We start from the raw sequence: 135,442 nt of genomic DNA, 5'->3' as shown, positions 1-135,442 counted from the left end.
GTGACCTCACGAGGCTCGGACTCAGCCAGCTTGGGAGCACCAAGCTCACCCGAATTGGGAGCCTTGTGCTTAACTGGGCCAAGGTCCTCGGAGCTGAACGTGCATTCTGCAATGAAATCTGCCAAGGCTTGAGCTTTGAAAGCGGTTCAGGGCTTGTACTGGAGATCGTACTCACTGAGTTCGATGGCCTACTTCGTCAACCGTCCAGAGACCTCGGGCCTGAGTAATACTTGCCTAAAGGGTTTGTCGGTGAGGACGATGATGGTATGAGATTGGAAATACGGGCGGAGTTTGCAAGCCGCGATGACCAGCGCATAGGCTAGCTTTTCTATCTCAAGATATTTTGTTTCTGCTCCCTGCAATATCTTACTAACATAGTAGATGGTCGTTGGGCCCGATCTGCTTCCTTTATCAGTACCGAATTGACCACTTCATTGCTCGCCGAGAGGTACAGTTCTAAAACATCGCCCTCTTCGGGTCGGGTCAACACTGGGATGCTGGCGAGGTATTTCTTGAGCTCGTCAAATGCGATCTGGCAGCTCAGGTTCCACTCGAACCCTTTGCCTTTTATTGCCTTGAAGAAGGGCAAGCAACGGTCTGATGACTTAGACATAAAGCGACTTAGAGCAGCTATCCTGCCATTTAGCCTCTGAACTTCTTTACCTTTTTGGGGTGGTCTCATATCTAGGATGACCTTTATTTTGTCCGGGTTGGCCTCAATACCGCGCTGGTTGACGATGTACCCTAGGAACTTACCCAAGGTGACACTGAAGACACACTTGTTTGGGTTTAGTTTCATGCTAAATTGACGCAAAATTTGGAAGACAGAATGCAAGTCTTGTATTAATTCATGCGAAAACGTTGTCTTGACAACCATGCCGTCTACATAACATTCTATCTTCGTGTCGATTAAGGGCTGAAACAGCTTATTCACAAGTCTTTGGAAGGTTGCCGCAGCATTTTTCAGTCCGAAGGGCATGACCTTGTAGCAATACAGGCCGAACTCGGTTATGAAGGTGGTTTTCTCCTCGTCGGTCGGGTCCATCCTGATTTGGTTGTAGCCCGAGTAGGCATCTAGGAAGCTTAGCAACTTGTGTCCCGAGGTCGCATGCACTATGCGGTCAATCCTAGGGAGGGGGAAGCAATCTTTTGGGCATGCTTGGTTCAAGTCGGTGTAGTCGCCGCACATGCGTCACTTGCCGTTTGCCTTTTTTACCAGAATTGGGTTAGCTACCCAGCTCGGGTAATGAACTTCCCTGATGAAGTCTACTACGAGGAGCTTCTCGACCTCCTCATCGACGGCCCTCCAACATTCTGGGGCTAGGTTGTGTTTCTTCTGTCTAATGGGTCTGATTACAAGGTCAGTATTGAGATTGTGAGTTATGAGCATAGGGTCTAAACCGGGCATTTTTGCCGCGGACCAAGCGAAAACATCTAAGTTACTGAGTAAGAAATGTACCAGTTTGGATCACAGGGGTTCTTCAAGGGATGCTCTGACCTGAAGTAGTCTGGCAAGGTCCTCTGCCAAGACAGAAATGGGAACAGTTTCCTCTATTGGTGCAGCTCGCTGCTCCTTCTATTTCGTAGGTCGCTCCAGTTCGAGGTTGCTGGTTATCTTAGCATTTCCCTTGAGGGCGGTAACGTAGCACTTGTGGGACTCGAGCTGGTTGCCCCGCACTACCCCGATGCTGAAGTCCGTTGGGAACTTCATGGCCAAATAGTAAGTAGACACCATAGCTTTTAAAGTGTGGATGATCGGTCGACCTACTATGGCATTGTAGGGAGAGGGGGTCGCGACCACCAAGAAATCGTGACTGAGTCTTACCGTGCTAGGCCACGTGTCAATTTCCACAGGTACTGTGACCTTTCCCAGGGGCTTGACCTCTTCTCCGCTGAAGCCAAACAATGGGGTGTTCACGGGATTCAAGTCACTCTCTCGAAACTCTAGCTTGTCGAGTGCCACTTTAAAGAGAATGTTTGCCGAACTGCCAGAGTCAATGAGTACCCGTCGGACTTCAAAGTCATTGATCTTCATCTTTATGACAAGTGCATCGTCGTGGGGGTAGTGAACCCCACGCGCGTCGTCTTCGGTGAAGAATATAGGGTCTTCCGTCCTAGGCCACTTTGGGGGATTTCATTCTTCTTTGGCAGCTTCCCGGTTTGACGCGTGAGCTGCTTCCGAGGTGCACCCTGCCACGATCAATACTCCAACGATCACGTGGATTGTACCTCAAACTTGTCTTTCCTCTGGGGGCTGCTTCTCTGGTTCCGCTGGCCGGCTGCTGGACTCGGGAGCGTCTTTGTTGTGCTCTACCTTTCGACCTGGCTTATTGCAATTATTATTATTATTGTGCTGTAAAAAAATTTGTAGATATCCGTGACGAAAAAGTTCCTCTATCTCGTCGCGGAGATTATTACAATGTTCGGTGCTATGATCGTGATCCCTATGGAAACTACAGTACAAGTTTTTCTTCCTTTCGTTCGGGTTTCCCTTCAGACGAGGTGGCCACTTCACATATGGGGCGTCTTTGATCGTCATTAAGATCTTGGCCCGCTTCACGTTTAAGGGTGTGTAGTCCATCCGAGCTGCTAAGGGAGCTCGGAACGGCTAGCTTGGCTTCGTCTCCTGAGCTGGGTCTTTCGTTCTTCTATCATCTAGGTTGGAGGTCTCACCTTCCCTCTTCCTTTTCTCGATCCTGTTTTCAGTCCTTTGGTTGATCTCCTCCTTTGTTCTCATGAATTTGTCCGCGAGCTTGAAGAATTCAACCACGGTCGCGGGCTGGTTAACTACCATGTGCCACTTGAACTCCTTGTGTGTCACTTCTCTCTTGGTTGCCGCGAGCTGCACCGCGTGGATAGTCACGATATCTGCAAGCATGCGTCATTGAACCATTTGATGTAGCCCCAGATGGACTCTCCTTCTCTCTGGACTACTCCGAAGATGTTCTCCTCGGTTCTGAGGCACTGCTTGCTGGTAACAAAGTGCGCGGTGAAGACCTGCACGAACTGGGTCCAACTTCTTATTGACCTGGGGGCCAGGTTCCTATACCAAATGCGGGCCACCCACCTGAAGGTGGTAGTGAAGGCCATGCACATGCAGGATTCACTGGCCCTTGCTAGGTGCATTTGGGACTGGAAGGCATCAACGTGGTGGTTGGGGTCAAAGGACCCATCATGCTTGTCTAGAGAGGGGAGTTTGAAATCTCTGGGCATGGGGACTGCAAGGAGTTCTGATGAGAGGGGGGAAGGGACTGAGAGAATAGGGGCAACTTTTACCTCATCCAAGCTTGTCCCTTCTTTACCTCGGAGCTCGGGCGGGTGGAAGTTTGGCGACTTCGCCGGTGTCTTTGTGTTGCTTAGAGGGCTTGGTATTGGCGCTGCTGGCTTCGGTAGTGCCGAGCTTGATGGGCCCGGACTGTTGGTAGTCTGCCGAATTGAGCGGTAGCTCAAGCTTGGAGTGTTGAGGTGCTGACTTGGCTGGTAAGGAGGTTCCCGATCCGCCAGCGAGCTGCGTAGCGGGGGTGATTGGTCTTTTCCTCCTGCCCGGGGATGAGGCTTGGCTCTTGGAGGGGTTCTGAAGTTGGGAGGCTTCTCCTCGGTGGAGGTGTCCGCCCTGAGGAGAGGGCTTGACCGGCTTCGGAGCGGGGTGCCGAGGTGGAAGTTGTGGTTGGTTCAGAGGCAGTTGGGGGAACTGTTGTTGATAGTGATACTGAGAGATGTAGTGCAGTACTTGATGCTACTGGAACTGCTGCATTTGAGCTTGCATTGCCCGCATGCACTGCATCAAGTTATCAAACTGGATTTGGCTAGTCGCCAGGGGGACAGCAGTTGGTTCGACAAAGGTTGTCTTGACAGGGAGAGGAAGCGGAACATTCATAGGTGCCACCATGTTTGGTGCGTTGAGGCTGGGGATTCTGTCCGTCGATAGGGGAATGGTAAATTGTCCTATGCACACAATGGCGGGCTGGGGGTGTTCCCCTACAACATTCAAGCCGGTGTTGTGCCTGTTGTTGCTAGGAGAAGCCATGGAAGCTAAGGTTTCTTTGAGAGAGAGAGAGAGAGAGTTAAAGGTTAGGGGAGGCTTTTTGAAGTCTTTCCCACAGACGACGCCAAATGATGATGTGCGATCCAGTCTATCCTAGTTGTCAGTTACTTCACTTCTGATGAGATCGGAGGTGCCTGAAACAAGGAAGAAAATGGAGATTTCTGGGGAGGAACCCGGTTGGAACACTCCGGAGCTCAAGTTAGTGTTCTTCAGAAGGCAAGGGAATGAGGAATTCTAAGACCAAAAAATGCAAGAGTCACATACCCTCTTCTTTATGAGATGGGGGCCCTTTATAATCACCCTATACACTCACTTCTATGCCTTTGCCAGTTCGGGCATCATTACCTCTGCCAGATCGAGTCACTTCCTCTGCCAGTTCGGGCATCATTACCTCTACCAGATCGAGTCACTTCCTCTGCCAGTTCGGGTGTCATCTCTTATGCCAATCGTCAGCTCGGGTGTCATAGCCTCCACTGCCAGTTGTCAGTTCGGGTGTCATAGCCTCCATTGCTAGTCGCCAGGGCTGCCTCTGTCCGTCTGGGATGACGGTGGCAGGTGGCCGTTGGATGGCGGCTGTCATGTGTCAGTCCCCTAATCAGTCAGGTGCGCCGTTTTCGTGTACGGTCTCCTGGGAGTCAGGTACGGTTGTTCAGCCAAGCGGCTTGGAATCGAAGTGGTCTGCGAGGCGAAGTCTTGAGTTCGGACAGAAGTATGGCCTAAACTGCCCCTGGGTGGGCAGTTCGGGTCTTTTGCCTTTTGTTCTCCTTGTAAGGCTCAGGACCTCAAAGGGAGAGCTCAGGTTCCTCTTTGGGGAGCTCGGGACTCTTTACCTCGGAGCTTAGGTCGTAGGTTCCTCGAGGGAGCTCAGGACTCTTTAGTTCGGAGCTCGAGTCGTAGGTTCCTCGAGGGAGCTCAGGACTCTTTAGTTCAGAGCTCGGGTCATAGGTTCATCGAGGGAGCTCAGGACTTTTTAGTTCGAGGCTCGGGTTTGTGGGCCTGCTGTCGTGCCGAGCTGGCGCTTCTGCCAGGTCACTCTCGGTTGCTTCCACGTGTCGCATAGCCAAGGGGTCGGGTCAAATCTTCCTCCATCAATTGCCCCCCACTCCCTATACTCGACGTCTTGGCCCGACGTGGGGAGTTCACGAAATGACAGGTGGATTTGCCTCGGGTCAAATCTTTCACCATCAGATAGAAATAATGGCATTTTCCTTATTGAGATTATTGATATTGAGAATGGAAGTAGCCTAATTGGACTTATTTTTTGAAACAATTAAAGAATTATTTTGATATTATATATGGTGACCATGGGTGGTGCTTCATGCCATACTAATAAAAAATTAAATTAAATAATTTAATATGTTTTTTGAGAGAAAGAGTTACTTCGTATTAGGTATTCAAAAAAGAAAAGTTCATAAGATAAAGTACAAATATTCAAAAATGGAAAATAATAAAATGTTACTTTCAATTTTTTATAATATTACAAGCATATTACTAATTTATGTCGTAGTACATGATATGCTGCCCAATGTAGATTATGAGGCATATGTATTCAAACTTTAAAACACAATATAAGGGTGTTGCATTGAGAAATGCATTTGGAATGATTATAAGAACCTACACATTGCAAAATTTCAATAATGTCCTTAATTAATTTATATGGGAGTACGTGAGTCATTTAACAAATGAATAAATGCTAGGTTTAAACCTATTGTTCTGTTCTTAAATACACTCAATATAAGTGATTGGTTAAAATAAATTCTAGATACAACAGAGCATCAAAGGACACAAATGGTCTTTTACCAAAAGGTATAAGGCTGGTTGAGAAACAAAGGCACCTTGTCAGGTATATCTTTCGTGAATTATTAAATGTTTATGCATTTTTGTTTTTTTCTTATTTCTTATACTCATCTTAGTTTAATTATTGCATTAAAGGAATTGCTAAGTGTTGTACCAATTTTTGTTCCGTTCCTTCACCCTACCTCCTTATACCCCCTTTTGAAATGTCAAAATATGAAAACAAAACCACACCAACCTAAGACCTACTAAAACTCAAAATTCCCATGTAAACCCCAAAACTACGTATTGAACAAAAACTCCAAAGATCCATCATTTATCATATCAATTTCCTTCCCAACAGTCCCTATCCACGCAATGTTAAAACCTTAACTCCACAAAATCAAAATCCAACACCTCCTTTACCTCAAAGGTACTCAACCCCCAAATCCCGCCTCAAATCTATGATGGTCAACCTTAAAAATGACAAGATTCCATTTTAACTATCTTGGATGAATAAAACTAGATAACCCAGGGTGCAAATGGATTGGATCCCGATCCGATTTTGTCGGATTTGGATATTCCATTTTGGATCTTCAGATCTTCGAAACTTCATATTGGATAATAGGATCTAATCAAAATTTGGATCGAATTCGTATCACCCCATATCCGATATATATATATTATTTATATAAATATATAACAAATATATGTTATTTATTTACTTATAAATTTGTTGAAAATAGTTGAAAAGATATTTGTATTTTTTGTTTTTCATTATTTAAATTATTACATTTTATTTTTCTTTTAATAATTTATTAGTTTTTTAAAAAACTAAAACGGGTCGAATCAGATCTGAATATCTGACTTCCTCATCGGATCAAATCCAAATCAATGTTTATGAAATCCGATCGAATCTTTGGATCATATTAGATATATTGTTCATAGTATTGCACCGAATTCAGATATACCCTGATTCAAACCCGATAATGATCCGTTTGCATCCCTATTAGATAACCCAGATCAACAAGCCTTTTTTTTTCTCAAATCTGAACCATCCACCCAGCTTTTCATCTTAACCCATGCCCACACACCAATTTTCATCTCAAAATTCCTTCATTAACCCACCATCAAATGAAGACCCTATTTCAACAAATCTCATCTTATCAGCCATAGATCTCCATCATCCGGCCCTACTTAGCAAATCAGACTTCACCATCAAAATTAGAGAACCAAAAACCCCATTACCTTAAGTTTAATGACCTAACTCCTCAATTTGATTGTGTTTCAAGTCTTGATCTAAACTAAATCTTTTAATCTACACCACTGATCAAAGATCTATCACTTTCATCTGATTCAAAGTGTTTAAAAATACCTACCCACCAAATTTCATCTGAAAATTTCCACATCTGACCCTCCATCAAGCAAATATTATATTTCAACAAACCTCATTAATTAGAGCTTGTCATCCATAGATCTTCATAATCCAAGGCTTAATTGACTAATCAAACATCACCATTATGTTCAAAGACCCAAAAAAAAACCCCATTGCACCAACTTTCATGACCTAATTCATTTGTTTGAACATTAAACTAGAAAGATTTTGTTTTCACACACTAGATTAAACTACCCCTTTTTGTGTTCCAATTTAAGACCTCAAATGAGAGAAGGCTGATGTCAACCCTTCACTTAATCCCCCGGCCCATTAAACTAATTAGAGCAGGCCAAGTAGACCAAAAGAACCCCAAAACCCCAAAGTAACTCCTCTTGACCTAGAAATTGACATAAAGGCCATTATGGCCACTTCAAATTTATATTTTCTATCATTCACAAGTCAGTTTCGAACCTGACATGAACAGGTTCGAAAATCACCCATTTGGCATGAGAAACTCCAAGGAAATCATTGAAATCTTGGATTGGCTAGTAAAACCCTTGTATATCTTATAGAAAAGCAAGAGAGATTGAGTTTTTGGAGTTTTCTTGCATGCTTAAGCATGTTTGAAATCTTGGACAGGTGGCAAGTTTGTCTCATACCTGCTCTAGCCTTCCCGCTCTATAAATAGAATGGGTTTTGAGCTTTGAGGACAAACGTTTGAAAGGAAGAAATGAAAGAGAGAATCTCATTCAAATCCCCTGCTAACTTCAACAAAAACTTGAGAAAATTCCCAAATCTCATAGGGAAACTTCCCAAAATGCCCCATTTTTCCCTATGTTCATGCCCTAACCTTCAGGAAAAGACAAAGACACTCTTGGAAATTCACTCTCTTGCATCATGGATCAATTTCAAGTTATCTTCTTAGTCCAAGTCCTCAAAATATCATTCTTGGGTTTTGAAATCGCTATTGTTAAACTTCAACAAGGCTATTGTCAAAGAGGTGTGTTTCTTTTACCTATGTTGTAGATCCCTATTAACTATTTAGTTGTTTTTTTTTTGTGTGTATTTTGGTAGTTCAAATTCAAATTGATTGAGGTTGGAGTTCTAAATTTGTGAAAGTTTTTTCTTCAAGTTTCTCGTGATCTCAGAATTAAGAGGGAGAGAGGTGAGGGGTTTAGGGAAAATTAGTACCTAATTCTTGATAACATCCTTAAAATTGAGATTAAGAGATGTTAGAAGGGATTCCATTAATAAATTTTAGAATTCCATCTTCATTAATTCGAATTTCACGAAGTTGAGGGAGCATAAACAAACTCTCACATCGGGTTGTCATTTATAGCTTGGAGAGAGTGGTGCCTAACACCTTCCCTCTTCTAGTCCTATTGAATTTGGAACTTCCTAGCTATGTGATTTTTAAATGGAGAATGGAGTCACAATTCTTTCAAATCAAAATCAAATTCCAGAATTTACAGAAGATTCATTTCCTCTTTAAGTTAAATGGGTAGTGTCTTCTTTATTTGAGCTAGCCATGAGCTTCCTAGAGCTCACACTTAGTTTTGAGGTTCGACGAATTGGTGTATGTGGTGCAATACAATGGCATTTGGGGCAGTGTTTATTTGTAAAGTTCTTCTTGTAGTTGTTAGGTTTGGGACATTAGTGGGATTCCTTACAAACATGCAATAGTAGTGGCAATCCTTAGGCGAGAAAGAATTAAATATTAATTCAATGAGTGTTGAAAAAGAAAGAAATATTTGGCATCTTATGCTCCAACAATTTGCCTTATACCGGATCAAAAATATTGTAAGTTCTTGAGATCCCATTGATCACCACCATTAAACAACAACAAGGAAGACCAACAATTATTAGAAGAAGGGCACCCAATGAAAAGACATTAGCAAGGCAACCTTTATTCCCATGTAAGAGAATTAAATGTTCAATATGCAAAATTTATGGACACAATAGTAAGGATGTCAATAGATAGCACCAAGGAGCAGAGGAAGTAGTTTTAGTGCGACAAATGGGAGTGGATCACTGACTTAATAACAACAACAATCAGATCATTTGCAAGTATGATTAATTTGGCAAACTTGAGATACTTTGTTGAGGTTGAGTGTTTGTTTTCCTTAATGTTTATTTTATCTTTCTCCTTAATTATAAGTGGGAAGAAGAAATAGAGGTGGGAGAGTGCAGCTAGCCATGTGGCCCTAAAATCAACCTCAAAGTGCAGGAGAAAACATCATTTTAAAGGTATTAAACCAATATGTATTTGGCTTTATATTTTGGTTTTGTTATTTTCAGACATATATGACATAATCTAACTCTAAAACCATTGATGATAGGGACATGTGCAACTAAGCAAATAAGAGCTTGCACCATCCTCTAGTAAGGAGGTGATGAGAACAATTTTAGTTTTGAAGTTGAGAAAGAAAAAAAGCAAGAGCAGAAAGTAAGGAAGGATTGGGATTCAAGGGCTCAGTGGTGTGTTGAGATAAACAGAAAGTGTATTCAAAGTCCCTTCTCCTCAAGGGAAGAGTCTTCTATTTACAAAGAATGAATTTATACACTAACATGCATAGAGTAAGAAATTCCTTAAGGCGCTTAAATGTGGATTCAATGGGGGCAAGGTTTAGCTCAAAGAGTGTGGACTAACTATCAACCTATGCAAGCTACCATTGTCACCTACTCAAGATCTCACCATGTGTCACTTATGGGGAGCCTCTAAAGTTTGTGTGTGTTGTACTAAAGGCATCCGCTCCATATCCATAAGCTCGTTTAAAAAGAGATTAAAGGGTTAGGTTGTGGGCATAAGGATGTGTGTCATGGTTGTTTATTGAATCCTTGTTCATATTCCATAATGAGTATCCATGGATCAAATTGTGAATCACGGTTCAAGATGCTACTATAACAATGCATAAGTTCATCATCTTATAATAGGACAAAGCATCATTTTACATGTATTAAATTGATATGCATATCATAGCATTTATATTTTGGTATTGTGAACATTGAAACAAGGTTCATTTCATAGTTGGGGTTAAGGTTAAGGGTGTCAATGGAAGGGGTTTGGATTGAAACCAATCTAAATCAAAATGAATTTGAATAGAATGGATGGTCCACACGTTGAATTGGATCGGTCCAAATTGGTTCAAAACATTCATTGGATTGGATTTGACTTGGTCCATTTAGAATGGACTTATTTGCACAAAATCCAGTCCAATTGACACCCCTAGTTGGGGTTTTAACTTTCCTAGCCTCCCTCCAAGGATGGAGATAGGATTTTTTCTTGAGGGGGGCCAAAATCTTAGTGAAATTTAAATGGGTATTACAGGGATTTTTAAGGCACAGGGAGGGCCATGGCTCCCCTTTGCTACCCTGCTTCCCTCTCTTATTTTGTTTTTTCTCTATTTTAAATCCCAATTGTTAATTTAGTTTTGTATTGAATAAAGAAGCTCTAATCTGACTCTCCTTTTTAGTCCACAATTTTGTTGCTCTTGAAATATAGAGCCTACCTTGTGGGCTTAATTGACATCAGAAATATTTCTCTTCTTCTTTTCATTTGGAGCATAGGATGAATCAGTGGCTGATCAGGACCTTTGATTAGTGGGGGCACACCTCTAGTTTAGGCCTTCTAAAACCATGAAAAAACAAGACTCCATTTAAGAAGTCAATTTTTATTTGACCCCACTATTTTATTTGAGAGGGGGCAATTGAAAAAAAAATTATTCATATACATATAAAACATTTTCATATTTATTTTCCACATTGGCTTCTACATGAATCCATCATTGGGATGAACTTTCAAAAAGCACCATTGTGTAGATCATGCGTCATTTGACCAACATTAGAACTATTTGAGCATTATAGCATAGGCCATGCTGGAAATAGACACTTGTGTATTTTTCCTATTATGCTTACTCTTTTAAGATGCTGTAGCATTTGGATTTTGGTTAAATATGCAATGTTGCCTCAAAAAATAAGGGGGATTCAAAAATTGTAGTTTGGAAATTTAAAAAATTTAAACAATTCATGAATGGGAATTTATTCAAAGTTAATTGATAAAACTATAACAGAGGGGGTATGTGTCACAAAATAAAAGTTAAGGGGGTCTTTGTTACAAATGAAAGTTAATGGGGGTAATTGTCATTTGTATTAGACTTAAGCATACCTTCCATCAATGAAAAGACACATGTGAAGTCATTTAATTTTTTTTATATTCAATTTTAGCCTCCTGAAGAAGAAGGAGGTGAAAGAAGAAGAATAAGAAGAAGAAGAAGAAGAAAAAGATGATGATGAAAGTACCATCCCCCTACAACAACATGATTACCTGCAATTTTTTTGTTTTTCTTGTGGAAAATGATATTATGTCCTACTGACTTCACCTCTACCAAATGCCCATGAATAAAGAGATGCCATAGTCATCTAATGTGTCAAATAAAGGGTAAATTTCCTTTTTGCAAAGAAACACATTTTCACGACAAACATATGTTTATCATAACTTATTTCTGTAAAGTGCCACTCTCTCCACTATAATCGATGCAGCATCACCATTCTCTTTGCTTCCATAAGACTATTTGCCATGGTTTTCAAAACCGGATCAGACCGGATGGTCGGATCAAAAAAATCGGGTGGCTGGTTCCGTTTTTCCCCAAACTTGCTTTTTTCCTCCAAAACTGTTGATTTTGGTCAGCAAATCGCTGAACCGACCAGTTAACCATTTGAACCATTCAAATGGTTTTGACTATATTTCAAAATTTTTAATTTTTTTATTTTTTGTCAAAACGTGCCGGTCATTCGGGTCGAACGGTTTAACCATTCGAACCGATAACCGGACCCCTGACCGGTTAACTTTTAAAAACCATGCTGTTTGCCGTAAGAGACACTTATTTATTTCGTCTTTTCAATTTTCACCATTTTTCTTATTTTTTCTCTTCCTTTTGTTTCTAGTTTTACCTCTTACAAATCTTTTATTTTGATGGATTTATTCTTGTTTGCAAAATTTTAGGGTATATTTTTAAAATTTAAAAGAAAATGAAAGGTGAAAGGGTCACAAGGTATGTTTAAGTCTTTTATGGTTTTACCCAATAAATAAATATATTAGGACTGTTAATTTGCTATTAATGTTTGATTCAATTAAAGGTCCTAACTCTTAGTAAATAGCATTTCAATGCCCTAAGAAACCAATATATATTTTGAAACATGTCTATTATAAGTTATTTTGGGTGAAAATCCTTGAAAGCCTGAATTAGTAAATTTACGGTACAAAAAACATGACTTCTATTTGAAGTTTCTTTTTGTGGTTTCTCTAAAAGCAGCCCAACCAACGCTTTAAACCTAGGGGTGGCAATTTCCCCCCCGTAAAATGACAGGGCGGGTTTTCTCAACTTTAAACAAGGATGGGGCAGGGATGGGGAAAACATTTTTACCCCGAATTAGGGATGGGGTAGGGAGAGGTTTTGCATATAATTCATGGAACAAATGCTAAATTAGTAAAATGTCCCTAGATTTAATATTGATTTTTAAAATATCTCTAAGTTTTCCCTAAATTCTTAAAATCCTAGGATCCCATAATTCTATTTCTAAAGTACCCTATGTATTAATTCACTTAAAATACCCAAAATCCCATAATCCTATTTGAAAATTATTCACAAATTTGATGATTTTTAGGTGGTTGCCTCAGGGTGGGGAAATTCAAGGATTCCCTATTCCTGACAGGGAGTGAATGCCCCGCCCCACCATCAGGGATAGGGCAGAGTATCTTGATTCTTGACTATGGGGCAGAGATGGAGAGGGGGTGCCCCACCCCATTTCCATTCCTATTTAAACCCTTCCAAAAGGGCCCCTATTATGGCTAGCATGGTAGCTCTTAGGCCCTTAGAGAACCTCCACTAAATACAAGTAAAAATTTATAATGACTAAACAATCTTTCTCACTAAACGAAAAAAATTCTTCTAACTATTCAAGTTTAAAAATACCCTAATATATCATAATTTGAAAGTACAAATTATTACATTTTGGGGTCAGAATATGAACTATATAAGACCTATACTCTAACATTAACAGAAAAACTCAATACCCTAATATTAAAAAAATAATAGTATATTAGTGAAATAGTAATAAAATATTAATAAATTAATAACAAAAAAATATATATATATATTTATTAAATAATAATAATTTAAGTACAAATGAAATATTGATTTGAATATATTAAAGTAATAAAAATAATAATATAGTTATTATTAAATAATAATAAATTAAAATTAAAATAATAGAGTATCAATAAACTAACAAATATATTAATAAACTATTAATAAAATATTTATAAAATAATAGTATATTCATAAATTAATAATAAGTACTAAGGTATTAATTATTAAATACTAATAAATAATAAAAAAAACAATAATAAACTAATTGTGACATGCCAAATCAGCTTAATAAGTGGGAGACCTCTCTAAGGCTGACATGGCATGCCATGAATTGGCCTAGTTTATGAAAACTACAGACCATCCAGGTCCACATATTTCGACTCACCTAGGAATAGAATTCTATTTGATTGGTTGGTCGGGTTTGCATCCATGAATTGCACATGGTCTTTCTTTTGGGAATTTGGCATGTTGGTAGTCTTTTTTTTATCGCTAAAATAAGCATACTATTGTAAGTGTGGTGGTTAGGCTACGTAGGAGTAGTATCCTTGAAAGATAAAGGAAGACCGGAGGTAGGAGGTAGGTTGGAGGCTAGGGGAAATGTGGATGATAAGATGATAGGATATATTGATGATTTCGTTATGAGATGGACCCTCATTTATAGGGAGACATCCCTGGGTACCGAAAGGAATGAGCCAAAAGTGTTTGATTCCAGCTAGGAAAGGGAATATTGGATTTACTGTCAGTTTTTAAGGAGCACTGCTAGGATTTTGTCATGTTTCTTATGAGATCTCTCAAGGATGGACTTTCCTTTCGTCCGAGGATTCTCATAATTCGTGTGTGCTACTTCCTTTCGTGACCCATTTAACCGATGCAACACAGGTGATGTCATCATTTGGTGGGCACACCTTTACTAGGTCCATGGGATGCCCTATCATGCACGTAATTCAAAGACACACATGTAACTAATATTTGTTCCCGGTCTATAGTGGATTCTACTTTGGTAGTGGTTTTGTAATAGCTTTGAACTCTTTGTAGCTTTGCACATATATAAAACTCATTGCAAACCTATGCGTGTCTAAGGTTTATCGCAGATTTGTGTGTCTAAATCTCATCGCCGATTTAAACTAGTCGAAATTCATCGCGAATATACATTAGCCAGGGTTCATCATAAACAGTTTCGAGTACAGGTTTGTCGTACTCATGCAATGAGTTATAAACTTATTGTAGATGTCAGATGAATTATAAACTCATCGCAAGTAACTGATGACTATGAACTCATTACAAGCACCCACGTGGTATCAATTTGGTATTCTTTGTACTCTGATGGTCTAAGCGATCACAATGTACCTACAACTATTATAAGAAACTATTTACATCCACAACATAGTTCAACCAAGGAGGTGGATCACCTTCCCACAAAAGATCATTTTCACAACATTTAGCCATGCTCGCCATAGTATGAGTAGGCATATTACTAGTTCTAACAACATATTTAATTATTGAAAATAGAAAAGTCCTAAAAAGGCTAACAACTTTATCTACTAAAGATAAACAAAAAAAAAAGGAATGCCCTCAAAAGAAGCAGAACTTAAGGCAAGAAGACAAAACAACCTGAGATAACAATCACAACCAATTAACGCCTTTCTTTAGCAAAACACAAAGCCTTCCAAATTGTCCACAATTTTGCAAACAACTTATATCTAGGAGCGATTTTTAGTTTCCAAACTTTTCTAATTAATCTTTCATGCATCAAAGGTAATCGTTATTCCCTTCTTCGCCATAAAGTTAAGATAATCATTCTTCAAAGTCAAAGACCCATTCTTTGCTAAACTCCAACAAAACCTTTCCGTTTGAAAATTCCTAAAAATATGCATATTCAAAACATGAACTGCCCAACTTTCTCCAAGAAATTGTGAAATTACTTGGGAATTCCAATTTCCTTCCAAATCAAAAAGGTCATTAAATGTGATATTTACATTTTGTCAAATAACAGGACCAACATGAGCAATAAAACTATCATCAATTTGAATCCAAGGCGCATTCCAAATATTCTCATGAAAATCCAAAGACAGCTTATAAGCTAAATTATGCCTAAAAAGAAGAAGAGATCTATAAATATTTTTCCAAACTCCAGAACAATTAGGGAAAAATGCTGAGAATGCAGATATTTACTTCTCAACAATTTTACCCAAAGTCTATGATCTTGGTTTATAAAATTCCAGGCCAATTTTAATTGAAAATCAACATTCATTTCATTAGCTTTCCGAACTCCCAATCCCCTATGCGAAATAGGAGAGCAAATATGATTCCAATTTATCCAAGAAAAACCTTTAGAACTCTTTCCAAAAGACCACCAAAATTTCCTCTGGACTTTATCAATTTTTTCATTCAAGCCCAATAGAAGCGGAGCAACATAATGACATGATTAGGAATGGATTGAAGGGTAGATTTTAAAAGAACCAACTTCCCATCTTGAGACAAATTAAATCCATAGCTTTCCACGCATTTAATTTATAATTAAACTTATCCTGCAAATAATCGAAAGAACAATTCAAATTCTTATCCAAAAAAGAGGAATACCTAAATATTTTGAATGAAAATCCAAATTACCCTTTTTTAGTTGTCTAGACAGAAGCATTCTACATTTATGATGGAGATTATTACTAGAATACACCCAGACAAATCCTAAAAGTTCTTCATAATCTCAAGTTATGAACTTCTTCTCTAGAAGCCTTAATAAATAGAAACACATCATCCACAAACAAAAGATGAGAAATAGAATGAGCCTCCCTAGCTATTTTAATACCATGAATCCTTCCTGACTCCTTTGCCCTAAGAAGCATTCAAGATAAAAACACCCATGCCAAGGATAAAAAGATAAGGAGATAAAGGATTCGCTTGCCTCAACCCCCTATCTAGAATAATATGTCCTTCTGTTGCACCATTAACTAAAATGGAATAGGACACTGTGGATATACAAAAATAAATCATTTGACAAAATTGCTCGAAAAATAAAAACCAAAAGCCTTAAAACACATATAACAAAATCCCAATTCATTTTATCATAAGCTTTCATCATATCAATTTTAATTGTTACATACCCAAAACCTTTTTTTCTTTTCTTCATGAAATGCAAAATCTCATGAGAAATAATTATATTGTCCATTATATTTCTACCCGTAACAAAAGCATTCTGAAAAGGATAAATACACTTATCAAGAAGAGCTCTCAATCTCTTTGATAAAAGATTAGCTAAAATATAAGGAAATAAAACCTCCTTACACTTATAAAAAGACTTATTGGCCTAAAATATTTTTACTGTGGAAGCATTTTTCTTCATAGGAACTAAAGTAATAAAAGTGTGATTGAATCTTCTAACAAATTTCTTATTAACAAAAAAAATCTCTAACTTAATTTACAATATCCTCTTTCACATCTTGCTAAAAAGATTTATAAACAACAACTAAAATATCATCAGGATCTGAATCTTTGAGATTACCAATACTAAATAGAGCCTCTTTAATTTCTTGTTCCTCAAGAACCTAATCAGATCAACATTCTCAATACCAAAAATTACAGGAAGAATAAAATTCGATATATCATTCATATAATGAAATCCAGAAGGAGAGATGAGTTCCACAAAGAAAATAAAGGCCTTAGAGATTTGATCAAGATTACTTGTCCAACTACCACCTTCCAACCTCAACCAATCTATACCATTCCTATGTTGACGAATAGTAGTAGCATGATGGAAAAAGCTTGTATTCCTATCACCCTCTTCTAGCCATAACTGCCTAGAGTTTTGATGCAAATAAGACTCAAGGTAATTCAAGAGAGTATCCCTCTTTTTCTCCAATAACTCTAGTTGATATTTTGTATTGCATACTTCTACGGTTTCCTTAGTCTGTAGAATCTGATTTTCGATTGCCTTCAATTAATCCTGAATATTAACAAAGCAAATCCTATTCTATACTCATAGATCCCTTTTTAAATGATCCAGCTTAATACCAATTCTATAAACAGCATAACCATTAAAAGTGAAATTCCAAGCATCTCTAATAACTTGTCCACACCCATCAGCCCTTAAACCACATATTATAAAAACGAGAAGATCTAGGTCTAACTTTTCTATCTTCATTAATTTCAGCTATAATCATATGATGATCCCCCCCCCCCTCGAATTTGGCCCAAAAGATACATAGATCTTATTAAAGGCAAAGAGCCAAACTAAGGATACAAACACTCTATCCAAAGACCTAAAAAGATTACCAAACCATGACACCCCAACCCCTTGAGGAAAAACTTTTTGCAAATTAAAGTCTCTGATCAACTTAACAAAATTTCTCGAAACATAACATTTACTTCAATGTTTAATTGAGGGAAAAGAAACTAACACATTATGATAAACTATTGCAGTCTCATTAAAATCACCTAAAATTAGCACCAAATCATTATTGTTAACTAAAAAATCATACAAACTCAACCAAAAACCATTCCTTTTGCCTTAATTGCCAAAGGCAGGCCACACCTTGGAAATTTGAAGTACAAAGCTTCATATAACACAACCTGTGGCTGTTTAGGGCCAGCCACCACCGCCTATAACATGTAATAGAAGAGGCAGAATAAACTCACATGGTATTTCTCATCAGCATAAAAAGAACTTCCCCCAAAGCAAACTTCTATAGTTCCCATAACAACAACTAAAATTAACAGAAAATTAAGATAGAAAAGAAGAAGAAAATTACTTATTATACACGATATCAAAAGTACAAGATATGAAAGAAAAACCAAACAAGACCACCATCAATTGCAAAAAAAGACCGCATTCTGATATCCAAGTTCGACTCCTTAGAGTGACCCAACCCAAACCCAATTTTTGTAATTCTAATCCTAGAATCCTTCCTAGGTCTTTTACCTAAACTAGAAAAATCCAACTGACTCACATACATGTCTTGAGGTCTAGCTTGGATAGAGCAAAGCCAAGTTGATCTTCAAGGCCAACAAGATGGAAATCTAATCTAACTAACTCCCTTTTTAGTTGATCTACCTTTCTATCCAAGTCATCTGTCACCCTCATAATATCTTCTCTACTCATGTCAAAAGACCTTCTCTGCCACCCTCTACTACCTCTACCTCTAGAAAACTCCAAACTACCACTTCCAGCACCCACTTCCCGCACCAACATAGACTCTAGAAAGGTTCCCAAAGACTCTGGTTCCCCTATATGACCACCATGCACCAAAAACTGCCCAAACGTCTGCGCTACTCAAGACGCATTGGAGTCTCAGCCTTAGCTACGACCCAAAATGATTCTTCGTGCGTTAATTATAGTAGATCTCAAGATCATCAACCTCCGGCAAGCAAACAAAGTTACACTTCTTATAACCATGACCAACTCTACCACAAGCATAATAAATACTAAGAAGCTTCTCGCAGTAGAAAATAACCATAGTAGTCGAAGAAGCAAACACACCACACAAAGGTTGATTAATATAAATGGCCACCTTCACTCTAATGTAATGACCCTTGTCTTAAGAGCAACGGACCTCTCCTAACTTTTCTCTAGCAAGACGACCAACCTTATTATCCTACATGTTATAAGGAAGGTCATGAACTTGAATCCAAACCTCAACTTCATCCAAAAGAATAGAAGATTAAACTTGCCCTTCCCTCCATTCTTTAATTAAAATCCATTGCTCAAAAACAATCCAAGGGCCATCTAAAAGAAATTTATCATAATAACAAACATCACGAAAAAAGCTTTGAAGTGATCTCGTTGCAAAGGTTCTAGACAAAGTTCGTGGAAGGGATCCTCCACAAACCGTACAAAGTTCTAGATAATTCATCAAAGGTATAGCAAGTCGAGGAAAGACCCTACCAATAATACACCATTTCCATTATTCATTTTGGACTAAAGCAAGTCTATTGTTAACATCAATTACATCCACTCCAATATCCTGATCCTCACGAACAACATGTTGAAAGGTTTCATCTACTCAGACAGATGAAAGACATGCAAACACCTAACAGGAGAAAACACAGAAAACATTCAGAGTAACTAAACCACAAAAAAAGGTGAATCAGAAAGAAGGCAGCTGGATGCTATATGATAGAAATTTTGCTTAAGACAGTCTTTCCTCTGTCGTGCAAGATGGCGGGCCTTGTTGACGTAGGAAATCTACCCTTCAATTAATGGTTATAGCTTTTGGCATGTTGGTGTCTGTTCTTTCATCAATGATTTCATGGCTTGAGTGCTCGCCGCCACGGGCGGTCGTTTATCGGTTCGGATTGTAGCCCGACCCAATGGAAGTGGTGTTAATGCTAGTTTTCCGGGTACGCGGAGCGTCGGGCTGGTAGGCACCGAATGTTCAAACCGTCACATGCTATCACGTGACAATAGAAGGTGGCCCAGCCCGTTTTCTGGTTTCGCCGACTCGTGGCCGAAACGATGGCACACAGTGGGAAAGAGAGGTCCTTCGATGTCCTGATGTCCTCCTCCCTCTCTCTCTCTCTCTCCCTCTCTCTCCCTCTCCTAGTTTATAAAATAAACCCTAGACAAGACGAACCTCTTCTGATCTATTTGGAGAAAAAATCGTCTTATCTTTCTATTGATTCCCTATTCTTCGTGCAAAAAGGGTTTTGTTTTTCAGGTACGATATTCGATTTCTAATCCCTTTTGCTGATTATAACCTTTGCATTTGATGATCGGTTAGAGTTTCATCTTCTCCGATTCTAGTGCTTTTCTCGCGCTGTTTTGCGTAGGTTTTTGGTTTCGAGCTTCACTTTTTTTCCCTTCTTTTTCTGTAGTTTATTTATTTTTGTTTACCCGATTAGGGGTTTCTGGTTCTTACATTTTTTTTTTTTAACTTTTTGTAAAAAATATTGGTTGTTTTTTTTCTTCTCAATATTGATTGATATTCTTATTTTTTATGGTTTTCTTTTTTCAGTTTTTTAATTCTGGTAACAGCGTCTGATTTGCAGGCCTGTTTCTTTTTTGGTTATTGGTTATGAACCAGAAAGGAATTTGAGGATAATTAGCAACATAAATCTTTTTAAGGCAGATTTCTAAAAGAGATTGAATGGGATTCCATTCTCGTTAATGGGATTGAGTTTGCATATTTAGGGTTTCCGGGCTGCCAGCCTAAAGAGAACTGATAGATAGAGCATGAGCACTCTTGGGTTGAAACGATCTCTGAAAGGGTACGTGAGGGACGCTCGTCGGAGGAAGATGGTACTGGACGTCGACCTCAATGATACACCTCCTGGTGAAACTAGGGCTCAGGAGGATACATCTTCTGGTGTCGGTCATCAGGATGTAGGAACTAGTCAACAAGGGGGAGGGGTTTTGCCACCCGCGCCAATTGATGTTGAGTCCATAGATGATGATGTTGTGATATCGTCCCCAAGGAGCTTTGCTGAAGTATGCTGTATTCATTTATTTATGACGGGCAGCTATATTGCTGTAATTATTAATTTGTTTTGTAACTAATTGTGAATATGAGTTTTGGATTCTGGTAGGCTAGAAACAAATCCAGGAGGAATCAAGGGGTGATGGTAATTCTTGATGAAGATTCTGAAGTGCATCAAGGTAGCTCAGGTATTTTTATTCTTCAGCATCTAGAATTTTTTCTCTTATCTATTTGACAGCAGTCATATTCAATTGGGTAATTAATCTTTCTTTCTTGAATTTTAACCATCCTACTTTGGTGTATCATTCACCTTAGACATTATTCTCAACCCCAGGGAATCTTCAAAGTTTATGCAAGATATTGCACAAGTATGACTTACCACAATGACATAATCAAGTCCCTTGTTTCTGGTTTATGCCAAATACCTCCTTTATGCTATAATGTCTCCTAGTTCTTTCAAAGTTAACTTCTTCAAGGCCTTCAAAGTATTTCAGACTCAGAGTAGATGTCCTCAAGGACAGGGTAGTTCTTCAATTGGGTTGTCTTGTTATATTCTTTTGTAGTTCCTATAAAAGACTAAAAGAGCAATTTAGAGGATCTATAGTGTGAGGATCTTGTTACCTATGCCAGAACTCTCCTTGTAATTAGCCTTGTAACTTTCTTTCATCAAACTTCGTATCTAATTGGATGCCTGAGATGCCTATGCACTTTTGTTTGTTTTGTAGTGTGTTCTTTGGGCATGATTATATTTGTTATGATGTATATGTCACATGATAAAATACAGTATGAGAACCATAATAGTCTTGAATGATATAAAATTCAAGCTATTTCACACATGTAGTTGTTTGTATTGATTCTTGGATGTCACATGATAGAAGTTAGGAAGTTGAGCCGAGGTAGAAAATAAACAAAGAGTGTTATGCAAACTCAAAATTGACTTTGCATAGTGTATATAAATAAACAATCCACTTACAAAACACAAAACAAGACATGGAATGATGGAACTTAGTTGGGATTTACTGGTTTATTGCATTAATGTGAGAGGTTTTTCTTATTTGCAAGACACTGATCTGACAATTATGAATTGAAGTGCCTTGAAGATAATACCATATAGTAAGAAGTTTTGGAGGCTGAGATTTATTAGAGATTGATGCTTCAGAAGCTAAAGAAATTAGATCATAAAATGTAATCAGGGCCAGGAAACTGGTCAGGGCTTGGGGGGAAGTTCTTTTATCTGCAAATCCACTTCACTCCCCATAATGTGCAAAAGCATAGATGGAGGCTGAAAGTTTTTAAATAACATGTGAAGTTAAACAACACAATATCTTAATGGTGTGGTTAACAGTTACCTTCCTTTACTTACAGCCCAGATCACGGAATTGTGCACCTGTCCAAGGGAATAACTTTCAGCTGATTGACATCTTGAGAGAGACCTTAACACAACTTGCTGAACTATTTATATATTATTAATTGAGTGCTTTTTTTCTTATTGTTATTTTTATTAACGATTTTTGGATAATTTTCTTTCATTATTGGCAAGAAAAACCAAAACCTTGTTTTCTCTATTATCTTGATGAAGTGGATTGTTGGGTATCTTAGTGTTTGGTACTAAATGTGAAGAAGTGCTTATGTACGTCACTACTATTTTTGCAATGAGACTAGCCTATTCTTTATTACTTGTCATTTATTTTCCAAAATGTTTTTAATCCATTTCGACATTGTATTCCATGTTTCATGCATCTATCTTACATCTGTTCTCTTTCCGTTTGTTCTTTGTAGAGGAACCAATCACTCGGTTGGCTCTTAATAGCTACAACAAGCGCAGACGAGTTCCACCAAACCAGACAATTATTAACTGTGAGCTTTACATAAACTTGGAAGGCAGCCGTAGTGCAAAGGTAATAACTTAAACCTCGTATATGTTGTATATGATATTGCCTTCCTTTCCATTGGCTATCATCAAATTTAATAGTCTAAAATTTATTTTAGTCTAAGATGCTATATGGTAGTCAGTGATCATGCTGCATTTATAATCCTTTTGTATGAAGTATGTTCCTGTGACCAAGGCAAGTTTTTGATGGTCAACGAAAAGTTCATTTCTTTTAGTGCAATGGATTTTGTTTTTTTTTTCTTTCATTTGGAGCTAGTCATTGGCTGCTTGTTGTTCTTGGCAACCAGATCAAATAGTGGAGTAGAATTCAGTTTTTGCAGGGCCAATTACCAGATTGAAGCTAAGCTTTGATGGTTGCAGTCTTGGCAACCAGGATGAACTGGGAAGGGATGGAGGAGGATCTTGTTGAGCTTTCAGGGTCTGTGGGATTTTTTTTTCCTGTTCAGAAAAATTATAGCACAGCAGAACTGGATAACCTACTGAAGGAGATTGTCAACATAGTTGTCAAGGCGTTGCCTAGGCGACTAGGTGTCCTTGTCTGGGTGCCTCGCCCAAACGCCTTGACTTATAGCAACTAGGTGCCCTTCTAGGTGACTAGGAACCTGCCTAGGTGACAAAAATGACTAGGCAGGTTCCTTATATAATACCATTTATATTGCTGTATCTTATTAACATGTGTGTTAATACATTTATTATATGCTATATATATCATTTATACTTTAAAAGATCAAAAGATTTTGAGGAGAGGAAAAGAAAGGAAAAAAAAAAGAAAGAGGAAAGAAAGAATAGAAGTATAAAGAGGTTTTTTTTTCTATTCTCTCTCTCTCTCTCATTAATAAAACAGAAATTTCATCCTTGTTTTTTCTATTTTACTTTTCATCTTGAATATTTATCATATAACGTTAATAGCCTTTAGCTTTTAATTCATATGAAATTGCTCTATTAAATACTTATTATAGTAGGTTATTTTTTAAAATATGAAATTAATATAATTAAATTTTTATCTTTTAGATGTGATAATTTGCCACATTTTTAGAGGAAATTTAATGTTCTTAAGAAAGATAATTACTATTATTTTCAATTAGTATTACATGCTGAGTGGATAGATAAAAAATATACATGCTGAGTGGTATAAAAAACTAGGAAGCTATCCAAAAGTTCTTTATATTATAAATTTCTTATCGGCTATTGCCTAGGCGGGCGACTAGGCACCCCCCAGTGTCGCCCAGAATCACCCTAAATGCCTTGAAAACTATGATTGTCAAACAAGTTATATTATGGTTATGTTCAGAAGTGGAACCCCCTTGGCTGTTTCAGTCCTCTAACTAACAAAGTAGCCCAGTGTCGCCCAGAATCACCCTAGATGCCTTGAAAACTATGATTGTCAAATAAGTTATATTATGGTTATGTTCAGAAGTGGAACCCCCTTGGCTGTTTCAGTCCTCTAACTAACAAAGTAGCTAAAACAACAAAGAAGCATGAAGTGCTGATTAGGTGGATTCCTAGGTCTGCTAATGTATTAGCTGACAGCTTAGCAAAAGCTGGGGTGATAGGCAAAGGTGTCTGGTATGCTGGGACCTGGGAATGAATTAAAACAAGCATGGTCTGCTGAAAGCTGTATTTGGATTGCCTTTTTTATCCATTTTAGACAGTATAGATCCCATTTTTAAATTGAATTTAATACATTGCTGTTAACCACCAAAAAAGGTTCCCAAAATTTTGTTGGATTGTCGAAATTAATACATGCATATAAAAACATATCCTCTTTAGGGTTGGAAATGAAACCCAATTCAGGCACAAGGGGTTCTCATGAGGGAAATTGGAACTTTTGAGCACTATTATCATTAGAATTGTGTGAGATGGTGCGAGATGCTCGCTTAACCTTCCATTACCTCACATGAACTATAGTCCTAGGTTCTCTTCCCAGGTTTGATGGGTCTTTGGGGCCATGCAGGCTTCATCATATTATAGAATCTAAACCCTTGGTCCTTGTATAGATCAGCTAATGTTATGGCACATGTGAAGAGGAGAAATTTGTATTGGGGCTAATCTTTCCAAGAAAACCTTCATGTTTTCAGGGGATGGCTCTCAGCGTTTTTCCTTATTTTGAGGAGATTTGCCCTCTTTTTTGTTTTACCCCAATATATTTGCGTCTCTTTCTGATAAAATTTTATCTTACCTTTCAAAAGAAGTATTTGCGTCCTATATTGTGGATGCCTAATCAATGGCTCTGTTGTTGCAAGTAGATTGGGATAACCAATATTCTTTGTTCAATCTAACAAAGTGGACTGGGTTCAAAAAGTAATTCCATCCTTCCTGTTTTCTTCTCGAGTAGCATGAGCTGATGTTTTTAAGGTTCAACTGTTCAAGACTTAATTTACGATTGTTGTTATGGCAGAGAAAGAATGATGTTAAACCTCCAGAAGTGCCACGACCGAGTGCGCCACCACCACCAAAGGAACCCACCTTCAGTTGCCCAGTTTGCATGGGTCCACTTGTTGAAGAGATGTCAACCAAATGTGGCCACATCTTCTGTAAGAAGTGTATCAAGGCTGCTATTCAAGCCCAAAGTAAATGCCCTACATGTAGAAGAAAGCTAACAATGAAGGACATGATAAGGGTTTATCTTCCAGCCACCAGTTGAGCTTTTGCTTTTAGTACACATAATTGTAGTTGGATTCTCAGGTCCCCCCATCCCCAGTTTTTTAAGTGACCCCCATTTTATTGTCTGAGTCTCTCAGCTGATATAGTTTTTTTTTTTTTTTCTTTGATAGGTTCTCAGCTGATATAGTTGAGTAAAGCTTTGGGGGGTTTTATTTATTACTTCCATGCAAGTCAATTGGTCTCTCTCATACGCCATCTATTTTGTGTAAAGCTTAGCGTGAATGAGAATCATTATTTTGGAGGTCCACGTTTGTCTGTCTTGGTTGATTAAAAGAAGAAATGCGGGCCTTTTATATCTTACAACCGGTTGTTTATATCTTGGAGTTCAGGTGTAAATATTCTAGACTCGATGGTACATTTGAATCCCATTCTCCATGCTTTTAATGTCTGGTTGTCAAGGCATCGGGCTGGACAATGCCTTGAATTTTCCCTAATTTATTTCCTTTCATGTAACCTTGTTACCTAGAAATTATTACTCGTTAAAAAATGAAGACATAGTACAACTGTACAAGACAGGAGCCTGCAATCGATCATAAATAAAAATTTTTATAATTTAAATTTAATATAAATTAAAAATACTATAAATAATAATAAATAAAATAAGGGGTAGATTTTTTTAACTACCTTTATTATGTAATTAATAAATTGTACCCTTATTTTTTTAAACTAGTATTCGTTAATATTTCATCAAAATCTATATACACCTGACACTCTTTTTTCTTCTCTTCCTCCATCTTTTTCCTTTTAGAAGTGGCAAATCGAACTCTTCACAATGGCAAATCGGATGAGACGACGACGATGTTAAACATTCGATATTCTCTCTTCATTATAATCTTTTTTATTCTCTTGTACTCTTTATCTCTCTATCACCCTCTCTTAGCCATCCATTTATTTCACCTCCCTTGTTATCATCTCTACCTGCCATCACCATTGCAAAATGTTGTAGCGGCAGTTTTCTTCTAGGTGAAATAGAGAGAGAGAGAGAGAGAGAGAGAGAGTGGAAGCCAAGGGAAAGAGAAGGAGAAATGAGAGATAAAAAGGGGGAGAGAGATGGAAAGATAGGGGAGGAAGAAAAACTACCATTGCTGTGAATAGACCTGTTCATGGGCCAGGTGGCCCGACGGGCCAGCCCAGCCCCCGGATGGGCTTGTACAGGTATATGGGCCACCTCGGGCCAGAAAGCCTAGCCTGCAATAAATTTGAGCCGGGCTTATTTGCATCTAATTTGTAGCCCATTACTAGTAGCCCCCCCTATAAACCGCATCTGCCCATGAATTTACGGGCAGGATTCTGTCCACCCCTAGGTCTACTAATAGCTCCACCTAGGGGTGGACTGAACGGTAAAAACCCCTTAATTGTTCTGCCCACCTTGTGATCGGAAATGAAGATCTCCCATATAATACTAAATTCAATGGCCCTTCCTGTAATCAAGTGTGGGTGAGTATAGATTCAACCAGTTAGCCATTGGGTGAGACACCAATTCCCTTGTTTACTCAACCTCAGGAGAATAAAACAAGTCCTAAGAGAAGGAAGGTAGTATGGGCGTGGCAGAGGAAAAGAGGATGCAGATTTTGTTCTCTCAAGTCTCAACCACAATGATCAAATCTTAAATCTTACAGGTAGGAGAATCCTCTGTTAAGTCAGCCTACAACGAGCAAATGAAGCTACTTCATTCATTTCTTCGTATTTGCTTGTTAAGTTCAACCCACTTTGGACTCTGGAGCACAGGCCCACCCATACCTTGTGCTGAAACCTATTTAATTATAATAGGGGTAATGAGGATCGAACACTAGACTATTTGGTCAAAATGGCTCTAACACCACCTCTTGTGTCTTTCCAATGTAAGACTCTCTTTCACTCCTCATTTCATACCAAGGTCAAAGCATCAGAAATGAATGGTGTATCGGAAAGGTAGTTTTAAAAGATGTATCGAGATATATTTTGGAAATGTATAGATACAAATGAAAAATCAAGATATGCATGGATATACTAGAAAATCCAAAAAAAAATCCTTAAAAAATATGAACAACAATAAAAATTAAGTTTTATGTGATTATAACTAATTTATTTAAACATAAAAACCATTCTTTAATGATTTATATAAAGTATCAAGATACAATTAGTAACCATTGAAAAATAATAAATGAACTAAAATGTATGTGCGTATATATACTAACATTTATTAGTTAATATTTTTGAAGTCATTTATTAGTTAATATTTATTATATAGATTTAGATAATATTTATTATGTATACAAGTTAACATATACCTTAATTTTTAATAAAATAAATATAATTTGTATTCATCTTATTATTATATAAATATTAATAATCGAATTTTAGCATTTGTTCGGAAACATCCACCAAGGCAAGAAAGATTACTTTAAGTATAAAAAAACATGTTGTTTTAATAAGAAATTAAGGTTGGCATAATGGTTAATTAATTATTGTTGTAAACAAATGACTTGGGTGTGAAACTTGTTACCTTTGGTTGGTGATTTTTAACAAATTATTTGACTTAAATAACATTTAATGACATATTAAATGTCGTAATTAAAGGTAACTCAAATGAGCATTTAATTAAATAATATTAGCATTTAGTGATATCTCAAACTTTGAGGCTTAATTAAAATTGATATTAATGAGAGAGAGAGAGAGAGAGAAGAGAAGAGATAAATTAAATTTAAATTTAAAAATGAGAGGGAAAATAAATTTGGTTGATATATAATGCGTATCAGACTGTTTTGGGTTGTATCGGCCGATACATACCGAAAACAGTCTGATACGAACGAAAAAAATAAACCATCTAATTATACATGTTCCATGTATTGGAACTCTTTCGAAACAATGCGTATCAGTCGATACGGGCGATGCATTGCGAAATTTAAAAACTTGTTTCATACATCTAATCACATGTGCATCCCATCAATCCCTTCCTCACATGTCTCTTTAACCACTCCCCCTCCAATGAAAATCAATCACCAAGCTTGACATGCACCATATTGCACTGCATGCACAACACCAAGAGCCCTTGCTCACGACCATAGGGGAGCCTACCACCTACTATTACCTATCCGAGCACACGTCACCATGGTGGTATCATGGGAACCATGTATATGCTCTTGAAAACCACTCTCACCCAACCCATGTGTCTCTTTAACCACTCCCTCTTGAATGAAAGTCAATCACCAAGCTTGACATGCACCATACTGCACTGCATGCACAACACCAAGAGACCTTGCTCATGACCATAGGGAACCTACCACCTACTACTACCTATCTGGGCACACATCACCATGGGTGGTATCATGGAAACCACATACACACTCTTGAAAACCACATACACACTCTCGTCCAACCAATTCAACCATGGGGAACTAGCAAAGTCATGAGAGCCATTACATGCAAATTACTCAACCATGGGGAAAGGGAGCAAAACCATGGGAGTGACCATGTGCATTTATCAACGCTTGCACCCAGCCAAACCTTCGGTTTTTATACCACTTGTGCCTCGAGGGGAGTCACATACCATGAGGAGTCACCAAAATTGAGGCCCATACACGTACACTTGCGTAGGGCTTGCACACAATAGAAGGACACCACATTCAACCCAAAAGCCTAAGCTATTGGGTTATGAGCCACTCTCGTATCTAAGACCCTTGCAATTTTTGTGTCTTTCCAATGTGGGACTCTCTTCCACTCCTCATGTCATACACCTACTCACATGTGCATCCCAGTAAGGTTTGACCTAGCCAACGAGAAGGAATAATACAAAGACATGCCTTCATTTAGGCAAAAGCAATGGCACTAGTGTCGTTGCCACATGTTCCGTTTGGGTCAATGATAGAAGGGTAAATTTGGTATTTATAAAATTGATGCATTAGCTAACATTTTCCATATGAGTCAGAGACGGAATGGAGGTTTTTGTCGAATTTCTCAAAAGTTCAGGGGAGGTATTTGTTACAATGAAACTATAAGGGAGGTTTTATGATAGAAATTTTAAGGAAGATTTTTGTATTTTACCCAAAATAATTTAAGAAATTTTATATTTTATCAACAAAAAAAATAATAGAAATAGTTCAGTGTTAAAAAAGGTACCATAGCACTACCTTCAAATATTTTGATGGAGTGTTTAGAAATGAGAATGGAAATATATGTGGCCTGTATTTAGGTCCAATTATCAAGGTGACTCAGTGAAAGCTGAAATTTTTGCTGCTATTGGTGGGGTGAAAAAAGCTAAGGATATAAGAATTACTAGGCTGATTCTTAAAGGGAACTCAAAAATAGTCGTTGGCTGCTTTAGGAGGTCTGCAAATGGGTTGGCGGATGGATTCGCTAGGCAAGAAACTCAGAGACAACATTTATTTTGGTCTCAATGTTATATGTGTGTGGGGATTTTTGCTGTAAAGGGTCTTTGACCTAACAACTTATTGTTGTACCTTTTTGTTTTTTAATAAAATTTTCTTGAGTTGCTAATATAAAAAGTACTACCTTTAGATGTTACAAATTATTTAAAAATAAAATAAAATAAATTCAAAAGGAAAAGTTTCTTGAGTTGCTGATAAAAAAATACTACCTTTAGATGTTACAAATTATTTAAAAATAAAATAAAATAAATTCAAAAGGAAAATAAACTTAAACAAAATCAGATATATTTGGGAATAGACAATCCATGTCAACGATATATTATAGATGAGAACCGTCCACAGTGAATCAAACAACTGCATGACTTGTAATTTGTAAATACTTCCATCCATGAAATATTCACACAATAGAACACAACCTTAATATGTGAATGTGACACAGTTCAATTTCTTTAGCAACTGAAATTATTACATAATGGAGACTTGGCACAAAGTGATTTAGGCAATTTGAGAGACTTGTGGTCCAAGCGCTAGCATCATCTCAGCAACCATGACTAAATGTTTATGGAAACTAGAGAATATTGGACCAATTATGATATATAGGCTGTGACATGCTATTTTAGATGGTGTTTGGTTTCATAGCCATTTATCTAAAAAATATTGTTAATTCAACGTTACATAGGTGTTTTTCACACGATGGAGTTTAAAATGTTATTTGGTTAAATTGTTTATTAAAGAAATATTTTTTCTCGTTTTATGTGAAAGACTGAGAGTTATATTTTGGGAAAACGTTTTTCTCAGGTTGTGTGAGAGCTATTTGATGTTTCCCCCATCGCTTATGTGGTGTCTAATGGCATCTAATGGCACTTAACTATCAAAAACAATAGAAAACACTTTTCAATGACTTTTCTTATTTTTCAAGGGAAATGTCATACAAAATGTTTATTAAATAAATGGCAATGGAACTAAATAGCCCATTAGCTTGATGCGATACTGTATTGTGTGATTGACACAACATTTCTAGTAAAGGGAAAGGAATATGGTGGAATACTTATCAAAAGAAAAAGAATATAGCAAGGGAATTAAGGGGATCTTTCAAGGTAGTGTCAAGTTTTGCTGTCAAAAAGGTCTTGTTTGCATCTCGATAAATAATTTACTTAGATAAATGCACTTATAATAGCAAGTATTTTTTAGGAAACATTCTTCTGGATAAGTGTACTTACTACACTCTTTTATTTCCCAAATAAATAATGTATGATGATCGATTTATCCAAAAAAAATAAGTAACATTATTTAAGAGACAACATTATCCAATTATGTATTAAAGATTTTTGATACTCATGGCCAAGTAATTTACCCAAGTTTGAAGAGAGTTAAGGTAAATGAACTAATCGGTAATTATTTTTTTTGCAGATTAATACCAAAAAAAAAAAAACATGGATTTATTTCTTTTATGTGAGACCCACCAATTTCCTCCTACTTCCCAAAAAAAATTGAACAGGCCAAAAATGAATTCAGTGAGAGGCGGGCAATTAAGTGCAAATAAAACTATGATCATTAGAGTTCAGATCTCTTGCCCATGAGAACCCTGCCCATGTCTACCCACAACACACTATCCCCCATGAATTGGGAGCATCTCTCCCCTCCATAATACCATGCAGAGAATGAGATGTTCTTCGGATCTCCTGCCCACGTCCACCCACAACACGCTACCCCCCGTGAATTGGGAACATCTCCCCCTACACAATACTATGCAGAGGATGGGATGTTCTCCATGTGTGGCTGCGATAAACGTGGGCAGAGTTCTTGTGAACAGGAGATACAGCTAAAAGAAGTAATCCCATTTCCAAGTAGGGTGTTGATGTACGCTTTTTTATCCTGTTTCAACTTTCTCCACCAAATGCAAATATTAGACTATAAATATTTAAAAAATGCCCTACCTGTGTTCTTTGCGACATCGAGGTTTAAGCATAATTGAGCCGTTAGATAACAGTATAACACCAATTTATCAACCAATACAGTTAGAGCATGCAGAGTCAAAACCCTAACCAATGGCTATTAATTTCGTTGGTGTTAGTAGCAGTTACATAGACAATTATGGCGATGTTTGGTTCTATTGCCACCATGTCAGAGCCACAACAGATTTTGAGTTGAAAAAAAAACCGCATCGCCTAGCTGACATGGCTTCTCAAAAATCTAAAAAAAAAATGAACCAAACACCTCTAATGATTTTAAGCTTAAATTCTTTTTAGGGCCATTTACTAAAACACCCCCTATAGTTTCATGGATCTACTTAAACCTATCCTATAACCTATAATTTGCAACCTATTTACTTAATCCGCCTTTCACTAAGAGATGTATGTTTTGCCATCTAAAAATAGTAACATTATCACCTAAAGTGATTGGAAAATGTTCATGGAGATGGGATTATTTATTCCAAAAGCACCCCTAACACTTCTTCATACAGAAGAAAGAGACCAAAGAGAGCCAAATAGAGTGATGTCTCATGTCTTATTAAGGACAAAAATTGTATTTTTTTAACTCTTTAAGCCATTTCAGGCTGGAATTGGAAAAACAGCACAAAATAAATAATAGTCCGACCATGAATCAAGCAGAATGTAAAGATAATAGGTGCTGAGACTGGATTTAGGGATTGTATTTAGTTTTACATGCTAGCCTCGGCTAAGCCAGACCTCTTACATCACAAAACACATGCCTGATAGTGGGATTGTGGGAAAGGAAGACAATAAATGTTGTAAAAACGAAACCTTGCTCCCAACAGAAGCATCACTAATAAGTATCAACCAGGAAAAAAGAAAAATTTTCAAAGATTTAAAAGAAAAAAGAATAAAACCTTCAAGACTTTGTGAAGGAGAAAGGGAGCTAGGATACACTTGATAACTTATCTGGCCGGTTTCCTCCTCCACTCAGTGCGGCCCCTGTTTATTTCAAGCCCGTTGCTAGACAATCTCAAGAAGTGCAAAAACTGGCAGCAGTCTTGTGTGCCTTGTGTCACAGTGGCAGAACCATTCGCTCCATGAAGCTCCGAAACTGCTTCAACAACCCCTCCAAATTCTATGCTAGCGAGGGAATCAACCACATCATCATGTTGACACTCCTGTCTGTAATCAAGTGTGATCTTTTGAAGCTCATGGGTGTCAATAATCTCTTGAGGAATGCTCTGTCACAAAGAATGTAACTCTTTGGCTGAGAATGTAACTCTTTGATTACCAACCTAAATGCAGAATGCAATAGATATGGCAAAACAGGATGCATGTAGCCAACCCCACAGAGTTGGTACAAGGCTTAGTTGAGTGGAAGAAATATGCAGTCTTGGTATAATAGATAGTATTTTGCCATCTGCAGACATCAGAAGAACACAATATGCACGTCATGCATGTGGTTGGAAGTTAAGACAATCCCTTAAGTGTGTCAGGGTCCAATCAGAAGATGGCAAGGATCAAATCTATGCTTTGGAAGTTAAGACAATCCTTTGCATTGGGTTTATTAATAGCAACTGCCAACCGTCCCTCAGGTATAGTTTGAAATTTGAACAAAGCATAGCATAAAAGATTACAATAGGCCAAGAGAAAGGAAAGCAATATTTTGTACACACCTCAAGTACCCATCCAATGTAAGTGACATTATTCACATGCTGGTTCATGTCCAAATCAGCTCTCCTAGGCTGCAAATTCCCAATGCAGAATGAGAATTCAAAGAGAACCTACACAGAATAGAGAGCTAAGCAGGCTAATTAAACAATCAATACTTTTAGATTAACCCATTCATTTTACCACAAGCCCTTGTCTGCAATATTGTGGAGGGTCTTCAAGCTTTGGAATTTTCTTTAAGCTACTGTTATCCTCCTCTGGAAATGCTAATCTGGGTCACACAACCAAACCTTTTAAGACAAAACATTACATACAAAAACAGGTTGGGAAAGAAAAGGTGGGGAATTTACTGGGTTTAGCCTTTCCTATTGTATAACCACATCTAAGGTTGAAACAGGATTCTCTTACCAGTAATTGTTTTTTGGATAGGTAACTAGTGATTGTTAATAATCAGTTGTCAGAGCTTTTCAAAATAGACAGACGCCTATATCAAAACATCAGAGCTAACATAGAGCAAGTAGATGTCAGATGAAACCCTACGTTCTGGTCAATTTTTAATATTTTGAATTCAAAGAAAGCACCAAGTTCTCAATTTCAAGTTCAGCCAGCCAACTTGAAATTGAGAACTTGATGCTTTCTTTGAATTCATGGAGATAATCATCTGAAACACCATCAACAATAATAGAACCTCAATTAAGCCAATAAAAAAAAAATCAAAGTTGAACCAAATTAATTTGGTATCTGAAACTCCAAGTCTATCAATGGGCACCTAAATATCAGTTTCCATCTAAGAACAAGGACTATCAAAGACAAAAATCCCAAGTACAACTGTTCATCAATCAAACAATTGAAAGGGCAATTCATTTTCCCAAGTAAGCTTTCTGTCATAAATAACACCTCTAAGGCTAATTGGATTTGTACCTCATTAAGTATATAATTTCGTTCATTGACAGTTACCAACAGTAGCAGCAGCAAGTAAAAAAGAAATAAGAAAAAGAACTACCTACCGAGGAGTTCGTGGACAATAAATTAAATATTCCTCTCGGACATCATCACTGACTTTCTGAAGTCGTCTTGTATCTTGGTTCATCATCACCCACTTGCTGCATCCAAAATGCACAAGTCAAATTTTTTGGAGACTGGACAACATGGAAGAGATGTTATAACTAATTATTTGCAGGCACAAAATATAGCCTATCTCAGAAGAGTAACATCCAAGATGCATTCAAAACCCACAAAATGGCTCCTGCCTACTAGACCTTTAAAACCAAGAAATGATTTGATAATAATTTTAAGGCTGCTTTAGAAAATAAAGTGGAATCAGATAAAATCTGAATCTGATCCATCTAAGACCCTTAGATCTAATAGGATTTGAGTTTAAGTTTTCAATAATCGGATTGGATTCAAAGAAGGCTGGACCTGATCCAAATCTGACCCAAATAAAGCTCTAGCTCCGAAGGCCCTTTTGTAACAGCTGTCATCCATTTCATCACCATTTCACATTCTCCTTCAAATTCCAAGTCCATCTAGCCAGTCATTTTTAGGCTTTGTAGCAGCACCACAAGTTCTTTCCTTAGAGAGATACTCTCACTTATGGGCCCCAAAAATCTTCAAAAGAATGGTTCCAGTATGATCCTGAAAGATGCCCCCAACTACTGAAGGTCCTTGGTTGCACTCTTAAACCTCTTTCAAGATTAAATCACTCCTTCCTCCCATTGATGAAACACATTATTTATTGTCTGCACAATACCAGCAATCACATGGCATCCCCTTAGAATGGAGTCCATGCTTACTCATTTAATATACTCCCTTGTAGAAATCCAATGTGAAATATCATTTCAATTACCTCTTTAGCTATGTTGACCTTTTGTGTCGTATTGTTAAAATTCCAGTATTTCTTTCATTCTAGACACTCCATAACACCACCTACCTAAGACTGTCAACACTCACCAGTTGCCAACAATGCAGTTCTTTTTCAAATAACTGGGGATGTCAGAGCCATCTGTCTTGCAAAGGCAAGGGCCAGGTGTCCTAGGCAGTTTTTACATTCCCATCTCTCATGTCCTTGTAGTCCAGCAAAGATAAAAAGAATAGAAGGAAGAGAGAAGAAGAAGAATTATATTCTGTAGTAGGCTGGCAGCACCTAAGTTTGTATTTATACTAAGGCGACAACTTATAACAAAATAAAAGAGGAAATGCCAGAAATACCCCTAGGCTAGAACATAACATGTTACAAGTCTCCCCCTCAAGTTGGAGCATATATGTCAGTCATGCCCAACTTGTCACACAATTCATTATGTCGCAAATAGTGAAGACCCTTTGTAAGGACATCAGCTAGTTGTTCCTTGGAACTAATGTAAGGAGTACAAACTTCCCCCTTTTCAAGTTTTTCCCTTATGAAATGCTTCAATATGCTTGGTCCTGTCATGAAGAACTGGGTTGGCTGCAATATTAATGGCTGCCTTGTTGTCACAGTAGAGAGACATTGGACCATCAACAAAGAAGCCCAACTCTCCTATCAAATTTTTTACCCATAGCACTTCAACAACTCCATACGTCATAGCTCTATACTCGGCCTAAGCACTAGATTTGGCCACTACACTTTGTTTTTTGCTCCAAGTGACCAAATCTCCACCAACAAAGGTATAATATCCACTAGTTGGTTTTCTATTATCAACTGCTCTGGCCCAATCTGCATCTGTGTAGACTTCCACTTTCATATGACCATGTTTCTTAAATAGTAATCCAATTCCTGGATATTTCTTTAGATATTTGAGTGCTCTCTTGGCTGCCTCTAAATGGGAGGATGTTGGTGCATGCATAAACTAAGGACACCAACAGCATAAGCCATATCTGGCCGAGTCATTGATAGGTAGAGAAGCCTTCCTACCAACCTCTGAAACTTCTTGACATCTATCACTAATTCTCCAGTACAATCACCAAGCCGATGGTTTTCATCAATAGGGGAACCTACAAGCTTTGTTCCTAACTTTCCTGTGTCTTGCAAGAGATCTAGGACATATTTCCTTTGAGAAATGAAGATGCCATTTTCAGAGCGAGCAACCTCAATAGCAAGGAAATAACATAGTTATCCCAAATCTTTCACCTCAAACCACACAGCAAGAGATTCTTTAACTTTCTAAATCTCAGAGTCCCAATTCCCCGTAATCACAATGTCATCAATGTAGACAATCAATACCACAACATTCTTCTGGTTTCTTTTGATAAACAGAGTATGGTCAGGTTGGCACTGCTTGAACCCAATTTGTTGAAGAGCCATGTGAAATCTGCTGAACCAGGCCCTTGGGAATTGTTTCAAACCATATAAAGATTTTTTTAGTTTGCAAACTTTCCCTTCACACCCTTGTGCTACAAATCCAGGAGGTTGAATCATGTATGCTTCTTCCAAATCCCCATTCAAGAATACATTTTTGATGTCTAGTTGGTGGAGTTCCCAATCAAAGTTAACAATATGAGAGACTGGTTTTCATTGGTGTCTTGCCAATTTGCAAAGTCAATATGGGAGTGGGCTTTTTCTCTCTTTGGCTGTAGGTGGAACCCTCCATCAAACTTGCAGAGCCTATTTTCCCCATCCTTTTTCAGGTGGCACATGAAAAGGGAAAGGACTATGTGGAGAGGTCTGAGGGTTGCGGTATGCTAGACATTATGGGAAGAAAGAAATACTAGGATCTTCTTAGAAAATGAGAGAGGGGCTGAAGAATTGAGGGTTGTGATCCACACATGGGCAATACAGTCGCTGAAATCACTAGAAATATTTACAGATTACACAGTGGAAGACATGTTGAGAAAATGGGGCGAGATTGCAAACTGCACTCAGGTCAAACCAATAATAAGGGTGTCCTGGACTCCCCCACCAGCTGGCTTCTTAAAGTTGAATTTTGATGGGAGTTGTAGGGGGAATCCGGGACAATCAGGGATTGGAGGTTTTTTAGGGATGAGAACGGGGTCATTTATGCCCTGTTCTCAGGCCCAATTGGTGTGGGGGATTCCCTTAGAGCTGAGATCTTGGCAGTTATGGAAGGAGTTCAGAAAGCCAAGGAGATGAATGTCAAGAAACTCATAATTGAAGGGGACTTGGAAGTGGTGATAGGGTGGCTGATTAAAGATGACTGCGGTTTATGGAACTACAGAAATGAGAAGAGGAAATTCAGGTGGCTGGTGCGGGAGATGGAAATCAGGATGAGTTGGGTTAAGAGATCAGCTAACTCTTTAGCTGATGGATTAGCTAAACAAGGGATAGAAAGGGAAGCAATGTTTTGGACTAAGTTGTAACTTAATTGTTTCTTTTTCTCTTTTTCTCTCTTTGGACGGTTTAAGTTGTATTCGGAAGATAAGAGTTCTTGTCTTCCTTGCTGTAAATATTTTGATATTTCAATGAATGAATGAATCTATTATTGATAAAAATATATATATATATATATATAGTTAACAACCAAGGATAGTATAATCTGAATAGTGTTCATTTTAATAATTGGGGCAAATGTTTCTGCATAACCAACCCCATACACTTGTGTATACCCTTTTGCAATTAACCTGGCCTTATACCTCTCACCAACCCATCTACTCTGTGCTTTACTGTGAATACCCACTTGCACCCCACTGGCTCCTTGCCTTCAGGAAGATTCACCAACTCCCAAGTGTTGTTTTTGTGTAGAGCACAAATTTCTTCCTTCATTGCATATGTCAATCCAGGTATAGATAAGGCTTCTGCAACACTTTTGGGAATGGAAACGCAATCGATGGCAATCAGAAAAGCACGAAATGAGGGTGCAATGTTTTCATTGGACAAGAATTGAACAATAGGATGCTTAGTAGTACATGATCTAACTCCTTTCCTATGAGCAATTGGGGCATCAAGATCATTGGTAAAATCAACAATAGCAATAGGCTCAATAATGTCAAGGGGAACACGAGTACCTGGATTTTCCTACAAGGAGTCAGTTGGTGTTGGATGTATAGTCTCTAGCTACTCCACAACCTTTGAATTCAACTGTCATTTACAATGTCTCAAGAAGACACTGAATGGAGAGGGGTCAGGAATAGAGGGGAGAGAAACTTGTGGAGTTTGCATCTCCACATCCACACTATTCTCCCCCTGAGGAGAGGCTTGGAAAAAGGGTTCAAATTCAAAAAAAGGACACATCCATCAATACAAAGTACTTAAACTATGACAAGATTAAAGCATTTGCATCCCTTCTAGGAAGATGGATAACTTAAAAAAAACACATGAAACCGACTTGGGGTCCAACTTACCCTGGTTTGGAGATAGGTCATGAACAAAATACCTACAACCAAACACACGTAAAGGAATAGAAAATAAGGAGGATTGAGGAAAAAGAAGTTGATGTGGGGCCTTGTATTGCAAGAGGTGTGATGGCATATGATTGATAACATAAGTTGTGGCCATCACAGCATCAACCCAAAATCGTTTTGGAACATTCATGTGAAGCATCATACTACAGGCAACTTCAAGTAGATGTTGGTTCTTCCTTTTGGAAACATCATTTTGTTGTGGTGTTCCAACACACGAACTTCTATGAAGAGATCCATGAGAAGAGAAAAACTTAGTTAAGTCATGATGAAAGTATTCCTTTGCATTATCCTATTAGAAAATTTGAACTTCTACATGAAATTGAGTAAAAACCATGCAGTGGAGGACATGGTGCTTTCGTGGAGGGAAGGCAAATAACAAATCAGATCCTAATAGCAAATTAGTGCATGGAGGACATGAGAAAGTTAGGAACCTGAGAAAGACAGGAACCCAAGGTTTCGTTTGTTAACTAGAGTTGGAGAAGGCTTATGATCTTGTGGATTAGAGTTTTTTACTCAAGGTCCTAAGGTGTTGTGAGTTTGGAGCTAGATGGTGCAATTGGGTAAAGGGATGTATTAGTTCCTGCCATTACTCCGTTTTGGTTAATGGGGTGGTGAAAGACTTTTTCCCAGCTTGTAGAGGCCTTAGACAAGGTGACCCTCTCTCCCCTTTTCTTTTTACCCTAGTTGCAGATGTCTTCAGTAGATTAATCTCTAAAGCAGATAGGGAAGAGGAAGTTAGAGGCTGAGGGATTGGAAGGAACAATGTCCGGGTAACCCACCTGCAGTTTGCCAATGATATCATAATTTTTTGTGAAGGGGGTGAAAAGTGGGAAGTGAGAAATCTCAAAGCATTGTTACAACACTTTGAGAATGTCTCCAATTTGAAGATAAACTTGGATAAGAGTTGTGTGGTAGGGTTAATCTAAATGAGAGGACTTTGCAATCTGTGGCGAGTTAGGTTGTCCCATTTCTTCTTGGCCCTTGCAGTATCTAGGTCTCCCTCCAGGGGCTAACCCAAAGGAGAGTAGATTTTGGACCCCAATTCTGGAAAAGTTTGAGAGAAGATTAGCTTATTGGAAAAAGAACTACATTTCCATAGGGGGTTGAGTGACTTTATAAAGAGCTACCCTAGCAAATTTTCCGGTTTATTTTCTCTCTATCTTTAGGATTCCTATTAGTGAAGTTAAGAAGTTGGAGAGGATAATGAGATCTTTTCTGTGGGAGCCTGGGGAGGAAAAGAAAGATCATCTAATCAATTGGAAAATAGTTTGTAGGAGTAAAGAGGAGGGTGGACTGAGAGTAGGAAGGTTAGCTCAAAGGAATAAAGCTCTCTTAGGGAAGTGGTTGAGGAGGTGGCCTAGAGAAAGGGAGAGATTGTGGCATGAAGTGATATCTAGTATACATGGCAGACGAGAAAATGGTTGGGATGGGTGTATCACGTCAAGCTACGTTGGCATCTCCTTGGAAAGCAATTCAGAGTGTCCTCCCTCAGTTTCTCAACTTGGTCAGATATGATGTCAACTCCGGTGATCTGTTTTATTTTGGGAAGATACTTGGGTGGGTACCGTTGCCCTTAAGGACAAATTCCCGGCTCTCTATTCTCTTTCCCTTTAAAAGGAAAAAATTGTTTCTCATTTTCTTCCTTCTATTACTTCACCCTCTTCCTTAAGCTGGGACTTTGGTTTTAGGAGAGGTTTGAGGGATGTTGAACTTAGTAGTGCTTCAAAATTGTTGTCTCTTCTTGGCAGTGTCTTTCTGGACCCTCTTCGCTCGGATGTGAGACTTTGGTCCCCTCATCCAAAAGGTTTTTTCACTTGTGCTTCCTTTTTTAAGTCCATTTGCCCCTTCCATGGGACAGTTGGGTTTCCCTGCTAAGGAGATTTGGTTCAGACCTGTTCCTCCTAAAATTATAATATTCTGTTGGGAAGTGTTTTATAGAAAGATCAATACTCTGGATTGCTTGCAGAAGAAAAGGCCTTTCATGTGTTGTCCCCTAACTGGTGTGTACTTTACAGGGCTAGTGGTGAGGATTGCTCCCACTTATTTGTATCATATTCCTTTTCTAGTGCTATTTGGAGTTGGATCTTTTCTTTGTTTGGATGCAGGTGGAATCTGTCCTCATAATTAAGTCAACTGTTCGATCCTTCCTGTTTTGTGTGGCCTACAAAAAAAGGAAAAATGATGTGGAGATGTATTAGAGGAGCAACCTTGTGGACAATTTGGGAAGAAATGAATGCTAGGGTGTTCAAAGAAAAGGAAAGAAGCTTACAAACTGTTGAGGATTGTATATTGACTAGAGCCATTCATTGGCTAAGAACTTTGGACTTCTTTCATACGTTCTCCTTTGATGACATTTGGAGTAATTGGAAGGCGGTAGCCACTAGTCATACGAGGGGCAAGGCAGCTGCAGTGTGGAAGCCTCTGCCTGAAGGTTGGGCAAAGCTGAATTTTGATGGTAGTAGCCAAGGAAACCCAGGCCTTTCAAGGATAGGAGGGGTGCTGAGAGATAGAGAGAGCAACATCCTAGCTTTATTTTCAGGCCCTGTAGGAATAGGAGACTCAAATAGAGCAGAGATCTTAGCGGTTGTACAAGGCATCCAGATTGCTGAACAGTTAGGAGTTCAACACTAGATAGTTGAAGGAGACTCTAAAATTGTTGCGGGATGGCTGACAAAGCCATCTTTAGCAGCTTGTGCCTCTTCATGGGTTTCCTATATTGCCTTATATTCTGATTTAATAAATTATTTTCATTCATCAAAAAAACATCTTTCACAATTTTGGGCACTTCTCTGGAGTGCATAGGATATATCCAAGTATATCTCGAGTAATCATCAATAAAGCTGATAAAATATTTGTACCCACCCTCAGTAGGTATGTTCACAGTAAGGTTCAAAGTATCGGATATGCTATGCGTACCGGGATACGCCCTGGATACGCATGGAAATGCTATCAATATTCCAATAAATCATAAATAAACATCAATATCACTAAATATAAGACATAAATGGGCTATTTATGCATAAAAATAGCATGTTTTAGTGGCTTTTAGGAAAAAAACATATCATAATCAATATACGGGAACAAAAACATACTATCTAATAAAGTAATTAATTCAGTTCCAATGTGCTTGCCTGTTTTATTCTAAAAATTAAATTAAAATTAAGATAAGTAAATATGTAAAAGCAAAATTAAATGGATTTATGGACATAATAGATCAAGTAATTATTTTGCATGTTTCATTCTAACTTTCTAAAAACTAAATAATTATTTATTTTTATTCAAATAATTATTTTGGATGTTTTATTCTAAAAATTAAATTAAAAATAAGAAAAGTAAATATGTAATAGAAAAATTGAATGAATTTAAGGACATAATAGATCAAGTAATTATTTTGCATGTTTCATTCTAATTTTCTAAAAATTGAATAATTATTTATTTTTATTCAAATAATTATTTTGGATGTTTTATTCTAAATATTAAGTTAAAATTAAGAAAAGTAAATAATTAATTTGGATGATTTATTCTAAATAATAGACAAATTAATTATTTTGCATGTTTCATTCTAATTTTCTAAAAACTGAAATATTATTTATTTTTATTCAAATAATTATTTTGGATGTTTTATTCTAAATATTAAATTAAAATTAAGAAAAGTAAATATGTAATAGAAAATTGAATGGATTTATGGACATAATAGATCAAGTAATTATTTTGCATGTTTCATTCTAACTTTCTAGAAATTGAATAATTATTTATTTTTATTCAAATAATTATTTATTTGTATTCAAATAATTATTTTGGATGTTTTATTCTAAATATTAAATTAAAATTAAGAAAAGTAAATATGTAATAGAAAATTGAATGGATTTATGGACATAATAGATCAAGTAATTATTTTGCATGTTTCATTCTAATTTTCTAGAAACTGAATAATTATTTATTTTTATTCAAATAATTAGTTTGCTTGTTTTATTCTAAAAATTAAATTAAAATTAGGAAAAGTAAATATGTAACAGAAAAATTGAATGGATTTATGGACATAATAGACCAAGTAATTATTTTGCATGTTTCATTCTAATTTTCTAAAAACTAAATTATTATTTTTCATGTTTTATTCTAAAATTTAAATTAAAATTAAGAAAAGTAAATATGTAACAGAAAAATTGAATTGATTTGATCTATGGACATGGTAGATCATCTATAGATCTACAACATACTCAGCCTATAGGGTTAAATTACATAAAATTAAAGAAATTATAAATATTTTTTTATTCCGAAAATTAATATACAAAAAAAATCAATTATTTATAAAAAAATCAATTGATCTATGGACATGGTAGATTATCCACAAATCTACACCATACTCAGCCTATAGGGTTAGATCACATAAAATTAAGGAAATATATATATATATATATATATATATATATATATATATATATATATATATATATATAGATAGATAGATACATATATTATTTCAAAATTTAAAAAGAGTAAAAAAAATCAATTATTTAGAAAAAATTCAATTAATCTATGGACATGGTAGACCATCCAAAGATCTACAACATACTCAGCCTATAGGGTTAGATCACATAAAAAAGAAATTATATATTTTTTATTCCGAAATTTAAAAAAAATTAAAAAAAATCAATTATTTAGAAAAAAAAAATCAATTGATCTATGGACATGGTAGATCATCCATAGATCTACAACATAATCAATTTCTAGAGGTAGATCACAAGAAAAACCTAAAAATTTCTTTTTTTTTCATATTTTTTATTATTCTGGAATTTCTTCAAATATTTACATATAGCAGCAAAATAAATGGGTTTAGAAGCCCTCTTTCGAAGGCTATTTTATTCGTATTTCCGGAACAGTGAATTTGTCGCGTATCGGCCGATACTCGGCTGAAACATAACGAAACGGGCCGATACCAGCCTGACAAGCGTGCTATCCTCCCTCCCTTTGTATTTGCTCTCTTTGTACCCAATTCCTAATGGGATGGCTAAGTCTTCAGAGAGGAAGATGCAAGATTTTCTGTGGAGAGGCTGGAGGGAAGAGAAGAAAAAATTCATGTTCGTTAGCTCATCTAAGATATGTAAATCCAAATCTCAAGGGGGCTTGGGTGTGAGAAGATTAAAGAACCTCAATTTTGTTTTACTGGGAAAGTGGTTTTGGAGATTTGGTGAGAATCAATCAAGGTGTTTGGAAAGGGATTGGGAAAATTCATGGTCTTTTTTCAAATGGAATTCTCCTTAGGGTCGGGAATAGGAGGTGAGTTCTTTTCTGGAAAGACATATGGTGTGATAATAGACCCTTGATGGTTACTTATCCTCTTTGAAGTAGCACTGGATAAAGATGCCCTTGTTTTAGACTTTTGCAGGTGCAGAATGGAAGCATTGTTCGGGCACCTATCTTCAGGTGAAATTTGAATGATTGGGAAGTGGAGTCTCTAGTGGTAATTATCAAAAAAAGTGGAGTCTCTAGTGGAACTGCTGCACCTGCTGTATAACACTCCAGTGGATACAGGGAAAGAGGATAGAAGAGTTTGGAAGTGGGAGAAGTCAGGGGTCTTCTCTGTTAGATCCTCTTACAACTATTTTTCCAGATCAGAGAATGAGCCAATCCCAGTTAATGTTGTGTGGTGTAAAGGTGTGCCCACAAAGGTGGCTTTTATTGTTTGGACAGCCTTCTTGAACAAGATTTTAACTAGGGATAATCAAGGTTCTAAATATCAATATAGGCAGGGCGTATCGGCCTGTACCGGTGCTTTTTTTTGTTCTATTTTTTTTTCAAAACCGGTTCAGAGGGGTCAGTTTAAGTTCCAGGTACCCTCTGATCCTTGGCCTGACCCAATACACTCCCTGTAGGGGGGCGTATCAGGCAGGCCCCGATCCAGACCAATATGTAATAATATTTTGAACCTTGGGGATAATCTGTAAAAAAAGGATATGCTGCTGGACACAACTGTTTGTGTGCTTTGCCAGAATCATACCGAGTCAGTCAACCATTTGCTACTGCACTGTAGTTTCTCCTGTGAGGTTTGGAATAAGGTCAGGAACTTGTATAAGGTGAACAGTTGTCACCCTGAATCAGTAGCAGATTTTGTGAAGAGTTAGAAAGTCAAAGGCCTCACTAAAGAGGGAAAGTTGGCTTGGAACCTGACTCCTGCTGCAGTTTTTTGGTCCATCTGGCAGGAGAAGAATGAAAGGATCTTCAAGAACCAACACAGCTCTTCAGACACGGTGTTTCAGAAAGTTATGGAAAAATGTTTTCTTGGTTAAGGACAGAAATTTTAGTTCCTTTTTTGCTGTTGGGAATCTTTTTGTAAATCAGGGTTTGGGGAGTTTTTTTGTAAATCCCTGTGTACAGCTCCTTGTTGTACATGTTTTTGTCTCTAATGAATATTTCACGTTACCTGTTTCAAAAAGAATTTAAAAATGGGTTTGTTTTATCTTTGTACATAGGGCCATTCTTTTGAAATTAAGAAGTTGTACTTTATCTCCTCTTTCTCTCCAAAAAAAAAAAACAAAAAGAGTAAACATAAGGAAAAAAATGAAACAAAGATTTTATTCCAATGACAATCCCCCCAAAATTTTACTTTATGACTAGAAACAGGATCATACCTAATGTGCTTAAGGAAGAGATGAAATATAACCTCAATAGCTTTTTAGGGGATTTTCATAGTTACATTTGAACTAGAGCCCTTTGCCTTTTGTTGTAATACTTAGCATTCATGCTGCAGGGGCATTATAGTCTTTTTCAGTATGCAACCTCTGCAGGAAGCACTTTTGATGATGGAACAGCAGAGACTGAGAAGAAATCTCCAATGCCAAAGAAATTGTAAAACTTAATTTTTATAACCATCAAAAGTGGAATTTGATGTTCAACCACAACCAAAAAATATATATGGTCAGTGTCATTTTATTGAGATGGGAGATTCCAATATCATCTGCCACATTGGCATATTTTCCATATGTGCAGCAATGGGGACAAGAATTCATGCTTGATTTTGATTTCTGATTTAATTTCAGCTATATTGCCTTTACTTAAATTTTGTTTTGATGTTTTTTTATAAAAACGAGCTTTCTCATTATATTCAGCCTTAGATTAAGAACAAATACATATTAGTGATCAATGCAAAGAACTTAAATAGAGTTCAAAGGGTTATTTCAATGGCTACTATACAAAAGGTCCTGAAATTTAGAGAATTCCAAACTAGTTTTCCAATTAACATTTAGAAATGATAGGAAGGAAATACAGAATAACAGAAGATGTTTTACTTAATAACACTTAAAATCATAATTACCTCTAAGTAGATCATCCACTCAAATTCCTTTTTAAAGTTTTGTAATCATTAGTTTGTCAAAGAACAAAGTTTGATAGTGGTAGGCTTTTATATAACCATTTATGCTGTTCTTTTCCAATTCTGTTTGATTTACAGTGATGCATTTAATCTGACAACTAGAATAAAAGAAGAGTTCTTTAGTTTTATTTGTTTCAATATGACATCCAGTCTTTCAGATGAGTTAACAAATCACATTAACACCAAATCTTCCTAGAATGCATACCAAAATGGTTTTGTTTGAGTCAAGATTCTTATTAAATAGGAAGCTTGTATATAACTGGCAAGTAACCCAACCATAATGAAAATGCTAACTATTCTTATTGCATAATACAAGAAAATCCCTCAGTATTTGCTTAATTTATAAGGAAAGTTGGTAGGCAGAACCATAGAAAACTGATTTATAAATTGGTACAAAATTGCAATTTGCCAATTCTGCAGCAATATAGGTGTAAACTACACTTAAACACAACTCAAATCAACTTAGCCTTAATGGCAAACATCCCACGTTTTTTTTTCTTTTTTGAGGAAAACATCACAACACCATACTTGAAACAATCTGCAACTAAGAAATTACCTGGTAGCTCTTCCAATAACTGCACCAGTTGCAAAATCTCTGAGAATCCAGTCACGTCTGGTCCCAATTCTTCCTTCACCTTGGCACCAAGTCTCAATCTCAACCACATCACCCCTATCCAGTATCCACAATTTCCGAAAATGAGATTCAATTATCATCAGTGTCAAAGTCTAGATCAACATTGTGAAACAATGGATATAAAGAACAAACCATGCAGGGTATTTATACACTTCGATGTGCATGCGAGCAGTCACCCATATGAGATGCAACTTTCTCATGGTAAGAGTTGTCGCAAATCCATCTGTAGAAAACCCAACACTCTGAGCATGATTGCATCCAACTTCCTACATACATGAGATAAAAAAGAGTAAATGTATAAAGGATAAAGAAAAAGTAACCAAGGCATTGAAAGAGAAACCAGAACAAATAGATGGTTCTTTTCTATCCCTTTGTCATAGACAAGAAGAAGATACTGGATCGAATTAGTTAGGACCATATGTCCACGTGTAACAAATTACATCTGTTCTTGTTAAGTTAATTTTGATGCTCTGTTTTTGTATCTAAATATCTGAGAAAATACAGAATCAGTTACTTTTCCCTCATTTCTGGTGTGAATTTATATGTTATATGGTATTAGAGCTCAGGCGCTCCAACTCCTGTTTTCTTTGTTTTCCCCTTTCTTTCTTCGATTGGCAATGGCTGTGGGAGGAAACAGCAATGCCTCTGTCGCTTATTATCTTCATCCGTCGGACTACCCTGGTGCGTTACTAGTCTCTTCTTTGCTCAACAGAGAAAACTATCCTACATGGAATTGAAGAGGGCAATGACGACGGCTCTCTGTGCCAAGAATAAGATCAGTTTCATGGATGGATCAATTCCAAAGTCAGATCGATCAAAATTAACAAAGATGCATGCTTGAATGAAATGTAATTCAACGTTGTCTCCTGAATCATTAATGCCATCAAAGATCAGCATGACAGTGTCGCTTATGTTGAAAATGCTCAATAGACATGTGTCACGGGTGCTTCACCTCAAACAAGATCTCCCTTTGCTTCAACAAGAAAATCTCCCAGTCTCGATCTATTTCTCAAAGCAATCTGGGACGACTTTCAGTTTACATGATAGGACCTCTTTGCACTTGTGGAGCCATGAAGGACTTTCTAACTGATAAAGAAAAAGAAAAAGTTTACTAGTTTCTATTGGGATTCAATGACAATTACAACAACATACAATCAAACATCCTAAGCATGACCCATTACCAAATGTTAGCTAAGCCTATGCTCTCATCGCTCAAAGCGGCACCAAGCTCTCATCAGTCATCAGAATTCAACAGTAGAAGCGGCAGCATTTTATGCAACTGGCGGTTCAAAGGGATCTTCAAAGAATACTAAAGATCAGTCTAAACTTCGTTGCGATCACTGCAAGAAACAAAGTCACACCAAGGACCGTTGTTACAAACTAGTCAGTTACCCACCGAATTGGGAAGAAAGGGGGATATCTAGGCGAACTTCTGGCAACCAAGACAAATCTGCTGCTACTACTTCATCACAAGTTGTCTCTTCAATTTCACAACTCTTGACAACAGAGCAATATCAGTAGCTCTTGAATCTTCTCAACAATGAGAAATAATTCTCATCTGCCAATTAAGCAGGTACAGTTTCTTCCACCACTTGGTTATTAGATGAAGGGGCTTCAGATCACATGGTCCCTGTTGGATCCTTTCCCCCATTGGCTACAGACACCCGGTCACTAAAACTGGTACAATTGCCAAATGGTGCTTAGTACAACATGGAAACATTGCTCTCTCACAGGATCTGCTACTAAAGGATACACTCTTTATGTCTGATTTTCGTTGCAACCTTATTATTTCAATCAGCAAGTTAATAACAGATCTCAACTATGTTGCTTTATTTTTTTCAACCTTTTGTGTGCTTCAGGATCTGACCTCCAAAAAACTGATTGGGGTGGGCCTGGTGCATGATGGACTCTATCATTTTTCTACAGTATCATCACCCAGTTCAGCTACTTTACATTCTTCTAGATTGGATAACCCCTAGCTATGGGACACTCAGTTGGGGCATTTTGCTTATGATAAACTTTCCTTAATATCTAGTTTACGTATTTCTGTACCTGACGATGCTTGTTATGATGCCTTTCTAAAGGCAAAACAGACTAGGTTACCTTTTCCTTTACATGCAACTAGGTCAAATGCTATGTTTGCTATTGTTCATTGTGATCTTTTTCTGGGGGGGGGTGGGGGGTTACCACACCCCTTCTCACTCCGGTGCTTGATGTTTCTTGACTGCGGTTGATGATTACACAAGAACAACTTCGGTATACCATGAAATGTAAGTCTGAAGCTCATTCTTCTTTTGTGATGTTTTGTGCAATGGTGCAAACCAATTTAATACCTATATCAAATGTGTATGCTCAGACAATGGTTCTGAGTTTCTTTCCAGGCCCATGCAAGATTGTCTGACTGCTAATGGCATATCTCATCAGCGATCTTGCGTTGACATTCCTCAACAAAATGGAGTAGTCGAATGCAAGCATCACCACCTTCTCAAAGTTGCATGGGCATTACGTTTTCAGGCTCATCTGCCAATTTATTATGGGGGAGAGTGTATTTTAACAGCAACCTATCTTATAAACTACTTGCCGCCCCCAGTTTTTTTAGGGCAAAACAGCATTTGAACTCTTATTTCACAAACAATCCGATTACAATCACTTGAGGGTGTTTGACTGTCTCTGCTATGCAAGCACATTGAGAATCCACTAAAGGTCACCCACAAATTAAACCTAGTCTTCAACATGGTAAACTTTTGATTCTCCCAAACAAAAACTAAACAATAAGTCAATAATCCAAAGTTTGTTAAACAAATAAAAAATCAAGTTCCCCTTTTCTTGATAACTAACTAAAGCCGAACCCAATGGTTAAATTTCAAGTGAGTTTCAATTTGTCATATAAACATCAGGAAATTCCTCTCAGAGAACCCAAGTGAGCTTCAAGCAAAACCCATGATTTATAATTCCAAATGAATTAACATTTTGAAGGTTTAAAAACAGGCAACCTAAATGACCAACATAATTAAGAAAAAGTCTGCTAGATCCATCACCAAACAAAGATGAAGTTCCACATTTGAAATTTGCTGCAGGTATTCCATGCTAAATAATCCATCAGAGCAAAACAGAGCTACTCCAACCAACATGCTAACTAAAAAAGCAAACAGAACAAAACACAAATATGAAAAAGAACAGTAGTATAGCAGCCAGTCGAGACAGAAAACGATAAAACGGTTCTGAAAACCAGTCAGATTGACAGATAAACCCAAAAGAAAGTCTGAAGAGTTAAAATAGAGCTTAAATAAACCACAGAAGACTACAGAGAAGACAGATGGAATTCAAGATTACCTGCAACAGATTGGCAATTGTTTCAACTGTAGCAGTTTTATTAATGCCGACCTCATATGACCTCACTATGAACTTTTCCTTGTACGACAGCCCATCTTCAGTCAAGCTCCCAAGCCGAAGCCGGTCCGCGAAGCTGACCACGGCGGACCCGTTTACTGCTGCGCTCGTACCGGCTATAGACTCAGAAACAGAGAGATCAGGGGCTCGAGAGGAAGACAGCGGACGAGAAACCGAAGACGAGGAGGAGGAACAGCAGGAGACGGAAGCTAGTCCTCGACGCGTTGGATTAAAAGCTTTGGGAGGGGAGACAAATCGGCATTGAGATAGTATTTGGAGCTGATCCGCTGCAATGCATGCCTTCAACATTTTCTTCTTCCCCTTCTCTTCTCTCCTCTCCTCTCTCGATCTCGTTAGCCACGGAAGGAAATTTGAAGCCTCTCTCTCTCTCTCTCTCTCCCAATGACTGTGCTCAGCACTTTTAGCTCACGTGATCGATGGAACCGAGGCCTTGCAAAGAAAAGGGTCGTGATTTTGGACAGGTTTTCGAGATTGCCATCGATTGCTGCCAACAAGACACGTTGCAAGATTATGATTTGATACCGCAAATCTCACACATGAGACTGGGACTCGCCATGTATGAGATGTGCGGGAAGGGGTTGGAATTAATCTATTGTGTTGGGTTGGCAGGTAATTCCGGTGGGAGTAGGGTAGTTGGAATTAATAAAAATTATAAAAAATAAATAAACATTATATAATATATTCTAAAATTAAAAAAGAAATTTCGATTGTTTTATGAATATGATAGATTATTCATATAATTATAATATATTCAATTATTGTGATCAAATAATAAAATATAATTAATTGTTTTTTAATTCTAAAAATATAAAAAAAAATTATTAAAGAAAATTTTCAATTTGTCATGTAGCTCTCTAGTCTCCACATGACATGCCTACTCCGTATGGGTTAGGGAACTTAATCGCCAAGTGATGCATGGAAACCGAGGCCCATAGTGCATTCAAGGTTGACAGGGCGAGGATGGCGTTGTAGGATGAGAGGACTCGGACGATGACGAAGTCAACCACCATCGTGGTGGTGATGTCACCATCCCCGATCAGAAGAGGCTGGGTGATCTTCTCTTTGGGCATGAGGGGCTCTTTGGAGAAGCCTACCAAGGGAGTGTTGACCAGGGTGAAGCAATCCTTGCCGATGCCGAGCTATTCGAAGGCCTCCTTGAAGAGAATGTCGGTTGAGCTTCCCATACCCACCAAGATGCGCCGAACTTCGAAGTTGGCCACCTCGACAGTTATCACAAGGGCATCATCATGCGGGGTCTGGACCCTTTGAGATCATCTTTGGTGAAGCTGATCGAATCATTGTAGCACCTTCTGCTTTGTTCCCTGTCATCGATCTCAAGCAACCAGACAAACCTTATGGCCCGAGTTGCCCTCCCTCCTAGAGGCCATTCCTCCTGAGATCACTACGATGACTTCGTTGAGAGAGCTCATACTAGAGGTCTATCTGTCCAACGTTATTCTTCCTTCAACTTATGCTCCTTGATGTTGATGAAAACCCCTAGGTATCCACGCCTGATCAGGTCCTCGAGGTGGTGGCGCAAATTGTGGCAATTATTTGTCTTGTGGCCATAGTCCCGGTGGAAATTGCAGTTCTTATCTTTGCTTTTCTTGTTGTTCTGGGACTTCGTCTTCTCAGGCCACCTGACCAAGTTGCGTTCATGGATCTGCATTAGAATTTTTTACCAGGGTGCATTCAAAGGCGTGAAGTTCCTATAGGTCGGAGGTGGATTCCTCAGTCTTCGGTCAATTCAGCGGTCTTGTCTCTTACTGTCTCAATCCGTTCTGCGCTCATCATGGTCTCTTTTCTTCCAGTCGTGTTGCGCTTGTGTTTCTTTGGCGTTCATATATTTTTGGGCGTGCGTCATTAGCATAGCTATGGTTGGAGGAGGGTTCTTTGACAGTGACAAGCTAAAAGAGGAGGGGCGCAAGCCCCGCATGACGGTTGTGACTACCACAGATCGGTTCAAGGCGCGGACTTGTAGGGCCTCGGCGTTGAACCTCGCCAAGTACTCTCTAAGGGTGTCTCCCCCTTCTTCTGTTGCACTTGCATAACGCTGGCCGAAGTCTTCCAATGTCGCTAGTTAGCCGTGAACTGCACCAGAAATTGGCTCTCTAACTACTCCCTTGAGGACATAGAACACGGGCGAAGAAAGGAGTACCACATTTGGGAAACTCCCTTGAGGGTAGTGACGAAGGCTTTACACATCAATCCTTCAAATGAGTCGTGCAACATCATTAGGGCCATGAAGCCTACGATGTGGTCGTTGGGGTCTACAGCTCTGTTGTACTTCTTGGGTGAAGACTCGCTCCTTGGTGAGCTGGTTGAGAGGTTTTGCGAACCAAACCGTGGGAGGAGTCCCGCTTCTATCAACTTGGTTGCATTCCAATTCAGTCAGGCGTTGTTTGAGCTCCCTGATCTCCGCATCCCTATTGTCTCTGACCGAGCTGGACTCCGCGATGGAGACCGACGGGTGTTGGGGATGCTAGCCGAGCCTTTCTTCGTCGGGACTCTAGCAGAGCAATGTGTTTTGTTGCAGTCATCGCGTGCATGTGATGGGATTAGGGAATCCGATCTTCTTGATGATTGCTGCCTTTCTTGGTTAGACCACACCCTATGCCTATCCGGGTGACGCTTTTTAGGGTCCTCAAGGTGAGGATTGGCCATGTTAAGCGTCTAGACAAGAGAGGGACGGTCTGAGGAGGTTGAGCTATTTGTCCTAGTGTCTGCATCATTGCGAGGAACTGGGCGGGGTTGACCGTGGTCTATTATTGAGGTTGCTGCTAGGGCTCACGATGTGGAGGGCTGCGATGAGAGCAAGATCCCCGAGATGGAGATCTGCCTGTAAAGCGGTCGGATGCGTTTCTTGGCATGTTTCTTGATTTTGCGGAAAGAGAATCGGGATTGGCTTTTTGTGCATTTCCCACAAACGGTGCAAATCTAATATTGTTTGATCTAAGGTGTCCCAAACTGAGGTCATAGTCAGATAGTCCTGCCAACTGGTGAAGTCGAGGTGGAAGGACAAAGTCGCATCTAGAACTAAGAAAGAGATTAGAGGCCCGAGGAGTTATTCCTCGGGTAGGCACTCCGACGCTCAAGTTAGTAAGAATATTGGGTGGTCAGGTCGTGTAGTTGAGAGAAACGTGTTGGTCTGAGCAAAGGTAGAATAACGGTACGAAGGCTGGAGAGTCCAAAGTCCTCTACCTTGAGCAGAGGTTACTTACTTATAGTCGAAGATCTGTGTCCGATTTGGATGAGGCTTCCAAGGTTATCGAGATCAGATTGTCCGTCAAGGTCTTCGGGATAAGACCTAATCCCCAACGGAGCTGTCCTCCTAATTTGTATGGGGCTCTCATTTCTTGGTTGCGCTTATCCAACCTACGTGGTGTCGACGTGGCTAAAAAGATAAGATGGCTGTGGGGGTGACAAATAACACCTAGGGCCAGCTCAACATAACCCAAACACTTTCCAAGATGAATTGAACAATTTTAAGGTTATATTTGGTTTGAAGGAAAAGATAGAGAAAAGAAGGAAAAAATACAGAAACCTATACAAGATTTATAAAAATTTCCTTATATTTTCCTTCCTTTCTCTACTTTTCCCTTCAAACCAAATACAATGTTAATGTTAATATCATTGTATTTATGCCATGGATTTTCTATTTTCTAAAATATAAAAAATTCAAAATTTTGATAGTTTTAAAAAGGTTTGTGAAGCACAATAGTTAAGAGAGAAAACCATTGATAGCAATGTCATTCTTTTCTAAGCAAAAAGAAAAGTAAAATAATAAAAAACAGATTGCTATAAACTACCATCTTATATAAGAGCCTTGACCGAGAAATTTTTTTTTTATTTTTTCTCCGTTGTCGCTTGTCGGGCCTCGGGCGCTGTTGACATGAACTAAGGCGTAGGGCTACAAATGGATGAGATGGTTAAATATAATTAGATCCGAATTTGATTATTCGTCAGTATTTGGATTTATATAGAATCTTATCTACTACCAAGTATAATTGATCAAATTAAATTATAAATTATCAACTAATACTTATATATATTATTAATAAAATCTATTAAATATGGATGATATTGTGTTATGAGTTATGACAAATAAAATGACAAAAATAACTTAAATGAGACTTTTTTCTATGGCTCTAATAAATATATCAATAAGAATGATAATGAAAATTGGATTGAACTGAATGGTCGAATCAATTGACCTGGAACAGTTCCATTTCATTCTAAAATCATTTTTGGGCAAAAAATTGTTTATTTGGTCAGCAAATCGAACAATCAAACCGTCGACCCAAACAACGGTTTTTGATAATTTTTTAAATCATAATCAATTGTCCATTCGAATCAGATTGTTGGATTATTCGACTTGGAAACTGGTCCCCAAAATAGTTGTGTCCAGTCCAATTTTTAAAACCTTGCTGACAATGTTCAAAGTATCGGCCCGTATCGGGTGATACGTGTCATTCCGGGACCTCTCTGATACACCTCTACAGGGGGTGTATCGGCGGTCTGACCGATTCAGTGGGTGGATGAGCTCTAAACCGCACCACCCCCGAACCAGTTTTGAAAAAAAATTAAAAAAAAAGTATCAATTCGCCCAATACACCCTTACCGACGTATCGAGTGTATAGATATTTTGAATTACTTGCTGATAAGTCTCAAAATATTCAAATATATGGTATGTATCACACAATGTGTATCAATTCTCAATACTGATTTGGACTGACATGGACCCGTATTCGACTGAATTACAAATAAAATTAATTGGGAGAAAAAGAAATAACATCACAAACTAATTAATGTGTGAAAGGAGAAAAGCCTTCTTAAAATAGGGTTTCGTTGAAGAGGTATGGAGTGGTTGTTGTAGACACCGTTTGGTTGATAATGGTTAGTGTTCTCTTTTAAGACCAAATTTCTTTGGTACAGGAATTAATGTCTAAAGATCCTATATAACGATATATAATATGAATGGTGGATTTCTTTCTTTCTTTGTCTTGCATGGTAAAGGACCAAATGATAAATTACATGCAATCATGCATAATTAGACATATTCACGTGTTGGGCTTTGGGCTTCTGGTCTAATTTTGTACTATGTCGGGCTTGGGCTTTGACCCAAGCCTATTTAAATTTTGACAAAATTTAGGCCCAAGTCGGGCCCATGAAAAGGTGTATGCATATTAATATTAAATATGGAAAATTCTCAATTAGTACCATGTACTTTGTGCCTAGTGTCATTTTGGTCATCGAACTTTAAAATGCAACATTTCAGTACCTAAACTTTTAAAATGTAATAATCTAGTACCTGCCGTTAACTAGATGTTAACCAGTCGTTAAGTGGCACTTAAAAAAGATACAAATGCCCTTCAAATGTTATTTAATTTTCTTTATCAATCATCTAAACGTTGACAAAAAATTAACAATCCCAAATACTTGCCTTTCCCATTCAATAAAGTTGGGGTTCCATTTGAGTGGCCATTTTGGTGACCCCAACTTTCTTGAATAAAAGAGGCAAGGATTTGAGACTACTAATTTTTTGTCAATGTTTGGATGGTTGATAAAGAAAATTAGATGACACTTGAAGGGCATTTGTGTCTTTTTTAAATATCATTTAACAACTAGTTAACAACAAGTATTAGATTGTCATGTTTTGAAAGTTCGGATACTAAATTGTCGCATTTTAGAATTCGGAGAACATAGTGGCACTAGGCTCAAAGTATAGGGTATTAATCAGGAGTTTTCCCAATTGAGGAGAGGGTTGCAAAGTAGTGAGAAGCCATTTCTTGTGAGCGAAAACAAGGACATGCCCACTAATGGTATGTTGGCCCCACCTTATAAAATGTATGTGGGCCCCACATGCATATCCACCAATGGTATATGGGGTCCACCTTAAAAAATGTATATGGATCCCAAGTGTTAAATGAAAGTTGTTGGCCCACACACAAGACATTCGTATATATAACACATATTTTCATCACATTATCGAACAGTCTTCCAGCTTTTATGGTCTTTCATGAGATCTATGAAAAATATTTCAACCAAACAATCTTTGGTCTTCCAAGATAAAGCTCACCCTATTTTTTAACCATTAGATCTTGTAACAAGTCTTTTGAAAAAGACTTGCCAAACAGGCACAAAACCAATGACTATAACTTGGAAAGCTCGGCAAAAATACAAACAATTGGGAATGATTTCTTCCTTTTCTCCTTCAACTCTATAAAGGATTACAAAAATACATATGTTGAACAAGGGACCATAAATTGTTAACGGTAAGTGGTGGAGGATGATTTGACCCAACCTGCTGAGATGATGACACATGGACCTGACTCAACACGAGCCACAGCTCAGCACCATGGCTTGACCACGACTAAGTAACAAGCCTGTAGAACAGCTCGCTATAAGGGGAGCTCGCGTTGCAACGAGCTCCAGGTCCCCCGAGCTATTGAGAAGGGAATACTTCAAGACTATTTCAACTCGCAAGTTAGGAAAACTAGCTCGCTCCAGCACTTAGGGAGAAGAACTGCCCCCAAATGTCAACTGAGATGAGGATCACCTCGAAGCACCCCTAAGCTTGCTACAAAGTAGCTCGCGGCTGGATAGCTTGCTACGAAGTAATGCGATGCTCTCAAGAAGCTTCCGTCTGACAAGACCATACCGATCAGACTGTGCAGCGTCTCTCGACTAACGACGCAATCATTGTCCTTTCGGCAGTCTGCACCCACATCTCCTGACAGACGGAGGTGTGCCTGCCCCTTTGGGATGTGTCATTCATCCAAGCGAATAGTACACTATAACGATCACCTGCGCAGACTTGGCAGGTAACGGTTGCGACAGGAGCCTAGTTGCGGTTACGCCTGATTTGACAATAACGCCCCTATAAAAGCCTTTTAGGCGAAGGAGAGAGAGACACACACACATTCACTCACTCTAAAATTTTCATCTTAACTTGAATTATCTTATTTACTCATGAGTTAACCTCGCGCGACCTACATTCTTAGCCTTTTATACTCTTTTCTTCCTCTCTAGCGTTCTAACTTAAGTTTTGAAGTATTTCCGCTAGGCAACTTCCCGGGAATCCTTCTTCTTCGTCTTCTCAGGTGCCGTCCGTTGCCAGCAAGGAGCCAGTGAGCAGCCAGTTAGGAGTGCACCGATCGTGCCGCATCAGTATGTATTTAGTATTTGTCTAGTGGAAGATTGGCATCAATCCTCTTAAAGCAAAATTGTATTGTGCCGACCTTTGGGTTCGGATACATGGTCTTCCATTGGAATTGTGGACAAGGGCGGAGCCAGAGAGGACCCAAGGGAGCCATGGCCCCCCTATGGCCCAAAAATCCCCACAGTTTCATGTAACTCTTCCCCTCCCCCATTCCCTCACTCTAATGGGTAGGTCCCTTGAAGGCATGAGAGATCCTTCATATGGATGCCCGAACCATGCAAGAAGGTTGAGTGAAATTTCAAAATTTTCTCTTTCTCTCCCATCTAGGAATTGCATTCCCTATTTTAGAAATCTGCATTTTCAAAGATCATTATTGAAAGAAAATCGGATCAGATCTAAAACCAATAGGAAGTGAGGGATATACCTGATATGAAGTAATAATAACTCCCAATTGAGGTCTTTACACCCAAGGAGAAGACCAAAACTCGCTTCCACTGAAGATGACACAATGTGTGATGAAACAAGATCAGCAAGATGGTTCTTCCGCAAGAACTGGGATTCTTCAGCAAGAATCGAACAGGGGCTGTTGAGCATGAATTCATATCCATAACTCTATAGATTACTGTGTACAAAACTAAGGAATTTGCCCCTTATTTGTATTCTTCTTTGAATCAGCCTCCTAATCTAATTAGGAGAAAGTTTCTTGATCCAAATCTGATATTTGGATCTAGATTTTTAAATGGATAAGACTTATGTTATCCTTTATCTAATCCTAATCAGATTATAAATTAGATCTTGCCCCTTTTAATTAACTAACTTAAGTCCAGTTCGAATTGGGCTTTAGGCCCATTAAGCTTATGTACTCACTTACTCTTTAACCTGCTACACAGTTGGCACTCTTTGTATGACGTAGGACCCTTACATCGATCTATACATCAGCCACATGATCACCCACTAGAGAGTGCATCCCCAATCATTTACTTTGTTCGACAAAAGGGCTGCTCTTGTCACTATGATCACCCACTTAGATGAATTATCGGACTATCCCAACATACCTAGGTTTTGACATCCTCTAAGGATATCACTGATTGGCATTTCAAAAATAGGTCGATCCGACACCTAGTGCAGTACCATAATCGAGTCAAGGGGTCAGGTGTAGCATTTCAGTTTTGGTCATCTATCTCCAAGGTCTAGGGCAATACTGGAATTTTGGTCTGGTTCAGGGTTCCAAGAATAACCCACACTGCATGTACCTTAGGTCTCACCCTATCAGCTGAGACAAACCACCCCAACCAACTTGGCGGCACATAAATGTCAATCTTGGCAGGATAAATCTCCTAAGATCTATCCAATAGATGTGAAGATTATAAACTAACACGAGTTTCCTGAGTGTCCAGTTTAAGGGTGTACACAAAAACACACCACAATGACATGAATCAATTATGTACTTTATTCATTTATAGTAAATGTCAAAAGGTACATCAATCTGATTGGAGCTAAGTACATAACTGTCTAACAGCTCTCACTTGGACTTTTGTGCAATCGGGTACAAGCCGGAGTCTCATAATTTCTACGTGTTTCTCAAACACTTTCTGTATTAGTGGCTTAGTTAATGGGTCTGCTACATTTTCCGTTGATGCTACTTTTTGAATCAGGACGTTTCTTCTTCCATCTATCTCCCGCTCATGGTACTTCCTCTCTTCAACATTCTTTATTTGCAATTTTTTTACATCAACGAAAGTACCTACTTGACATACTACATGAAGTCGACAGGACCGCTTATTGCCCAACATCAGTTCCAGTGAAACAACAACTACAGTTTGACGAGCAAAGTCACTTACTTCTGGACCCCAGTCATTTCAGCCATCTCGTTAGCCGATTGGTGTAATTAACCATCACATGACTAGAAGTTTACTACTTTGTCCATGCCCTCCATCAGCATATGCAACACCCAAATGAAGCTCACATGATTGCAGCCTTACACGTCCTCATATATCTCTCTACCTCTCCAGACAAAGGTCTTTTCTTACCTTCATCAAATGACTTTATTGTTCAATTCTAATGTAATGTTGACTGGGGCAGTTGTCCAATATCTCGACGATCCACAATGGGGTATATATGATCTTTGCTGGTAATTCACTTGTATCTTGGAAGACAAAGAAATATAACATTGTATCTCATTCATTAACCAAGGTAGAATATCGTGCAATGGCTTCAACCACTGCAAAATTGCTCTGGCTCAAACGCCTCATTGCTGATCTTAACATTTCTATCACTCAACCTTTATTGCTTCATTGCGACAATTAAGCAACTCTTCATATAGCAACAAATCCAGCTTTTTCATGAACGGATGAAGCATATAGCAATTGGTTGTCACTTCCTACATAAACATGTTCAAACCAAGACAATCAAAACTTCTTACTTTTCAACAGAGGAACAACTAGTTGACTTGTTTACCAAAGCCTTATGGGTTGATAGATTCCATTATCTACTCGGCAAGTTAGGCATTCGTTCCCTTCGTGCCCAACTTGACCGAGGGTGTTAATAAAACAGGATTCTAATAAAGAAAGTTCAAATATCCCCAAAAAAGCCAGGTTGGAAACCCAAAGACATTCACCACGTGGCCTATTCTAAGATCTTATCGCAATTGTATTGACCTCATTATATATGTCATCATTCGACAAGTAAATAATGAATGAGATGGATCCTTTCTTCAACAAGTTTGCTTCTTCTGTGCAAACTGTACTCTATTTCTTGGGAGTTTTGTATCATTTTACGTCATACCCAATATGTTGACAAAAATAACAAAACAAAGGCAGCCTTTCATATCTAATAGAAGCCCATAAGGGATAACCACCTGGTTGATTAGCATACACCTTCTGTTAAAGCGGTTTTGTTAAATCAACTTCAACATGGGCTAGCACATGGCTAACCCAACATAGTTGCAAATCAAAGCAAGAGCTAGAAACAGTACACCCAACCCAAGATATCACCTGATTTCCAATACTCTATATTTGAAAATCCATAGGAAGGCCATGAACTTGAATAGTGAAAGCAATTATTGTCAAATCCATCTCATCTAAAAGTACCATGTACAAATAGTTGACTTGTCGCTGCCCAAGGCCCTTTATCCATAATAGACAGAATATCCACTTCGTGTTGAAAGAAAAACATGAAGTAACCCTCTAGTGTACTAGTGTAGATTGCATAGTAGTCGGGCCTCCTAAAATTCCATGACCGTGAGAAAGCAATACACACAACAATAGGATTAACATGCCTATCACCAAACAATTTGCCATTGAGACAATGATCCCACTTTTCATCACGGTTTGCGCCATGTAACTCTTCAATAACATTAACCCCACCATCATCACAATCACATTTACTCATTGTAGTATTCAATTCATTGTCACCAGTGGTGATATGCAAAAACCATTAGCACAACTACAAATAAAAAAAAAGCCTCATTATGGAAGCAAAAATTGGCTATCCAATACTAATCAATCAAATTGATTAACTAGATGATTTGGTTCTACTTAAAATTGAATGTTTTCCTATTTGAAAGTTTAAGTTCGGTTAGGAAAGCACCCCTAGTTGAAGTGCAATGTAATCTTGTTTATGAGGTGGGCCCCACTCCTTATGAATAGCCAATATCTAATTTGGTCATCATAGGACCGCCCTTACAACTTTTTGTAACTGTGCATTGAGAATCTCCATACTTGTATGCCTTTTTTTTGAGAAATATTCCCAATGTCTCACTGCAAGGAACTTTGAGGATGGTCCTACGAGGACCAAATCCAAACTCTAAACAACCTATAACTATGTTGGTGAAAAAATCTAGGAAGCCAAATCGTTTGTGATCCTTATTTGAAGTTCAAAGCCCATTTGGGAGGACTTTAGCACTAATCAAGTTACTTCAAAGAAGCTACTAGAAATAAATTCATTAAAATGCTAATTTTTCGATTCATGAATATATTCTTTTGACTTTCTTGATTTTTGACCAAACTGGCTTGAGGCTTTCCATGTAGGGGCCTACCTTGCAATGCTAGTAGCTAGCCATTGTGTGAAAGCCTTCCCAAATGGGCACTCAACCTCTTTGAAATAGCTTATTAGAAGCGCTTCAAAGCAACTAAAAATAGTGAATTTTAGATCCACGCTCACAAAGAGGCCATAAGAATAGGGGGTGACCATTTTAACCTGACCCAAAAATTTTGAGTTTTGGCCTAGGTTTTTGATTTGCAATTTTCAAGGTTGGGCTTGAGATTAATACTTCAAGCTAGCTCGACATGTATATATTTAAATATATGTATTTTATAATATATATGTATACATTGTATTGTATTGTAATGTATTATATTATATTATATTACATTAGATTACATTGTATTTTATGTTATATAAATATTATAATGTTGTAAGTGTTGTGGTAAGGGTAGGTGTGGTGGTCTCTCTGAAGGGAAAAGAAAGATTGCGAGGTATTGGGTAGTAGAGGTTAATGGAGTTGTCAGAGTTGATAGGATTGTTTCGTCATCTTACGGGTCTCATGTATTAACATAGCGCATATGACGTCAGAGCTAGTCTGATGTGTTTACTTAATTGCTCTGCCATCTGCTGGATGTCTCATCGTGTGTTACTTTGGCTTGTTGTGAATGCACGGTAGTTCTTAAGTCCACCGCAGGTCCGCAATGTTAAGCTCATTGCAAGCATGTGGTGAGTTACGGGTTCATCGTAGGCCCCCGGTGGCTTCCATGTTGCCATAGGTGTTTATGTGGTTTTGGTTTGATACCTTCATCCTGATCTCTAGTTTCGTCCTTGATTACGAAGAATGGTTGATTGTATAATCAGCATCTCCCCTGCCCTTGAAGAGCATCCCAACAACCTCGAAGGCACCAAGACAAAGATTGGAGACCATGTCATCAAGGGACTATCGATCAAGCAAATATTAAGATTGTTAGACCAAGTATATCTCCTACCATGAAACTTGATATCAATAAGATGACATCAATTTTGCACTACAGCCAAAGGGTAGCTACTATATCCAACACCTGAATGATCACCACTCTTTTCTTTAGCATTAGTTGTAGGTTAAATAGACCAACACATAACCATGGCCCTTTGTAATTTTCAATAATGCCATCAAACAACTCCCACAAAGCCCCTCTTTGGCGATGACGGGGATCCCCATAAACACCTAAAAATAGCCACTCCGCACCTAGAGGGAAACCATGAACAAGTTCCATAGTCATACATTACTTAGGACAAGGTTTTAAAAACCGACTTGGAAATGGAACCATCCTAGCCATCGGTTTCTAGTCAGCAGTTTGACCATCCAAGTTGAATGGTTCAAGTCTCAATATCTGCTTAATCGGTAGTCTCTTGAACAACCTAGTCTCCAATCTCAATATCTACTTGATCGGCAATCTCTTGAACGACCTGGTATCCAATCTCTGTATTGGCACCTTCGAGGTTGTTGGGTTGCTCTTTAGGGATAGGGGAGAGGTTGATTCTATGAGCGGCCATTCTTTGTGATCAATGACAGAACCATATATCGTGATGAGGGTATTAAACCAAAACCACAGAAACACCTATGGTGACACAGAAGTCGTCAGGGGCCTGTGATGAACCCATAACTCACCGTAGGCTTGTGATGAACTCAAAGCCATCGTGGACCTGCGATAGACTTAAGAATCATCGTGCATTTGCAACAAGTCGAAGTTACTCACAATGAAACATTCATCTGATGATGAAGCAATTAAGTGAGCATGTTAGACTAGCTTTGATGTCATGCGTGCCACGTCAATACAGGAGACCCGTAAGGGGAAGTAGTGCACATGTGTCATGAGAATCCTATGACGAAAATGAAACTTCATTCTATGAAGATCTCACCCGACACATGGCAAACCCTTAGTAGTGTCCTCATGGCAACCGACATCGAATCAAGGATTCCCTTTCCAAGTAGGAATCAAACCCCTTCTGGCTCCTTCTCTTTAGGGCCTCGGAGTTTTCCCTTATAAAAGGGGGGGGGATAAGGTGTAATTGTGACAAAATCCTATGAACTCTGACAACTCTGTTAACCTCTACTTCCAAACACCCTGTGACCTTTCTTCGCCCTTCAAGGAAACCAACACACCTAGCCATACTACAACACTTACAAATGTCACACTTATAATATGTATTATATATAATATCTTATATTATATAATGTATAAAATGAATTTATATGGATATTACATGCTATTTAGTATAAAATATTATATAAATGTAATATTTTAAATATAAAAGATGTAGGTCAAAATCTGGCTTGGATCACCCTAGCACAATCTTATCTTTCAGGCCTGCAACCCAAGCTGGGCTGGGCCCATGCCTAAGCTATAAGGCTGTGTTTGGCTTGAAGGAAAAAGTAGGGAAAGGAAGAGAAAGGAAATAAAACTTTTACAAACCTTATATAGTTTTCCATACCTTTAATATTCCCTTTTTTCTTATTTGTTTTGAGGGAAATAGAGGGATGGGATGAGAAAAATGTGGGATGCCAGATCCCAAAATCGTGGAATCGGGGTCGCACTGCTTTGGTGTGACCCCGGTGGAAAAAACTCGAGAAACCATTGTTACCACTTACCATCGACGATGAACAGATGAGGGATGGGCCGAGAAAAACAAACTAGCGACGACGAATAGAGGAGGGAGAGAACCACTACCTTCATCGTTACCATTGAACTGGCAAAGATTTTCTTTCCATCTTCCTCCCTTTCTCTAGGGTTGGCAATGAGCCGAGCTTTTCACGTGTTGCTCGAGCTCGGCTAAACTCGACTTCAATCAAGCTCGAGCTTAATTCATTGGCTCGCTTATTAAACGAGTCGAGCTCGAGCTTAATTCATTGGCTCGCTTATTAAACGAGTCGAGCTCGAGCTTAATTCATTGGCTCGCTTATTAAACGAGTCGAGCTCGAGCATACTAGAACTCGACTCGTGAGCCGACTTGAATATATAATTATAGAAAATAATATATATAATAAAAATATTATAATTCTAAATTTTTTAAATATTAAATAAAAAATACTTTATATATAATATTTATTTTTATAAAATATTTTTCTCAAAATTGAACTTGAGCTTAAGGTTTTGGCTCGAACTGAGCCTTGTAGAACAGTCTCGAGCCGAGCTCGAGCCTGGTACTATTCGGCTCAACTCGGCTCAAAGCCACCCCTACTCGTCTCCCTCACCTTCTTCCTATTATTTCCGTCTCCCCACTCCTATCTCTCTTTCATTCCCTCATTTTCCCTCTTTGTCTCTGATGGCCGTTGCTTTCTCAACCCTACTTGCTTTACTTAGATCCCAAGTTCATCCTCTGTTACAAGAAAGTGCGAAGAAGCATATTTAGAGTGATAAACATGGTGGGACCACTATGCGGTGGTCGATTTAGCATCAGTGGAGAGGGGGGACTATTGGTGCCGAAGGACCTCTTCAGAGCTTAAGTCATGGAGTTCTCTGTCTCTCCCTCCATCTTCCTCTTCTCTCTTCTTCCTCACCTTCTTCTTCCTATTCTTCCCGTTTTCCTCCCTTTATGGTGATTTGATTTCTCGGAACTCCTATTTCTCTCTCATTCCCTCATTTTCCCCTCTCTCTCTCTCTCTCTTTGATCGCCGCTGCAGTCATGGAGCTCTCTTTTTCAGCTTACATGAATTTGGCGAAGAACCATCTTGTAACTGTGTTTTCTTATTATTTTCCCATATATAAAACTAAACAATGGAAATATAAATTTTGACATTTTTACATTCCATTCGATCCAATCTTTTTCTATCCCACCAAAATCTTCCGCTTACATGAATTTGGCGAAGAACCATCTTGTAATTGTGTTTTCTTATTATTTTCCCATATATAAAACTAAACAATGGAAATATAAATTTTGACATTTTTACATTCCATTCGATCCAATCTTTTTCCATCCCACCAAAATCTTCCCACAAACCAAACGGAGCCTAAGAATCCATTTTAACCAGGCCGCACAAAAGCTAAAAAATCAGCTACTTCTAATGGAGCAGCACTGGACTAAAACCGTGAATCACAACCGTCAATGTGTTAATTTGGCTCACGTGAACTGATTAAAATGGGGCACAGCGATGCATCGAAGGCCATGATTTCACGGTTTTAGCGCAACGCTACTCTAATTCAAGTAGCTGGTTTCTCCTCGATAAAACGTGCATAGCTCGTCACTGTCATAGTGTCACCGTGTGCTGCTTCATTTTGAATTGGATTTTGGAACTTAAACACCGAGTTCAGTCTCGGATGAGAAGGGCGGGAAAAGAGAGGGAGGGATGGAGCAGCGAGTAGAAACCCTTCAATCCTCGGAACGACCTCTTGATTTCGAGACTTTCCGTAGGTCTGGTGTTAAATTACATTCTCTTTGATCTTCATTTATTTTTCAATTTTCTTATTTTTTTCATTTTGAAGTTTTGTGCGCTACTTCAACCTATATCGCTTAATTTCTTATCTGGTTTTGATTTATTCATTCGTTCAGTCGAGTTAGAGAGCTCTCAAATTACAGACGTTCGGATGATTTCTCCGAAACATCTCCGTTGGACTCCGAGAAAATACTAGAAGAATGTGTTATCCATCTCGAGGTGAACCTTCAGTTACCTGTTTCTTTTCTGTTTTTTTTTTTTTTAACAATTTTTTTTTTTTTTCACAATGAACGTATCTGGTCTTCTGTCGACAACTTTCCTGTTTATTTATTTGCTTTTTTTTTTTTAAAACTTTTCTGGGTTTTATTTTTTAACGTGTCTGGTCTTCTGTCGATAACTTGTCTTATTTCTCTTTTAATGTTTTACTTTTTGTTCCTTAGAGCAAAATCAAGCAAATTATGTCAGAGTTTTCGGATTTGAGCTGCTTAGGGCCAGATGATTTGGGTATGCATCTCTCTCTGTACTTTCCTTTTCATTTTCCTACCATTTTTGTAGCTTATTCTGACACTTTTTTTTTGTTTCATTTGTCGATTTAGAGGGGTATTTGGAACACATGAAAGAGAAACTAAAGATGGTCGAGGCTGAAAATGTGAAAATATCTGAAGAAATTGAGGATCTCACAAGAACTTATATGAAAGGTAGGATGGTTGTAGTGTTGTTGTTAATTTTCGTTTGTGTTCTATCTTGTTCTAATTTGCTGTCTTCATGTCGCTAGATTCTGCTCGATTTGAGAGTGATTTTGAAGGTTTGAATAATTCATTGGAGGTCATTGAGTCGCAGGTTAGTACTAAAGAGAAGTTACTGCAAAGTTTTTTGGTATATGAGTAAGATCTAATGTAATAGGAGACTCTTGAGGAGTGATTATATTGTTCTGAATGGACATGGATTATGTGGACATCGTAGTGGGAATTACGGCATTAGTGCAATGCAACATCTTGATAATTTGGTACAACACAATACTGGTATTGTCGAGCAAGGCTTTCCAGAGAGACTCATAAATTCTTACAGGAACTGGTTTCATTCACAAAATAAATAAAAAGGCCATGTAAGAAAATAAAACCTATGAAACTAATTTTGTAATAAAACCAACAACATCTGTAAGAAAAAACAACCTGCAAATGTTATCTCTAGATTTCATCCAAAATAATTGCGTTCATCTCTTATACTGACTAGTGCTAAACCTCAAGACCAAGACAGTGGCTAGGATCGTAAGAAGAGCTGAGGATGTGAGTGCTTTCATGTTCTGGTTGAAGCATGTGACAACTTAAAACTAAAACAAGCATGTGACAACTTAAAACTTAATCTAATAAGGTTCACTTATGTAGGCCTAACAAGAAAAGAAAACATAAAGTAATATAACAGGCCCAGTTTGACTATTATGTCTATACTCTCTCTTGCCAAATCATGAAAAAAAGCTTCTGCTGGAACAGTGTTTGATCCATATGATTCTTCCTTTTTTGCTCAAACCTTCCAATCTCTACCCCTGTAGAAAGTCCTCAACTGAAGCAGGAAATTACCCTTTGGTGGCAAATAATTTCATAAATTTGGAACAAACATTGTTGGCGAACTTGCAGTGAATAAAGATGTCGTCAGTTGATTCTTCATGTTCTTCACACCACTCACAATTCACTCTGTCCACCACCACTTCCCTCTTCAACAGATCATTCCTTGTTAGAATCTTATTCAGATAAGCTGCCCAAACAAAGAAAGACAATTCATTTAATTTTTTTGCACTAGGTCAAACCATCTTAGTCTAGTTCCTTTAAATGGCTTCATTTTAACTGATAGAAGGCTTGTTAAGAAAGGTAAATAAAGGATAAAAAGTGCAAGCCTACTTCCTAATTCCTATGTAGTGAAGAAGTTATAAGGAACTGAAAAAAGTCCAACCACTCAAAATACACAAAGGAAAAATGCAATATAACATCAAAGCACTCCTTAAAATGTAGCAATGGTATTGAAACAAAAGGAAATCTTCCAGTGTACTACATGTCAGTGTTTAGGATGCCACAAGGGCAAAAATCATGAGGGATTTTCTTTGGGAGCCAGGGGAAAAAAAGAAGGATCATTTGGTTAGATGGGAAAAGGTGAGGAAGTTGAAGGTGGAAGGGGGTTTGGAAATATGTAATGTTACGCTGAAGAATCAGGCTTTGCTTTGCAAATGGCTTTGGAAGTTTCCAAATGAAAATGAGAAATTATGGCACAAAGTGGTTGCAAGCATTCATGGCATGTCAAGCAACGGATGGGAGCTACCTTGGCTGCTCCCTGGAAGGCCATCCTTGATGTTTTCCCTACCTTCCTAAATCATATCAGGTACGACTTGTCTTCTGGTAGTAAAATCAGATTTTGGAGAGTATGTGTGGATTGGGGATACTCCTTTGAGTGAGCAATTTCCTTCTCTTTGTGATCTGTCCAGGTTCAAGGGTAAGCCTATTTCAGATTTCCTAAGTCAACCATCTCACCTTCCAGGGTTGAATTGGAAGTTTGGCTTTAACAAGAACCTTAGAGAGTCTGAACTTTTTGTAGTGTCCGAGCTGTTAGGATTGTTGAATTCAGTATTCTTGGGAGAAGGTGGTTTAGATTCTAGGATTTGGGGTCCTCATTTTGACAGGTCGTTGTCTTGTAAACCCCTTCTACATTCGTTGGTTGCCACACAATCTTCTATTCCTTTCCCAGTCAAAGAAATTTGGTTCCCTCTACTCCCCCTAAAATGAGTACTTTTTGTTGGGAAGTATTTCATGTTTTTATTAATACCTTTGATGTACTTCAAAGGAAAAGACCAAATTGGTGCTTGTCCCCCAACTGATGTGTCCTGTGTAAGTTGAGTGGTGAGACTGCTTTCCACCTTCTAATATCTTGCCCCTTTGTCAGTTTTATTTGGAATTGGTTTACTTCCCTTTTTGGGTGCAGGTGGTCTTCTCCTGATAGGGTGGAAGGTTTATTCAGCCCTAATGGTATCAGTGGCATGAAAAGGAGGGGTAGGATTCTATGGAGGTGTACTAGAGCAGCAATACTTTGGACCGTTTGGGAGAAAAGAAATGATAAAATATTTGAAGGAAAAAAATACAAGGAAGCTTTAGTCGAAACAATAACATTGAGGGTGGCACATTGGGTAAAAAGCTTGAAGTTGTTTTCAGCTTTTAAGGTCGAAGACTTTTTTAGGGTTTGGGGACTTATTGCTGCCTCCTCATCTACGAGACAACAGCTTTTTGAGGCATGGTTTCCTCCATTGGATGGTTGGAAGAAGCTGAACTTTGATGGGAGTTGTGTGGGTAACCCAGGCCCTACAGGCATTGGGGGGGCCATTAGAGATGAAAATGGACTCATTATTGCTTTGTACTCTGGTCCTGTGGAGGACGGTGATGTGGCAAGGGCAGAGTTTCTAGCTGCAGCATATGGGGTTGAGAAGGCTAAAGAGTTGGGTATTAATAGACTGGTCATCGAGGGAGACTCAAAAACTGTGATAAAATGGTTGCGGAAAGGGGAAGGGGTGACATGGCAGTTGAAGAATGATTTCCAAAATGGATGTCAAGGAACATGTCAATCCAGGTGGGATGGGTTAGGAGATCTGGCAACAGTTTGGCAGATAGTTTAGCAAATCAAGGGGTTCAAAGAACACATATGTTTTGGGCACATTTGTAATTCTGTCCTGGGTCAGCTTACTAAACCTGATTTCTTTCACAACTTCTTGTTATATCCTAAAGTTTTCTACTTAATGAAATCTTTTCAAAGTTATTGATAAAAAAAAAGAGAGTTTTGCATACCTATTTTTATTTTCAAAAGCCAATTTGATGTTTTTTTTTTATGAATAATCTTAAAATAAATGCAAAGAAGACAATTGCACTTGGGGAACATGTAATACAAATATATCAAGGGGCTTATATGGTTGAGGTCAGCCTAAGATTCTCATAAGGGGTGATTGCCTCTACTTGTATTCAAAGAATTCTCATTTGAAAATTAATATAACTTGTTTGTTACAGATAAAAAAATCTTAATAGTTGAACATTATGTTTTGGAAAAGATTGGATGATGTATGCAGCACTAGACAAAGAAAGTAACAGGATGTTTTTTAGAGAAATTATTTTCAATCCATGTCTGAGGAAAATAATAGAAAATGTAAAAAAATCTCACAGAAATGTCTTTCTTAGAGCTGGCAGTAGCCACTGATTATTGGGGAATCAGGACTAGCAAACTACAAGTTTTCTAAATGAAGTTTGAAGAAGCATTTGGTAACATCTCCATCCTGTTACTATTTTTTGAACATTAGTGTGATAACATTTTGTTTTTCTTCTTAACCTGCTTGGTATGTCTCTTCTTTGTATTTGTGTAAATTTTATTCTTGAATATTGACAAATTGCATTTACGTACTTGACAACTTGTGCTTTTCTTGTAGGGCATCGACAAACTACATACGGGTGCATGTGGTGAATTCTCCATATCTGAAGAATACCAAGAGTTCTTGAAAAGTGCACATGAAAACTGTAACTTTGAGGTTCCACTTCTGCATTTTTTCTTTTATTTCTTTATGAATAATATGCATATATATATATTTATATATCTTTATCTATATCTATACATCCATATATATAGTTATATAGATAAACAACAGTAATTCATTATAAACATGAGCAACTATACCCAAGTACCCAACTAGAGCTACATAAACAACATTAGTTTGTTTTGGTCGACAACTCCACTCCATGAATGCATTTGTTTTTCCTTTAAACTTCACTCTGTGATCAGCTCATAATCAAACAGAACAGATAGTCATTGTTGTTAGTCCTCCCATGTTCTTTCTGTGAAAACCAGCAAAGGGCACTAGCACCTTGGAGAACTTTGAGGATACCCCCAAAGTGCTCCAGAAATTCTCAACCAAATCAGTTCAATGAGGAGGTCTGGTGAGAGTTCGTCTGCTGGAAAATTCCTCGGTTCAAGATGCTGAAGATGGAGAAGAACGAAGGATTCTCAGTGGTTGGAAAATGGAGAAGAGTGATTACAGCAGAGGGAAAAGAGTTCTTGATGGAAGAAATTGTATACCAGAAGAAGCTTACGATAATGATAAGGGAAGGAAGAAGAGGAACGATACTGTTAGTGGGTGAAGCTGTATCATGGTTTCAGAGCTTCCTGGACGGAGCAGTACATGTAAGTTGGTGTAGGCGCTGGAATAGTACCTTTAGGCAGTTAAGGAGGGAATATTTCGCTGAGAGAAGGAGAAACTCCAATGGATGGTTCATTGTTTTGGAAGAAAGTTTTGAGCAAAGAAAAAAACAAAGGATCATCATACCAGAAGGCAACAGTCTGCAAGGTTGGAGTATGATAGCAAACGAACTTCACCGGAGAATGGCTGAGAGAAAGAATGAAGTGGTAAGGGTACCAGAAAAAATGACAGCAGTACTAGGAAAGGAAGAAATGACAGAGAGAAGGAAAAAATTAAAGAGGTTGGGTTTAGAAGAAAATGATGAAAATACAGACTCAATGGTGGTGTCTCTTACAACACCAAAGCAAGGATCTCATTGGAGGGGGAGAAAGGAAGTTGGGAGCGAAGATTAATCCTGTCGGCAATAAAAGAAGTAAACGACCGAAAAGGATACTAGAGGAGGTGATATCCAAGCTCGGGACTTGCCAAACTGTGATATTAATCCCTTTCAGTGGCAGAAAAGTTGTAATTGGATGTGGGGGGAAGGAGATGATGGACTTCAAAACCGTAGAAACAAGTGAGGGTACTGTAACAATAGAGAACTGGTGCCCTTTGGCTAATGCAGTAACAAATGGCGATGGGAGTTTGAAATTGAAGCTTCTGGGTTTGCCCTTCGATTAATGGCAAAAAACCACTCTCAAAAAAATAGTGACAGCCATGGGTGGTGCTCTCCTATTGTTCAAGACGACAGACTTGAGAGCAGTGAACTTGAAGGTCGCCGGTGTGAAACCTGAAGCTGTTCCAAGATCTCTCAACCTCTGTGCTGATGGCTACTGCTACAAAATCTGGATTGCATAGGAAGTGGTAGTGTCGCTCTGGTATGGAAGGTCGAAGCTTGAAGATGATGGTGACGTGGCAAAGTGGGTTACACTTGGCGAAGAACAGGGGAAGAAAGATGGACACGTGAGCAGAATTGAGAAGGAAAGCGTTATCGGAAATGAAGACTCCCCCACTTTGGAAGTTGAACGGTCAGAACCCAACAGTCGGCCATTTAAAGAAAAAAATTTAGATCCTTTTGAACCGAAAAAACAGAGCACCAATCATTCGCAGAGGTAATCAAAAGGACAACCCGGTCGGACCAAGGTCTGGGCCCACCCAGAGGAGAGAAATTTATGTTTAGTTACCGGTTTGATCCAATTGGTCTCCTAGTGGGTCAAACAAGGTCCAAGGGAGAGAGGATCATTTGTCTTACTCGACTCATGTGACACTTTAAAAGGTCATGTGAGTCGGGTCCACTTGGGTGCGACTGGAAACCATTTGGAAGCTCTATCATCGTCCTCACAGAAACAACAAAAGAAGGATTCACGAATCAGCTGAAGTAACGGAATTGAGGGGAAGTTAAACTTACATTGGGTCCCAGTCTCTAAATCTGAAGTAGCGAACCAAGGAAAGAAGACCGTATTCTGGAGGCTGGAGAGAGGAGTACGAAGAGGAGGACGTTGGCTGGGTTCATTGCGAATCCTCAAATGATGACTATGAACCAGATTCAGGGACAGAGAGTGACAGTTTTGGGGAAGATATGAAGGAGAAAGAGGAAGTGGAGGACTTGCTTAATGCAGCTGTCGAACTGTTCATTGGGGAACATAATGAATTAACTTCTACTCTAGAACCTCCTAATAATGGTGGAATGCTGAGAGAAGCAGAGCACACTTTGGTGGATAAAGGGGAAAACTGTGTATAGGAAAGAGGAACACCAAGTCCGAAATTGAACGATGAGCAAGGAATTGGTAAGATAATATCAGTCAATCTTCAAACTTCGAATAGAGGTATCACAGAGGGGGATAAACGACAGAGCGATGGAAGTAGTTGTGAGTGTGAATCAGGCTCAGGAAGTTGTTAGACAGTGTATGCCCTTAGCTCCAATCAGCTTGATGTACATTAAGACATTTATTGTAAATGAATAAAGTACATATTTAATTCATGTTATTGTGGTGTGTTTCTGTGTAATACCCTTAAACTGGACAAATATGAGACTCGTGTTAGTTTAGAATCTTCACAGCCGTTGGATAGATTTGGGGAGATTTATCCTGCCAAGGTTGACACTAATGTACTGCCAAGTTGGTTGGGGTGGCTTGTCTTAGCTGCCGGGGTGAGACTTGAGGTACATGCAGTGTGGGTTTTCTTGAAACCTGAACCGAACCAAATTCCAGTGTTGCCTTGGACGTTGGAGATAGATGGGCAAAACTGGAATGTTACACCTGACCCCTAGACTCGATTATGGTACTGCACTAGGTGTTTGATTGGGTTGTCTTTGATGTGTCAATCAGTGAGATCCTTAGAGGGGGTCAAAACCTGGGTATGTTGGGACGGTTCGAGAATTCACCTAAGTGGGTGATCATAGTGACAAGATCAACCCCTTTGTCAAATAAAGTGAATGATTGGGGAAATGCACTCTCTTTGATGGAAACCTAAATTGCCGGCAGTGGATTTCAAATGTGTTTGGAATTTGGTTTTGCAAAATATATTTATATAGAGATATACTTATATATTATGGTTTCAAATTGTTTGCAAAAGGTTTTAATTTCCGGGATCCATGTGAGTAGAGAGTGCAACACTGTACCTTGCACTTCCTAATCTTGGTTTCATATTTGGACTGTTTTGATTACAAGAACGAACCTTGAAAATGCAGTTTTCTAAATTGGGAATATGATTCCCGGATGGGAGCAAAGAAATTTTTGAAAATTTGCCCAACCTCCTTGCAGGGTTCGGCCATCCATATGATGGATCTCCCATCTCTTCAAAAGTTCCTTACAAAAATCTATTATGGGTGTGAATTGTGAAGTCCAAACCCTTGTCGAATCTACTTCAAACTCAGTTCCAGGTATGTCAGTGCTTTTGGGTTTTGGTACTAACTCTAGCTCTGGTCTTGCTGTTTGTACTCCAGGTTCTAGAGTTGCTTCCTTGCAGTTTACCCATGATGAAGTCGAGGCACAAGAGAAAGAGCATAGAAGGGAGAAAGTGTGGAGCATGATAGTGGAAGAGCTTAATGTATTGACAAAGGAAGCCATAAAGAAAAAGAAGAAAAGTGAGAGTGCAGGCAGAGGGTATGAAATTATTGGATAAGTGGTGGGATATAGAAAGAATGAGGGGACAAAAGAGAAGGAACTAGAGGAGTTTGAAAAGGAAGAAGCAAAAGAAGAGCCGTTGGCTGAATTTGTGGGAAAATTGGGTTGTGAAATAAAAAATCCGAATGAGCTGAAAACATACTTGAAGAATAGAAAAGAAGAAGGGAAGGTGAGAAGAAGAAAGACGAGTGAAGTTGAAATGCTGAAGCTAGATGTGGAGGGGATAAAAAAGTTAGTGAAAGAAAGGGAAGGGGAAGGAAAGGAGGAAGATAGGAAGAAAGGAGATTAGGGACAAACTAAGAAGGCAATATGAAGATTGTGAGAGGTTTGGGGAATGTAAGAAGGAGGGTGTTAATAAAGGAGCTACTAAGAAAAGAAAATCCAGATATACTCCTAATTCAGGAATCTAAGCTCATGACATTTAATAGTAGGTGGGCTAGAAGTGTATGGAGAGCAAATGGTATAAGTTGGGCAATGAGCCCCTCATGGGGATCTTTTGGAGGAATAGTGACCTTGTGGAAAAATGAAGTTGTCAAAGGAGTTGAAGAATTGGTTGGAAAATTTTCAGTCCTTGTCAAATTCAAACAGGTGGGTGATGGTTTTGAATGGGTGATAACTAATGTATATGGCCCCAATGGGTACAGGCAGATGAATGAGTTGTGGGAAGAGCTAGGAGATATAAGAGGATTATGGGAGGGTCCTTGGTGCTTAGGAGGGGATTTTATTGTAATTAGATTCATTGAGGAGTGTAATAAGGTGCGACAAAGAAATACTACAAGTATGAGGAAATTCAATGAGTTTATTAATGTGCTTGAGCTCAAAGAACTGAATCTGTCGCACAATCGTTTTACATGGTCTAATCTCCAAGCTATCCAATCAGTTCAAAATTAGATAGATTTCATTTTACTGTAGATTGGGAAGAACATTGGGGAGATTTGATGTCAAGGACACTGCCTGGAGTCACCTCTGATCATTGGCTAGTTTTGATTAGTAAGGTGGAGCCTAGGAATAGAGGACCTATCCTATTTAGATTTGAGAACATGTGGCTATTGCATCCAGGCTTTAAGGAGAAAGTGAAAGAATGGTGGGTAGCAAGTAATCCAAGGGCCAATTGGGAGGGTATGAAATGGAAGCTTAAAGAGTTGAAAAACAAAATCAAAGAATGGAATATTCTTCAATTTGGGAGGCTTGAGGAAAGAAAACAACAGTTAATGAATCAGATTGAGGAGTTAGATGCAAAAGAAGAACAAGGTTTGTTTGGGGAAAGGGACAAGGAGCTTAGGAAAAACCTGGAGGATGTCCTCTTCAAAGAAGAAATTAGCTGGAGACAGAAGCCCAGACATAAGTGGGTAAAGGAGGGTGATAGAAACACAAAATTTTTTCATGCTATAGTCAATGGCAGGAGGAAGAAGAACTCGATCTCCAAGGTAGTGATTAATCATGCAATATTCACTCAGCAGGAAGAGATTGAAGGGGCTTTTGTGGACCATTTTAAATCAATCTTTAGAAGGCCTATGTCTAGCAGATTACAGATTGAGGGTTTGGAGTGGCCAAGACTCCCAGAAGAATCAAGGGTGTGGTTGGAGAGAAGCTTTGAATTGGAAGAAATAAGAGTAGCCATATTTTCAATGAATAGATCTACAACACTTGGTCCTGATGGCTTTACAATGGCTTTTTATCAAGACTACTGGGAGGTTCTGAAGGAGGATATTCAAAATGTGTTTACTGAATTCTTTGAAAGAGGGGTGATTAATCCAGGTCTAAACTCCACCTTCCTGGCTCTGATTCCAAAAAAGGGAGATGCTTGTCACCCCAAAGAGTTTGGACCCATTAGTTTGGTACACAACCTTTATAAAATCATTGCTAAGGTGCTATATCGAAGGATTAGAGAGGTGCTACCTAATGAATCGATTTTTGGTGAAGTATCGATTTTTTGGCTAAGTACCTCGTCATTTGGTCTGCTTCCAAGTGGCCGATGACTCAGGCCGAAGTGGAGAACTTTGGCTGCCGAGCTGCTGGGCAGGCTAGGTGGCGAGATGACTATAGTGCCGAGCTGCCTATGAAGTGTCGGGCTGACCAGGTGCTGAGCTGCCTGTGAGGTGCCGGGCTGACCAGGTGCCGAACTGCCTGTGAGGTGCCGAGCTGGATTGATGAGATTCGTTGCTCTTTTAGAGACCTGCAAGGAACCAAATGTCAGAGGACCCGGGGTGGCTAACCAGGCGAGGTTGCTCCGATGCTTAAGTCAGTACTCTCATAGTAGACTGCGAGCTAAAAATCACAAAGTATGAGAGCTAGAATTTGCTTACTTGCCTACTCTCTCCCTTGCCATTGGGGTTGGTGTCTTTATATAGGCATTGTTTGGCGTGGGCTTCACGCACCATATTCGAGATTTCTGCGAGGTCGTCTAAATGGTTCAAGATTCCTGGAGGTAATCGCCATGCACGTTGACCACCCTCCGGATCGTTTGGCACATGGGCCAACTTCCAAGGATTGTGGGAGTGTTAGGATATGCATGCCGAATTTGTCGGTGAGCATGCCTCATAGGTTGCCAGGTCGGCGCTTGTGCTAGGCCGCCAGGTCGCGTCTGTGCCAGGCTGCCAGGTCGCGCCAGTGCCAGGCCGCCAGCTCGTGCTTGTGCCAGGTTGCTAGGTCGCGCCAGGGCTAGGCTGCCAGGTCGCACCTGTGCCAGGCCGCCCCGCCAGGTGGGACACCATCAACTTGGCTAAGACAAGTTGTTGCCAAAGTGGTTCCGGGTGTCACCTAGTTATTCTGAGGTGCCATGTGTCACAATATCATTGGAGGGCCAAATCTACCCTTATCATTTGCCCCCTCACTCCTGAGCCGAAAGTAACTCGGCGAAGGGAGTAGATTTCTTCTTTTTGCCCGGAATGAATAATTCGATGAGCTCGTAAGCATCGATTCAATTCCTTAGGCTCTGGGAGTGACTCGTAGTCCGCCCCTTGATTTTGTCCATGCCGAAGAGGCGACTGGGTCTTATATGGTGAGGAGGTCTTCGCTAGTTCAGTATTTTGGCCCTTAGGCTTTGGGAGTGACTCGTAGTCCACTCTCCTTGATTTTGCCCATGCCGAAGAGGCGATTGGGTCTTATTTGGTATTTTAGCTCTTAGGCTCTGGGAGCGACTTGTAGTCCTACTCTTCTTGATCTTTGGTTTTGTCCATGCCGAAGAAGCGATAGGGTCTTATGTGGTATTTTAGCCCTTAGGCTCTGGGAGTGACTCGTAGTTCGCTCCTTGATTTTTCCCATGACGAAGAGGCGATTGGGTCTTATATGGTGAGGAAGTCTTTTATCAGTTTGCTAGATCGAGCCTGTGCCTGGCCGCCAGATCACGCCCGAGCCAGGCCGCCTGATCGAGCCTGTGCCTGGCCGCCAGATCGCGCTCGAGCCAGGCCGCCAGGTTGTCACAGTCTGACACAGGCTTAGCCTTGCCTACGCTTGGCAGGCTTACGTTAAGGGACACCATCGTCATTTTTGCCTGTAAGATTTATGGGACAAGTGATGTCATCTTCAGGCAGACCACCAAAAGCTTAATGTATTCTTTGAGGAGGGGTGGTCGACCTCCTTGGGTGCCTAACCTTGGCACTCCTAGAGTATCATCCCTTGCGGGGCGGCCCTGGTTAATGGCTAGCATGGTTACCAGGGTTCCTCATGGGCACACACATGCTCATGGGGACAGTGCATGGATCGGCATTGCGCTATTGACATTCAAGGGAGGCTTGGCATGCGGGCCTGGCTCAAGCATGACCCTTCACCATGCTAGCCCCTTGACCAAGCTGAATGAGCTATCCCGTTGCCCCTAGCGCATGGGTGTTTTCCGACCCAATAAGTTGCCTCTCATCTTTGGCACACAGGTGCCCTCATCATTGGCATACAGGAGACCCCTCACATCGGTGCCAAGTCACCTCTTTGGCGCACAGTCGCCTCACATCATGGCCGTCCCCCTTTAGCACGTAAGTGGCGCCTCCCATGACCGGCCAGAGCCAGCCGAGTGCCCCGACCATGCGACTTGAGGTCATGATCCAGTGCTACTGACCTTGGTGGAGCCATCTCATCGGGCAACTCCTATCCTCTCAGCACACAAAGGCTTGTCCTGGCCTGCCTTGGCTTGGACACTGCACGGGTTTCTTCCGTTGTAGAACTACCCCCGTGACAATCGTTATCAGAGCGAGCTAGCTAATTGCTGCCGCAGTTGGTGCCAAGCAGATTATCCCAAAGCCAGTTGAAGCGGTTATCACGACAAGCAGCACATCGTGGGGTGCAGTCCCTAGGCACTTCCACTCGGTTTCAAGCAAGATTGCACATCAGGCTTGGCAAGAGGCTCTTCTTTCGTGTCCCCATTCCAATGACCCCAAAACAGCTTCCCTTGCGGGGGCAAACACATTGGTTGCTGTGCTCATGCGGGGGCAGACGCGTGAGCCTTTTCATGGAAGGCATATTGTGGTGGTTTGAGTGGGGGAGTGCCATGCTTCCTCACGGACATCAGTTGCTATTCATTTTAGTGAGTTGTGGGCGATGCGCCTACATCTTGGTTTCATAACGGATGAGCCATTGTTCCGTAGCTTTGTTTGAGGCACTACTAAGGCGGGGACAGCAATCCGAAATTGGTTGGTGTCGACGGTTGGCAAGGAATACCACTGATGTGGCAGTTTTGCACAGATTGGGTCCTCGGTTGAAGCCACAATATTGGAATGATAGGAATGTGGGTACACTAGCCGTTGGAGCATGGCGGCCCTGCATTGGCAAGGTATCATGACATGCTCAACATCATCAAGTGGAACGTTCGCAGCAGCGACGTTCATCACAAGGCGAGTGCATGTTCGACAACATCATGGGTAAAAGTTGCCACACTCGCACACATTGCGGTTAGATCTCCTTGAGGCAACAACACATTGGGGCTCCCTCGGAGCGAAGATGTAGCCCAAACCGACGAGGTGAAGTGTAGTTTCGGCAGAAAGGGATTCTTTGTTTTGGGCTAAGCTATAATGTTAGTGTCTTTGTATCTTTGTATTTTCTTTTTTCATTTCTTGAAGTTCTTTGTGACTCTTGGAAGATAAGTGTGTTTGTCTTCCACTTGTAAATTTTCTACTGATGAATTAATGAAAGTGTTATTGATAAAAAAAAAAAGGTGAAGTGTAGTTTCGAGGGCCAAGAAAGCATAAGCCATGGATTAGGTTTGAGTAACTCGCACACGGCGAGGTGAAGTTTGCAGGCCAACATGGTGAAAGGGTACACCCAACACACATCGCCAACAACAGGAGTAGACCTATCACATCGTGTTCGGTAGCACCACCGAAAAGACACCAAGAAGATGGTCGAGCCTTGAGGTATGATGATACATGGGGCGGACCTCCGTGAAGCACACACACAATTTCTTTGAGGGCCCTTCTTTTACACAGTTCAACGGCATAGCCATTGTGCAGTTTGATTAGCCTCAACACAGGGGGTGAAGTCTAGGCAGGCCGGCATGGTGAAATGGTTTCGTCCCCATAAATGGACACTAACATAGGCAAGACCCGAGTTGGCCAGACGAGCCCTGGAACTGGCAGAGAAGTAGATGGCGCGGGACACAGACCCCCATTCACATGAAGACCCATTGTCGAGTCGACAATGGATTGAGTGGGGGAGCGTGTCACAGTCTGACACATGCTTAGCCTTGCCTACGCTCGGCAAGCTTATGTTAAGGGACACCATCGTCATTTTTGCCTGTAAGATTTTTGGGACAAGTGATGTCATCTTCAGGTAGACTTCCAAAAGCTTAACGTACTCTTTGAGGAGGGGTGGTCGACCTCCTTGGGTGCCTAACCTTGGCACTCCTAGACCATCATCCCTTGTGGTGCGGCCCTGGTTAATGGCTAGCATGGCTACCAGGGTTCCTCATGGGCGCACACATGCTCATGGGGATAGTGCATGGACCAGCACTGCTCTACCGACACTCAAGGGAGGCTTGGCATGCGGGCCTAGCTCAAGCATGACCCTTCACCACGCCAGCCCCTTGCCCAAGCTGAATGAGCTATCTCGTTGCCCCTAGCGCATGGGTGTGTTCTGGCCCAAGCGGTTGCCTCTCATCATTGGCACACAGGTGCCCTCATCATCGGCATACATGAGACCCCTCACATTGGTGCCAAGTCACCTCTTTGGCTCACAGTCGCCTCACATCATGGCCGTCCCCCTTCAGCACGTAAGTGGCGCCTCCCATGGATCGGCTAGAGCCAGCTGAGTGCCCCAGCCATGCGACTTGAGGTCGTGATCCAATGCTACTGACCTTGGTGGAGCCATCTCATCGGGCAACTCCTAGCCTCTCAGCACACAAAGGCTTGTCCTGGCCTGCCTTGGCCTGGACGCTGCACGGGTTTCTTTCGCTGTAGAACTACCCTTGTGACAAGGTTGCGCCTGGGCCAAGTCACCAAGTCGACGCATGTGCCAGGCTACCAGGCTGCGTTTGGGCTGCCAGGTCGGTGCCTTTGAGCTACGACTGCGCTGCATCATCCTCGTTAGTGACGTCGGTTACCCACTCCTACAAGAAGCTACTAGGAGCTCGACTTACGGGGGCAACACTACTAACTTTAGGTCACCAGCTCGCACGGGAGCCTTGGAAGGCTCGACCAGCAAGGGCGTCCATGCAGTCTGTTGGCCGCCTACTCTCGCGGAAGCCACGTAGAGCTCATCTTTGTAGAGGGTACCTCGTGAAGAGGATTGATGAGGTTTTATCTAAGTTGAAATAAAGTTGGTAGAGCTGTTAGGTCTATTGGTCATCAACTTCTTGCATAGTCTTTGAGTTCATAAAAAATGGAAACTAGAAAGTGAGAGCTTTTAGTTTCTAAAAGGTGAGAACTTAACTTTTTGGAAGAAGAGCATTTAGCCGTTTGGAGGATGAGAACTTAGCTTTTTGTAGCGATTCCCACAGACGGTGCCAATTGATGAATCGATTTTTGGTGCAGTATCGATTTTTTGGCTAAGTACCTCGTCATTTGGTCTGATTCCAAGTGGCCGATGACTCAGGCCGAAGTGGAGAACTTTGGCTGTCGAGCTGCGTCGAGCTGGGTAGGCTAGGTGGCGAGCTGATTGTAGTGCCGAGCTGCCTATGAGGTGTCGGGCTGACCAGGTGTAAGCTGCCTGTGAGGTGCTGGGCTGACCAGGTGCCGAACTACCTGTGAGGTGCCAAGCTGGATTGATGAGTTTCATTGCTCTTTTAGAGACTTGCAAGGAACCAAATGTTAGAGGACCCGGGGTGGCTAACCCGGCGAGGTCGGTCCGATGCTTAAGTCAGTACTCTCATAGTAGACTGCGGGCTAAAAATCACAAAGTATGAAAGCTAGAGTTTGCTTATTTGCCTACTCTCTCCCTTGCCATTGGGGTTGGTGCCTTTATATAGGCATTGTTTGGCGTGGGCTTCACGCACCATATCTGAGATTTCTGCGAGGTTATCTAAGTGGTTCGAGATTCTTGGAGGTAACCGCCATGTACGTTGACCACCCTCCGGTGGGCCAACTTCCAAGGATCGTGGGAGTGTTAGGATATGCATGTCAAATTTGTCGGTGAGCACGTCGCCAGGTCGGCGCTTGTGCCAGGCTGCCATCTCGTGCCTGTGTCACCTTGCCAGCTTGTCATGAGGGTAGTTCTACAGCGGAAGAAACCCGTGCAACGTCCAGGCCAAGGTAGGCAAGGATAAGCCTTTGCGTCCTTGGAGGCTGGGAGTTGCCCGATGAGATGGCTCCACCAAGGTCAGTAGCACTGGATCATGACCTCAAGTCGCATGGCCGGGGCACTTGGTTGGCTCTAGCCAGTCCATGGGAGGCGCCACCTATGTGCTAAAGGGGGACGACCATGATGTGAGGCGACTGTGCGTCGAAGAGGTGACTTGGCTTTGATTTGAAGGGTCTCTTGTATGCCGATGATGAGGGCACCTGTGTGCCATGATGAGAGGCAACCGCTTGGGCCAGAACACACCCATGCGCTAGGGGCAACGGGGTAGCTCGATTAGCTTGGGCAAGGGGTTGGCATGGTGAAGGGTCATGCTTGAGCTAGGCCCGCATGCCAAGCCTCCCTTGAGTGTCGGTAGAGCAGTGCCGGTCCATGCATTATCCCCATGAGCATGTGTGCGCCCATGAGGAACCTTGGTAGCCATGCTAGCCATTAACCAGGGCCGCCCTGCAAGGGATGATGGTCTAGGAGTGCCAGGGTTAGGCACCCAAGGATGGCGACCACCCCTCCTCAAAGAGTACGTTAAGCTTTTGGTGGTCTGCTTGAAGATGATATCACTTGTCCCAAAAATCTTACAGGCGAAAATGATGATGGTGTCCCTTAACGTAAGCCTGCCAAACCATGACAAGCTTGCACTAGGGCTAGGCCACCAGGTCGCACCTGTGCCAAGTCGTGCCTGTGCCGGGCCGCGCCTGTTCTTGGCCGTGCCTGTGCCAGGTCGCCAGGTGGGACACCATCAAATTGGCTAAGGCAAGTTGTTGCAAAAGTGGTTCCGGGTGTCACCTAGTTGTTCTGAGGTGCCATGTGTCACAATATCATTGGAGGGCCAAATTTTCCCTCATCACTACCCTTGATAATTTCCCCAAATCAGGGTGCCTTTGTGAATAATAGACAAATTGTGGATCAAATCCTAATTGCAAACGAGAGTGTGGAAAATTTCAAAAGGCATATGACTTGGTGGATTGGTCATTTCTATTGGAAGTCTTAGAGTCTTTTGGATTTGGGCAGAAGTGGTGCAAGTGGGTGAAAGGATGTTTTAGGACTTGCCACTATTCCATTTTAGTGAATGATAGGGTGGTAGATCGTTTCCAGGCTACCAGGGGCATCAGGCAAGGAGACCCCCTTTCTCCTTTCCTTTTTACTCTAACCCCTGAAATCCTAGTAAAACTCATTGAGAGGGCTGACTCTAGAAACTTGGTGAAAGGCTGGAGGGTAGGGAGGAATAGGGTTCCAGTAACACATCTACAGTTTGCTGATGACACGGTTCTTTTCTGTGGTGGGGAGGGGGTAAGTTGGGTGAGTAATCTAAAGCAAGTGATCAATGTATTTGAACAAGTGACTAATCTTAAAGGGAATTTAGACAAGAGCTGCATGATTGGCATTAATTTGAGTGAAAGTGAGGTGGTGGATAGAGCCTGAACTTTGGGTTGTGAGATTGCTCAATGGCCATTGATCTATTTGGGGCTGCCACTAAGGGATAACCCAAATAAAAAGAATTTTTGGAACCTGGAGATTGAGAGATTCACTAAGAGGTTAGCATCTTGGAAGAAAAATTACCTATCCATGGGAGGCAGAACAACTCTGATTAAGTCTATATTGGCAAATCTGCCTGTGTACTTTTTGTCGATGTTTAAAATGCCTGAAGGAATATGTGGGATTTTGGAAAAAGTTAATGAGAGACTTCTTATGGGAACCAGGAGAGGAGAAAAAAGATCATAGGGTCAGGTGGGATGTAGTTACCAAAACCAAAAGTGATGGTGGGCTTGCTTTAGGCAATTTGTAGAAAAAGAATGAAGCTCTGCTTGGAAAATGGCTTTGGAGGTTGACTTTGGAAAGGGATAAATTATGGGCTCAAGTTGTCTTAAGTCATGGGCAAGCGGTAGATGGCTGGGACTCTGGAGTTTCAGCCAGGGTTATGAGAGCTTCTCCTTGGACATCAATTCATGCCATACTTCTTTCGTTCCTCTAATCAGGTATGATATGTGCTTCAGTAACCTCGTGAAATTTTGGGATCATGTTTGGGTGGGAAGCACTTCGCTAAAAGAGCTCTTCCCTTCTTTGTATTCTTCTTTATCACGTTTTAAAAATGAGCCGGTCTCCACTTTTTTGATCACTTCTAATTCAATCATTGATTGGAATTTGGGTTTTAGAAGGGCCCTTAGAGACCCGGAATTGAACCTCATTGCTGGCTTGCTAAAATTCCTTGAGGGGGTGGCTATTGACCCCCTTAGGAGGGATAGTAGGATTTGGGCTCCTTCTCCTTTGGGTGTCTTCTCATGTTCCTCTTTCTTCAAAGAACTGGCTCATTCCCCACCTGTCTTTGGAATCCCTTTTCCAGTTTTGGAAGTCAGGGGTAGACCAATTCCTCCCAGAATTAGTGCATTTTGTTGGGAAGTTTTCCTCGAAAAGTGTAACACTTGCAACTTACTTCAAAGAAAATGGCCTAATTGGTGTTTATCCCCACACTGGTGCATCCTTTGTAAGAAGAATGGTGATGTACAAAGCCTATTCCATTTCTACTACTGCTAGGGGGCTGAAGAAGAGAGGGAAAATTCTGTGGAGGTGTGTAAGAGCGGCTGTATGTCGGACAGTCTAGGAGGAAAGAACTAATGGACCTTTTCATGGGAAAGAAAGAAATAAGGGTGTAATCATTGAACTAATTTTTATAAGGGTGATTCATTGGGTTAAGACTTTGCAAATTTTTGAAAACTATTCAGATGGAGATATCATCAGGAAGTGGAAAGAAGTGGCTTGGTCAGTTCCAAGGAAGAATGTATATTACCCAGTTTGGTCCCTTCCAGCTTCAGGGTTCACTAAACTAAACTTTGATGGCAGTAGTGAAGGAAATCCAGGTCTGTCGGGTATAGGGGGAGCTTTCAGGGATGATGAAGGTTGAATTATCACATCATATTCTGGTTCTATTGGATGGGGGGACTCTCTTAGAGCTGAAATATTGGCTGTTTTGGAAGGGTTAAAAAGAGCTCAAGAGTTAAATATCAGAAATATGATAGTGGAAGGTGATTCTAAGTTGGCTATCAACTGGTTAATGAAGGATGATTCTAGTCTGCGGAAGTTTCTGAATGAAAAGAAGAAAGTTAGACATCTCATACAAAATATGGAAGTCAAGTTTCAATGGCCTAAGAGGTGCGCCAATTCCTTGGCAGATTCTTTGGCCAAACAAGGGGTGGGAAGAGTTAATTTTTTCTGGGCAACATTGTAATCTGAACTACTTTCTTGGGAGGGTTAAGAGTTTTTACCCCTCCTCTTGTATCTTTCTTTATTAATATCTTTTAATAAAAGTCTTTGTTATCTGTCAAAAAAAAAAAAAACAGCAAAGGGCACTTTGGAGTTGTGCTTTGGTATGGATTCTACTTCTGGTCAGAAGTTCCACTTGGCCATGAAAAGTTGAAGATGCTCAGTCTCCTTATAATTCTATGCTGTGCCAGACAAGGAGAAAAGAAGTCCAGGCTTCCCAAGCCAACCCATAGTAGATGTAAATACTCCTGAGCATTTTTCCTTAAGCACCTTGCAAAGGATTAAACAACATGTCCATTTTCTTCTCTATACTACTTTTAATTAGAGAGAGGGTTGGTGCAAAATCCCACCTATATTGTTCCCTTGAACATGATGATCAGAACCTGAGAATGCGAGAAATTTTAGCATGGTGTTTGGCACCAATTTGTTTCACAAGGTTCTGTTTCACCAAGAATCGGGAACACCAATCCCTGTTTTTATGAAAAACCCAAAAAACCACGTTGGTGGGGATGCATGCTGACTGGATGTTTAAAGTACTTTGACTTTATTTTAATAATATTTTCATTATGATTTATGACAACTGTATGACATGTTAGAAAGGTTGTCAGGTATTTCAAATTTCAATGTGCCACATCAATTTGGTGATTCAGGGCCACCAAGGTGATTCAAGAAATGTCAATTTGATGTTTCAAAAAACTCCTCCTCTACATAGTTATCAAGGTGATACCTAGGTGGGCACCTAGGCGATAAGGCACTCTTGGAAGGTCACCTCACCCAAATGCCTAAATATTTATATGTAAGACACCACATAAAGTTTTTATATTTTTATTTTATGTTGTTAATAGTAATACAATAGATGCTACTACTCTAAACTATTCATATTATGGGTTTGTAGTATTTATATTCATAGTCTTATACTAATTTCTTTTTTATTATTTTCTTATTTGTTTGGTTCAATTGGCACATAAGTCAATGACATAGTCTTGAGCCCTTTAAGACTTTAAAACCTGAATTCATAAGTAAGAAATAACTTGAAGATTTTATCCAATTGGCATATGTTTTGTATGTTTTCTAGGACCAAAACAAGGCCTCAACCCTTATGTTTTGTATGCTTTCTTTCCTTTCTTATTTTTCTTCTCATAAATATGTTTATTTTCTATCTTTTTGATATGGGGCTTATACTTATTTCATGAGCGTTATGGTTATTATTAGTTAAAGATTACTGCTTACTACTATGAAACCTGGGGAATTATCCTAGGATTTTTATTTTTTATTTTAAAAATTTCATTGCCTAGGCAACTAGGTGACGAGGTGCTCCCCTGTTGCCTAGCTTTGCCTTGGCACCTTTAAAACTATGCTCCTATCATGAATGAAAAAGCTAATCATTGTAGCATTTTTTTTATCAATACATTGTAGCATTTTTTTTCTAAAAAACAACTTGCCAAACATGATTAAAGAGCGCTTCTGTTTTTTTTCCTAGTGTGGCAAGTTGGTGAAACGGATCACTTATGACACATTGGTGCCAAATACCAATGAGGGTGCCAATATGGAATACATAAAATATTCTTGCAATTGCCACATGATACTTTTAATATATCTAATTTATAAGGTAGAATTAAGTGATGCATCCATTGTTGATTTTTTTTTAGTTATAATTTGAATGTTTATGCAAAGTATTGACGTTAATATTACTTGGTATTTCAAGCTACAAGTTCTATTCTTTGATATTGTGCTTTTCTAGGTAAATCAGTAAAGGTTGTCCTATAGTGCTCTATCTTACCATCTTCATGTTTTGGGTACACATGCTTTTAATTTATAAATAACTTATCAGAGCTGTTAGTTTATGTTGTCTCCAAGCATGTTATTACTTTATACCTTGCAGATTTTGGAACTTGATCATCAGATTGAGAAGAGCAAAGTTACTTTAAGTTCTTTGAAGGATCTTGATTATATTTTTAGAAGGTAAGTTTTCCCTTTATAGATCTTCGTGATTTTTCAATGTTCTGTATTCATGGTTTCATCGAGATATTTTCGTTTTTCTTGTATTTAGGGTTGAAGCTATTGAACAAATTGAGGATGCATTGACAGGAGTAAAAGTCATTGAATTTGAAGGGAATTGTATTAGGTTGTCAATTAGGACATTTCTTCCAACTACTGAGGTTTTAAGGTGCCAACAAAAGGTGGAAGATATCACTGAGCCATCTGTGCTGGATCATGAATTGTTAATAGAGGTTATGGATGGGAGCATGGAGCTAAAGAATGTAGAGGTATGTGAAGCTCAAAATTATAAAACTTATGAAGAACTTTTCTTACATATGCCTTGTTCAAAACTCAAGAGAACAAAAGGTAAACAACATGACATTTCAATGAAAAATTAACTATTAAAAATAGTGCTAGTTCTAGGGTTCTTTCTACTATAGTTTAGAAACCCTAGAGTATATAGTTATTGGTTATCTTAGCAAAGTAGCAGTTCATCTAAAGGAACCTATCCATATATCTTAAATGTTGTTGAAAACTTGAAATTCTATGTTCAATTTTCTCTTGAGAAAAGGTGATAGAAATGTATCAGTATGGAAAGAAGGGTGTTTACATGGGGAATATATAGAACAGTGTATAAAAGGTAAGGTTATACAGCCTCATCCCACCACTAGGCAAAGTCGTAGAGTAAAGGGAAGAGTTATCAGGGACAGGGAGGGGGAGATGTAACAGGGTGAGTTTGTGAGTCCTTTGGGATTGAGTGTGGTCTCCTGGTAGTTCTAGATTGGGTTGGGCAGTGCTTTCTAGGCTTATTGTGGATTTCATCTGCCTGGCATTTGAGTTATGGGGCATACAATTCTAGATTACATTTAAAAAAAGACGGACGGTAGCAGTTTTGTTGGACAATTTGGGAAGAAAGGAATCACAGAATCTTTCTTGACAAAGCAAGAAGCAGAGATGCTATTGTTGAAGCCATTCTTATCAGAGTTGTCCATTGGGTGAAGACACTGGATCTCTTCAAGAATATTGTTGCAGATGATTTATTAAGAAAATGGAGTGAGGTGGCTGGTTCTTATCCTCTTAGGGAGGTTACTAAGCCTATTTGGTCCCCCCCCCCCCTCCTCCTGAGGTTTCGTCAAGTTTAATTTTGACAGTAACAGTGAAGGTAATCCAGGTCTATCTGGAATCAGAGGTACCTTCAGAGATGAGGAAGGGAAAATCATTGCTATTTATTCTGGGCCGATTGGAATTGGTGATTCTTTGAGAGCGGAGATTATGGTGGTGGTGGAAGGTGTCCAAAGGGGCTAGAGAGCTGAATGTTAGGAAGCTTATCATTGAGGGTGACTCGAAGCTTGTGGTTGAGTGGCTCCAAGGTGAAGAGGAGGGATGGTGGTTCGATATCTTTGAAAAGAGAAAAGTTTTGAGATTGATTCAGGGGATGGAGGTGAACTTCAAATGGGTGAGAAGGGATGCCAATGTATTTGCTGACACTCTTTCTAAACAAGGGGTGGGAAGGGATAGTTTGTTTTGGGCTGTTTTGTAATAGCTTCTTTCTTTGGGGAGGGTTAAGAGAGTTTCTCTCTCTCCTTGTTGTTCTTGTACCCATGTTTCCCCTTCTCAATTAATGAAATTGATTCTGTTATTGATAAAAAAACAAAAAGATGGTGGAATTATTCTATTTTTGTCCCAGTTGCTTGTAGTTTCTTGTATTATATTGCTTTCTTTTGATAGTTAATGCACTTTCTTTAAAGAAAACTCCAACCCATCATCCAAAACAACTAAAATCATAGAGTTGTTGCTGTAAAAAAGATGCTTTTCCATACTCGATCTTGCTCAACCATTTACCAGAAAAAGTCATTGCTCAAGTACGACATCAGATTTGGACTGACAGCTTCGAAGGTTTGCTTTATTTTGTTAAGGTGATAGACTAGTTTCCATTGGTCTGGGGGATGCTTTTGTTATATCTAATAGCATTGGTCATATCTTTGTCAATTCTCATAGGGTATTTGATAGCGATTCTGGCCTTGTATGGTTTTTTTTAATAGGCAAACATTTATTATTATGACTATTTGATAAGCTTGGCCTTGTATGAATTGTAATCACAAAGGCCTTGGTTGAGTTTGTGTCCTTTGACTGGTCCATCGGAACCCCCAAAAAGTATTGCCATCACTATTTATGGAAAAATTTGCCTTATCGGACCTAATATTTATAGTAAAAACATGATTTACTATTTTTAGTGGTTTCTGGTTTCTTTACATTAAGTTGGTTTTTAGTAGGACGGTAGGGTGTTATTGAAGTTGTTTAGGAGTCCGACTCCTTTTTTGAGTGTATCTATGAGTTACCTATGGGTTTGTCTTTAGTTTTAAATTAATTAGAAACAGTTCAGTCAGTTTCCTAGTCCAAATTGGAATTTGGGCATCCAAGTTTTAAATTAATTTGTAAAGGGATATCCAAGATCTTATGGTGAGTCTATAAATAGAGTGTATCTATGAGTTACCTATGGGTTTGTCTTAGTTTTAAATTAATTAGAAACAGTTCAGTCAGTTTCCTAGTCCAAATTGGAATTTGTAAAGGGACATCCAAGTTCTTATGGCGAGTCTATAAATTGAGTGTATCTATGAGTTACCTATGGGTTTGTCTTAGTTTTTAATTAATTAGAAACAGTTCAGTCAGTTTCCTAGTCCAAATTGGAATTCGTAAAGGGACATCCAAGTTCTTATGGTGAGTCTATAAATAGAGTTATTGTAATTGAAAAGATAAGAGGCTTTTTGATTGGTCTTGAAAAAAATAAGAGTTGATTTGGTGAAATAAAGTTTGGTTTAGTGAATTCTGGTTGTTGGCATGAATTTTTATCTTCTTATTTTTTTCTTAGTGGCCTATGTCATTGCTTTTGCTATAACAACAGGAGTTCTCCTTTTTAATCTCTTCCTCATTCTTTGGTGGACAGCAGGATAACTACTTGCTTCCCCATCTCTATTCTTCATCAGTAATCATTCAATTCTTCTTTTATCACCCCCAGAGGCCACTACAGATCTAAAATTGTAGGACCCTACATTGTTCTATATCAATATTGTTCTTTCTTTGCTTTTATTTTACCAATGCCTATTCCAAAGAATGCTAGCTTGAGTAGGAGGTGATGGAACAAGAGATGAATGCACTTAAAGAGCTATGGTTTAGAGCTTGTTGACCTACTGTAAAGTAAGGAACAGGTTTGGTGTAAACAGGAGAGGCCTGCTCTTGTTTCAAAGAAGAAATTCTATCAGGGTGTTACTATCTCTTGTGTTTAGTTATTCTTAGCTTTTATTTTAACTTGACATATAAAATGCTTTTCTAAATAGTGGCCCTTAGGAAGAGGTTTATATATTATCACTACTGGGTTTTATATTTCTTTATATCAAGGGAAGGTGTATAGGTTGATGAAATTGGTTTATGGATGAAAATGTTTACCAAGAGTTTGGTTTGATTGGTTTAGGGATGAAATTTAGAGGTTTGAATTTTTCCAGTTGTAGGTAGATCACATCCTTTTCATCAGGAAGGGTGGTGCATTACTAACTGCTTTAATTGTGTATGTTGATGATATTGTGGTTATAGAGAATAATCCTCCAAAGGATTGCACAATTAAAAAAGTTTTGGTTGTTAATTTCAATATAAAGACTCAAAGACTTGAAATACTTATTGGGTTTTGAAGTTGCTAAATTGAAAAGTTGTATTTTATCTCTTGGAGGAAGTATATTCTTGATCTTTTGAAGGATACTTGGAAAATTGGAGCATGTAACTGACAATCCTATTGACCAAAACCACAAGTTGATTGCTATTCGTGGATAATTTCTAAAAGATAGGGAGCATATCAATTATCAAATGCTGATTGGTAGATTACTTTATTTGTGCTCAACATGGCTGGATATTTCCTGTGTTGGTAGTGTTATTGGTTAGTTTATGCATGAGCCAGGGGTTCCCCAATTGGAAGTAGATAAACAAAGAGCCCTGTTGGGAAATACATCCAACAGGAACACTAGAAATATCTTTACACACCCTCAAGGACTTGCGTCTCCACAGACAATGAGAGTGGCAGGGTTAATCCAAGGATGCCACATATCAATTCTTATAGACAATGGCAATTCCTTTAATTTCATAACTCAGATTCTGGTGGATAAGCTAGGACTCCCTGTTGAACCAGCAACAACAGCCTTTATGGTGCATGTAACCAATGGTAATAGCCTATCTTGCGACAGTATATGCCTGGGCTTACCATTGAAAGTTCAGGGTCACTAATTTTCAGTGGATCTATATCCCCTTAATCTCAGTGGAACAGATGTGGTGTTAGGTATCCAGTGGTTAAGGCAATTAGGCCCCGCAGTCTGTGACTGGGCTTGCCTCACCATGGACTTCACATCGGGTGATACAACAGTCCATTTACAAGGACAAACATGCAAAGGCCCATGACCCATCAGTCTTGCAACTTTAACAAAACAAGCTGGAGATCCTGATCAGCTCATATTCATGCACATTGATTCAAAATAGGCTAGTCTGTCCTTAGTTAACAACAACACCAACGGGCCTGGAGACTATCACAGTCGTCTACAACAACTCCTTCAGCAATATGACAATGTGTTCAGAGAACCCCAGGAGCTTCCACCACCTTGGGAGCATGACCATTGCATCCCTTTCATGCTAGGAGCTACTCCAACCAATGTAAGACCCTACTGATGCCCTTATTTTCATTTGAAATTGAGAAGCAAGTTCAAGATACGCTTGAGAAAAGAATAATACAACCCAGCCATAGTCTATTCTCCTCACTAGTATTATTAGTCAAAAAGAAGGATGGGACTCGGGCAATTATGCATTGATTATAGGTCCCTTAACAATAATACCATCAAGGACCGATTCCAAATACCGGTCATTGATGAACTACTGAATGAACTCAGTCGGGCTACCATATTCTCAAAGCTAGACTTACAGGCCGGGTATTACCAAATAAGGGTACATGCAGAGGGTACCCACAAAACAATTTTTAGGACACACAATGGCCACTACGAGGCCTTGCGGGTATTGGTGGTACAGTAAGGGACGAAAGGGGCAATATCTGCTAGACTTTTAGTGGTCCAATTGGTTGGGCTGACTCCACAAAGGCTGAAGCGATGGCTTCTCTAACCGGAATCAGGATAATAACGAATTTGGGAATTCAGAATTTGATCATTGCAGGTGATTCAACAAATATGATAAAATGGTTAAGAGACAAAAAAGGGGGCCCTTGGAGACAGTATCGCTATCTGACTGAAGCTTGGGATTCTTTGGATGGTTTGAATGCTAACTTAGTTTGGATTCCTAGGGAACAGAATCATACTGTAGATGGCCTAGCTAAATTTGGTGTGTATTTGGAGCATCTGTATAGCAACAAGCTTCCTCCTTTGTAACTTGTTGGGGTTCATGGCCACTACGAATTCTTCGTCATGTCATTTGGGTTGACCAATGCTTCAATAACATTTCAAGCCTTAATGAACAGCATATTTCGGCCATATCTACATAAGTTCATTCTTGTATTCTTTGATGGCATATTGGTATACAACCCCAACTGGGAGGAGCATCTGAACCATCCACAGATTACCCTTGCGACACTTAAGGCCCGCTAGCTGTTTGCTAAAGAGTCCATGTTTTCCTTTGGACAATCTCAAGTATATTACCTGGGACATGTTGTAGAAAATGGAACTGTAGCTGCAGACCCAGATAAGATCTCTAGTATAATGGGCTGGCCACAACCCAAAAAATGTGAAAGAATTGAGGGCCTTCTTGGGCCTGACAGGTTATTATCGCCGCTTCATAAAAAAACAATGGCATAATTGCTGCTCCCTTGACCCAATTAATGAAACGGGATGCCTTCCATTGGTCAGCCCAGGCCCAACAAGCCTTTCAGAAATTGAAACATACAGTTTTGACACCACTAACATTAGCATTACCTGATTTCACAAAAGATTTTACCATTGAATATGATGCGTCCGGTCAAGGAGTTAGAGCATCCTCATGCAATAAGGCCGACGCCGATCATTAGCCTTTTCCAGCAAGGCTTTGGCATCATAGAAATGGGCCAAATCAGTCTATGAGCTGGAACTAATTGCGGTGGTCCTAGCAGTGCAGTGTTGGCGGTCCTACTTGCTCGGCAGACGGTTTGTTATTCGAACCGACAATCGAAGTTTGAAATTCCTGTTGGAACAATCTGTTCTATCACCTCAACACAACGATAGGTGTCAAAATTACTGGGGTACGACTACACAATCGAGTACAAAACTGGGTATGCTAATCGGGTTGCCAATGCCCTCTTATGACACCCACAGTCATATCAGCTGCTTATGTCATCCTTGACCTCTCCACTCATGGATCAGCTTCGGAGTGAAGCCCATCCCACGCTAAGTTATAGCATTTAGTTTGCTCAGATACCGGCAAATCCATCACAGTATCCAGGGTATGCCATCAAAGATAGTATACTACTTTTCAAGGGCTGCCTGGAAATCCCAGAAGACTCTGCACACCTCCAACAGCTCCTTGAACTCTTTCACGCCTCGCCTACAGGTGGTCACTCTGGTGTTCTATGAACTCAGAAATGCATTGCCACACAATTTCATTGGAAAGGCATGTGTGCCTCTATTCAAAATTTCATAGCTGAATGTATAGTATGCCAACAAAATAAGGCAGCTACTACAACACCATCAGGCCTCTTGCAACCACTTCCAATCCCAGCTCAAGTTTGGGATGATATATCAGTGGACTTCATCAACGGGTTGCCCGTTTCTGCTGGTAAGACTGTTATTCTTGTGTTGGCGGACTGATTGACTAAATACAGTCACTTTCTACCCCTATCACATCCATTTACACCAATATCAGTGGCTGAGTTGTTTCTTTGAGAAATAGTATGCCTTCATGGGCTTCCCAGCTCAATTGCGTCTTACAAAGATCCTATTTTCATGAGCCGCTTCTGGGCTGAACTTTTTCGACTACATGGTGTAAAAATCTTCAAGTCAACTAGCTACCACCCCCAATCTGATGGATAGACAGAGGTGGTTAATCGGAGCCTCGTAAACTACCTATGATGCTTCACAGGAGATTGACCAAGGCAATGGGTCAAGTGGATCCATTGGGCTGAGTGGTGGTACAACACCACTTTCCATGGTGCTGCCGAGATGACTCCCTTCTGAGCTCTATATGGTTGGGACCCTCCCCCTCTACTTCCTTATGAAAAGGGGACTACTACAGTGGCAGCCCTGGAAGAACAGTTAGTACAGTGAGATGAGGGGTAAGAGAACTGAGAAATCATCTCCTAGAAGCACAGCAATGGATGAACTGCACTTACAATAAACATCACAAGGATGTCCACTACTCCACTATGCAGTGGGTGATTGGGTATTCCTTAAATTGCATCCTTTCAGACAGATTTCAGTAGCAGGCCAGAGATGGAATAAACTCAGACCATGCTATTTTGGACCATTTGAAATCCTCGAGAGGATAGGGCCTGTGGCATATGTAGTTGATCAAGACTGCTATCAGTCTTGATCACTAAGAAACTTCAGGTTCGAAGAGAAGAGAAAGTGAAGAAGGAGGAGAAAGAGTGATGAGAGAACAGTAGAACACAGGTTTGAGGAGAAGAACAGAATCTCAAAATTCTGCCGTCGCCACTTTAAGATAATATTTTATATGTTATGCTAGTTACATGAAAGGACACATCTGCCCTTGGTGTTTACATCATAACACATAACAATATAAAACTGAAAAGTAAATAACAACTAGAATAACAGAATAATAAATTGACCACAGCTGTGACTAGATACATTCTACCCCACGGACAGAGTGGGACCACAGTTGTGGGGCCCACATCAATGTTCTCTACACTCCCCCTCAAGTTGGGAGTAAATGTTCATCATTCCCAACTTGGATAGATCCGCTTCTAGCTTCTTTCTTGATACGGCTTTAGTGAGGATGTCTGCTAGTTGCATACTGGATGTGATGTAAGGGAGGCATACTTCTTGAGATGAGACACTCTCTCGTACAAAATGTCGTTCAACTTCAATGTGTTTGGTTCTGTCATGCTGTATTGGATTATGTGCTATATTAATGGTTGCTTGATTATCACAATACGACATCAGGGGCTTTTCATACTCAATACCCAACTCCTCAAGTAGAGATCTTAGCCATAGGATTTCAACCACTATGTTGGCCATGAACCTGTATTCTGCTTCAACACTTGACCGAGAGACAATATCCTGAGGTAGGCCTTTTGTCATCAACACTCCCAGCCCAATCAACATCTGTATAGACCTCCACCTTCATGTGGTTGTTGTTCTTGAACAGTATACCCCTACCTGGGCATCTCTTCAAGTAGGCTAAGATTCTTTCTGCCACAAGAAGATGTGTGGTTCTAGGAGAATGCATGTATTGGCTGACAACACTAACAACATAAGTAATATCTGGCCGAGTGAGGCAGAGATGTAGGAGATTTCCTACCAATTGTTGGAATATAACTTTGTCTTCAAGAACTTTCCCACTCTCGGCACTAATCCTGTGGTTCTGTTCAATTGGTGTATGTACAGGCTTGACACCTAACTTTTCAGTTTCTGCCAACAGGTCTAGGACATATTTCCTCTGAGAGATAAAGATCCCCTGTTTGAATCTAGCAACCTCAATACCCAAAAAATACCGGAGTGCACCAAGGTCTTTCACCTCAAATTCTTGATGAAGGAGCTATTTAAGGGACTCAATCTCATGGCTATCATTCTATGTGACCACAATATCATCAACATATATTGCCAATAGTGTCAGGGACTCCACCCTCTTGATGAATGGGGTATGATCTGACTGGGCTTGTACATAACCAAACTTCACATGGGCTAGTCTGAATCTATCGAACCAAGCCCTAGGTGACTGTTTCAAATCATACAAAGCCTTGTTGAGCCGGCAGACCTTCTTACCTATCTCTGTATCATAGAATCCAGGAGGCAAACACATGTAAACTTCTTCGTGCAGATCTCCATTTAGAAAGGCATTTTTCACGTCCATTTGGTATAAAGGCCAAGTGTGACTTGCTGCAAGGGATAATAGGACTCGAATAGTGGTCATCTTGGCTACCGGTGCAAAGGTCTCCAAGTAATCTATGCCATAAGTCTGTGTAAACCCTCTTGCAACTAGTCGAGCTTTATACCTCTCAATAGATCCATCTACATTATGCTTCACTGTAAATATCCATTTGCATCCAACTGGTTTCTTTCATTTGGGCAGATCAACTACCTCCCAGGTGTTGTTTTTCAACAGGGCATCCATCTCAGCTTGCATTGCATCTTTCCATTCCGGGACGGATAGGGATTCTTGCACTGTTCTTGGAATAGGGACATTGGAAATGGAACTAAGGTAGGACTTGTAGGTAGGAGATAGGCGATCATAGGATAAAAAATGGGAAACACAGTGGGTTGTAGATGTGGTACAATGTCGTTTCCCTTTACGGATTGCAATCGGAAGGTCAAGATCATCTATAGAAGGTGAAATGGCTGGGAGTGTAGTACCTGGACCTGGAGCTGCATATGAGATTGTGCTGGCCTGGACTGCTGATGATCAGAATCAACCTGCCTGCACCGCCTGTGATAGACTCTCAACTCCTGATCTCTCTGGCCACCCTCACCATCGCAACTCTCCCTCAACTCCTGATCCTTCTGACTACCCTCACCATTGCAGCCCTCATCACCCAATGGAATAGGTAAAGGAACTGCCCCACTCTCACTGCTCTCCCCCTGAAGACAAGGACTCAAACCATTGCAACCCTCATCACCCAATGGAATAGGTAAAGGAACTGCCCCACTCTCACTGCTCTCCCCCTGAAGACAAGGACTCAAACCCCCACTCTCATTGCTCTCCCCCTGAGGGGAAACCCGAGGATAATAGGGTGTCCCCTCAAAGAAAGTGACATCCATGGAGACAAACTTCCTCCCTGAGACATGATCATAGCAGCAATAACCCTTTTGAGTTTGTGCATAACCAAGGAAGATGCATTTGGAGGCTTTGGGTTTGAACTTGGAGTGATGGGGTCCGAGAAGCTGAACAAAACAGGTACAACCGAATGTCTTAAGGGGAACAAAAAACAAGTCCTCACGTGGGTGTAGGAGGGAAAAAGGAGATCTCATATCAAGGACCCTGGAAGGAACCCGATTAATAAGGTATACCGCCGTGAGGATAGCATCACCCCAGAAGCGGATAGGAACATTGGAAGTAAACATGAGACTTCTAGCTACTTCCAAAATGTGCCTATTCTTCCTCTCGACAACTCCATTCTGCTGAGATGTATGAGGGCAAGAGCTCTGGTGGATAACCCCATGATGAAGAAGATAAGATGTCAATGATTTAGCAAAGTATTCCTTTGCGTTATTAGATCTGAGAACTTTGATCTTGGCATCAAACTGGGTTAGGATCATTTGGTGAAAATTTTGGGTTAGGGAAGGTACCTCATCTCGTGAACGCATGAGATAAACCCAAGAAAAACGGGTATGGTCATCAACAAATAATAAGAAATATCTGTACCCACCCATGGAAGGGATATGATAAGGCCCCCAAACGTTAGTATGCACAATATCAAAAGAATTATCACTCCTTTTATTACTCAATAAATAAGGCTTTCTACAATGCTTAGCAAATTCACAACTTTCACACTGTAATTGAGACAACTCAATAGACTCAAATAAAGCAGGAAACAGACTCTGTAAAGACCGAAAAGACAAATGACCTAATCGGTTATGCCAAAGCATAACCAGACTCACACTCTGAGAAACAAAAGACATATTCTCAATTGACTCTCTCTGATGGAACCTCTCCCCAAGCAGATAGATCCCATTCGTCTCACGACTAGTCCTAATCACCTTCTTCGTCTCCAGGTCCTGAAAAACACATCGGTCAGGAAAGAAGGTTACTGAGCAGTTCATATGCTTGGTAATACTACTGACTGAAAGAAGGTTAGTATCAAGCTCAGGAACATGCAAGACAGATGACAGGGAAATAGTATATGATAACTTGATGTCACCCTTTCCAGAAATAGGAACCAGAGAGCCATCAACAATAGATACTTTATCCCTACCAGAAGACAAGTGGTAAGTAGTAAACAGTGAAGGCAAGCTAATCATGTGATCAGATGCACCTGAGTCTATTACCCAACAAGGTTCAGTAGTACCTGGAGCTGAGGCATGATAGGTTGAAGCTCGAGTACCTGAATGTGCGAAGGTAGATGTGGCAGGGGCTGATGAAGACTGCAGTGGTTGAACTGAATTCCCAACTTCCTTTTCTAACTGCATTAGGGCAGCCCGAACTGCAGCTAAGGTCTCTAAAGATGTTCCTTTTGTGCCAGATGAGGATGTTGAATCAGTGTTCATTGCTACATGAGCAGTGCCCTTATTGCTTCTCAACTTCGCAGAAACCAAGTGAGGGTGCAATTTCCAACATGTTTCTTTTGTATGTTTGGGCTTCTTACAATGTTCACACACCACATCCTTCTTGTCTTCCTTCCTCCTGTCCTTCTTTGAATCACCCCTTGATTTGGGTGTGAACGCTAGAAAGGCTGGTCTAGGTGGCTGAGGTTGCATCATAACCTTCCTTCTGGTTTCTTCACTGTGTACAAATGAGTATGCCTGAGAGAGAGTCACACTGTCTCTAGTCAAAATCTGTTGCTGTACAATATCATACTCTGAATTTAGGCCTGCTAGAAACTCAAATACCCGGTTTGTCTCAACCTGCTTTCTATATATCTATGCATCTCTAGGACTCTCCCACTTAAGAGTCTCTAAGTGATCAATCTCATGCCACAGGGACTGCAAGGTAGAGAAATATACTGAAACCGACCTCTCTCCTTGTTTAAGATTTGTCACTTCACATTTCAATTCATATGTTCTGGCAACATTAAGGGGTTGGGAATAAGTTTCTTTCATAACATCCCATTATCTCCTTAGCTGTCCTTGCCCATAAATAATTCCGGCTAATATGAGGCTGCATGGAATTACACAGCCATGTCATAACCAAGTAGTTTTCTTGAATCCACTTGGTATATGTCGGGTCTCCCTTGGGAGGTTCTTTCATATCTCCCAGGAGGTACCCTATTGGGCCCATTCCAAATACTTTGATCCATCAAACTTTACGGTCGTAATCAAACACTACCATAACTGATGTTCCCGAGGCTGCCTTCTGCTTGATTTTTAAACTCCATTTTTGTCAAGTCTCAAAACAGCACTTGGACTACCAATCACAATAAAAAAACAGTATGGGTCTAATCTGTCTTCACAGTGTATGTGCACAAACTGAGATAAATCTGAACTGAAACCAACTAGCCAACACAAGAGTAGCTGTTCGTAGAGGTCTAACCCCTTAGGACTCTGAAAAATAGCTTAAAATAGGTCTGATATGCTTGGGAGAGTTAGGGTTTTAATCAGTCCTTAAAGTGAACAATTCAGTTGCACAATCCAATCAGTACTATGTATATAGACTTGTAGTAGGGCTAATAAGAAACCCTAGAAACTGTATATATAAACCACAAGGTTCAGTCAAACACTAGGGCTTGCCGCAAGATCACTTTCAAACCCTAGAGTAGAGAGAAACACAGTTGAGACAATTCGGCCTAGGGTTTGCCGTAAAACCCTAGTGAATCGAATAGAGAAAACCCTAGAGTGGTTCGGCCTTCCCCTCTAGATAGGTCCAATCTATCTTCTCTGGTACAACTTCTAGAAAGTAAATAACTTACAAGGAAAAATTGTTCGCTGCCTTCTAGGGTTACTCGAACCCTAGTCTTCTCTGATCCTTCCTGACCACCAACACCCTGCAACCCTAACAAGTTTCCAATAGCTGCTAGCACTTCTGGCGATCTCCAAGAATCAGTCTGCGAACTCCTCCTTTTCAGCTCCCAGTCCTAGGAGATTCTCATGTGGTCGACTGGTATTAGGCTCACATGACAAGCCCTAATTTGGCTCTGATACCATGTAGTTGATCAAGACAGATAGATCACTAAGAAACTTCAGGTTCGAAGAGAAGAGAAAGTGAAGGAGGAGAAAGAGTGATGAGAGAACAGTAGACACAGGTTTGAGGAGAAGAACAGAATCTCAAAATTCTGCCACCGCCACTTTTAAGTTAATATTTATATGTTATGCTAGTTACATGAAAGGACACATCTGCCCTTGGTGTTTACATCATAACACAACAATATAAAACTGAAAAGTAAATAACAACTAGAACCACAGAATAATAAATTGACCACAGCTGTGACTAGATACATTCTACCCTACGGACAGAGTGGGCCACAGCTGTGGGGCCCACATCAATGTTCTCTACAGCATATAAACTGGACCTCCCTACGACATCAAGATCACATCCTGTATTTCATCTCTTTATTGAAGAAATGGCCTAGGCCAGGAGCCATTACAAGTGCTACATTACCCACATTTTCAGATGATGGACAATTACGGACTGAGCCAGTCCACATCATAGACTTCAGGTTGGTGCCCCGTGGCTGTAGGGTCATCCCAGAAGCACTAGTTGTATGGTTTACTCTTCCAGAGGAGGGCACCACCTGGGAACCTTACCTGGATCTGCAAACAAATTTTCCCACTTTAGACTTTGGGGGCTAGGTCTCTCTAAAGGAGGGAGGGATTGTTAGGACTGCTGGAACAGAACAACAGAAAATGGTTAGTCAGTTTTACAAGAGAAGGCCACGTCAGCTTCCTTGTATAATAACCCAGCCAACTGACCAGCAACTTGCAATTGTTGAAGACAACTTTTCTACAACTGGCACAACCACTGTAACAGAAAAAGAAATTAAAGAATGTAACTGAGGGAAGATCTATAAAAACGGTACAAATAATCAAAGATATGAGAAACAAGTCATTCAGCTCATACAAACCCTCTCTCATTCTCTCTCTCTCTCTCTCATTCAGGAGGTTGGCTCCCTCGAAGAGCCCTGTGTTAGGCAGGTTCCTAACAATGTACTTGAAAGTGACTCCAAGGAAGGGAGTTCTGTATGCTAATCTGGCATATGAAGATAGAAACATGTATTAATGAAGATGGAGCTGGTTTTATTGATAATAGGTGTAAATATAACTATTGTACTTTTGTTGGGGGAAATCTTTTCTCTTGAAGGAGCATGAAGCAGTTAATGGTGGCTTGGTCTAGTATAGAGGTTGAGTATAAAATTATAAATCGATGGCACATGGTGTGTCTTATGGTTGCACAATCTTTTGTTAGGGAACTTGTGATCACATTTGAAGATGCTGCATTGTGATTATAAAGTTGCATTAAATATAGCTCGCATTCTTGTCAACATGATAGAACAAAGCATATAGAAGCTATGATAACTGGGTACCTGTAAACGAGTGCTGTGTCATCTTGGATACTTTAACTTTTAGTGTAAGTTTCAAATCTAATACTGTTTCCAGTCATGTCTTTTCTGTATCAAGGTAACTTAGTATAAAAGCTAATCAGCATTTTAGCTAGTGAGGGTTGTTTTTGGAGAAATTTGTTACCATTTGCCAAATAAAAAATGCAGTTGTCTAAAGCTCTCACTAAGGGAGTAGTTAATCCTAAGTTGGAATGTAATCTTGGCAAGTTGGGCATGATAAATATATATGCTTAGCTTGAATGGGAGTATTTGATACTTATTTCTGTCCACTAGGGGTATTTATGTTGTTCTGCTTTAGTTATAAACTATCATTTTCAAGGCATTTAGGCATTGCCTAGGTGACAAGGTGGCATTGGTTGGGTGCATCTTTGTTAAATCTTGCGGTTTTGCGTGTTTTTTGTAGCATGGTTGGGGTAGAGCCCCAGACCCCTGACCAAGCCCCTTGAGGAAAGCCCAAACAAATAAATATTTTATTTCATATTTTATTTCAATATTTTATTTCAATATTTTATTTCATATTGGCTTTACTTTTTATCTGGACCATTTCCTAATCAATGCTTTTACATTTTCAGATTTTTCCAAGTGATGTATTCATAAGCGAGATTGTTGATGCTGCAAAATCTTTTTGGTATGTTTATGTTGGAATTATTTGCAAATTTAACTCTCAGATTGAAAGTTTGAGAATTCTGATTCTGTAGAATTTAAATTGTGAACATGTTATTCATTGAAGCATACTAACTATATTTCTGTTATTGATAGAAAAACTTAAATGTAAGTTTCATCCTTCTTCTCTTGCTTCTGGAAAAATTGTGGGTTAAATGTTCTTTTTCTTATTTATATTTTATATTTTATATTTTTGAGCTTCTAGTGATATATTTGGATTTTTTTGGCATAATTGCCCCTTTTTGTTTTGGGTGTAGGGGGTGGTCCAAGGTTCAAAGTATCGATACATATCGGGCCGTATCAACCAATACGTATCGTATCAGGAGCTTCCAGATACGCCCCTATAGAGGGTGTATCAGGGTTACGACCGGTTTAGGGGGTGGACGGACCTTAAACCGGCCCCTCTGAACCAAATTTGAAAAAAACTAAAAAAATGAAAAAAAGCTATCGATACTGCCCAATACGCCTCTACCGGCGTATCGGGCATATTGATATTTTGAACCTTGGGGTGGTCTACTATAAGGTGTCTCTTATGCTGGAAGCCTGCTAAATGCTTCTTTGATATTAATACAATTCTAATTTTGTTGGTAAACTAAATGTTGGAATTTTATGCCTTTTATTTGTGGCCTAGCGGATATTTTTATTGTTTATTCATTTTATGTATTTAATATTTTTTTGTTTATGTAAATTTGTTATTATTTCATTAGGTTACTGGGTTGGCTTTTGAAGATGGTGTGTCCTGCATGAATGTTGAATGAGGAATTACATGGAATTTGTACATTGACTTGTTTTATACACTATTCACATTCGTAGTTTCATACTCATTCATGGCATATGACTAAGACATATGTGTTGGACTGATTTATTTGGTTGGTGGAAACTAATATAATCAGTATTATGGCTTGGTGTTACTCCAGAATATTTCACACCAATTTAAGTGCACATGGTATTAGTTTGTTCCAAATATGTATAGTATGTATGAGGGGGTTGTGCATATGATGACAAGTGGTGCTGATCAGTTGTACGTTATGTGTGAATTCTTGCTGTGCATTTATTGAGAGATTGCTTGCTGACGAATCACAAGAATTTATATAGGTTGTATTTCATGTTAAGAGTTCCGAGAGTTGCATGTTCATCATGCATGTGCCCCTTAGACATGTCCAAGTTTTTGTGATGTTGAAGCTTAAAATCATGTGCCAAAACTTTCTTTGAGGGAAGATTGAAAAATGGTTGCAAACTTGCATTGTATCTCTCTTGATGCAATTTGTGCTAAATTTTTTGATTACTTATGTTTGAATTTGATATTTTTATTTCTATTTATTAAGCCAATGGAAGCCATATGCATATGAATTGAAACACAAACAGTTATGAATTCATATGTGGATAGAAGGTTAGAAAAACACACATAATCTTGGGAAATGTGATATGCTGCACTTTGATCAACTAAAGACTTATCACTTGGATGGAACAATCACCAACAACATATAATTGATTGGGTTTCCTTTAATCTCAATATGATGTAACCCTTGTACTTCTTCCAGGGAGTTCTTTCCATCATTTTCAACTCCAAAGTTAAGATCTTCCTTGGAGTGGTTTGTAAGAAAAGTGCAGGATAGAATTCTTTTATGCACTCTAAGGCAGTCACTAGTGAAGGTTGCAAACAAATCAAGGTTTGATTTTTATGTTTTACAAGTATTCTATTTTGTTCCAAGTTCCTATCCCTCTTTTTTTTTTTTTTTTTTTTAAATCATGAAATCACTGGATGAGTATAATGGCAGCCCAGTGCATGAGGCTCCCGCAATGTGGGGTCTGGGTGGGATAGATGTACACAGCCTTATCCCTGCATATACACAGTGAGGCTGTTTCCAAGATTTGAACCCTGGATGAGTAATATTGCTTTTTTTAGTTTTAATTCTCAACTTCTTATGTTTATTCTTAAATGGGGTAGATTTAATTTATTGAAGAGAACTTTTTGATTGATTTCTTTTGATCCAAATAACCTAATCCATTACATTGCAATTTCTAAAAGCCCATGCCACAAGAACACTATCTATTATCCCCAAACGCTTATTATTTCGAAAGAAAGAAACCAAATGATTATTATTTTTGCAAGGCAAATTAAATATTTATTCAAAAGTTTAAGTATAGTGATGAACAAATGCACTAAATCCTCCAACAAAACTTTACAATTTACCTCCCTTTATATCCCAAAGTAGCAGCAAAGCAGTTACAAACAAATTCCTTTCTCTTAAAAGATGAGAAGTATTTTAGAGCAAGAGGACAATCCATAAGAAGATTACTCTAACCACATAATTGCAAAAGGATCTTTGTCTTCTAGATGGACAACTATACAACAATAGAAGGCCATTACACATCGTTGGTTCCAGCCATCTGGGGTCTTGGGAGGGGTGGACTAAATATACACCTAAACTTTGACATGTTTTTACATAAAATGGCCATTCTCATTCTTGAACTCATATTTAAAAACTTAACAGGCCATAGGCAATGCTAACTGAATTGGTAAGGTCTCTGGGTGGATGGAGTGGAGACTTGGGACGAAATCCCACTATTGTCGCTAGGGTTGGGGGGGGTTATGGATAGGGGGACGAGCTGGCCCCTATTATGTAACCCCATGAAGAAAAAAAAAGAAAGCCCAAGGTTTTACCATTGCAACAAATAGTGGTTCCAAGGTTCAAAATTTCAATATCATATAGTAGAAAACCTTATGTGCTGATTCCGGCCAAGCTTCTTGTGAAGGAAGAGTAAAAAGTTGGGGATTTCAGCAAGAGACAGAGAAAAGGGAAGAAAAGAGAAGAAGGTCGACTAGGATAGATTGACTTAACCCTAGCCGCCAGCCCCTCATTCTATTTATAATTAACTTAAGTATGAGATATTACAAAGATGCCCTTAGTAGGGCGTCAACTCAACCTAAGTAATTACAACTCTTTAAAAAATAAAAACTAATGGGCCCAAGGCCCAACAACATCTTAATTTAAAAGGAAATAAACTAAACACAAGTCGGCCCACTCAACACATATGACTCAAAGCAGAAAAAAGACAAATGGCCAAATCTTAGATGCCATAACATGACTCTATCAATTGATTCTGATGAAATTGACTCCAAAGCTACTCCATTAGGTGGCTCAAGACTTTTATCAGGTGTTTTAAACAAGTATATTCCGTTTGCCTCATGGCCACTTCCAATCGTCCTCTAAGATTTCCGGTCTTGAAGAACACAATGAGTAAGGAATAAGGTTACACTACAATTCATTGATTTAGTCAAGTTACTAATAGATAAAAGCAATGTTTTTGAATCGTCGTTGACCCAGACGGTCGGACCATTCGGCCTGGAAACCGTCCAAGCAACCGGTTTCGTTTAACCCCTAACCCATTCTTGGGTCAAGTAAAAAACTATTAACTTCGTCAGAAAATTGCTGACTTGAGCGGTCGAACTGTCGACTCATTTGACCCGGCCAGCGGTTTGCAATATAAAGTTGCAGAGAGGAGAACTAAGATCTGAGATCCAGTCTGAGACACGAACTCAGATCTGGGATCCGAGAAGAAGAAGACGACTACAAGTGTTTTAGAGAAATCGATCTCAGATATGAGATCTGAGATTCGAGAACTCAGATCTGAGATCCAAGAACTCAGATCTCAGATCTACATCTGTTGTCACCGTCTCGCCGTCGCCGTCGTCGGTGAGCATCGAATCATCCTCCTCTTCCTTCTTCCCTCCTCTCCTTCCTGCTTCTTTCTTTTTTTTTCTTTCTTAGCCGACAATAGGTCTCCTGGCTTTCTCAGCCAACATCTCTTCTTTCTTATATGAGGCTTGCATATTAGGGCAAATCTCATATAAACATTTGCCCTAATATGAAATACACCTGCAATAATTCAGATAATATAAAAAAGTAAGAGGAAAGGAAGAAGAAGAGAGGTTTCAGTAGTAGTTTGGGAAAGGAGAAGAGAAGGGAAGAGAGAAGAGAAGAGTTCGATACTCTCTCTAGCCCCCCCAAGATGTGTTTTATTCTCTTAATTCCAAACTGAATACAATTCCTTGGATTCCCTTAATGGGGCAGCCAACACTAAAGAAATAATTAAAAGAAAACATAGGAGGTCCATAACTAAAGGAACATAGCTTAAAAGAAATAAATCACTAAGGCCTATTCGGCCCATTCTCACTACACTCCCCCTTAAGCTGAGCATAGATGCCAATCATGCCCAGCTTGCTTACATAATGCTAAAGTTTTTCTTTTGGAACTCCCTTAGAAAATCTGCTAGTTGTTCTTTTGACGCAATTAAAGGAAGCCACACCCCTCCTAAAGCCACTCTCTCCCATATAAAGTGTCTGTCTACCTTGCTTAGTTCTATCATGCTGAACCGGGTTGTGAGCAATCTTAATAGCAACTTGGTTATCACAATACAACATTAGTGGCTTATCACATGAAACACCCATCTCATCAAGGAAAGATCTAAGCCATAACAACTCAGAAATCCCATGGGCCATAGCTCTATACTCTAGCTCATCTGAAGACCTAGCAACCACTAACTACCTTTTACTTCTCCAGGAAACAATATTTCCGACTGTCAATAGCCTGATGTGGATTTTTTATCAACCACATTACCTACCCAATCAGCATTTGTATATGCTTCTACCTTCATGTGGCCATGTTTAGCAAATAATATACCCTTTTTGTAGCAACCATGTGTCTCTAGGAGCATGCATGAACTGGTTGATGACACTCACAACGTATGAAATGTTTGGATGAGTCATACATAGATAAAGAAGATTCCCCATTAGTCTTTGAAATACTCCCCCATCAGTTAAAAGCTCTCCATCATTAGCTAAGAGTTTATGATTCACATCAATAGGGGTGGAGGCAGGTTTAGCACAAAATTTTCCAGTCTCAGTAAGATCCAGCACATACTTCCTCTAAGAAATAAAAATACCTTCTTTGGACCTAGCAACCTCAATGCTAAGAAAAATACCTTCTTGAGTCTTTAATCTCAAGTTCAGAATTGAGGAACTTTTTGAGAGCATCAACTTTTTTTGTATCACTGCTAGTAACCACAATATCATCCACACAAACAATAAGAAATGTAATAAGAGTATTTCTCCTCTTAACAAAGAGGACATGATTTTATTGAGTCTGAGTGTAGCCAAATTGAACAAGAGCAGCCCTGAACTTGTCAAACCAAGCATGTGGAGATTGTTTCAGGCCATAAAGTGACTTCTTTCATCTACACACCTTACCTTGCATCTCTTTACCATACATACCAGGAGGAAGGGATGTATATGCCTCTTCAATGAGATTACCATTCAAGAATGCATTCTTAACATCAAATTAATAAAGATGTCAATCACATCTCGTTACTAAGGAAAAAATACTCTCACAAAAGTCATTTTAGCAACTAGAGAGAGTCTCAATGTAATTTATTCCATATACTTGGGTATATCCCTTAGCAACAAGATGAGCCTTATATCTCTCGATTGGCCCATCTACATGATACTTGATAGTGAAAACCCACTTGCACCCAACAAGTTCATTCCCAGTTGGCAAGTCAACAATGTCCTAGGTATTATTTTTATGAAGTGCTTCCGTTTCAGTCCTCATAGCATTCCTCCACTCTGGTTTGGCTAAGGCTTCTGACACTGACCTTGGGATGGGTTAAGAGGAAATAGAGGCTAGAAAGGAATAGTAGGATGTGGACAAACTTTGGGAAAGATGCTTGGAAATGCAATGAGCTGTATATTTTCTCTTACCTTTTCTTAAAGCAATGGGTAGGTCAAGGTCTGGAAACAAAGATGCTGGTGGTGGAGATGTCGGATATGTCATCTCTTTAGTAATTGGAAGCACTTGAGACTCAACTGGTGGTGTGGGATCAACCTGTGTTTGCCTTGGCCTTTGCCTCTAGTACTACCTCTTTAAAATAGGATAAGTGGTAAGAATTGGAGAACTAGTAGGAGTAGGAATTAAAGACTTAAAGGAGAGGATCCCTCCACGGGAATGGGGGTAACCGTGGAGGGCTCGACACAAGACTCAATTGGAGTTGGCAATGGAAGGGATGGAGAAAACAATTCAAGAGATCTCTCCTCAGAAGGATGACTATAAAAATGGATCGACTCTACAAAGATGGCACCCATGGAAACGAACCAGATGCCCCTAATAAGATCAAAACAACAATACGCTTTCTATGTGAAGGCATAACCAAGGAAGATACACTTTTGAGCATTGGGTTTAAATTTATGTCTCTTGGAACTAGGAATGTGGACATAGCCAGTGCAACCAAAAACCCATAGAGGAATGGGGAAAATCTCAACACCAGGAAAGAGGACTCCAAAAGGAGACTTTAACCCCAAGACTCGAGAAGGTATACGATTAATAAGATAGGTATCTGTTAAAACCGCATCACCCCAAAACTTCACAGGAACATGGGCAGATTACGTTGATGGACACATTTTGTTGTTGGTCATATTGTGACTTCCACAATATGTTTGCTTTTCCTCTCCACTACTCCATTTTGTTGTTGAGTACGGGCACAAGAAATCTGATGGACAAGCCCAAATATCTCAAGATAGGAGATAAGGTCTTTCACAAAATATTCCTTAGCATTGTCTAGTCAGAATACTTTGATGCGGGTATCAAAATGAGTGAGTATATATTCATGGAACTGTTGCACAAGCTTAGGCACTTCAGCATGAGAGCGCATAGGTAAATTCAGGTATGTCATGAAAAGTCATCAATAAACATGATGAAATATCTATAACCACCCATACAAGATAAATGTAAGGCCCCCACACATAAAAGTGAACAACATTAAAAGGAATAGTCGATCTTTTATTACTTGGAAGTATAAGTGTGTTTACATTGCTTTGAGAACTCACAAGACTCATAATGTAGACTCGACAAACTTATTCTTTTAAATAACTCTTTAAACAATTGACTCATTGAAGAAAAAGACAAATGACCCAAACGACTACGACATAAGATAATGCGACTAATGGACTCTAAAATAAACGCAATTCTCTGAGGTTGTACTTGGCTCTGCTCAGGCATGTCTAACAAATAGATCCCATTTGCCTCATGGCCACTCCCAATCACCTTCTAAGATTTTATATCCTAAAAAACAGAATATGAAGGGAAAAAGGTCACACTGCAATTCAGGGATTTAGTTAAATTATTAACTAAAATCTAATTGGTATTAAGTTTTACGTGGAGAACAAATGATACGGTAAGGGCATGTGAGGTCTTAATGTCTCCCTTTCTTGTGATAGGGGCAAGGGAGACATTAGCGAGGGATATCTTGTCTTGGCTAGAAAGGAGTTGGTAAGAGGCGAATAAATGTGAAACATTGGTCATATGGTCAGAGGCACCGTAATCAATTATCCAAGGGATTTTATGACTACTTAAGACAGAAGCTTGATTTGTAGTGCCGCAAATACCTGAGTGTGCATATGTAAAGGAAGGAACGATCTCTGATGATGCTGTAGCAATGGGCTCCAAATGACTGATTATTTGACCATGCTTCTCATTCTCAATCCTAGCCACATTTGCATTTTCACCTTTTCCATTCTCAAACCTTTTCCCACAATTTTCTTTCTTGAGTCTGGTAGGAACGAGCTCTGGATTCTGAAGGGATAGGAAATCCATCATATGGACGCCCAAGATTGTGGAATAAAGGGGCGAATTTCAAAAATTTTTCTTTCCCTTCAACTGGGAATTGAATTCCCTATTTAGAAAATCATATTTTCAAGGATCATTCTTGAACCATAATCTGAACCAGATCTGAACCAAAAGGAGGAGAGAGATAATACCTGATACAGAGAAATAATCTCTCAATGGAGGTGTTCACGTTCAAGGTAGATACCAAAATCTGCTCCCACTGAAGATGGCGCAGTGCAAGGTGGAGCAGAATCAGCATTGTCCTTCGTAAGAACCTGATTATTCTCAAGAATCACCTGGACGACTTGTGAATACAACTCCTACCAATCTTTTCTCCAAAAGATTGGAATCAAGATCCAATCTTGATTTCTCCCAAGGAATGGAGATCGAACTGCTATAGGCGGCGGCTGCAGGAAGGAGGCGACTAAAGAGAATTTGCAGGGTGCAGAATTCTCTCTTTTGTGATCTCAGTTCTGAAGACAAGACTGCTGGTTGTCTGTTGTGTTGTTGTGTCTAAAGGCTGTCGCCCCCTCTTCCTTTCATAGACTTAAAGGGATCAACTCCGAATCCCATTAGGAGTTGCTAACCCAAATCATATCTGGATTAGAAGTCCCTTTAAGATAAGGGATAATCCTTATCTTATCTGTAGATTAGATCAGCCAGCTCCTAATCTAATTAGGAAGTTTCCAAATCTAAATCTCATTTAGATCTTGGACTCTCTGAGTGGATAGGGTGTGGGCTCAATCCTATCAGCTGATCTTATCTCAGAATTCGCCCCTTAAGTGACTAATCAGATTAGCCCAGTTCGAAATGGGCTTAGGGCCCATTTAGGGTTATGTATTCATTAAGCCTTCCAAACTACTGCCCAGTTGGGCTTCCTTGTATGGCGTGGGACCCAAACATTGATCTACACATCAACCACATGGGTTCAGCCCAGCCTTTGTTACAAGGCCTGGCCGTTTACACTGTTATGGACAGTGCACCCCCTGAAACCCATCAGATGGGCTCTATGGGCCCAACATTTACCCTAAGTGGTCCCTGGGCCAAGCCACCTTGTAACACCCAAGGACTGTGGGCAGATGCAAGATTAGCCCATCAGGTATTATCCTCAATGGTCTTACACTTAACCTCTCAGTCCATAATGATCATACACTGGCCGACAAGAGAGGACCTCTCCCTCGGCTGCAAGGAACAGTGTTGCACTCTCTCAAGTATGGATCCCGGGAATTAAAACCTTTTGCAAATCATTTTGAAACCATAATTTATATACTTTTATATCTCATATAAAATATATTTTGCAAGACAAATCTCAACGATTGAAATTGGCAGCCGACAGTCTTGGTTTCCATCGGTGAGAGTGCATCCCCGATCATTACCTTTGTCTGATAAAGGTACATCAAAGACACGTTTTGACCCCCGTTAAGGATCTCACTGATTGGTACATCAAAGACAGCCCAATCCGACACCTAGTGCAGTATCATAATCGAGTCTAGGGGTCGGGTGTAACTTTCCAGTTTTTCCCATCAATCTCCAAGGTCCAGGGCAATACTGTAAATCTGGTCCAGTTCAAAGATTCAATTAATCCCACACTGTGTGTGCCTAGGGTCTCACCCTGGTAGCTGAGACAAGCCACCCCAACCGACTTGGTGGCACCACAGTGTCAGCCTTGTCAGGATAGGTCTCCCCAGACCGATCCACTGGCTGTGAACATTCTAAACTAACACGAGTCTCATTAAGTGTTCAGTTTAAGGGTATTACACAGAAATATACCAAGGGAACATGAATCAAATATGCACTTTTATTCATTTACAATAAACTCATAAAGTACATCATTTTGATTGAAGCTAAGGGCATACAAAACTGTATAACAGATTCAGTTTCCAATAGGTGTCTTTAGTGTGTTTAGGCTTCTTGCACAAATAACATTTTTTTTCCAGTGTTGACCTTCGGCTTCATCCCAACATTGGCGTAGTGATTAACCTGTGGCTGTACAGACTGAACTTGTTTTTTGCACTCCTCACTACTCACCATAGCATAAGCCTGAGACAAAGTCACCTCATCCTTTGCCAAAACATTCTGCCTCACAATATCATACTTCGGGTTGAGTCTGGTGAGGAACTCAAAGACCCGGTTTCTCTTCACAAATTTCTTATGTGTTTTTTCATACTTTTACAACCCCAAACAACACTCTCCATTAGATCAATTTCCTGCCAAAGCGATTTCAGCATGGAGAAGTAGATGGCTAAGGGCTTTCCTCCTTGTCTTAGATTATTCACATCATTATTCAATTTGTTGGCCCTAGCAACATTAAGTTTTTGGGAATAAGTCTCTATGACACTATCCCACACTTGTTTTGCAATTTCCATCCACAGGTAGTGTTGACTAATGCGTGGTTGCATAGATTCACTAACCAACCCACTATTGTGTAGTTTTCTTGCATTCACCTTCATAGGTAGGGTCATCCTCTACTGGTTTCTTCTTGCTCCTAGTAATGTAACCCCATTTCCCTTAACTACACACATGGATCTTAATGGACTGAGACCAGGTTAAATAATTGGTCCCATTCAACTTCAGTGGTCATTGCCCCAAAAATATTCTTTATTGACACCCCATGTCCAAACCCTGAATTTGTGGGATATTTGGTTTCTCCTTCAGTTTGCTTCATTGAGTGAATATATGCAAACGAAAATCAAAATTGGGCTCTACTAGGCTAGATTTGCTATTCCAATCAAAGAACAACCCTTTAACCTCCTAAAAAGCAAGGTTACAGGACCCCACAGGATTGGAGGAGGGAAACTTCAACCACTTCTAGCCTCCTACCAGAAGTTCCAGAACTCTATCCAATCCAAACCACCATGAAAAGAAATCAAAAGGCTTCCCTGATGATCCCCAAGAACCAACTTCGAAATGCCACTACGACCTGTAATAAAGTTTCTCCAATTATCTAGGGTTTTGGGAAAAATCTCAAAGAACCTGCCTTGGGCTTCAACTAAGGATGAAAATCTCCATAGAAGCTTTCCAAAAACCTTCCTAATTGGGCTACCTCTATTGATTGATCAACCGACCAGTTCTCTATAGACATTGTGTATGGGCAAAGAAGGGAGAAAGATGTTGAAGGTGAAAACCTGCTCTGATACCAAGTTTTGAAATGCACTTGCAATAATTTAGAAAATATAAAAAAGGAAGAAGAAGAGAGGTTTCAACAGTAGTTTGGAAGAAGAAGAGAAGGGAAGAGAGAAGAGAAGATGTCTTTTATTCTCTTAATTCCAAACTGAGTACAATTCCCTGGATGCCCTTAATGGGGCAGTCAGTACTAAAGGAATAATTAAAAGAAAACAAAAGAGGCCCATAACTAAAAGAACATGATTTAAAAAACATAATTTAAAAGAAATAATCACTAAGGCCCATTCGGCCCATTCTCACTATAGAATCCTTTCTAGGAGAAGATTGGGATGAAGTTTCCAATAGTGTCCTTAGTATGTGTCGGTTTCTTGTAGTATTCACATATCACCTCTTTGTTCTCATTTGATCCCTTTGGCTTTAATCCAACATGTGCAAAATGCTTTGAACATGGTCCCTATAACTGTATTTGTGCCTACTCTTCATTGCTTACCATAGGACATGCTTGAGAAAGGGTTACTCCATCTTTGGCCAGAAAATTTCATCTTGTAATGTCAAACATAGAATATGCTTGAGCATGGGTTACTTCATCTTTGGCTAGAATATTTTGTCTTGTAATGTCAAACTCAGGGCGTGTCCTGTAAGAAACTCAAATACCTTGTTTTTTTCCATTAGTTTCCTGAATGTCCATCAATCTCTTGCCACAGTGACTTCAACATAGAGTCGTAAACAACTACACTCTTCTCCCCTTGTCTCAGATTGTTCACATCATTCTTCAACTTATTGGCTCTTACAACATTCAACTTCTGAGAAATTGTTTCTGTGACACTAGCCCAAATCTCTTTGGCCGAAGTCATCTAGAGGTAATGCTGACTTATGTGAGGTTGCATAGAGTTGACTAACCACCTAATCACTATGCAGTTCTCCTGCATCCATTTTACATATGTAGGGTTAGTTTTTGCCAGTTTGTCCTTACTAGCCGTGAGATACCCTAGTTTACCTCTTTACAAACATAAATCCTTGTATGTTGTGTCTAGGCCAAGTAATTTGTTCCATCTAGTTTAATTGTAGCTAGTTAGTCAAAATGGAATCTATTGGACCAACCCTGGACACCGGAACTTGCTTCATCTCAATTCCAGATTACTCTATTGACCAAACGAATTTCCAAAAACAAGGTTTTCAATTTTTATAGTCCTAGCTGAGGTCAGTCTACCTGAAAGTCCCAAACCTAGGGTTTCACTATACCTGGCTTCCGAGGAGAAAGAGAGAAGAATCAACTGCTCCTACCAGAGCTTCCCAGACTTCTTCCAACCGCAACCGCCCACTTCTAGAGATCAAAATGAACCTCCAGTGCCTTGAGTGCCACACCCAAATTGTTTGTTTAAATTGTAACTGGAAACTCTCTAGTCGGATAGGGTTTTGGGCAAAAATCAGCAGCCTCACTTTCTTGGCAATCTAGAGCTAGATTCTGACTCTCCAAGTCCTCTACCAACTAGGCATAAAAGTTCTTTGAACAATCTGCAACTTAACTCCTCCAGTCTCCATACAATCTTCTAATTGAATGGTGTATGGGAAAAAGAAAGAAAACAAAAAGAAGGAAAGAAGCCTTGATCTGATACCACTATGTGATTCAGTCCAATAAAAAATTGTAAAATAATCTCAGATTATAGCAAAGAAGAAAAAGAAGAAGACAGCAAGAAAGAAGAGGTAGAAGATGGAGAAGAGAGTTTGATGGTCTCCTCTTCTACCTCTCTTAACTTTTATTAATCTCACTAAAACTGAGCAAATTACAAGTCTGCCCTTAAGTGGGCAGCCAGCTCATGAACATACTTAAAAAGCATAAAAAAGATTAACAGGCCCATAAAGAAAAGCCCATTATCAAACAAAACAACTGAGAAGCACTAATAACAAGACAATAATGTTATTTTACTCTCTTTTAGAGAGTTAAGCCTTTTTAACTCTCTATGGATTGTTGTACCTATTTATTATAATTCTAATGAAATTCTGTTATTGATAAAAAATGACAATAATGGGCTGGGGCCCATTCGGCCCAGTCTCTCTACACTCTGGATTATTTTCTATTTCTTTTAGCAAAAATAAATAAATAAAAGAAGAAAATGTTAGTTAAAATGGTTAGAAACTGCTGTATTTGCATGCAAACCAATGTATTCTCTATTAATGGAAGACATATCCTCTTTTCCTAGTCCCATTAGTACTTCTGATCCATCAATGCTTTCTTTTCAGTATATTGTACTTTTGTACTTTTGTTGCATTTTCAGTATTCTTAAACATGATAGATCTTCTACAAATGCAGACACTCTTTTAAATATTCAGACCGTGATGAGACTATAACAGCTCATATGGTTGGGGGAATTGATGCTTTCATCAAGGTATCTCAAGGCTGGCCAGTAACAAATTCTGCTTTAAAGCTGATGTCTCTCAAGAGCTCAGAAAATCATTTGAAGGAAATTTCGTTACGCTTTCTTTTTGAGGTTGAGGTGAGTTCTGTTGGTCTCTAAATATAAAATACATGTTGGATTTGGTCCTAATTTCAGATGCATATGAAAGTTATTGGGAGTGTTTCACAGTATTATCAAAGGCTACTAGAATATAATCTATATGGGGGCATTCTTGTAATTTCAGCTTTCATTATGTGTGTTCTAGTCAGTGTTTAAGAAACTGGACCGGACCAGCCAACCGGACCAGTTAAATCGTGACTTGGGGCCTTGACTGGTTTGGTCACACCCCAATAACTGTGTTTGCTAAAAACCTGGTGAAAATTGGTGAATTGATCCCAATTTAATGAAATCGCCCGGGCCATTAAATAATTGAAATTTTAAAACATGTTTGACAAGATTTGAACCCACGACCTCTTATTTTCATATACTGCTTAATTACCACTAGTCTATCTCTTTACTTGTGTTATTTAATGATTCTTTATTGTATATATTACTTTATTGCACACGTATTTTAAAGAAAATGTAAATTAAGGAACATGAACCCTGGTCATTTGCTTTAAAAATTTAGGAATTTGCCATCCATCCACCATATCTAATTATATTAAAAATTGTAAAATGTATTATATATAGTATTTACATGACCTGTAGTATATATACATATATGCCACATCATCATGGTTTGACCTCTGGTTTGACCTTGGTTAAAACTCTGACCTATGAACCTCTCCCTAATCCAGTTCTATGCCTGGTCCGGTTCTCTCAACATTGGTTCTAATGAAATGACTAGATCAAGGCATGGATCTCACATTCTTCTCTAGTTCTTTCTTATTTCTCCCTTCTCTTCTTGTTTTTCATCTCTTTCAACCTTAGAACCTTCATAACTTGGTATCAGAATTGCAAATTGGCAACTAAGTTCACTTCTCACTTGCTTTTTCTCTTTGAACTTTAAGACTGATTGCAGTGTACTGTTGATTGGAACTGATCAGCACCCTTGAAGACTTCAATAGGTCCTGATATGGCATGGTGATGGTACTTGGGATTTGGACTGAATTGAACACCAAGGGTATTTTTGTCATTTTTTTCAATTTTCTGTGGGGTCCAATGATAGGGTTTAATTTGTCTAGTTAGTTTGTTTATGTTTAAAATTTCAGAGTCATTGCATAAGTTGGATTATAGTTATTGAGTCTTCTTTGAATTGAAATAGGATGACAGCTTAGTTTGAGTCCTAGTAGGATTATTGAGTCTAACAGTTTGACTCCTAAGACCATTATTAGTTTAACAGTTTGACTCCTAGGATTATTATGAGTTTAGAGTGTATAAATATGTATGGACGTTTTACACAAAGTCAATGCATCATATTGAGTTTTCTTCAGCTTATGCTAGCAATGGTGAGTGATTCCCATGCCCTAGAGTGATTCCAGGTATTTTCTCTCATCTTTCTCTCCCTATTTTCTCTCTTATTCCTTTAAGAAGCCATTACAGCCATTAACAACCATAAGACTCTGATCAGGAAGACCATTCAACATTCTCTGAGGACTAGAACTGAGCTGGTCCTACATCAGTTCGGTATTAGAGCCAAGGTTATAGGCTGTTATCATCATTGCTACACGTAGTGGCAAGAAGTACAAGGGTCGATTGACTAATACACAAAGAGATTCATTGATTTCTACCCTTTGCAAGAGAGTTGAAACCCTCGAAATCAATGATTTCGAGTTCTTTATGAAAGGTACCATGCTTTTAACTCGCCAGGGTCGAGTTCTTTCAAGCCAGGGAGAGATGATAGGAATCGATCAGCACCCTTGCAGACGTATTCTAGAAAGAAGGCCTTACAACAGGTCCTAATATGGCATAGTGATTGTACTTGGGATTTGGACTGAATTGAACACCAAAGGTATTTTTGTCATTTTTGCAATTTTCTGTGGGGTCCAATGATAAGGTTTAACTTTTCTAGTTATAGTTTGTTTATGTTTAAAATTTCAGTCATTGCATAAGTAGGATTAGAGTTATTAAGTCTTCTTTGAGTTGAAATAGGATATGGCAGCATAGTTTGAGTCTACAAGGATTACTAGGTCTAACAGTTTGACTCCTAAGACTATTATGAGTCTAACAGTTTGACTCCTAGGATTATTATGGGTTTAGAGTGTATAAATACGTATGGACGTTTTACACAAAGGCAATGAATCATATTGAGTTTTCTTTAGATTGTGCTAGCTATGGTGAGTGATTCCCATGCCCTAGAGTGATTCTAGGCACCCTGTGAGTGATTCTAGGTATCTTCTCTCTTCTTTCTCTCCCTATTTTCTCTCTTATTCCTTTAAGAAGCCATTGCATCCATTAACGACCATAAAACTCTGATCAAGAAGACCATTTAACATTCTCTAAGGACTAGAACTGTGCTGGTCCTACATCAATAGTCGACATAACTATGCTGTTCAAGTAAATGTGATGTCATCTGGTTCTTTGTTTTCTTGTTTCTCCTCTCTTTCTTCTGTTTCTTAACTATCTAAATTCACACTTGTTTTGATGCATACCTTTTGCAGTCCAGTCTGTTCATCTAATAGGGTACCTTTTTGGTTTGCGATGTTTAAAGTGCCATTGTCCATATCATCTATCAACTGTATAACATATTACCTATTAATTTGGTTTCTCAAAACATAGTTGAACCATGATACTTCAATTTGTATTCAAATGTGAGAGAGTTATCTTTCCTTTTGTTATGTGGCAACAAAATGTTGGATAGAAATTAGGGCTGTACATGGGTCGGTTCGGTTTGGTTATACATAGTTTTTTTCAACCAAACCGACTATGTCGGGTTGACTACTAAATCAACCAAAATCGACCCAGAGAAATAAAAAACCAACTTGCAATAAAAACTACCGATCAGTCGGTTTGTTCGGTTTCAACCGAAACCTCGTCTGGAAGCCATCAAGCACTTAGTCTAACTTGATGCTGTCGCTTGCAAGGCTCAGATTAGACCTGAGAGCTAGGCCTAAGGCTCAGATTAGACTTCTTACTACTGTCCTATTAGCATTAAAAATCCAGACTTGTCGTACTATATCTGAGAGCTAGGCCAAAGACTCAGGTTTGACTTCACACTTCCACCTTCTTGCTTTTTTTGCAAAGATTAAACCAGAACATGCAAGCATCATTCATATGGCTGGTTCGGGTCGGTTTATAAAGTTATAATGCGCAACCGAACCAATCAGTCAGGTTATGCATATTTCTAAACCGAAACCAACCAAATTAAGTTAAAAACCGGCCACATCGGGTCGAGTTGGGTCGATCTGGTCAGTTTTCGACATTCTGTGAACAGCCCTAATAGAAACTTACTACAGAGATAGAAATTTAGATCTTGTAACCAGGTTTGTTTTTATGTAGTTCCACTTGTCATGTTAGAGGTCCTTTTTTTGTAGTTACGAGAAGCGGTCCCAACCATATAGACAGTGTAGACTGGAAATGATTTGCACATAGTTGCTTCTTTTAGACTTGAGAAAACCCGTTATTTTATTTACATGCTGTTAATCTGTTTATTAGTAACCATGTTCTTTTTTTCTTTTTAAAAATTAGGAACTGGTGAACTCCTTGAATGTACAAATACGGCAGAATCTTTCAAGTTTTGTGGACAACATTGAAGAGATAATTGCTCAACGATTGCGTTCAGAACCTGAGTAAATATTTGTACACATTCTGTTACCAACTTATATTATGACATATAATAAGCAAGTCAAATTTTCCCCCTTTGATCTCCTTCTGCAAAAATGAAAAAAAAAATGTTTACAGAAAATACTAGGTAGCTTTGGCATTCTCAATGAGAATGTCTTTCATGTAATTCTTTGTAAACCGAAAGTATGTGAGAGCTTAAATGCCCTTTTGTCATTATACATGATTATTGATCCCTCCTGTAGAACCTTTTATCTTTTTCCTTATGGCCTGTCAGAACTACAACCCTAAAATGTCAGATGCAGAACAATAAGTTTCTTCTTTCTAGTGTGTGTTTGGAAAGATTTTGTGAATAAGATAGAATTTCATGGAGGTTTATGGTCCTGAGGTACTCCATAAATCTGTATTAGAATGAAGGCATTGATTGATGATGAGAACCACTTGTCAAGAAGATATTACCAATTAGATTACTGTAAAATTCGGTTGGAGGTCAAGTTTCTATTATTTGATAAAAGATAAATTCGGTTGAAGGAGGCCAGACTGTTATCTGATTAAACTCTTCAGAAACTGTCTTGGTTGAAATATGTAGGGGATAGTTTCCAATGGGAAATGTTTTTCTTACTGCTCGAGCACTAGGTGGTGTGAACCTCCTCAAGTGGAGGAATAAGAGTTCTCCTTTCTTTACCTTTTTTTTTTTTTCCTGTCTTTTCCTTTTCTATTCCTTCTTTCTTTTCTTCCTTTCTTCCATTTTACATGAGGTGTGCATGAGGTGCATGGGTTTATTAGAGGCATACATCTCATGCAAAAAGGTGTTTGAGTAAAAAACCCCAGATCCATGCCTTTTTCATATTTCAGAATTCAGACTCATTTTAAGAGGCCACATGACCATTCCTAGACAAAAATGCAAAAGATTCATGGAAGGTTGATTAAATAGTTGCAAATTATAGGGGGTGTTTTAATAAATATGCCAGGTATTTTAAAAAAAATGGCCCTAAAATTTCAACTAGAGGTTGAAAAACAGGGTCAGATGGTCAATGATTACAGGATTTCAACAATGAAGGCATAGAAAACAAAATATAAATACATCGCCTATCAAGCTTTGACCTCCATAACTTCGGGAGGACATAAACCGAGTGTGGTGTAATGTGAGGCCAGCATTAGGGGTGGCAACGAGCTGAGCTTTTCACGAGCTGCTCGAACTCGATTTGGTTCGGTTTTAATCAAGTTTGAGCTCGAGTTTGAGTCCAATTCAGTAGCTCGATTATTAAATGAGCCGAGCTGAGCCTGCTAGAGTTTGGCTCGTGAGTCTCGTGAGCTGGTTCGAATATATAATAAAAATATTATAATTATTAATTATTATAATTCTTAATTTTTAAATATAAAATATTTTTTTATATATGATTTTTATTTTTATAATAAAATACTTATAAAATATATAATAAAATATTTTTATAAAATATAAAACGAGCTGAGACAAGCCGAGCTCGAGCTTATGAACTTTTGACTCGAGTCGAACTCGAGCCTTGTAGAATAGTCTCGTGCCGAGCTCAAGCCTGGTACTATTCGGCTCGGCTTGGCTTGAATCCATCCCTAGCCAACACGACATGTTTTTGTCGCTACCAGCATTGTAGCAGGCTGTGTTAGGCAGGCTATTGTGCCTAGCGGGCTGTGCCTGCATGGCACAAATTCCCCCAAAAGGGAGGCCTGGCCTGGTCCATGGCCGAGGCCCTACAGGACATGGGCCGGGTTGAGTTTGAGCCTAGTTGGGCAGGGTTGTGAGCCAGCATGGTTTTTTTTTTTTTTTTTTTAATTTTGGATAAACATTGAAAAAAATAATGAAAAGTACAAATAAAAATTTATAATAAAATTGAAACAAGACAAGAACAAATTGAAAAATCTTAAATTTTTATTTCATGTGAATAATCAATTATACAATAAAATGATTAAATGAAATTGAAAAAAAAATACAATGAAATTCGAAAAATACCATAGTAAAATTGAAAAAAAATACAAATAACATATAAAGTTACAAGAGGTATAATGTGGGCTGGGCGGGCGGTGTCGGGCCCATTGGTCATGGGCTGGCATGGTCCATTTTACACTTCTAAAGATCACTTCGGATTCAATCACATCGGGTTTACATATTAAATTGTGCCATCCACCCAAAAAAAAAAAAAAAAAAAAAGATTAAACCAAAGACTGGCATTATCACTCAGCGACTAGATACGATGGTCGATGGTTGAGAGCCAAAGCAATCAAATGATGAGAATGGACATGTTTTTAAAATCTTGACGAGGAACTTATGTTTCTTATTTGACAAAACTGCGTAGGCAATTTTGTAAATTTACTTCAAAATTAATTCCAATAGTAAGGGGTAAAGTGCTGATATCCAAAGGTTTATGGGGTCTTTTCGAAAAAGCAAAGAAAAGGAGTAATCACCTGAAACAGGGTAGCAGCCTGTGATTTAACTAAAACAAAAACGGCCAAAATCATGACCCTCCTTTGCCACAAGACCTCAAGGGGTCGGGTTCAGAATGGTTTTCGGTTTAACACACCCGATCCGGTCCCATTCATCCAAACCTGACCTGGAATAAAATTGCAAACCGGACTGTGAAACGGTGCCATAATTCTTGTACGGTCTAGCTTCAACCATGCATCTGATTTCAAAATAGCTATATCCATTTGACATCCTACATTTATATTTATCTGGGTCAGTCTCTGGTTGAGGCAACCACGTCGAACCTGACCTATTGACATCCCTGATGACCAGTTTTGGAACGGAAAGGCTTCTCCACTTGGGACTAGGGCTGTCCATGGGCCGGGCCTGATTTGGAACAGTCTGTACCAGTCCCAAATCGATTATTTAATCGGGACAAAACATAAACCTAGAAATAGCCGGTTAAAAGTTGAAATAATCGGATCCGAGTATCTGACCCAATAGATCTCATTATACTTAACATATAATTTTGTTATATGAATAGCAATAAAAAAGTTGATTTTAATGATATTATCTTAATAAAGAGATTGATAAAATTTAAATTATTTACATATTAAAAAGTCAAGTATTTTATATCAAATTTATCCTTTTAGACATACAATCTTAATGAAGAACTTTTAATTAAGATTATACTATCAATTTTTTGTCATGTTTGGATGGTTGATAAAGATAATCAGATAACCTTTGAAGAGTATTTGTGTCTTTTTCAAATACCATTTGACAATTGGATAACAGTTAATTAATAGCATGTATTGGATTGCCATACTTTTAGAGTTCGAATATTGAATTATTGCATTTTAAAGTTCAGGACCAAAGTGACATTAGACCCAAATTACAGGTACTAATCCAAAATTTTCCCTAATATTTTTTATCGAGTTGGGTTCACACCCGGACCCCACATAGTTGCCCCCCAAAAACGTCCCACACATTCTATGCGCGCCGTGTGTCCTCAGGCACGTGCACTAAGATGACTCATGCGGACTCCATTTGACGTCCGTTTGCAAACACTTCCGTTATTTCCCTCTCGCCCAAAAAGGTCCTGCCTCTTTTGAAAAGCAGGACTCCCTTTGAGCTCAGATTCAACAAGAAATAGGCTCCGACTCCGGGAGGTTTCAGATTTGAGAGTGTTAAAAGATGAATGAGAAAAAACATAAAAAAAAAAAAAAAAAGAAAATGAGTTACAGAATACTTACCTCGTACCGGCGGAATGGGAGAAGAATACCCAGAGGAAGGGATTAAATCCTTTTTGCAAACGGACGTCAAATTGAGGTCCGCACGAGTCATCTTAGTGCGCGTGCCTGAGGACACGCGGCACGCAAAGAATGTATGAGACGCTTTTGGGGGGCAACCATGTGGGGGGCAGATGCGAACCCTATCGGGTCTAATTCGATTGCATGTCCTTAGCGGGTCGATTCCGGTTCCCAGATCCCGACCCATTGATAAGCTTAAATGTTTGATCACCAGTCTCGCTTCCCTCCGATAGCGAGCAGAGCAGACTCCATGGCTAGTTTCATCAAACCAAAACTTCGTCTGAGTCTGACACTCTCAACACAGTCTCTCTCCCGACTTAGCTTCGCACACTACTACTGTACCTCTTCTTCTTCGGCCACAGAATGCAATCTTCGAGGAGACGAAGATGAGAGCGAAAACCCTAACACCATCAAGCTTTCACCTACTGAAACTCTCCTAGCAGATAAGCTTTCTGCCCTAATCAAGGAACACCACCGCAAAAATCCTAACCCTGACCCTATTCCTGTCCCACGAAACCCTACTTTTACCTTCTCCGAGCTCACCCCTTCCTTTTCCAGAATCCCCTCCATTGATTTCGTTTCCCCTGCCATCGTAGCTCATGTCATCGAGAAATGCGGCGGTGTACGCCATGGCATACCCTTCCTTCAAATCCTATCTTTCTTCAACTGGGCCACCAATAGACCTGAATTCCAACACTCCTCCGAACCATATAACGAGATGATTGATCTCGCTGGAAAGGTCCGGCAGTTCGATCTCGCTTGGCACCTGATTGATGCCATGAAGTCCCGAAATGTCGAAATTCCTATTGAAACCTTCTCCATCCTTGTCCGGAGATATGTACGTGCTGGCTTGGCTGCTGAGGCCGTTCACGCATTTAATCGGATGGCTGATTATGGGTGCAAGCCTGATCGAATTGCGTTCTCTGTAGTCATCAGTATTCTCTGTAAGAAAAGAAGGGCATCTGAAGCTCAGTCCTTTTTTGACAGCTTGAAGCATAAATTTGATCCTGACGTTGTCATATATACGAGCTTGGTCCATGGTTGGTGTCGGGCAGGCAACATTTCGGAAGCTGAGAGAGTGTTTCGAGAGATGAAGGAGGCTGGAATCCAGCCCAATGTGTACACTTACAGCATTGTGATTGATGCGTTGTGTCGATGTGGGCAAATCACTCGAGCCCACGATGTTTTCGCAGAAATGCTTGATAAGGGATGCGAACCCAACTCCATTACTTTCAACAACTTGATGCGAATTCATGTCAAGGCGGGGCGGACTGAGAAGGTCCTGCAGGTGTATAACCAGATGAAGAGACTCTCTTGTCCACCTGATACCATCACCTACAACTTCCTCATTGAGAGTCACTGTCGGGATGAGAATCTTGAGGAAGCTGTTAAGGTGCTCAACCAGATGGTGAAGAAGGGGTGTAGCCCCAATGCATCCACATTCAATCCAATCTTCAGGTGCATTTTCAAGCTGAAGGATGTGAATGCAGCTCACAGGATGTATGCTAGGATGAAGGAGTTGAATTGCAAGCCCAATACGGTGACTTACAATGTCTTGATGCGAATGTTTGCAGACTCAAAATCCAGAGACATGGTTATTAAGTTGAAGAAAGAAATGGATGAAAATGAGGTTGAACCTAACGTGAATACTTACAGGATATTGATCTCATTGTTTTGTGGGATTGGGCATTGGAACCAAGCTTACAAATTCTTTAGGGAGATGATTGAGGAGAAGTGCTTGAAGCCGTCCCTTCCAGTCTACGAGATGGTGCTGCAGCAATTAAGGCAGGCAGGACAAATAAAGAAGCATGAAGAACTAGTAGAGAAGATGGTAGATAGGGGATTTGTTACTCGCCCACTGTAGTGAAAAGAATACTTGCTATGTTTCAGAAGAAGGAACCGCTCCGGTTCCATTTTTACCGGTATGTTGTCAAATTACAGAGATTTTTTGCTGTCATATTACTTAGGTATGATGAATTTTCAATATGTATTCTCATAAGATATGATTCACTTGTTCTTATTGGAGCCCCAAATTTAGAATTAGCTGCTCCGGTTTTTTTTTTTTTTTTTGATTAAATTGCAATCAGATTGTGGCTATATTACAACTCTTAGCCTGATGAAGACCGGGATATCAATTATTTCCTCGTGTGGTATAATGCACATGTCCTTGGAGCTCTTTGGTAGTCCACAAAAGATTGTGGCTAGCATGGGGGTGGATAAGATCCATAACCGAAAGTTGTATTCTTGCCATGCATTTTCTGTGCTCTAATATGATCATTAGAGTTTGATCAAACAAAATATGATCATTAGAGTTATCACTTTTAAACCTGAGTATGAGAGTCCTAATATCCATCAGAATGGGAGAAATGATTAAGTAAGAGGCTTCTCGAAGGTCTCTTAAATCATTTAGTACTGGGCTTGCCTCTGTTTCAATTTCATGGTTATCCAGCCCAAAGGGCTACTTCCTCAGTTCCTCATGTACTCCTATTCTCATTGCTGGAGTTTCAGGTCCGTTAATGGAGTCATACTTTTTTTAATCATCTAAATATATCAGTTTTTTTTTTTTTTTTAATATGACAAAACACATTCAACTTTTCTATCCATGACAGAAATGCATTTAACCATTTTATATTGATTGCATTGCATTTCTGTTGATTATCCATAAAAAAAAGCTATTAACCAAATAACCACTTAATAAGATGAAAAGAAGACGAGGAAGAATAACAAATGAACAAATATAGACTATTTCAGTAGTCTAGATTGGCCAGGGAAAAGAGAGGAGAGGCAGAAAATTCAGGCCTTTTGTTGGTTTATGATTAACAGAATTTCATATGGGGTAAATATCCTGGTGAAGGAAATTTGGAGTAAGCAGATCCCTCCTAAAATTCAGGCCTTTTGTTGGGAAGTCTTCCTTGGAAAGGTCAACAGCTGTTATGTGCTGTAGAAAAGAAGGCCAAATAAGTGCCTTTCCCCTCACTTGTGCATCCTCTGTAAATGCAGTGGTGAAACTGTTTCCCATTCTTTTCATTCTGTCCTTTTGTGCTTTGTATTTGGGAGCATCTTTGTTCTCTTTTTGGTTGCAGTGGCCTCATCCACAGGAGGTGGCGGGCCTCTTTGATCCAAACTTCATGAGGCAGCCAAAACAAAGAGGAAGGTTGCTATGGATAACAGCAAGGGCCTCTATGGTATGGACTATTTGGCGAGAAAGAAATGGTAGGATCTTCAATGAAAAAAGGTCAGAGGTGGACATCATAGAAACAATAAAGTTAAAAGCTACTCACTGGGTGAAAACTTTGGAAGACATTCTGAGAACTTGGAGGGAAGTGGCCTTATCAGCTCAAGAAAAAAAAAACATCTTTATGGATTGGAGACCCCCAGCAACCAACTTTGTGAAGCTTAATTTTGATGGAGGTTTCATTGCTAAACCAGGATGTGTCTGGGTTAGCAGGTGTCTTCAGACACTCAAGAGGAAAGGTGATAGCTTTGTATTATTCATAAAAAAAAAGGTGATAGCTTTGTATTCAGGGCTTCTAGAAAATGGTGATGCACCGACAAGAGAACTATTTGGACTTCTACATGGACTAAAATTTGCCAAGCGCTTTGGATTCCTTAATTTGGAAGTGGAAGGGGACTCTCAGGTGGTCATCTCTTAGACAAGGTGTAGCACCCAAATCCCTTGGATCTATAGTCATACATTGAGGGAGATTGAGAGCATTGCAAGGGAGTTGAATGGTAGTTTTAAATGGGTGAGAAGAACAGCAATGGGATGGCAGATACTCTAGCTAAACAAGGGGCTTTGAGACATCAATTGTTTTGGGCAATGCTGTAAAATTGTGTTTGGGGGAAAGAACCTTCCCACCCTATTGTAACTTTCTTATTTGGCTCTAATAAAATATTATCCTATCGATAAAATAATAACAGAATTTCATTTCATTAACATAAACAGAGAAACATGTACAATGAGGATCCCGAGGAGAGAGGTAGATTTACCTACCTCTCCGCAATAAAAAAAAATTACAGTTGAGTCCAATACAATTGTCCCCTATTTGCCCTTCACTTGGCTAATGCAACAGCTAGATCATTAGCAGCCCTTGGTACTCATTGAGTTTTTATTGTCATTTTCCTTGCTAGCCATTTAATCTTCTTAATGGCATCTCTACGAGTCTAAACGGTCTTCTTCTCATCCTTCATCCATCCAACCATCACTTGAGAGTTCCCTTCCCAGCCTCTTTAGGTTCATTTCTTTTGCCTTTTGAACTCCATACATTACAATTAGTACTTCAGCTCTTGTAGAATCTCCTAGGCCAACAGGACCGAAGAATAGGGCTATTATCAATGCTCAAAGAACTGGAGAAGGGAGAGGTTCATGGGTCAGAGTTTCAACCAGGGTCAAAGCAGAGATCGAACCGTGATGACATGGTATATATCTATATATATTATAGGTTATGTAAATACTATGTATAATATATTTTATAACTTTTAATATAAAAAACATGGTGGATGGATGGCAAATTCTTTAAGTTTTAAAGCAAATGACCAAGGTTTAAGTCTCTTATTTCACTGGATTTTAGACATTACGGTTCTTGGGGTGTGACCAAACTGGCTAGGGCCTCAGGTCATGGTTCAATCAGTCCAACTGGCCGCTCCAGTCTGATTTTCTAAATACTGGCTATTTTACTACCATCTTTGTCCCTAAACACCCCTCCAACCTTGAGGGCCCTTGGTTACCAAAACTATTTCCAACAAAATTTAGCCATGGTTCAAAATTTTGACACGACCAGTGGTATGTGGATACACCCTTTTTAAGATATTTTCAAAAAGTGATACCTTTAAATTATAGTGGTCTTAAAACGATCCGTCATGAAAATTTCAAAGTAAAAAGTAAAAAAAGGGAAAATTGCATATTAGTACCCTGTATATTGGGCCTAGTCTCACTTAGGTACCCGAATTTCAAAACGTGCTAATCCCTAGGGGAGCTAAGATATTTTATCTCCCCTCATATTTTAATCGCTTACTAATGAAATGCTTCCTGTTATCGATAAAAAAAAAATCAAAACATGCTAATTTATTACTTGAACTCCTTTAGTCGATCGTTAACTATTATTAAGTGGCATGTGAAAAGAGGCATCAAGTGTCATCTAATTTTTCTTTGTCAACTATCAAAATGTCTTTTGGGTTCAATGTTTTAAAAGCAAGGCACAAGGTGAGGCACATGCCTTTTTAAGAAAGGCGCAAAATTAAAAAAAAAAGAAGCTAAAAAAAAAGTCAGAAAATAAAAAAAATATCAAATAATTTAAAATAGTGCAAAAAAATTCAAAAAATGTTAAACATAATGTAATAAAAAATATAAACTTAAATTTATAAAAAATATTTTAAAAAACCTATTATCTAAAATTGAAATACATAAACATAACATGTGAAGCATATTCAAATGAAAATTTAAAAATAAAAGTAAACATATAAAGCATTTTTAAGTATTTAAAACCCACAATCTATTTTCCTCAATTGCATTGCTTCAAGTAGCTAATGTGATGTAAAACATATTGCATTCTTGATTCTATGAGTCACCTTTGTACCATATCATTCGAGGCAAGTCCGAACAAGTCTATGTTAGGATGTGAAATTCTTATTTCTCACATAAAAAATAATGATTTTATAACTTTTATTACCTTTTAAAAAGATATTTTATTGCAATGAATGGAAGAACAATATTAGCAAATAGGGGGTTCTTGGACCAGGTTTGGAGTATACCTAAGGGTTAGGTTCAACCCAACCCAAAAAATTAAAAAGCCACAGCTTTTGGGCTTAGGCCGTTATTAGTGTGGTGCTGCACTGTTCTTTTTTTTTTTGGTAAATAGAACTTTAAAGGAGCAACAACAATCAGGTTTGAATTACATAATTCAGAGAGGATAAAAGTTTCAGTAGGAAAGGCACAACCCAGAGTGTTCCACAACCCAGAGAAGGGGCATTGGCCACTTGCCAAGAAATGGGCTGCTCGATTTTGGGTTCTGGGAATATGAAGACAATGAGTCCATCATTTCCTGTCTTTGTTCGAATATCTCGAACCAGAGCCCTGAGTTCCAGTTTCGCCCCTGGACTTCGACCCCAAAGAACATTGACAACTTCAATGTTGTTTGACAAAATAACTAACGAAAGGAAGTTCAAATTCCTTGCCATTCTCACCGCCATAAGAACCACAAAAAATTCAGAGAAAGCAGCAGATCTTGGAATATGTTGAACCGCAAACGCAACTAATATAGTGATATACTGATCAACAAAAACTGCTTCATAGCCAGACCACATCACGCTTCAAAGCACCCATCAACAAAAACCTTAGTTGAAGGACCTCGAGCATACTATCAAAGTTTCGGTCAGATGACATCACATGCCTTGACGATGACGCCAAAATCTTTGCTTCCTTCCTCTTTTGGCATAATTTGTGGGCATTCCAAATTATATGAGAAGTTATGGTTTTCAAAATCGGACTGGACAGGACAGTCGGATCGGATAAACCAGGAACCAGTCACCTGATTGGTTCCGTTTTACTTCAGAATCGTTATTTGGTTTTTGACCATTTTTTAAATTCTTTTATTAGAACGGGTTATCCATTCGGTTCGAACAATTGGACCGTTTAACCTAGAAACCAGACCCCCAAACAGTTCGTTGTCCGTTTCGATTTTAAAAATCTTGTGAGAAGCATGAGCATTAATAAACCATGAACAATATTGTTACAGTTTAACCAGGTAAGCCAAGCAATAGTAAGAAACAAAAACCTAGAGGCTGCCTTTAACAGACTGGTGATTAATGCCTCCTTGCCTTTAATCAGACTGGACCAACCCCAGGAAGAGCCATTTTTGCATTTCGCCTCCATAAGGATTCTGGGTTTTCGTCTAACCTCCATGCTTGTCTAGCTAACAATGCCCGATTGAAGCAACTAGGCTCCCTGAAACCCATTCCCCCTTCTCTTCTGCTTTTACAGACTTCATGCCACTTAACCCAATGAATCTTTTTTTCCAAAGGAATCACTCCCCCACTAGAAATTCCTCTGTACCTTCACGATGTCCTTTGATGGGCAATTGAAAACAAGACATAGTATAAACAGGTAGAGCACTTGCCACTGACTTCAAAACAATTTCCTTCCCAGCTAAGTTGAGAAACTTTTCTTTCCAACCCTCTACTCTTTTCGAGGCTTCTATCTTCCTATCAAAGAGGGAAGGCCTAAATATACCCCTGGGATGTTGATTCTCCTTACCTTAAGTATTCTAGATAACAATATATCTTTGAATCTGAGTGGGAGTTTTAGGGCTAAATAGGGGTGGATTCGAGCCGAGCCGAGTCGAATAGTATGAGGCTCGAGTTCGGCTCACCAAAGTTGTATAAGGCTCGAGTTAGAACATTGAGTTCGAGTTCAGCTCGAGTCAAAACTTATAAGCTTGAGCTTGGCTCAGCTCAAGCTCGATTTGAGGAAAAATATTTTAAAAAAATAAAAATGTATATAAAAAATATTTTTATTTGATATTTAAAAAACTAAGAATTACAATATTTTTATTATATACATTATTTTCTATAATTTTCTTTTATATATATATATATATATATATATATAGATAGATAGATAGATAGATAGATAGATAGATAGATAGAGAGAGAGAGAGAGAGAGAGAGAGAGAGAGAGAGAGCCTCATGAGCTGAGCTCTATTAGGCTCGAGCTCGGCTTGAAGCTTGGTTGAAACCCAACCAAGCCGAACTTAAGCAGGTCGTGAAAAGCTCGGCTCGTTGCCACCCCTAAGGCTAAAGAAGACCTTAGATTTATGGCGGTTGGTCATCTACCAAGACGCTTTCTCATATAATTTGAGAAATCGAGAGATCTCATCACAATCTCTCATACTTGCTCTTAGAAACACATAGCTGTCATTTGTGAATAAAAGATGAGAAATGAAAGGGGTATTTCTAGCAATTCTGACCCCTGAGATTTTACCTTGACTCTGCATATCAGAAATGTTTGCAGAAAGCACCTTCGCTACTAGAAGAAAGAAGGTGAGAGAGGGTCGCCTTGACGTATGCCCTTAGAGGGATGAAACACTCTGGATGGGGATCCATTAACAAGAACCTGAATAGAGACTGTAGACAAGCATTGCCTGATCCCGTTTCTCTATTTATCATCAAAACCCGTTTGGCTCATAACCTTGTCAAGGAAAGCCCAATCAAATCTGTCATATGCTTTAGTTTAGACATATCCAACTTGAGAGCTAAATAGTTCTTCTTTGTCTTTGATTTCTTCATGAAATGCATGGCTCCATGGGCAATGAAAATGTTATCTGTGATTTGCTGGTTGGCAATGAAAGCACTGTAAAAGGGGGTGGTTAGGTCCTCCACCCCTGAATCAATTAGAACCATGATACATCCTCTGTAAGGACATATCGGAAAACTCCCGGAATGATACGTATCAATCGATATATCGATACTTTGAACCTTACATGGATTTGGCAAGCATTAATTAACTAAATTCTAACACATAACTCCCTTTTCAAATATTAGATACAACATAAAAGGAAGATATGATTGTGTTAAAATTAGCGGATAATAAGTAGTTTACTCGGTGCAAAGAAAGCCGGTGGTCTCACGTCACATCCCTATCAATGGAAATTTAATTATAAGTTACAATTAATAACTCAAGAATATATTCCACATCAATTCAATTCAAGAGTATCTGGAACTGGAAGCATCTCAGCTGCATGCTTACAAAGAAAAAAAAAGAGAATATTCATAATGGGGGTTTAAGTGAAAGATAAGTCATAACAACTCAAGAAGCTGTCCCATATCAGTTTTAGAGTATCTTGAAACATCTCAGTTGCAGCGCACATCCCTATCTTCTGACCCTGAAAACAAAATTGTTTAGAAACGAATTAATCTGTTAATCTTTTAGTTTTAGAATGTTAAGAATAGAAACATTCCAATGAATTAATTTGCTACAAGTCCTGAGAATTACAAAGCAATCAGGCTTCCAGCAATTTGAAGTGGAAGGTACTCAAAGTTAGTCATGTTTTGGGTAAAGTGCAGCTATCATACCTTGGATAAGAAAAACAACAAATTAAATGGAATTGTTGATACTTCTAATCAAATAGGAGTCGACAATAGTTTTTTTTGTAAATCTCTTATGATTTTTCGGTTTGTTGGATATTCTAGCATATTATGCTAATCTTTGATTTAAATTAATAAAAGTTTCTTTATTAATAAAAATATAGTAGCCTAATTCATTGAATTTGTTATGAAAATATTAAATTGTCCTTTATAATTTTGACTTATAGACAAGATTTGAAGTATTATAAATACAAAAACTATCAAAAAGATAATTTTAAGAGACGTATTAGGATATATTTTGGATATAACTTGACCTAGTCAATTGGCCATTCCTTAATGGAGAATATTTGGTTTGGGTGCATGTTAGAGGATATGATAAAAAATTTGTATAAATTCAATCAACTATTCAATTCTAATCAATGGAGGGTTGGAAGGGACTCTTTTCCATATGAATTTAAGTTACTAAAGGTTAAAATGATTTTATGGTTTAAAGAATGACTGAAGGTCATGTTTGGTTTGAAGGAAAAGGTAGGGAAAGGAAGGGAAATGTAGGAAAATCTTTACTAGATGGTTATTCTTTATTATTCTCAAAGAATTCGTCTAAAATACTTGGTAAGTATAACAAGCCAATGATTTTTTTTAATATCAATTAATACAAATTTTATTTAATAGCATCATATTATATTCTTCTAAGTTTCATTTTAAAACCATGAATTCTATTTTTCTAAAAAAAAAAAGATTTCCAAGTAAATTTCCCATTAGCTACAATCATATATAAAGATTTTTTTTTTTCCTTAATATAAACACTTCAGTACTAGATCTTCTATTTACTTCACCTTTTATATGGAATATGTAGCTTTTTGTTTGCTAATAAGTTGATCTTTAATGCATAAGAATATAACCAATATAATGAAAAATTAATTATTTAAGAATACAAATACATTTTTCTATACTAATACTAATTAATTGTTTTAGGTAATAAATACAAAAATATAATATGAGAAAACTTATTACAAGAGCACTGAATAATAAAACTCACCTGCAATATCTCATCAACAACTCCTGTCATCTCGAGAGTGATGTTCCTTGCATCCATCCCAGTTGAAGATGTAAAATCAAACTGATCTCCATCATGTATTTTGAGCCACAACAATGAATTTTTAAAAGACTTGCATTTTGAGTGATAAACTAAAATAACCTTGTATTTATCTTCAAAAGAATCTTCTACATGCCATCTTAGGACTCCCTTTACATTTAGATCTATAACTGCCGACCTTATTAAATTTCCCAAGCTATTCTTTTGATTTTCCTGAAAGCAAATTGATAATAGTCAAAGTATTCCCATTTTTTCTCTTTGGGATAAGTGATTATATATTAGAAAAAGAAAAAATAAAAAGTATTTTCTAGCTAGTTTATGTAATAAGAAGCATTTGATAGCATGATTTTCAAAATCAGACCGGATCGAACGGTTGAATCGGAAAAACCAGGAATAGGTCTGTTTCACCCAAAATCGTTATTTTGCCAAAAACCGTTGATTTAGTCAACAAACTGCTCATTTGGGCAGTTGAACCGTCCAACAGTTTTGGCGATTTTTATTTTTTTTGTTAGAACGGGCCATTCATTTGATTCAAATGACAAGATCATTTGACTTGGGAATCGAACCCCTGACCGGTTCATTGTCCAGTTCAATTTTAAAAACCTTGTTTGTTAGATTAAACTTTATCATAGGGAAGAAATAAAGAAATTGGAAAACTAAGGAATTTCCCAAAAAGTATTTTTAGCTTTTTCATAAATGCTCTTACTATATATTCTCTAAAATATATGCACTAGATTTGTGATAGTGAGTTTCTTATAAGGAACTGCATTTATATTGTAATAAATGTCAAATATATCCTAATAATTGATGTATATAGTAGAAGAAAACTCACAGTCAATGACATCAAGGCTCTCTTTCTAGAAGATACCATCATCCTCATGTCTAGATTCTTTTCAAGGCATGGTATGTCTACTACGAGATGACGTAGTTGGCATAGTTCTATCTGCAATACCAATTAAAGACAATATTCGACAAAATAAGCTAAGAAAAGTTTTAAGCTATTTAAGAAAAGTTTTAAGCTATTTAACCCCTTCCATTCAACAATAATAATGACTTCAATAATTAAGTTCACTAAATTATACCAATAATTCACAAACTACCATATTAATAATCTATTGCCAAGACCATCGATTCTATGTCGTTAGCAATATTTTAATATAATCAAAATATTAAAGCTAAAAGATTTGAAACCAACTGCTAGAAATCAATTGAAGATCAAGTTTTGAGATTTGGATTGATGATTTTAGGCACCCATTTCTACCTGATTGGGTTTATCATACAGAAAAAAAAGCTTAAAATTCTAGTTTTATATATATATATATATATATATATATATATATATATATAATAAAGTATGGGTGCAAAGTAAAAGATTTTTTGGACTAAAATTACTTTTTATTTCTTTATTTGTGTATTTAATCAATCTCTAATTGTAAGAGTTGAAAATGTAAGTTCAATTGTTACTTTCCATCTCAATAAGTCTTATAGTATTAATTCCAATTTTCTCTTATTAAATCATATATTTAAATTATGTTTCACTAATAAATGCTACTAATTACATTTATATCAATAGTTTTAACAATATAAACCCATATATTTTAAAACTGATTTAAAAACAAAATCATTCTTTGTCCAAGAGTTGGTTAATCAATTCAACCATTCGAGTCAAATTGGTCAACTTATAAAGTCATAGTTAGGTAATAAAAATTTTAAAATAGAAATGAATACAAAAAATTATAAAAATATAGAAAAATTAGATACATTTATGATATTTTTATTAACTAAATTAAAAAAATTAAGTATAATAAACAAGAACTATTTTTATTGATAATGAAAATGAAATACATAAATCAAAACTGACAAAAAATGAAAATATTTTACTGTTTAGCAAAGATCAATAGTTCAAATTTTTGGTCAAATGTGTCAACCTTTAATGTCATAAATAAATAATAAAAATTAATAAAAAATAAAAATACATAATTTTTGCAAAAAAATCATTCAAGCACATGTATAATATCACATATTTATCATATTAAACAAAAAATAAGTGTGACATAACAGAATTATTTTTACACATGGAAATACAAAAGAATTATAGAAAACATTGAACACATATATAACTATATATTTACACTACTATTAAAAATGTAAATAAGATTGTGAAACTTTCTTTTGACTAAAATACTTTTTTTTGAATTTAATCCCTATTTAATTGTAAGGTTTAAGTTGTAAATTGAACTACTACTCTTCACCTCGTTCAATTCTCTCTATTTAAATTTTACATTTTTTTTTATAAATAAACAAAAAAAGATACACAAAAAGATAAAACATTACAAAAAGAATAGTCTAGCAAGTAGTAGGCTTGCCAATGATACTTGAAATTTCACAACTCAATCCCATGATGACATATTTAGATAAGGTGTTTATGTAATCAGATTTGAATTTCGCATAAAAAACAAAAAATAAAAAATACATAAATTTTATAAAAAATTTTAGATACATTATTATTATCATTATCATCATCAAGATTGCGAGGTACAAAACACATGCACACTTACTATTATATAATAAAAGGAAGTATGAAAACAATATAAAACCCCACATATTAGTTGTGGGAAACAAACAAAAAAAAACTTGCCTCTTGGAGTTCCAATTCTCCATCAGCTTCAGTTGCCCAGCATTTACATGAAATAACTGT

At 38.9% G+C, this 135,442-nt stretch overlaps 6 protein-coding genes across 14 annotated transcripts in view; 3 read left to right on the top strand and 3 right to left on the bottom strand.

Moving 5' to 3' along the window:
• Positions 1-19,560: 19,560 nt before the first annotated feature.
• Positions 19,561-25,690, top strand: LOC148874677 (uncharacterized). Of its 8 annotated transcripts, none has more exons than XM_088964539.1 (6): positions 19,561-19,992; positions 20,466-20,762; positions 20,861-20,939; positions 22,531-22,649; positions 25,041-25,281; positions 25,417-25,690. In XM_088964539.1, the coding sequence occupies exons 2-6, from the start codon at positions 20,508-20,510 to the stop codon at positions 25,431-25,433; spliced, it is 711 nt and encodes a 236-aa protein (XP_088820665.1). In that variant the 5' UTR covers positions 19,561-19,992; positions 20,466-20,507; the 3' UTR covers positions 25,434-25,690. The 8 variants fall into 8 exon arrangements, with proteins under 8 accessions (XP_088820665.1, XP_088820671.1, XP_088820670.1 ...); XM_088964545.1 differs by having other exon boundaries at positions 25,041-25,327; XM_088964540.1 differs by having other exon boundaries at positions 19,771-19,992; positions 20,324-20,762.
• Positions 25,691-32,289: 6,599 nt separating this feature from the next.
• On the bottom strand, positions 32,290-50,434 carry LOC148874676 (oleoyl-acyl carrier protein thioesterase 1, chloroplastic-like). Its single transcript, XM_088963548.1, has 7 exons — positions 49,952-50,434; positions 46,751-46,884; positions 46,541-46,654; positions 34,289-34,384; positions 33,465-33,552; positions 33,287-33,355; positions 32,290-32,851 (listed from the first exon to the last, which is right to left on the bottom strand). The coding sequence occupies exons 1-7, from the start codon at positions 50,315-50,317 to the stop codon at positions 32,573-32,575; spliced, it is 1,146 nt and encodes a 381-aa protein (XP_088819674.1). The 5' UTR covers positions 50,318-50,434; the 3' UTR covers positions 32,290-32,572.
• A 14,812-nt stretch (positions 50,435-65,246) lies between these two features.
• Positions 65,247-119,067, top strand: LOC148874675 (reverse transcriptase-like protein). Its single transcript, XM_088964866.1, has 12 exons — positions 65,247-65,567; positions 65,706-65,808; positions 66,030-66,093; positions 66,186-66,287; positions 66,365-66,429; positions 70,040-70,138; positions 86,765-86,844; positions 86,933-87,149; positions 101,830-101,885; positions 103,462-103,590; positions 115,016-115,199; positions 118,728-119,067. The coding sequence occupies exons 1-12, from the start codon at positions 65,503-65,505 to the stop codon at positions 118,830-118,832; spliced, it is 1,269 nt and encodes a 422-aa protein (XP_088820992.1). The 5' UTR covers positions 65,247-65,502; the 3' UTR covers positions 118,833-119,067.
• A 3,665-nt stretch (positions 119,068-122,732) lies between these two features.
• Positions 122,733-124,610, top strand: LOC148874674 (Pentatricopeptide repeat (PPR) superfamily protein). The gene has a single exon (XM_088967897.1). It carries the CDS (start codon positions 122,767-122,769, stop codon positions 124,429-124,431), a length of 1,665 nt encoding a protein of 554 aa, XP_088824023.1. The 5' UTR covers positions 122,733-122,766; the 3' UTR covers positions 124,432-124,610.
• Positions 124,611-131,223: 6,613 nt separating this feature from the next.
• Positions 131,224-133,683, bottom strand: LOC148874673 (uncharacterized). 2 transcript variants are annotated; one of them, XM_088965395.1, is made up of 3 exons: positions 133,577-133,683; positions 132,688-132,957; positions 131,224-131,446 (listed from the first exon to the last, which is right to left on the bottom strand). In XM_088965395.1, the coding sequence occupies exons 1-3, from the start codon at positions 133,622-133,624 to the stop codon at positions 131,345-131,347; spliced, it is 420 nt and encodes a 139-aa protein (XP_088821521.1). In that variant the 5' UTR covers positions 133,625-133,683; the 3' UTR covers positions 131,224-131,344. The 2 variants fall into 2 exon arrangements, with proteins under 2 accessions (XP_088821521.1, XP_088821522.1); XM_088965396.1 differs by having other exon boundaries at positions 132,688-132,768.
• A 304-nt stretch (positions 133,684-133,987) lies between these two features.
• LOC148874672 (uncharacterized) overlaps positions 133,988-135,442 on the bottom strand; it is a 3,235-nt gene continuing 1,780 nt past the window's right edge. The window contains exons 4-5 of the mRNA XM_088962561.1: positions 135,383-135,442; positions 133,988-134,005 (exon numbers count right to left, since the gene is read on the bottom strand). The exon at positions 135,383-135,442 is cut by the window's right edge and continues 24 nt beyond it. Of these exons, the coding sequence (XP_088818687.1) occupies positions 133,988-134,005; positions 135,383-135,442 (78 nt within the window). The remainder of the gene's footprint in view (positions 134,006-135,382) is intronic.

This window comes from Nelumbo lutea, chromosome 1 (assembly GCF_056320005.1).
Source record: "Nelumbo lutea isolate HS-2025 chromosome 1, American lotus-T2T, whole genome shotgun sequence".
NCBI classification, from domain to species: domain Eukaryota; kingdom Viridiplantae; phylum Streptophyta; class Magnoliopsida; order Proteales; family Nelumbonaceae; genus Nelumbo; species Nelumbo lutea.
Note: the sequence above shows the minus strand (reverse complement) of the source record. Positions and strands in the feature narration are given on the sequence as shown.

Excerpts from the sequence above, each read along its gene's own strand:
- LOC148874677 (XM_088964539.1), top strand. The coding sequence starts at position 20,508 with ATGAGCACTCTTGGGTTGAAACGATCTCTGAAAGGGTACGTGAGGGAC. Across the intron at positions 20,940-22,530 it reads AGTGCATCAAGGTAGCTCAG|AGGAACCAATCACTCGGTTG; the intron begins GTATTTTTATTC and ends TGTTCTTTGTAG. Across the intron at positions 22,650-25,040 it reads AAGGCAGCCGTAGTGCAAAG|AGAAAGAATGATGTTAAACC; the intron begins GTAATAACTTAA and ends TTGTTATGGCAG.
- LOC148874676 (XM_088963548.1), bottom strand. The coding sequence starts at position 50,317 with ATGTTGAAGGCATGCATTGCAGCGGATCAGCTCCAAATACTATCTCAA. Across the intron at positions 46,885-49,951 it reads CAATTGCCAATCTGTTGCAG|GAAGTTGGATGCAATCATGC; the intron begins GTAATCTTGAAT and ends TCATGTATGTAG. Across the intron at positions 33,356-33,464 it reads ATTGCAGACAAGGGCTTGTG|CCTAGGAGAGCTGATTTGGA; the intron begins GTAAAATGAATG and ends GGGAATTTGCAG.
- LOC148874675 (XM_088964866.1), top strand. The coding sequence starts at position 65,503 with ATGGAGCAGCGAGTAGAAACCCTTCAATCCTCGGAACGACCTCTTGAT. Across the intron at positions 66,094-66,185 it reads CTTAGGGCCAGATGATTTGG|AGGGGTATTTGGAACACATG; the intron begins GTATGCATCTCT and ends TTGTCGATTTAG. Across the intron at positions 115,200-118,727 it reads GCTTTCTTTTTGAGGTTGAG|GAACTGGTGAACTCCTTGAA; the intron begins GTGAGTTCTGTT and ends TTTAAAAATTAG.
- LOC148874674 (XM_088967897.1), top strand. The coding sequence starts at position 122,767 with ATGTTTGATCACCAGTCTCGCTTCCCTCCGATAGCGAGCAGAGCAGAC.
- LOC148874673 (XM_088965395.1), bottom strand. The coding sequence starts at position 133,624 with ATGAGGATGATGGTATCTTCTAGAAAGAGAGCCTTGATGTCATTGACT. Across the intron at positions 132,958-133,576 it reads GAGCCTTGATGTCATTGACT|GAAAATCAAAAGAATAGCTT; the intron begins GTGAGTTTTCTT and ends ATTTGCTTTCAG. Across the intron at positions 131,447-132,687 it reads TTGTTGATGAGATATTGCAG|GGTCAGAAGATAGGGATGTG; the intron begins GTGAGTTTTATT and ends TTTTGTTTTCAG.